Raw genomic sequence first — 116,644 nt, 5'->3', positions numbered from 1 at the left:
GGAATAGGACCCAAGAGCACTGATTTTCATACTAACCATCAGATCTTGAATTTCACACATTGAATGACCTGAATAAAGTGCTCTCAGATGAGCTCCAGACCAACAACAGTGCACAGTAATTATTCAGCAAGTATTTGGGGAGAACTGCAACGTTAGAGAGAATCATGAACTGCTCAGGGACAATTAATGCAGCAAAATTTGTCAACATATAACAGGTTCTGACTTATTTCCTTGGTCTTAAAAGAGAACAACAAGGACCTGAATCTCCTCCCTGTCAATAACCCCCTGCTCAGCCAATCAGGGTAGAGACAGGACGGGAGGCTGAGGGTTCTCACCAGAGAGCCCAAAGGATGGCCCAGGTCACCGGTGGGGATCACTGCCCGAGCACTATTTCAGCCCCACATTTTTGGGTGGACCTCCCACAGTGGGAGCTGCCGAGCACTCCCCCGGAACACACACATACAGACACACACATACACACACACCACTCCTGGTGTTGGGAGGGGAACAGGTGAAGGACAAAAGAAGCAAGAGACAAAGAGAAAGGAGGACGGGATGGATGGAGGAAAAGGCGAAACAAAAAGGACAAACCCTAATGACCCCAGTGATTTTAAGGGACAAAATCCCAGGTGCGGAATAAAATTCTGCCTCCTTAAGTTCGTGTTTTCCATGCCTAGAATTCAACTGTCACCAGATGGATCAGACTGAACAGGTTTCAAACCTCGAGGAGGCTCTTACCTTCTAAACAGGGATGGCTGTTTTCTAGTAAAATCAGGAAAAGGGAAGGAGAAAACTCGAAAGAGGCTCCTCCTGGCACTCACGTACGTGAACCGAATACTCTCTCAGTCCTCAAAGAGAGACCTGGAGAAGGAGACTTGCTGAAGCAAAGCCACAGGGGTCTCTGAGGTTTCCCTGGCCCCTCACGCCTGTCCTGCCTGGCTGATGTCAGCATCTCTCTGTGAGGTCACCACCTCCCCACCATCTTTGACCAATAGTCTGAGGTCCTGCAAAAAGCCTTTGTGATGTCACTGCCACACCCCTCCCTTGCTGTGCTAATGTCCTGCCCCTGCCCAGGCACTTTGGAGGTTTGAGCTGCTCCCTGTGGATCACCCCACTCAAGGAGCGTTCGTTCTAGGAAGCAAGCCGGCTAGACAGGAGAACATCAGACGCTGCTCCCAATGCTACACTCAGTTTTTCAGAAATTAGTCGACTTTATGGCCAGAAGAGACCATTAGAGCATCTAATCTGACCCCCTGCATATCACAGGCCTCCTGTATGACACCAGAGCTACTTTTGGGGCAAACACGTTCCAGAAAGGCATCTAGTCTTCATTAAATGACATCAGGACATGGCGAATCCACCACTTTCCTTGGTAGCTTGTTCCTGTGGTGAATCATCCTCGCTGTTGAATATTTGTGTCTTATTTGTAATATGAATTTGTCTCTTTTCACCTTCCAGCCACTGGGTCTTGTTATGCCTTTCTCTGCTAGATTAAAGAGCCCTTTAATACACAACCTTTTCTCTCCATTAAGGCCCTTCAACACTTCAATGAAGTCACCTCTCAATCTTCTTTTGATAAGCTAAAAAGGTTGAGCTTGTTCAATAGCTCACTAGAAGGCATTTTTTCCAGCCTTCAGAACATTTATCATCAGACTCCTGAACTTCAACTGGATGTGGTTCTTTGTTCTTCTGCACAGCACAGCTCCTGGAGAAGAGGGATCTGTAAATGTACATTCGTATGATACCTTTGTTTAATTGATGAAAACATAAACTAGACACTTAGAGGATTGGAACTGATTTCAGCTGATGGACAGCTTTGCTAGGTTTTTAATGCATTTGGACAGCAAAATGTTGAGTGTTTACATTCATATCAAGCACTCCCGTACAGAGGAGCTCCTGAACATAATGGAGAATGGAAATGAAAATGTTTTCCATTTTTTTTTTAACAAAAGGAAGAAGGTTATAAGAGAACACAGGGGTTTGAACTGCAGTTAAGCACTCTACCACTGAGCTAGACCCCCATGACAACAGGCGTATGGAATCGTGATGTCCAGGACTTTGAAGGACAAACCCTGATTCATCGAGGTCCTTTGCCATTCCCAGACCACGGGTTGTTTTAAAAATGGGGTTTGATTAAACTTCTTAAATGTGGCAAACACCACAGCTTGCACACCCACCGATATAGCTTTTCCCACTGACATAGCTGCCACCTCTTGAGAAGTGGATTAACTGCACCCACAGGAAAACTCTCTCCCATCGGCATAGAGCAGTGGTTCTCAAACTGTGAGTCAGGACCCTAAAGTGGGTCGTGACCCTGTTTTAATGGGGTCGCCAGGGCTGGCATTAGACTTGTAGGTGCCCGGGGCTGAAGCCAAATGTCTGAGCCCCACCACCCAGGGCTGAATCCCTCAAGCTCTGGTTTTGCCCTCCCCTAACTGGGGCAGGGCTCAGGCTTTGTCTCCCCTGCCTCTGCTCCGTGTGGAGGGGCTTGGTCCCTCTTTCCAGGGCCATGTAGTAAGGTGTTTTTTTTTTTGGCAGAAGGGGGTTGCAGTGAAAGGAAGTTTGAGAAACCCTGGCATAGAGCCTCTGAATATGTCTAGACTTGGCTCCCCGTGGCAGATCAGACACTGAAAGTGCAGCCATGGAGACACCACACACCAGCCTTGCCCAGCAGGCAAGAATCAAACCTCCACAGAAAGACGCCTGTTGTTTTCTAACCCATCTCCCTAAGCCCTCAGCCACCACCACTTAACAAAGGGGCTTTTCTACACTATGGTTCTGTTCTCACTAAAGGGTCATTTCCAATTGTTTGCTCCGACCAGCATTAGGGAAAATGGTGCCCTGGGCAAAGCTTGTACTTTGGCACTTCCCCATTGCCCCTGGACGATCCCCACTCCCCCTTTACCGCTAGCCCCTGCACTCCCAACCCTTGCACCTCCTTCACCCCTAACTCCTGCCCCCTCCTGTGCCCCCTTTGCCCTTAACTCCCTGGGCCACCAGCCATTGCCCCTCTCCTGCAGCCCATTCACATGGTTCCAGTGCTGGAGCCCCCACACTTGTTCTCCCTTTCCCTGGGCTTTGGCATCACTAGTCCCTGATTAGCGAGTAGGGTTCAGTGGTCCCCAAAATGTGGGGCATGACTCCTAGGGGGACACAGAGGAACATTCATGGGGGCACCTCAGGGTCCGAGCCAGCCCCCATGGAGGGAGCAGCACTCAGCTCCACTCTGTCCCAGCTCTTCCCCAACCCCACCCTCAGCCTGGGGGTCTGACTCCCTGCTCGGCCTCGACCCCCTAACCCGTCTGCACCCCTCTCCCCAGCAAGCAACAGCCCCACTCCCAGCCTTGGTTCTTGACTGCGGCTTCCGCGGGGCCAAAGCCATGGCTAAGAGGGCACAGTGTGAAATGTTTGGGGATCACTGGTTTAGGGTGATGTTCTCAATCACTTCTACAAAGTCCAATAAAAGCTATTCCTCACCCACCTACCCCTCCATCAGGACCAACTAGGTATGTTCTGCTGCCCCTCACTCATGCAGGAAGGATAATAACATTTCATTCCACTCAATCCTAAAGTGATTTGTAACCCAACACCACCAAAACTGGTCATTTTGGGAAAGTGGCCCCATCATGCTGCATACCTAGGCAGAGTAGGTGTGTCTGTGCAAACACGGTCTGTTCCTGAAGTCTTTCCCCCAGCTCCTCACTAGGTGTGAGGGGGGAGCTCATTCAGCCTCTGCTTCCGCTTAGTATTTAAAAACTCCTTATTGTCCCTAGCTCTGCTGGCCTTAGATTTCTATTCCTGTCTTTTGCTTGACAGCTTAGATGAGGTGGCTGAGTGGTTAAGGTGATGGACTGCTAATCCATTGTGCTCTGCATGCATGGGTTCGAATCCCATCCTCATCGGATGCGTTTAGTCATCATCCCCTCCTTTGTAGACAACCATGTCCCCCTTTGGTACAATGACAGATCAAACAATGTTCCTTCTTGCAAACAGAAACCCAAACTCCCTTGCTTAAAATAAAATGTCTAAATCCCAGATTTCTTTAAAAAAAAATTCTCTAGTGCTGTATTTCTTAGTTTTTATCTCAAAAGGGAACATCCTCATCATCTCCCCCAAACACCCTGGGACCTGCCCAAATTATTAAAATACCCTCAACCAGAGCAAGGCCAGAGCAGTGAACCAGAGCTAGTGTCTAGGCCAAGATGTTCTGAAGGAGGCAACTCAAACATTTTCTCCCTGCTTCCCTTGGCAAGGTCTGACTGAGAAAACAAAATTCCCCAAACTGGAAATTTTCTGCTGAAAAACCAATATTAGTCTGTTTGGGGACTTTGGTTTGCAAGTATTATTGTTATTATTCTCTTCTGATTTCTGAATCAGTTCAGTTCAGTCCTTGTTCTCCAGGTGTGTTTCCAGCTGCTGAGTTGTGGGGGAGAGAGGCCAAGTCATGATGTCTCTTCCCCTCTTTCATAGTTTCTTCCAACTTGCTAGGAAGCTCCTTTGCTACGATGTGACTCAAGCAGTGTCCATTGTCTCTGTGCTATCTCGGAGAAGCCTGCATTGTACACGGTTCCTGGGATAGTCCTTTGGAGTGTGGATCCCTTCAATGGGCCAGCAGCGAGTCTGGCGCCTCCCTTGTCGCACCTGAAAGGCTGGTGGGGGGCATTTCCCAACCTCATAACATATATCAGTAACGCACACAGAGCAAAACTTCATAACTTCCCAACCAATGCGAGCACACACAAGCCAACACGATATTAATGTTCAACAGATCAAGACTTTTGAAATGATACTTCACCAGGCAGACTTTGTACAAACCATGGCATCATTATATGAGAGTGGTGAATATGGGGCTTCCAGGTGCTGCTTTGAGCACAGCGTGCCACACCTGGGCTTACATTGCAGTGGAGACGTACCCTTAGAGTCCATCTCTCCTGGGATAAAGATGGCAGCAGGGCTGGCCTGGGTCATCTGACTTGGGCTCCTGGACGTAAAGCTGAGGGGCTAAAAACTGTGGTGCAGATATTTGTGTTCACACTGAAGCCTGGGTTCAGAAACCCTCGCCCCTCATGGGGCCTCAGAGGTTGGGTTCAAGCCCATTTGTCTGCACTGTAATTTTATAGTCTTGCAGCCCCAGCTCCATAACCCTGAGTCAGCTGACCCGGGCTTTGGGACAGGTGCCCTGGGTGTGTTAATCACAGTGTAGACGTAACATTAGGCTACATCTCCAGTGCAATGAAACACTCTCGGCTGGCCTGTGTCGGATTAATCAGGATCACGTGGCTTGGTCTGGAGTAAAGATGTAGTGTCCGTGTCTGGGCTCAGGATCAGTCCCCTGCTCCAGGAGCCCAGAAGGGTGGGAGGGAGTTTAGCGAGTGGAAATGGTGAAACCGTATTTAGGGGACTGGACCACTGACCTATCAGCTCTTAACACCCAAACTTTCAGTAACTCTATTGTCAGTGCCTGTGAATGTAATTCAAACCATAAGAAAAGCCACACTGGGCTAGAGTAAAGGTCCATCTAGCTCTGAATCTTGTCTTCTGACAGTAGCCAATATCAGGTGCCCCAAAAGCCACTCCCGAAGGTACCAGTGGGAGTTGAACCCAGGATCTCCTGTTTACAAAACAGGGGGTTTAATCAGATAAGCCATGGTACCTGCTGTTACTTGAAGCATTGTGCTGCCCACACCTGACTCTCTGCCAATCCCCACTGAGCCCTGACAAGCTTTGCTCGTGTTTGGATTCTGTAAAGCAGAGGAGCAGGTGATGGTTTACTCCCAAGGTGTGTGAGCAATTATTTGCACAGGTCTACGCTACAAAATTAGGTCGGTGTAACTACATTACTTAGAGGTGTAAAAAATGTAACCCCTCCCCCCCAAGCAATGCAGTTATATCAACCTAATCCCGGTGTAGATAGCGGCTCAGCTGTCAGAACTTTCTGGAGCTATGAAAGGGGAGGGGCCCAGCCTCTGCAGCAGGAATGCAGGGCAGGCAAGTTCACCGCAGGCATTGTAGGATACTGGAGGCGGCCACTTATGGTGATATAATGAACAGCAGCATTTACACTGACAATTTGTCACTTTAAGTTTGCTGCAAAAAGCTCTAGGCCTCTCGTCGAGGTTGGGATTGAGGGGCACTGGGAATAGGAGGGGCTGTGGGTTGGGACAGAGGAGAAGGGTGCCGACTGAGGGAGCGTTGTGTGTTTTTCACACAACTGAGCAATATAATGATGCTGAAATAACTTTGTAGTGCAGACCTGACCAAAGATTCACACACAGAGACACAGTTTGCAAGGAAAACCTCACCTGCTTCTCTGCTTTGCAGAATCCAAACACATGGAAAGCTTGTCAGGTCCCGGTGGGGATGGCAGGGAGTCATGTGTGGGCAGACACTGTATTTTAGCCACAGGCAGGCACTATGGCTTAGCTGGCTAAAGCACCTGCTTTTAAACAGGAGATCCTGGATTCAACTCCCAGTGGTGCCTTGTTGAGTACCTCTTGGAGCACCTGGTATTGGCTACTGTCAGAGGACAAAACAGAGAGCTAGATGGACCTTTGGTCCAGTTCAGGCCAGTATGGTTTAAATTACGCTCACAGGCACTGATAATAGAGTTACTGAAAGTTTGGAAGTTAAAAGCTGATAGGTCAGTGTTCCAGCCTGTCACAGATAACCCCCTCCCTCTGGGACAGGGACAGGTCTGGGCTCTCAACAGCAAATGGTTCACCCTACTCCACCAGGTCCTGACCCAGGGCCTTGAGGAACCAATACTCCTGTGTCCAGGGTTGATCTCTCACTGCAACAGTCCTGTTCCCTGAGTCACTTCCCACCCTTACGTCCAGAGTCGGTAATGTCCCGGCATCCAGCGTCGCATCCTTGGCGGTCAACTGGGTGTCTGCAGGGGCCTCAGGGTGGCTGGATGTTGCAGCCTGGGGGTCCAGCAGCTTCCTGGCAGGAGCCCACAACATAGGTTTGGTCTCCTCCTCAGTCCGCCCAGGCTGAGCTGAGCTGCTCCCTTTTATACTCCGTCTCCAGTCGGCGCATGCCCAGAGAGGGGGAGGGGGTGTGGCCTCTTCAGCCCACATGGCGCAGTTAACCCTAGCAGTGCCAGTTCAAGGTTGATACACCGCATCACAGATAGCATTTCCCAAATGTTGGGATTAGCTAGGAGATCTCTTCAGGAGTAACCTCCTGTAGGGACTGGGTCACAAATACCTTGGGAACCAAATACCTGGGCATTTTGCCTAGTTCCAAGTCACTTACTGTGGAATTCTATCCCTGGATCATCTGAGACAATATTGACTTAAACAACTGAACCACCCTGTGACCATGTGCACTTACTTCCGTCGGTTACATGGTTTGGGGTCTGCTGCTGTTCACCTTTTCAGAGTGGAGATTTAAATACACGACTCTTTCTCTGATAATATGTCCAGCAGCTTGGAGTATTCTCTCCTGTTGACTGAACTGCATTTGAATTTTCTCCATGTCACCATCCAGGGATAGGGGAAAAACAAACCTAAAGTAAAGAATGATGGTCATTTGTCTGAAATTTCCCAATAAATCTGAGCTACAATCTGTCAAACAACACTAACATGCAGTTATATGACCAAGGACCCTTCATGAAAGATAGAAAACCCATATCACAGAGAGGTAGAAGACACTTTCATTTTAATTTAAAGTGAAATTCCAGACTAGGTTACATCTGATGTTTCAGAATCAGGATGAGAAATTCTCCAATGATCCACTGAAACCTGCTTCACCCAGCGCTGTCTCATTAGTGTTATTTACAGAAGTTTTAGCACGTTCATAACGGGTGGAAAAAACAGCCGACCTTCCCAGAAGTGGCTTTGCCAATAGAGGGAAAAGGGGATTTGAACAGTGGTTGGGATCCATTTGAAATCCCCTTCCAAGTCTGGGACATTTTCACCTCCTGCCAGACTGACGGATTTAGGATCAAAGACGTACAAGCACCATTCCCAAGTGAGAGCCAAGAACATGACCTCACCGGACACTTTGGGAAGTGAAGGAATATGAAGGGGGTGAACTTTGCATGGCTCACGCACAAGGTAGCAGTTCTGGGGTGATGGGGTGACTCAGAGATTCCATCCTTCCCCATCTCCTTCCAGTGTCACAGAGCCTAAAATGACACTTATTTCCCTGACACTGCTCCAGCTCTTCATCATATTTAAATATATTTTAAATGAGGAAAAAAAGTCAAAATAACTGCTGTTCTGCACAATCCAGGGTAATGTGACAGCAACTGGGAATGAGAAAATCTGTCCTCAAAGAGGAATGTGGCAACTCAAACAATAACTTTGCACTGGGAGGAGGAGTACAAATGTGAATCTCCAGGTTTGTTTAGACAAGGAAATGTGACGGTGGTTAGGTCAGATCAGGAGGAAATGTGCAAGATAATTCCACCTACTTTCCATGGCCCATGTCTTTAGTGCAAGAATAGTTCTCTTTTTACATCAGGAAAGTGAACTCAAGCTAGCTAACTCCATGGCAACCATAGTGATGAGGCCCAGGTAGATTTTATCTCAACGTAACTGGTTGAAGACACCCCTTATCTCCTTCACCTGGGGTGACAGAGATTCCTGGTAGAAAGGACACCCACTCCCATGACTCGCAGGACAATGGAGTTGATAGAAAGGACCACAGGATCCACCCCAAAGACAGGTGAGCTTCAAAACTGGGCAACTCATGTGTGGGAGCTGAGGGACCACAATGTGCAAAAGATGCAAATACCTTAATAGTCACTATCTGGGAACTGTCAAAAGAATTAAAGAAAAAATCTTCTGACAGCTCTAGAGAAGGTTTTTATGAAGTTTATCTCCTTTACGGATTCTCTGATGTTTAGAAAGGCCTGAGCTATGACTGAAGCTTTTCCCACACTCGCAGCATTCATAGGGTTTCTCTCCCATGTGGACTCTCTGATGAGAGATAAGGGAGGAGAAGTGAGTGAAACGTTTCCCACACTCACTGCATTCATAGGGTGTCTCTCCTGTGTGGATCCTCTGATGCATAGTAAGGTTTGAGCTCCGAGAGAAGCTTTTCCCACACTCACAACATTCGTAGGGTCGCTTTCCTGTATGCGTTGTCTGATGAGAGATAAGGGAGGAGAGGTGAGTGAAACTTTTCCCACACTCACAACATTCGTAAGGTCGCTCTCCCGTGTGCATTGTCTGATGAGAGATAAGGGCTGATCTCTGAGTGAAGCTTATCCCGCACTTGCAGCATTTGTAGGGTCGCTCTCCCGTGTGGATTCTTTGATGAGAGATAAGGGTATATCTCTGAGTGAAACTTTTCCCGCACTCACAGCATTCATAGGGTTTGTCTCCTCTGTGTATTCGCTGATGCCTACTAAGGGCTGAGGTACGATTGAAGCTTCTCCCACACTCACAGCATTCGTAGGGTCTCTCTTTCGTGTGGATTATCTCATGTCGAATAAGGGCTGAGCGGTAATTGAAGTTTTTCCCACACTCACTGCATGTCGTCTCTCTCTTTTCCCTGAGGATTTTCTCCTGGGATGTAGTTTCCTTGAGGTCCCTGTGAGTTCCCTGACAATTAACGGGTTCATCCACTCTCTCCTCTGAGTGGTTTCCCTGCTCTCTCTCTGGTCTGGGGTAACTTTCACCAGCTTTTCCCTGCTCACGGGGGCGGGACACGCTCCCTTTGGCTCTTCGCAGTAATTCCCCATGCGCTTCGGCGAGCTCAGCATCTTCCTGGTGAGGATTCTGCTCCTCGCTCTCCCTCACCACCCCATCACCTGCTAGAAGGGAGGAGAAATCTCAGAATGGGGGATGGAGAGACAGAGAGCAAATCCAAGTAAGTGCTGGAGAGACAGAAAATAAAAATCGGGGACTGAATTCCCCCAAACTTATCCCCATAGAGGGCAGTGGAGGGGATCAATTCTGCTCCCCACCCAGGACTGGCCTTTAGGGGGGGGCGTACGGGTGCCCCACCCAAGGGGGTGCCGGGCGCAGGGTTTGGATTCCCGCCTGACCTGCTGCCAAGAGGCTCGCTGGGCTGATGAAAGCGGCATGGGAGGCAGATAAGCAGCAGCGTGGGGGAGTGGGAGAGAGCCGAGCTGCAGGGGGCAGTTGGACGACCAGCCGTCAGAGCCAGGTGACTGCTCCGGAGCAGAGGGGCCCCTCCTCTGCCCTGCTCCATGTGTGCAGCTGCTGCTGTTCCTGTCCCCCCACCCCCCGGTTACCCCCGGAATCGCCCCTGTCCACTCCCGACTGGGAGCATCCTCCTGACTGCTCTGCGGGGGGGAGGTGCTGATTGATGGTGGGGTGTCCCCCTCCCCCCACCCGGGTACCCGATTTCCTCTGAGTTGGGGTGACGGGACGGGGGGAATCTGCGTGTGCTGCTGCCTCTCTGGGGCCGGAGCTGCCGGCAGCTGCTTGTGTCTGAACAAGCCTAGTTCAGGCTCCTGACCCTGAGAGCACTGTCCTGACAGTGTGCTCACTCACTCAGGGGCACACACACAGTCCTTCAAACACACACTCCTTCATATCCTCCCCTCAACACACACACACACAGTCCTTCACTCACTCCCTTCAACACACACACACACCCCAGGGCTCCCTGCATCCAGGTCACTTGCCCCCCGGGCTGAGCTGAGACATCAGGAGCAGCTGCTCTCCTGCCCGCCCCTTACGCAGCCTGCAGGGACAGTGACCTGGGTGCAGGAAGCCCTGACGTCGCTCCTTGCTCCCCTCTCCCAGCCCCCCAGGGCTGCGTGGGGCGGGGGAGCAGCAGTCCAGTGGGGGAGCGAGCAGCAATGCCAGCTGCTTTGTGCATCTAGGTCAGGTTCCCCACTTGGGTGCAGGAGGATGCAGGGGTTAGGGGCAAATGGGGCACAGTGCAGGGGCTGGGGGCTCAGGAAGGGGCAGGGGTTGGGGTGCGGGGGGCAGAAGTTAGGATTGAAGGGGGTGTAGGGATTAGGGGTGCAGGAGGGGGAGAAGGCATTTGGGGCAAAGGGGGCACAGTGCAGGGGCTGGGGGCTCACGAGGGGGCAGGTGTTGGGGTGCAGGGGGCAGGGTTATGCACCATGCAGGGGTTCAGGGTGCAGGAGGGAGGTGCAGGGGGTATGAGTGAAGGGGGCACAGTCCTGGGATTAGGGGCACATGAGGGAGGGGAAGGGGTTGGGGTGAAAGGGCACAGTGCAGGGCTTAGGGGCACAGGAGGGGGCAGGTGATGGGAGGGGCTGGAGGGGGCAGGAGTTAGGAGTGAAGGGGGAGCAGGTATTTGGAGCCAAGGGGGCACAGTGCAGGGGCTGGGGGGAAGGGAGGGTGAGGAGCCTGGAGAGCCCATGGGGGACAGAGGGAATGGGGGGGTGCCATGCCCATGGGAGCCAGGGGCACCCAAATGCAAGTTTGCCCAGGGTGCCATGTCCCCAAGGCCGGCCCTGCCCACATCCCATCCAAACACTCAGCAGGAAGGGAGGGAGCTCCAGCCAAGCTGTCAGTCATCATCTGTAGGAAGCCAGGAGTGAGATCTGCTGGGGACTGTCCTGAGCTCACAGAGTCTGTGTGGGGAATCCCAGCTGGTTCTCTCAGGCACTGACAGTTTCTGGGTTGATTTCATGTTTCCTCACCTGTCCAGGGACTTCTCAGGATCTCGCTGTCCTCTGAACCCTGAAGATCCAGGACCCACGGCTCTTCCCCTCCTTCCAGCTGGGAGATCACGTAGGGTTTGGAAACTGGAAACCCTGCTCAAGGGAAAGAAAACAAGGGAGGCAGGAGGGTACTTTGCCTACCTCTGGTATAGATGGTGACTAAACTTAAACCTCTGCAAACCAGGAAATGAGAAGTTAATATAAACGCCCCCCCTCCAATGCAACCTTAACTTTGCCCCCAACCCTTAACCCTGCAGCTGGCAAGAACCACTGAGGATGGTTCTGTGTGGCCTGTGCAAAGGTTAACAAACTGCCACAGGGACTCAGGTATTCAGCTCAATGGAGCAGTAACGGGATGAATTATATGGTCTGTGGTATAAAGGACGTCAGAATAGATGACCTAATAGTCACATCTGGCCTTCAAAGCTATGAACCTATAATCGATCTGAGGAAAGACTAAGAGAACGTGCCACTGTCTGTGCTGTGTTCTCAGGTGGGAATCCCAGCATCTATCCGCATGTCCTCCAGCTGTGTGCACGGGGCCAGCTGGAGCTGTGACTGGCTGACGGAGGGATGGGTTGCAGCAGCTGAGCAGAGCTGTGCCTGTGCAATGCAGAGAGGTGCATGTGAAACCTGGGGGGCCAATTCTGCCTCAGTTCTGTGCTGAGTGTTGTAGGCTTTGTCAGCAAAGGTGCCCAAGGGCGTGTTCTTGCCATGGGGGTTGTCAGCACCCTGGCGGCGTATGTTCGAGTGATCTGTGGGGCTTAGTGAGGGGTAAGTGAAGCAGTGACTCAAAAGGAAAACTCAGGCTGAGGGCAAAGAGGTGGTAACACTGCGAGTCTCAGCTGGTCTGTGTGCAGGAGGTTCAGTACTGGAGAGCAGGCCAGGGGGAGGAAGCTTCTATTTGCTATGACGGAGACGAACCCAAATATTATCTTAGCAAAGAGAAGTCCTGAGACTTTCTGCTGTACTGCTCTGTTCCCAGAGCGCTCTGTAACCGGGGAGGGGAGAGGGCTAGTGTGTGTCTCTCTGGCATGTTGGGGTGATGCTGAAACAGGGCAGAGCAGAGGTGGCATTGTGGGGGTGCCATGAACCTTAACTCTTCATTTCCTCTTCTAAGGACGGAGGGGACGGGAATCCTTACCCAGCGAGGTCACATTCTCATAGTTCTCCTGCATGACGTCTCTGCAGAGGGCTCTCTGAGTGGGGTCCAGCAGAGCCCTCTCTACCCTGGTGAAATACACAGCCACCTCCTCGAAGGTCACCGGCCCCTGGAAGAGCAAGAGTCCAACACCTGCTGCCCCACTAGTCATGGAGGAAAGGAACCAATGAAATGGAAGCTGTGAGACAGAGACAGTCAGCAGAGTCCTATCCCCACACTGCTGAGAGCAGCCAGGGGGGCACCATGGTGAGAGAACAAAGAGAGACCCCTTGTCTCTGCCAGCAGATCCATCACACGGCTACGAGCCAGAGGCTGATCCAGCCCCATGGCAGGAACCCAACACCCTCCCCACTGCCAGCAGCTGGATGTGAGGGGCCAGGACATCTTCCCTACACCTCCCTGCTGGGTGCCCCCTTCCCATGTCACACCAGCCCCTGGCTCGCAGGCTGAGGGTTCAGCACTGGAAGTCTGGTCAGTTTTCCCAGCCCCACCCAGGGAGTTGCTTTGTCTGTTTCCTGTTTCACAAATTAGGGAATTTTCTCCCCCAACACCCAAGCGTTTGTTCTGAGGATCTAGGCCCATGTTAAACAAGTCCCAGGAGGTTTGTCACACTCTGTCCCCTCCCTCTCCTCACCCAGCGGATTCCCTGCCCCCCCCCTCCAGACCTAACTCCCCAGAAGTTGCCACCTCTTCAGTATTTCCTGCCCCTCCCCCTCCAGCAGGAACCCACCAGCCACCCCCCCAATAACCCGACCTGAGCTGGCTCCACTGCAGCCAGAGAAGCCGCCGCCCGGCCCGGAGGGGTTAATGTCGGGCTCCCCCCCCCCCCCCGCACAGACCCCGCTGGGGAAGTAGCAGCTGCTCCGCTCCCAGCTCCCGATGGAGGCAGCAGCGTCTGGTCTCTCAGGAGCTGCCGGGGGCTGAAGCTCCCGGTTCTGTGCGCTCTCGGCTCCCGCCTCCTTCCTCCCGCTCCCAGCTGCCCCAGCCCCTTCCCCCCCCCGCTCCCAGCTGCCCCTGCCCCAGCCCCTTCCCCCGCCCTGCAAACCCCCGTGCCCTGCACCCGGGCACCGCGGCGGGGGGTGGGGGGGGGTGGAGCTGGGAGCTACACCAGCCCCTGGCCCCGCTTTTCCCCTGGGGAGACCCGCCCCCGATCCTGCCCCCTCCGGGCTGAGGCGGGTCCCGCTTCCCTGCGGGTCCCAACCCCCCTGCGAGGGGCCGGGGGCGGGGCCAGGCCCGGGGAGGAGCCGCCCCTTCCTGCCCCCCCCCCGCCCGGCCCCCGCCCCTGTGTGCGGCAGCGGGGCCATGGCCGGGGCCGGGGGCAGCGCGTGGGGGGGCGGACACGCGTGGGGCGGACACGCTCCTGCCGGGAGGGGTCGGGGCCGGGGGCTGTTCGGGGCCGGTTATTACGGGGGGGGTCACGAGCCCCCCCGGCTCTGCCGCTCCCCGGGAACAGGCGGGGGGGGGGCTGAGAGGCACCGGCTGGGGGAGGGGGAGGGGGCGGGGCCGGGGGGAAGGATGAGCAGTGGGGGGAGGGTCAGGCTGGCTCCGGGGACCTCCCTTCCCTGGGCTGGGGAGGGCGGAAGCGCCCCGGGGCAGGCTGGGAGATGTAGTTCCTCACGCTCCCTGGACCGGAAGTGACGTCAGCGAGGGAGGCGGGGCCGGACTGCGAACGCGCGCGGGGCCGTTGGAGCCTCTCCCGGAGCCGGAGAAGAGTTTTGTGTCTCCCGGCTCTGGGCATGCGCAGATCGGGGGCGGGGCGGAGTGTGATCAGCTGCTGGGTGAGCGCCGCGCGCTGCTCCACTGTGAGCCGGGAGCCCGGGCGGGGCAGGGGGGGGGGTCCCGGGGCCCATTAACCCCCCGGGGGGGCTGGGAAAGGGGCGGGGGGGAAAGTGTCGGTGCAGCCCGGACATGGCGGGGGGGGAGCCGGTGACCCCCGAGGAGCGGGGAGAGAAAGGGGGGGGGCTGAGACCCCCTCGGATTTACCGCTGCCCCCCCCCGTGGGGACCCCCCTCCCCCCCCGTCCTGCCCCCTTTCTCCCTAGAGAGCCACGAGCAGCCCCCAGGGTGACCCCCCCTCCCCCAACCCCTGAGAAGTTCCCTGTCTCCCCCCCCCCGATTGTGCCCCATTTTCTCTCCCCTTCGCCAGTGTCCAGCTCTCCCTGGGGCTGGGGGGGCTCTGGGGGTGTCTGGGGCCCCTGGCCAGGGACTCTGGGGACTGGGGGCCAGGGAAGATCTGGCAGGACCCTGGCTGGGGCTGTGGGGGTGTCTGGGGCCCCGGCTGTGGGGTCTGGGCACTGGGGGGTGTCTGGGGGCTGCTACTAACCCTGATCCTGCTCCCGGATCAGTTTGTGCCACAATCCTGGCTCCAAGCGCGGCCAGGCAGCCCCCAGCCAGGCCCACTCACCCTGATAACTTTCTATCCACTTATCAAACACTGTCAGGTGAAATCACAGATTTTTCATTTCTCCCCTCTTGAAAACTGCAGGAACTTCTGGTCCCGCAGGGAATATTCATGCTGCCTTCCCCCAGTCCTTGTCCTAGATCTGGGGGGTGAGGCAGGTGGGAAGGGGGCTAGAAATGCCACACAATGGTCTCTTCCACAGCGTTCTGGACTCCTTCTTTCTGAAATCTGGTTTCATTGAGACCATTGTTAATCCAGAGTCACTGCATGGAAAGACAGGGAGTGACTCCAGATGGACAGTGGGGCAAATGAGATCAGCAATTCTCCCTGTGAGGAGGGGCTCTCATTAGCTGCTCTCCCCAGAGAGCTAAAGCAGGGAAGCTGCTCAAACGCTCTGTCCCTCTGCGCTCAGGATATTGGGGTTCAGCTTCCTGGATCAGACGCTGCAGCCTCCATTGTGATCTGGGAGACCAGGCTTAGCAGCTGCTGCTCCCCCAGCGGGGTTCTGTGCTGGTATGTGACCTTAATTAAAGCTTTTTTCTCTGCCCGGCCCAGGGGATAACTTTCTGCAGCTGGTCCTAGCCCCCTAGGGCAGCCCTGGGCCCTGTTAATACAAATTCTCCCACAGACTCCAGGTAACTGAAAGACCTCAGGGAAAGTGCTGGGGACTGGCAAGAAAGTGACTCTGCACAAACAGCCCCCTCCCCCCCATTTCTCCTCCCATTAGTAGTTGCCAGGAGAAAATCCAGCCCTGGGAGAGCAAAGAACCAGGAATGGGACTGTCCCAGCCAGAGGGACAGGGAGAGAGGATGGGAAGGAGAGACTGAAAGGGGCAGTGGGAGAAATGAGGAGGGAGAGATTTCCAGCTCTCTAGTCCACCCAGACACATGTATTGCAGCATCCCTGGGCAGAACCACTTTCCAGTGAACAAGAAAAGGCTCAGAGAGAGGAAAAGCCAGTTTCTGACTCCATATTCCCCTGCTGGGGTGTGACTGCCGTGGGGTCAGTGTCCGAGGGAATCCCCCACAGTGACTCCTTTGGTTCTGCTCTTTTCTAGCCTTGTGTTCAGAGACTTTGTTACGGGGTGAGGGGAGGGAGAAGGGAGGTTAAAAATGTCTCTGTGGGCTTAGCCTGGCAGGAGGGGCCAGGTCTACACTGTAATAAAGAGATCAAGCATGTTCCCAGCATGGCAGATTCTACGATGTCTGTCTGGAGGGAAAGGGCCTGGGGGAATCGTGATGTGAAATTAACTAAAGCCTGTTCTGAAACCTCCACAACTGCCCTTCTCGCCTTGCCAGGGCTGCAGAATGACGTCCATGTTTTTCTCCAGCTCATCCCATCCTCCCATGACACAGGGAAGAGAAATGGCTGCAGTGGAGCCAGCTCAGGTAGGGATTATTTTTTTGAGGGAGGGGTTTGGTGGGTTCCTACAGGAGGGAGAGGGACAGCAAATACACCGGAGATGGGCAGGTTTGCACAGTCTGGTTTGGAGGTTGGAGCGGGGCAGGAAATGCACAGGGTGGAGAAAGGGAGGGCAGGGTGTGACAAACCTGCTGGGAGTTGTTTAATAAGTGGCCTAGATTCTAGGAACAGACCCATGAGGTTCGGAGGTGGAAATGCTCTAGTTTGTGGAGCAGAAAATAACCCACGTGAATGGGGCTGGGAAAACTGACCAGACTCATAGTGCTGGAGCCTGACCCGACTAACCAGTGGCTGCTGTGAAATATGAAGGGGATACCCACCAGTGAGGGTTAGGGGAGATTCCCCTCCCTTCATATCCAGCTCCTCACAATGAGGAGGGTGTTGGGCTTCCTACCAGGGAGCTCTCCCTGGTCCCTGCTAGGGGCTCCCTCTCCTCTATCAGTCTGTGGCTAGTAGGTATGTGATGGATCTGCTGGGAGAGATAAGGGGCTCTCTCTTTGTCCCCTCACTCTGATGTTTCCGGGATGCTCTGAGCAGGGCGGGGGTGGGACTTTGTTGACTGCAATCCACCCAGGGCTTCCCTTTGATGGGCTCCTCTCCCCACAAATAGTGGGGCTGTGAATGGGGCAGCAGGTATTGAGTGTTGGACTCTTGCTCTTTCAGGGGCCGGTAGCCTTCGAGGAGGTGGCTGTGTATTTCACCAGTGAAGAGTGGGCTCTGCTGGACCCCACTCAGAGAGCCCTCTACTGGGATGTCATGCAGGAGAACTATGAGAATGTGACCTCACTGGGTAAGGGTTACTGTCCCCTCGGTTCTTGGAAGGGGAAATGGAGAGAGAAGGTTTACGCCAGCCCCACAATGCCGCCTCTACTCTGCCCTGTTTCAGCATCACCCCAATATGCCAGTGACACACACACTACCAGAGACCCTCCCCTGCTGCAGAACACTTTGGGAACAGAGCACAGGAGCCATATTGCACAATGTCAAATATCTCCTGTTTGCTCAAGTAAAACTCAGGTTTAAGTGCAGCATAATCAACAGAAGCTTCCTAGAGGTCACCAGATGAAATTAATAGGCAGCAGGTTTAAAGAAAATAAAAGGAAGTTGTTCTTCACGCAGCGCACAGCCAACTTGTGGAACTCCTTACCTGAGGAGGTTGTGAAGGCTAGGACTACAACAGCGTTTAAAAGAGAACTGGATAAATTCATGGTGGTTAAGTCCATCAATGGCTATTAGGATGGGTAAGAAATGGTGTCCCTAGCCTCTGTCTGTCAGAGGATGGAGATGGATGGCAGGAGAGAGATCACTTGATCATTGCCTGTTAGGTTCACTCCCTCTGGGGCATCTGGCATTGGCCACTGTCGGTAGACAGGATACTGGGCTAGATGGACCTTTGTATCTGACCCGGTACGGCCGTTCTTATGTTATGTATGTATGTGTCCATTTGGTGCAAGGAGCTCCTGGCCCTCAGAGACCGTGTGGAGGCTTTGGAGGCCAGGGTGTTGGAACTGGAGGAGCTAAGGGAGGCAGAGAAGTATGTTGATGAGGCTTTCCGGGACACTATAGAATTGTCCCAACTCCGGTCAGACAGCCCCCGCACTGTTGAGGAGGATGAAAGGCCCAGGGAATGAGAGCAGTCAACGGGAGCAGAGGGAAAGCTTCTCATAGTTGGGACCCTCACCCCAACACTATCTGGAAGAACCTCTTGCACTGAGGGGGGAGGGAACTCCACTCATTAAGAAAAGGCAGCTGTTAGTAATGGGAGATTCGATCATTAGAAACAAGGATATCTGGGTTTGTGATGACCGGGAGAACCGTATGGTGACTTGCCTGCCTGGTGCGTAGGTTGCGGATTTCTCAAGGCATCTAGATAGATTTATATGTAGTGCTGGGGAGGAGCCAGTGGTCATGGTACATGTAGATACCAATGACATAGGGAAGGGTAGGTGAGACGTCCTGGAGGCCAAATTTAATCTGCTAGGAAAGAGACTGAAATCCAGGACCTCTATGGTGGCATTCTCAGAAATGCTCCCAGTTCCACGCGCAGGGTCAGGTAGGCAGGCAGAGCTTCGGAGTCTCAATGCGTGGATGAGATGATGGTGTAGAGAGATGGGGTTTAGATTTATTAGGAACTGGGGAAACTTTGGGGATGGGGGAGCCTATACAGGAAGGATGGGCTCCACCTAAACCAAAGTGGATCCAGACTGCTGGCACTTAACATTAAAAAGGTTGCAGAGCAGTTTTTAAACTAAGAGATGGGGGAAGCCGACTGCTGCAGAGGAGCACGTGGATCGGACAGAGACTTCTCTTAGAGGAGAGTGTAGTGATAGAGATTTTTCTAGTTTTAGTCAGGAAGAGAGGCTGGAAGAGGATAAAGTAGGAGCCAGATCAGACGAGAAGCATTCACACACAAAAGAATCTAACACATCAGAAAAGGGCAGACAAATAAACAGTGACAAGTTTTTAAAGTGCGTGTACACAAATGCTAGAAGTGTAAATAATAAGATGGGTGAATTAGAGTGCCTCGTGTTAAAAGGGGATATTGACATAATAGGCATCACAGAGACCTGGTGGAGTGAGGACAATCAATGGGACACAATCATTCCAGGGTACAAAATATATCGGAAGGACGGAGCAAGTCATACTCGGGGGGTGGGGAGGGGAGTGGCACTGTATGTTAAAGAAAATGTAGACTCAGATGAAGTAAAAATCTTAAATGAAACCTCATGTTCCATAGAATCTCTATGGATAGTAATTCCATGCTCTAATAAGAATATAACAGTAGGGATCTATTATCGACCTCCTGTGAAAGACAATGATAGTGAGGATGAAATGCGAAGGGAGATTAGAGAGGCTATCAAAATAAAGAACTCTATAATAGTGGGAGATTTCAATTATCCCCATATTTACTGGATACGTCACCTCAGGACAAAATGCAGAGACAAAATTTCTCAATACTTTAAATGACTGTTTCTTGGAGCAGCTGGTACAAGAACCCGCAATGGGAGAAGCAACTCTCCATTTAGTCCTGAGTGGAGAGCAGGATCTTGTCCAAGAGGTAACTATAACAGGACCGCTTAGAAATAGTGATCATAATATAACAAAATTTAACATTCATGTGGTGGGAAGAACAGCTCAACACTGTGGCATTTAATTTCAGAAAGGAGAACTATACAAAAATGAGGGGCTAGTTAAACAGAAATTAAAAGGTACAGTGACTAGAGTGAAATCCCTGCAAGCTGCATGGATGCTTTTCAAAGACACAATATTAGAGGCCCAACTTAAATGTATACCCCAAATTAAAAAAAAAACAGCAAAAGAACTAAAAAGAGCCACTGTGGCTTGGTTTAACCATGTAAAAGAAGCAGTGAGAGATAAAAAGGCATCTTTTAAAAAGTGGAAGTCAAATCCTAGTGAGGTGTATATAGAAGGGAGCATAAGTACTGCCAAATTAAGTGTAAAAATGGAACAGAAAAGCCAAAAAGGAGTTTGAGGAACAGCTAGCCAAAAACTCAGAAGGTAATAACAAAATGTTTTTTAAGTACATCAAAAGCAGGAAGCTGTTAAACAACCAGTGGGGCCCCTGGACGATTGAGTTACAAAAGGAGCCCTTAAAGATGATAAAGTCATTGCAGAGAAACTAAATGCATTCTTTGCTTCAGTCTTCATGGCTGAGGATGTTAGGGAGATTCCCAAACCTTTTGTGGGTGACAAATCTGAGAAATTGCCACAGATTGAAGTGTCACTAGAGGAGGTTTTGGAACTAATTGATAAATTTAACGTAACAAGTCACCGGAACCAGATGGTATTTACCCAAGAGTTCTGAAGGAACTCAAATGTGAAATTGGGGAACTATTAGCTATGGTTTGTAACCTGTCCTTTAAATCAGCTTCTGTACCCAATGACTGGAAGATTGCTAATGTAACGCCAATATTTAAAAAGGGCTCTAGAGGTAATCCTGGCAATTACAGACTGGTAAGTCTAATGTCTCTGCCAGGCAAATTAGTTGAAACAATAGTAAAGAATAAAATTGTCAGGCACATAGAAGAACAAAAATTGTTGGGCAAAAGTCAACATAGTTTCTGTAAAGGGAAATCATGTCTTACTAGTCTATTAGAGTTCTTTGAAGGTGTCAACAAACATGTGGACAAGGGGGATCCAGTGGACATAGTGTACTTAGATTTCCAGAAAGCCTTTGACAAGGTCTCTCACCAAAGGCTCTTACATAAATTAAGTTATCATGGGATAAGAGGGAAGATCTTTTCATGGATTGAGAACTAGTTAAAAGACAGGGAACAAAGGGTAGGAATAAATGGTAAATTTTCAGAATGAAGAGGAGTAACTAGTGGTGTTCCCCAAGGGTCAGTCCTAGGACCAATCCTTTTCAACTTATTCATAAATGATCTGGAGAAAGGGGTAAACAGTGAGGTGGCAAAGTTTGCAGATGTTACTAAACTGCTCAAGATAATTAAGACCAAAGCAGACTATGAAGAACTTCAAAAAGATCTCACAAAACTAAGTGATTGGGCAACAAAATGGCAAATGAAATTTAATGTGGATAAATGTAAAGTAATGCACATTGGAAAAAACGACCCCAACTATACATACAATATGATGGGGGCAAATTTAGCTACAGCTGATCAGGAAAAAGATCTTTTTGTCATTGTGGATAGTTCTCTGAAGACATCCAGCAGTGTGCAGCAGAAGTCAAAAAAGCAAACAGGATGTTAGAAATTATTTAAAAAGGGATAGACAATAATACAGGGAATATCTTATTGCCCTTATATAAATCAATGGAAATAACTAATTTAGACCCCATCATTTTATATGTCTTTGGGATTATGTTTTCCAGTGGGCTGCACTATGTGTTATCCTGACATTTAGTAGTGCTGAGATGCTGCATCCAGTAATATCCCTGCCCTTCCTCTCCCCTTTCTCCACTGAGCCCCACGCTTATGTTTCCAGCTTCCCCAGGACTCTCTCTTTGTCTCTGGACCTGTCTGTCAGCAAGAAGCAGAGCCAGGGAGACTTGCCCTCTCTCTGGAGACTTCGATTTCTGGGACATGGATTTACTTTCTATGTGTTTTAAGAGACTTTGAAATTGAGTGTCTGTGACATTAAGCACAGTACAATCTGGACTGTTGAACAGCTGTGTCCCCTCAGTTCCCCAGGCTGGGGTGCCTTTTACACTGCTCTACTGTGAGAGCAGCCACTCCTGGGCAGGTAACACGCAGTCTCCAGAATGTAACTCGCTCCCAGCTACACAGTTTTGAGTGCTGCTAGTCAGCAACTCCCGAATTACATACCATACAGGGGAACCCCAGAAAATTCTCTGCTCCCAGACATCTCCCAGAAATGTGCATCTTGTCCTGTCCAGCACACTACTGAACAGTGGGAGCTCATATGAAATCTGTTATTTCATCAATGGAAAATGACATGCACCAGCCTTGTTATTCCAAATGGAGTTTCCAACACACTTTAATCCAACCACACTGGTTAGAGAAAACAATAAACCAAGATTAACTACTGGGGAAAAAAAAAAAAAAGATTTTCAGTGACTACAAGTAATGAGCAGGGGCGGCTCCAGACCCCAGCACGCCAAACACGTGCTTGGGGTGGCATGCCGCGGGGGGCGCTCTGCTGGTCCCGGGAGGGCAGCAGACGGCTCCGGTGGACCTCCCGCAGACCTGCCTGCGGAGGGTCCGCTGGTCCTGCGGCTGGGGTGGAGCATCCACAGGCACGTCTGCGGGAGGTCCACCAGAGCCGTGGGACAGGCGACCGGCAGAGCGCCCCCCGCGGCGTGCCACCGTGCTTGGGGCGGCGAAATGGCTAGAGCCGCCCCTGGTAATGAGGCATAAAAGTCAGAATTGTTTACAAAAGAAATGCAAGATAAAGCATAAACTAATGTTTAACTTAACAAGCTAAAACAGATTTAAAACTAATGATTCTCTCACCATCTGCTGAGACAGGCTGGTTTTCCTTTCAGCCGGGAATCCCTCTAACCTACCCCTGCTGCCCACATTCAGTTCTTCAGGAGTTGTCATGAGCAGAGGGAAAGGGGGGGGGAGAGAGAGAGAGTCTCATGCATTTTCCTCACCTCTCTTTATAATTCAGTCCTTTGTACTAGAAACAAATCCAGTTCTCAGCTGAGTCATGGTGACAGGCTCTCGTAGATATGAGCTTCAAGTGGTCCCTGTGATGGAATGTAAATGTCTTCTTCACACCTTCCCTCTCCTGGAGAATGGCTATTTGACCAGCTGTTTGCCTTGCTGTCTCTGAGGAACTTAGGGTTAGGGTTGCAACTTTTTCAGTAACATCATGCCGTAAAATCTCATAACTTTACATACAGTGTTGCTACACATTTTAAGGAGGATTTTCAGTAGATTGTCTTTTCAAATGGTACCGAACAAGCCATACAGTGATAAATCAAGGGGGAGGGGAGGGATCTCCCTTTTATAAACACCCAGCCAGCCAGATTGCTGTAAAATCCTTGTTGGTGTGACTTCTCTGCTTGCTTTACCTGTAAAGGGTTAACAAGGCCATAGGTAAAAGAAAAGGAGTGGGCACCTGACCAAAAGAGCCAATGGAAAGACTAGAACTTTTTAAAATGGGACAGTAACTTTCCCTTTGTCTGTTGTTCTCTGGAGAAGGCGACACGGAGTAGCAATGCTGTGTGTGGCTTGAAGCAGGTTTGAAAATTCATCTTCCATCCCTAGAAGAAATGATTTGGACAGGGAATGTTTAGACAGACACAATCAGGTTTATATTTTTTATTTTGGCTTTTGGAGCTCCTCTGTGCTATCCCAGATACTTTTGTTTGCTTCTAAGCTTTAAGCTGAACCCCCAGGAAAGCTATTTTGGGTGCTTACAACAATTGTTTCTTTTAAGATCTAGCAAAAGCCTAAGTTCCAGATTTATTGTTTTTCTTTTCAATTTTAATAAAATTTCTCTCTCAAGAACAGGGTTAGATTTTTGGTGTCCTTTGTTTTCTTTCTCAGCTCTTTCCCGGAGGGGAGGTGAAAGGGCTTGAGGGTGCCCCACAGGGAAGAATTCTCAAATGCTCCTTCCTGGGTCCAAGGGTTTGGGGTTTTTTTTGCATTTGGGTGGTGGCAACATTTACCAAGCCAAGGTCAGAGAAAAGCTGTAACTTTGGGGGTTTAATACAAGCCTAGAGTTGCACAAATTAATTTTTAGAATCCTGGCGGGCCCCCACTTTCTGCACTCGGAGTGACAGAGTGGAGATTCAGCCCTGACACATACTATGAACAAAATTGATCATAATTTTCTAGAAGAGTGAACATAGGGGCACAGACTTGCACAGTGTCTGTCTGTGTGTTCCCAACATATATGTGGGTATTTCAGTCCCTCGCAAGCAAGGTGTTCGGCATCTTCAAACACCTGGGGAACCGGTCCTGGGAATTCACTGGTTTATTAAGTGACACTCTATGGAATTGAGAGACACTTTATATTATTATTATTTTATTATAAATACCAGTATGATGAAATTGCAATGAATCGTGCTAGATATGCCATGTAAGGTATCAATGAAAATGTTATGATTTTCCAAGTTTGATAATCTTGTTTCTATCTTTATATTGTGAGTTATAGATATGTAGGGTATATCTGTATTCCAGACTTGTGTAGTGTTTCTGAGTGACACCCCCAGACATATTGGCATCAGCGCTGCCCAGCCTGTTTGATGGCCCATCCGGGGTCATCAGCTGTACAATGAACCCATTGAAAGGATCAAGGGGAGACACCTCTTGAGTCAGCAAGACATGCAGGGATATGCCTGTGTACTGAGACCTCCAAGGCTTTTCCATGCCATGTGCTGTGAAGCTTGTGTTTGGGACACAGGAAGTAGAAGCCACTTGGCAAAAGGAATATAAAGGGCAGCTGCATCATCTCCATTTTGTCTTTAGTCCCTCTTCCTACCTCTGGAGCAACTTCTCTACAAACTGAACCTTGGAACAAAGGACTGAATGATGTGGGGGGAGGGATAGCTCAGTGGTTTGAGCATTGACCTGCTAAACCCAGTATTGTGAGTTCAATCCTTGAGGGGGCCACTTAGGGATCTGGGGCAAAAAATCATTACCAGAGAGCCTTTCAAGCCAGAAACTCACCAATACTGCTAAGAACCAGATGTATAGATTTCTGAATGTATCTCATTGTTTTCCCATTTTAACAACTTCCTTTTTCTTTCCTTCTTTTATAATAAACCTTTAGTTTAGATGCTTTCTTGCTTATAAACCTTTAGTTTAGATGCTAAGGATTGGCTGGCATCATAGTATTCTGGGTAAGATCCAAACCTATACAGACCTGGTAATGTGGCTGACTCTGGGGTCAGAAGAACACTTCGTTTATGTGATCAGAGTTTTTAAATAACTTCTCACTGTACGGACCTAGGTGCTGATTGGGAGTCAGAGAACTGGAATGCAGTAAAGGGGGCCGTGTGATGTCTTTTTTCAGTTTCTTGATAACCAGTGTGGGGGATCAGAAGCACAGTTGGTGACTGATCGGTGAATTTAACTTCCATGTTAACCACCAGTTTTGGGAGCATCTGCTCTCCCTTTTTCAGCCTGCCCTGATCTTGGCATTTTCAGTGTGGACTGCCCCAGGCACACTGGGTCACAGTAAGCACTGAAGTTAAATTAATAGTGTTTTTTATGACACAGTCATATGAAATCAGCTGAACTCCTTTGTTTTCTTTTATCTGAGCAGCGTTTCCAGTTTCCAAACCTCATATAATCTCCCAGCTGGAACAAGGGGAAGAGCCATGGGTCCCAGACCTCCAGGGTTCAGAGGAAAGAGAGATCCTGAGAGTTTCCTGCACAGGTGAGGAAAGATTAAACCAACTCAGAATCTGGAAGTGCCTGAAGGAAACATCTGGGATGCCCTACAATGCCCTTGGAAGGTTTCTCAGTTCATTATTGTCCCTAGCAGGGGTCGTATCCTTAGGGTAAATATAGCTCATGGCTTCCTGTAGACCCTAGCAGACACCAGGCAGTAGCTTCCTCTCTTCCCCTGTGAGTTTGGATGGGATGTGAGGGCCGAATTGATCCCCTCCTCTCTCCTGTTTAGGGAAGAGTTTGGGGGAGTTCAGTTCCTGATTTTTATTTGACGTCTCTCCAGCACTTGTTTTGGTTTGGCCTTCCCCTTTCCATCCCTGTTTGAGGTTTCTGTCTCTATCACAGCAGGTGACGCAATGGTATGTGAGAAAGAGGAGAATTCTCAGCAGGAAAATGTTGAGAAAGTGGCTAAACACAGAGAATTATCGCAAAGATCGAAAAGGAATGTGTCCTGGAGTCATGAGCAGGGAAAATCCTGTGAGATTCAGCACAGACCAGAAAGAGAGCAAGGAAACCAGCCAGAGGAGAAAATGGGTAAATTTATTTCCTGTCGGGGAACTCAGAAAAGCGTCAAGGAAACCACAACACAGCAGGAAGTCCTCATGGGAAAGAGGAAAAATACATGCACTGAGTGTGGAAAAACCTTCACTTGCAGCTCAGCCCTTTCTGTTCATCAGAGAATCCACACAGGGGAGAGGCCCTATGAATGCAGTGAGTGTGGGAAAACCTTCACTTACAGATCAGCCCTTTCTCAACATCAGAGAATCCACACAGGGGAGAGGCCCTATGAATGCTGTGAGTGTGGGAAAACCTTCACTTACAGATCAGCCCTTTCTCAACATCGGAGAATCCACACAGGGGAGAGGCCCTTTTATTGCAGTGAGTGTGGAAAAACCTTCCCTTGCAGCTCATCCTTTTCTGTTCATCAGAGAATCCACACAGGGGAGAGGCCCTTTGATTGCAGTGAGTGTGGGAAAAGCTTTATTACCAGCTCAGACCTTTCTAAACATCAGAGAATCCACACAGGGAAGAGGCCCTATGAATGTCATGAGTGTGGGAAAAGCTTCTCTAGCAGCTCAGCCCTTTCTCAACATCAGAGAATCCACACAGGGGAGAGGCCCTATGAATGCCGTGAGTGTGGGAAAAGCTTCAATAGCAGCTCAGGCCTTTCTAAACATCAGAGAATCCACACAGGGGAGAGGCCCTTTTATTGCAGTGAGTGTGGAAAAACCTTCACTTGCAGCTCAGCCCTTTCTATTCATCAGAGAATCCACACAGGGGAGAGGCCCTATGAATGCCATGAGTGTGGGAAAAGCTTCACTAGGAGCTCAGCCCTTTGTCAACATCAGAGAATCCACACAGGGGAGAGGCCCTATGAATGCCGTGAGTGTGGGAAAACCTTCAGTCGGAGTTCAGGCCTTTCTAAACATCAGAGAATCCACACAGGGGAGAGGCTCTTTGATTGCAGTGAGTGTGGGAAAACCTTCACTTGCAGCTCAGCCATTTCTGTTCATCAGAGAATCCACACAGGGGAGAGGCTCTTTGATTGCAGTGAGTGTGGGAAAACCTTCACTTACAGATCAGTCCTTTCTCAACATCAGAGAATCCACACAGGGGAGAGGCCCTATGAATGCCGTGAGTGTGGGAAAAGCTTCATTAGCAGTTCAGGACTTTCTAAACATCAGAGAATCCACACAGGGGAGAGGCCCTTTTATTGCAGTGAGTGTGGAAAAACCTTCACTTGCAGCTCAGCCTTTTCTGTTCATCAGAGAATCCACACAGGGGAGAGGCCCTATGAATGCCGTGAGTGTGGGAAAAGCTTCACTAGCAGCTCAGCCTTTTCTGTTCATCAGAGAATCCACACAGGGGAGAGGCCCTATGAATGTCATGAGTGTGGGAAAAGCTTTATTACCAGCTCAGACCTTTCTAAACATCAGATAATCCACACAGGGAAGAGGCCCTATGAATGTCATGAGTGTGGGAAAAGCTTCTCTAGCAGCTCAGGCCTTTCTAAACATCACAAAATCCACACCGGTGAGAGACCTTATAAATGCAGTGAGTGTGGGAAAACCTTCAATCACAGCTCACACCTTCTTACCCATCTCAGAATCCACACAGGTATGCAACCCAATGGAAGCAGTGAGTGTGGGAAAACCTTGTCTTGCCACTGAGACCATGTGAGCCATCAGAGAATCTGCAAGGGGGATCAACACCATAAAAACCTCTAGGGCTATCAATACTTTAATACTTTCCTGATTCCCACTTTTAAAAGCTGTTTGAAGCACCGATATCCCTCAGCTTGTCCAGATGAGTGAGTGGCCTATTTTTGCATTTTGCAGTTTGACCTCTTTGAGGTGGACTCATTTATCCTTTCTATCAACTCCATTCTCCCATAAGTAATTCTAGTGTGCCCTTCCTATCAGGAACCAGGGAGCGTCACATTTATACCATTCCTCCTATTGCAAAGTTATTGTTAGAGTCACCAGTGTTACAGATTGTATCATTGCCAGTTGTTCTCATGTTGTGCTGAAGAGCAGTTATCATGGGAACTTTTCATATTACATTTAAATGAAGAGCAGGGGCAGGAAAAAATTGTCATTTCAGCCTCTGTGATACTGGAAGGAGATGTAAAAAGCGACAGAGTCCTGTGGCACCTTATAGACTAAAATACGTACTGGAGCATAAGCAATATACAAAAACCTGTAGGAGAACACTTCAACCTCCCTGGACACACAATAGCAGATTTAAAAGTGCCATCCTGCAGCAAAAATACTTCAGGGCCAGACTTCAAAGAGAAACTGCTGAGCTTCAGTTCATCTGCAAATTTGACACCATCAGCTCAGGACTAAACAAAGACAGTCCCTGGCTAGCCAACTACAAAAGCAGTTTCTCCTCCCTTTGTGTTCACACCTCAACTGCTAGAAGAGGGGCCCATCCTCCCTGATTTAACTAACCTTGTTATCTCTAGACTGATTCTTGCCTGCATATTTACACCCGCCTCTGGTAATTTCCGCTACATGCATCTGACGATGTGGGGATTCACCCACGAAAGCTCATGCACCCATATGTCTGTTAGTCTACAAGGTGCCACAGGACTCTTTGTCACATTTTGCAGATCCAGACTAAGGCCTGCTCTACACTTGTGGGGGGGGGGAACTTCTTACCTGTCCAGACGCCGCGGGATCAAAGTCCGCGGCTCCCCCATCGACTCCGCCACCACCGTTTGCGGTGGTGGAGTTCCAGAGTCGACGGGAGCGCATTCGGAGTTCGAACTATCGCATCTAGATTAGACGCGATAGTTCGAACTCCGAGAAGTCGAACGCTACCCGTCGACCCGGCTGGTAAGTATAGATGTACCCTAACAGAGCTACTCCTCTGATACTTGGAAGGAGATGGGGTGACTCAGAGATTCCCTCCTTCCCCATCATGGCAGAACTGTTACCTTTTGTCTGAACCAGGCAGAGTTTATCGTCATCACATTCTACCCCTCCACTTCTCAAAGTGTCATGTGATGAAGAGTTCTCAGTTGTCTGTGCTTGGAGATGATGCTTTGACTTATTTAATCCTATGCCAGAGTTGCTATGACTGGTGAGAAAAGTATCAAAGACCAGGAAGGGGAATTCAAATGGATCCTAATCGCAGTGTGATCATTTCGAGTTTAAATCCCAGGTTCCATCTATTGGTAAAGCCAATTCTGGCAAGGTGGCTGTTTTTTCCCCCATTATGGCAATGCTAGGATACTAAACATGTTGTAAATAACATAACTGACTATTGAGACAGTTACTCACTGAAATATGTTTGAATGGTTCAGAGGAGAATGTGATGGGAGAATCTCTTGTCCTGATTCTAAATAATTAGATGTAATCTGCTCTGGAATTTCAGTTTACACGTTCATTGTCATGTATTTTATCTCTCTGTGATCTGGGTTTCTATCTTTCTTGATGGCTGTGTGGTCACACAATTAGATATTAGTTCAGCTCAGATTTATTGGAGAGTTTAAGACAAATGACCATTTGCTAAAGTCATCATTTCTCACTTCAGCTTTGCTTTTTCCCCATCCTTCCATGATGATATGGAGAAAGTTCAAGTTCAGTTCTGTCAATAGAAGAGAACTCTCCAATTTACTGGCCATGCTAACAAAGACACAGCAGTGATCTAAAATCTCCACTTGGAAATTGTGAACAACAGCAGATCCCCAACTAACTGAAGGAAGTGCATATGATCACAGTGTAGTTCAATTGTTTAAATCAATATTGTCTCAGATGGCTATGTTGGCAGGAGAAGCTCTCCTGCTGATGTAGCGCTATTTACTTAGGGAACTAGAGCTGTGTAACTATGTTGCTCAGCTATATCGATTTTTCACACCCCTGAGCAATAATTATACCGATAAATGTCTTTAGTGTAGCCCAGACAGTTTTCTCCTGTGTTTTCTGCATTTGTATCACTTCTCCCCTACTTCCTACTACTTTGAAAGATTTAAAGTGTGAAAAGAGAGATATTTTTCCTCATGATGCTAACATTCCCACATAGGAGACCCCTTCCACCAACACGCCTGGCAGAGGAACCAGAGATATATGAACTCACAGAAGTGTTGGGACAAACCACAACTTGAGCCAAGGTTCAGTTGTTGGCAATGGGGATTAAAAGAAAACTAACATATGTGACCAGAATTTGTGATCTTTGAATATATTAGTGTTACTAGTGAAAATGAAATCATAGGTGATGTTATTGGTTAGAGTAAGAGACAAGTTATTTGATGATCTGAATTATTTTGGAAAACTGAAAGTTGTCTTGTGTTTTTTTTTCTTTTTTTAGTTGTACAGGAAATGATGGTTAATCTTCAAAAGTTAATTTGATTTAATTTACCCCCTGTAGTGTAAACCTGGTAGAAAACCTCACTCCAAAGGTTGGGATGGGAGAATAGGTGTTAGAAAGAGTGTATAAGAGAATATTGGGTCTGTATAGGTTTTATTTTTTTGTATTTCAGATAGAGCATATTTTGCTTAGCTTCAAAGTCAATTTCTATTAAAAGGAAAACTACTCAGACAACTTGTCTCCTTAAGTTTTTACCCACTTACACTGTAAGTGTCACTGACTTCCCCACTTCTCTAATTTGCAAAGGAAAGGCCTGACATCTGTCATAGGATGTGTCCAGCAGGTAGGAAAGCTGCAGTTGTCAACCATCAATACCAAGGAAAAGGCTGAAGTCCACTGCCTTTCATATCTAAAAGCCATCCAGAGGCTGGTCTACACTGAAAAACTATGTTGACATGGCCACATATCTCAGGGGTGTGAAAGATCCACTCCACTGAGAGAAGTAGTTAATGTGACCAAAGCCCCAGTGTAGACAGTGTTAGGTTGTCAGAAGAATATTTCCAGTGTTTGAAGGGTAGACACAGCCTTAGACAGATTGATCCCCTCTGGGAAGCGAGTCATGACATCAATTCCAATTTTGACCCATCTCCCTATATGTGAGAAATCTGCTAGTATGGAGTGCTGAGCCAGCTGTCCGATCACCTGGTTCAACTGAGGGAAAAGCTCTTAGTACCCATCAGTCCAAAGACTGAGAGAAATGTTGAGTTCCAACCATTGTCATTTTAGTATATGATTGTTCCTTTCTCTATTTTTTGTGTTGTCCTTTCTGTTCTATCAGAGTGTGACTGTATAACTCAGTGCATGTGTGATAAATGCTCTTTGGTGCCAATTGGCAGAGAGGTCAAAGTAATTCACAAGAAACTCCTGCCTCAGACCTGACAAACTCATCACACCTAATGCACTGATTTTTATGATATTTATCCAGGAAGCATAGCAGTGAGATCTCTACTGAAAGCTTGTAAATTATTGTTACTCCTGATCACTTCAAGAGGTGTGTATGAGTCCTATTGAAGGAGTCATGTTAGTATATGGAAAATTATGCCCATATGGTATTGTCATGAAAGTGAGTCACCCCAATCAAAGGTCTTGTTGGGAATGGCCTATTCAAGTGGGAGGGAATTGTCACCCGTCCCTTGCTACCCAGTTATGCAATGTGTTGCTGCATTGTCAATCTTTGCACCAGCCCAGAAAAGCCAATGGAAAACTATCAAAGACAAATTATAGACATCGAAACCCTGTGGAAGTGTAAACGACAATATGACAATGAGGAAATGGTCCTTTCTGTGAATATACACAAAAGACTGATTCATTTTATAACAGGGTGGAGAGAAACACTCTAGGTCCATTCACCAAGGAGATCACTAATGACCAGTGGTGCTTCAAGAAAGGCAGGGCCCTGGCTCCTAGGGACTAGCAGTCACTGCAATAGACTGTCACCTCACACTTCAATCTACTTAGGTAGGAAAGGTAACTATTAAAAAGTGTAGGTTGCATTTTGTGATTTTGTTTTGTTGGTAACAGTTGGTTTCCATCATTCACATTTGTTTGTTTAAATCTCTGTCCCTTGTTAAATAAATTTCCCTTTGTTCAATAACTGTGCTCAAGTGCTGTGTGTGATCCAGTAGCAGTGGGCTACAGTAAAACTGGTAACCTGGGATGTACAATTGCTTCGGGCAGAGAGGATCTGGGATTTTTCTGAGCCCTGGTCTACTCTAGGGGAGGGAATCAATCTAAGTTACGCAACTTCAGCTACATGAATAACGTAGCTGAAGTCGATGTACTTAGATCGACTTACCATGGTGTCTTCATCGCGGTGAGTCGACTGCTGCAGCTCCCCAGTAGACTCTGCCTGCGCCTCTCACCAAGCTGGAGTACAGTGGTCGACAGAAGCGTACTCGAGGATCGATTTATTGCATCGACACTAGACCCGATAGATCGATCCCCCCGCTGGATCGATCGCTGCCCACCAATTCAGCAGATAGTATAGACATACCCCGAGTATCTGATGATTGGAGCTGGACCCCAGAGGGGGACACATTGAAGGAACTCAGGGGTTAAGGTGCCTTTATTGTCAATTGTTAAGGTTGCTGTAGCTCAGAGGAGGGTGCTTGACTGTCTGACAGGCTGGTGAGTTTGGTCATTAACATCCAGCTGCCAAATGCAAAAGTCCCTCTTCCTCGTGGCAGGTGGCCACCAGGAGATTCACGGCCCTCAGCACCCTGAGAAGGGTCACAATGTGCATCTGTGTTGAGCCACACAGGGAAAGCTCCCTATAGAATAAAACTCTGCTGTATGAAATCATGGAACATGTGCTCTTCGCTCTGTGAAAGCACATAAAGAATCCAAGTGCTGGAGGGTAGGGTTTGGGTCCAGAGTGACCTAGACAAATTGGAGGATTGGGCCAAAAGAAATCTGATGAGGTTCAACAAGGACAAGTGCAGATTCCTACACTCTAGGATGGGAGAGTCCCATGCACCGCTACAGGCTGGGGACAGACTGGCTAAGTGGCAGTTCTGCAGAAAAGGAGCTGGGGATTACAGTGGACAAGAAGCTGGATATGAGTCAATAATGTGCCCTTGTTGCCAGAAGGTTACCAGCATATTGGGCAGCATTAGTGGGAATGTTGCCAGCAGATTGAAGGAAGCGATTAGTCCCTTCTATTTGGCACTGATGTGGCCACATCTGGAGTACTGCATCCAGTCTCCCCTCCCCCCCCCCACTACAGAAAGGATGTGGACAAATTGGAGAGTGTTCAGCAGAGGGCAACAAAAATTATTAGGAGACCTAGGCATATGATTTATGAAGAGAGGTGAGGGAACTGGAGTTATTTAGTCTGCAGAAGAGAAGAATGAGGGGGGATTTGATGGCAGCCTTCAACTACCTGAAGGGGGGTTCCAAAGAGAATGGAGCTCGGCCAGACGACAGAACAAGGAGCAATGGTCTCAAGTTGCAGTGGTGGGGGTCTAGGTTGGATATTAGGAAACACTTTTTCACTAGGAGGGTGGTGAAGTATTGGAATGGGTTCCCTAGAGAAGTGGTGGAATCTCCATCCTTAGAGGTTTGTAAGACCCAGCTTGACAGAGCCCTGACTGGGATGATTTAGTTGGGGATTGGTCCTGCTTTGAGTAGGGGGTTGGACTAGATACCTCCTGAGGTTTCTTTCAACCCTAATCTTCTATGATTCTAAGTAGCTGCAAGTGTCTCTTTGTGGTCACATCTGTAAAGACGCCAGGAATGGGCAACGGGATGGATCACTTCATGATTACGTGTTCTGTTAATTCCCTCTAAAGCATCTGGCTTTGACTGCTCTTGGGAGATAGGACACTTGGCAGGATGGACCGTTGGTCTGACCCAGTCTGGTTGTTCTTCTGTTTTATGTACAGAAATGAGGCTCTTACAAAGCAGAACTGGGGGGAGGGGCTCTAAATTTAAATCAGTGTTAGAGAGAAATATGTTAAAACACCGTGAGACTCGATGTACGGAAGAAATAACACGTGATCCCCATCTCCTTCCCCAAAGCCTTAGGTGGGGATTAGCTGCCAACTGCTGCGGCTGCTGCTCTGAGGGGAGCGGTATAAGTTGTCTGCCTGTGGGTGCGGCCCACCAGCTGGTTCTTCTGGGGCAGACGGTGAGTTGCTGGGCAGGAATGGTGCATCAGCTGGAGTATGAAATATGAACAGGGATCTAAAGACTCTACACTGGCCTCCAGTGGGGGTTGAGGATGCTGAGGCAGTGGAATTTCAGCATCAGAGTCATCAAGATTCAGAGCTGCTTGGGGGTGGAGAGGAGGGGGATGACTCCACTGGATTTTTAGTGCATCCCCCTAACTACTCGCCCATGACAACCTGGCTTTGTCATTGCTCTGTGGTTCTCCTGTTGCTCATTCCCAGCTTCTGGAAAACAATGGCTGGGGACACCATCCCTGCCCATCCTGGCTAATAGCCATCGATGAACCTATCCTCTGTGCACTTCTCTAGTTCTTTTTTGAACTCTGTTCTAGTCTTGGCTTTCACAACATCTTCTGCTAAAGAGTTCCCCAGGTTAACTGTGCATTGTGCGAAGAAATATTTCGTTTCAAATCTGTAGCCTATTCATTTCATTTGGTGACTCCTCCTAGTTCTTGTGTTATGAGAAGGAGTAAATAACACTCCCTTCCTTGGTCCTTTGAAAGACGATATGTGAGCCCCCACCTCCCTGCCCCACCTCTCATGTCCAGGGAACAACAGGGATATAACAACACGGCAAACAACAAGGTTCAAAGTCAATGCACCTGGGAGAAGTATCTGCTGTTTCATTCCTTACATTCCTGTCCCATCGTGTGGCCATTTCCTTTCCCTTCTTTCTGTGAAAAGCTTTTGTGTTTTGCACAGAAACATTATTTCCACAGGAGCCACCCAGGAGTGGGGGCTGCATTCCTGTGCCAAACAGTCACTAGAAGGAGGCAGACAAAGGCCTTTAAGATGAGGTGTCCATCACTGTCAAAATATCATCTCCCTCCTTCAGCTCACTGGCAGCCTGAATTTCTTCCTTATCCTACCAGAGTCTTGTCTGGACTCAGCGCTATCCAGCCCCTCTGTATGTAGTGGGCAAAACCCACAAACCTTGTCTTTAAAACAAGCCATCCCCTTCCTTCTTAGGGAAGATTTTTCTATGATTGAAGTTGAGCTTCAGTTCCCCTCTCCTAGGGGCAGGTTGGGTGTGGGGCCAGCTCCCAATGAGATCTGTTTTCATCTTTGCCCCCTAACTCTGCTCCCAGCTGTCAGGAGGCTTCCAGCCCATCCACCCTGCTTACTAGCTCCATAGTCACGTGTAACCCCCTTTGCCAGCACACGTAGCCTGCAGGAAAGCTGCTCCTGCCAGCTGTGTTGGTGGTATAGTGGTGAGCATAGCTGCCTTCCAAACAGTTGACCTGGCTTCAATTCCCAGCCAATGCAATAATGACTTTTCTCTTTTGTTGGTTCCTTGTCTGGAAGTGGTTTAATTTCAGTCACGTTGTGTTACAATCACATTATCCATAGAATGAGACAATAAATGTGTCAAAGCCCAGCAGGTCACACAGGAGGGAGGAATACAAGGGGCTGGAATGTGTCATCTGAGAAGACAGAACACTTGGAAACCTGCATCTCCCATCCCCTGGCTTCCGTGTGATGATTCCAGCTGCGTGAGCTGTTTGTACCCTGTTCCTGCATGATGGGGAAATAAAGTTTGGAGTCAGTTTTTGCTCCTACAGATTCCTTTGCTGTTACAATTATATTGATATGAACAAAAGGGAAGCAAAAAAACAACAAAAAATCCCACCCAAATTGCAGTACAGTTAAGAGAAGATCAGGGGTAAGCCAAACATTTCAAAATAAAAATTAATACTAAAATGGGAGCCGGGAGAGAGAGATCAGGTATGTGGAGATCCCTTTGATATTTGAAACCTACAACTACCCAGCTTTCTGAACACCTGTGAGGAGCAAGATGGAGTTGGGACATCTTCAGTCATTGATTGTCTCTCTGTGTTCTCTGTCTCTTTCTTCTCCCCCCATTATTCTTCTCCAGTGTCTCTGCCTTTCTCCTCTTGCTCCCTCTCCCCCTACCCTTTCCCAGGAACTCACAGTCTACAGCATTCAGGAAAAGCCAGAGTTTCATAGATTCATAGACTCTAGGACGGGAAGGGACCTCGAGAGGTCATCGAGTCCAGTCCCCTGCCCTCATGGCAGGACCAAATACTGTCTAGACCATCCCTGATAGATATTTAAATATTTTACTGGCTGCAGCCACAAAGCGAGAAAAATTACACTTCTGGTTCAGAGGCAGTGCACACACATAAGAATCAATGGGCTTTTAATTCCTTAGGTTCTGCCACCATATGCTGCTTCTATTTCATTTCAATTTTTCCCCAAGATTTCTCATTGTGCACAGCAACATTAGACCCTTGGGAGAGAGTGGACCAGAGGCTGCATTAATTTAACCTACAAAAACCAAACAAATAGAAATGTAGATTAGAAATGTACTCTCTAGGTTCCTCCAGCCCAGGGGTTGGCAACCTTTCAGAAGCGGTGTGCCAAGTCTTCATTTATTCACTCTAATTTAAGGTTTCGGGTGCCGGTAATACATTTTAACGTTTTTTAGAAGGTCTCTCTCTACAAGTCTATATATTATATAACTAAACTAGTGTATTATAAAATAAACACGGTTTTCAAAATGTTTAAGAAGCTTCATTTAAAATTAAATTAAAATGTTGATCTTATGCCGCTGGCCTGCTCAGCCTGCTGCTGGTCTGGACGAGGAGGGTTCATTCAGAAAGTCATCGTGTTTGGATGTAAAGGTGGGAAATGATGGGGAAATTGGCCCCTCTTTCAAGTTTAAATGTTGTAACTTCTACATCTAGACCGGGGTGGCCAACCTGAGCCTGAGAAGGAGCCGGAATTTCCCAATGTAACTGCCAGACATGCACCTTTGTATGCAACTACTGAGTCAGTTGTGAACCTTCCCATCATTATCATTATCCCTGTGAAATGATGATGGTGATGGACACTTGGCTCTATAGCCCAGTGTGTCCTGGATGTCTACAGGCTGCATTAGACAATCAAAACATTCGGCACTTGCAGATGGGCACCTCTCTACTGTGCCTGAGTCTTGTACAGCTATGAAAGGCTGGTAGATGCCGATATTTTCCCGTCTTTTTAACCAGCACTAATACCAGGCCAGGCCAGGGCTGGGAAGAGAGAGAGAGAGCAGCAGGTTTCCCCTGTTGTGTCTGTCTCGCTTTTTCTTGACTAGCTTCACCTCTGCACCAACTTGCACTTTTCCTGTGTGAGCCTAGCTAGCTCAGTTGGCAGAGCATCAGACTTTTAATCTGAGGGTCCAGGGTTCAAATCCCTGGTCAGGTGATAAACTTCTCACTGTGATTGTAAAAATCTGACTTTCTGGATTCTTCTTTGGTGTTATGCTTTCTCTTCAGGATTTTGCCTTTCCTAAGAAGGGCCTTTGTGTGGGGGGGATTGAAGGAGCAACTCCTTGACGTCCTTGCAGGCTGCAGGAATAAAGTCCTCTGGGCATATAGCATGTTCCTCTCCTGCACACACAAACACACAGAATATTCCTAAGGAATTAGAATCACCTGCTGCCTTCCCCTGTCCTGCTGGATCCCCAAATGAAGATGCTCTTCAGCCCAAACCCATGTCCCCTGTACTCCCAGTGCCCCTCAGACGCAACCCTCAGTCCCTCCTATGCTCACTGCTCCTCACTCCCAACCAGAGCCTGCTCCTCTTCACCCTTCTCCTCTGTCCCAACCCACAGCCCCCTCCCATTCCCAGTGCCCATCAATCCCAACCCACAGGCCCCTCCTATTCCCAGTGCCCCTCAATCCCAACCCACAGGCCGCCCCTCCTCACGCTGCTCCTCAATCCCAACCCACAGCTCCCTCCTTCCCTCCAGCAGCAGGTGCTTCAGACCCCCTCAGGTAGATTTTCTTGCAAAGTTTTGTGTATGAGTTTGCATGTGGATTTTACAGTATGTTGGAAATAGGTTGGGTTGCTTGCCGAAATGATCACTTGTGGCTGGTGTTGGATTCCCAGTCTCCATGTTATTGGGGCAGGAGAAACAAAGGGTTGTTATCCTTGTTGTGTGAATCAAGGACTCAACCCTGGCTGTAAACTAAATGAGATGCCCACAGATTCTGGCAGCCACAATGAGCATTTGGTGCAAGAGCCCAGACCTGCCCCTGTCCCAGAGGGAGGGGGCCATCCACAAGGGGCTTGGACCACTGACCTATCAGCTCTTAACTCCCAAACTTTGAGTAACTCTATCATCAGTGCCAGTGAGTGTAATTTAAACCATAAGAAAAACCACACTGGGCTAGACCAAAGGTCCATCTAGCTCTGTATTTGTCTCCTGACAGTAGCCAATACCAAGTGTTCTAAAAGCATCTCAACAAGGCACCATTGGGAGTTGAACCCAGCATCTCCTGTTTACAAAACAGGCATTTTAACCAGCTAAGCCATGGTGCCTGCCTGTGACTAAGGTAGAGTGTCTGCTCACACCTGACTCCCTGCATCTCCATCTAGGCCTGACAAGCTTTGCTTGTGTTTGGAAAAGCAGAGGAGCAGGTGACATTTTCCTTGCAAGCTGTCTCTGTGTGTGAATCTTTGGCCAGGTCTGCACTACGAAGTTACTTCAGCAGAATTATATTGCTCAGGTGTTTGAAAAACACACTATGCTCCCTCGGTCGGCAACTTGTGGCTGGTACACACACTGCAATGCCACGTCTGGCGACAAAACTGCCCTGTTTTGGTGACAAAATAAAACCACTTTGATGAGAAGCCTAGAGCTTTTTCCAGCAAACTTAAAGTGGCAGAGTGTCAGTGTAGACGCTGCCGTTCATTATATCACCATAACTGGCCTCTTCCAGTGTCCCACAATGCCCTCTGTGAACTCACCTGCCCTGCATTCCTGCTACAGAGCCATGGGCCCCTTCCCTTTCATTGCTCTGGGAAGTTCTGACAGCTGAGCCTGCTGCTCTGCTCCAGCAGCCAGGAGCAAATCAGCCGTGGAATGCTGCTCTCTCCCGCACTGCGAACACAGAGCAGGGTGGCGGGAACTTCTTTACAGTGGGGGGCAGGGACACCGGCATCTGAACTGTGACACCCCCAGGACACCCCTTCCCTCGAGGAGGCTCTTACCTTCTAAACAGGGACGGCTGGTCTCTAGTAAACTCACTAAAAGGGAAGGAGAAAACTCGAAAGAGGTTCCTCCTGGTGCTCACGTCCGTGAACCCCAATACTCTCTCAGTCCTAAAAGAGAGACCTGGAGAAGGAGACTTGCTGAAGCAAAGCCACAGGGGTCTCTGAGGTTTCCCTGGCCCCTCGCCCCTGTCCTGCCTGGCTGATGTCAGCATCTCTCTGTGAGGTCACCACCTCCCCACCACCTTTGACCAATAGTCTGAGGTCCTGCAAAAAGGCCTTTGTGATGTCACTGCCACACCCCTCCCTTGCTGTGCTAATGTCCTGCCCCTGGCCAGGCACTTTGGAGGTTTGAGCTACTCCCTGTGGATCACCTCACTCAAGGAGCGTTCGTTCTAGGAAGCAGGCCGGATAGACAGGAAAACATCAGACGCTGCTCCCAATGCTACACTCAGTTTTTCAGAAATTAGTCGACTTTATGGCCAGAAGAGACCATTAGAGCATCTAATCTGACCCCCTGCATATCACAGGCCTCCTATATGACACAATAGCTACTTTTGGGGCAAATACATTCCAGAAAGGTATCTAGTCTTCATTAAATGACATCAGGTGATGGCAAATCCATCATTTTCCCTGGTAGAGCATAGAAGGGGGTTCGAGCAGCTGATGGAGCAATGGCAAGCAGTAACCGAAGGGGAACGCCCAGGAGCACAGGGGGAAGCAGGGGCTAAGGCCAGTGAGGGGGCACAGCCGGATGAGGAAGATGAGCGGTGGAAGCATGTGACCGTGAGAAGCAGGCTGAGGAAAAGGAGAGCCAGTGAGGGAGAAATAGAGCTAAGGAACATGTTTGAAGGTTTGGAGAATGAGGAAGGGGTACAGCAGGTAGTAGCTGACGAGGGCAAGGAAGGGCAAGGAAAAAGAGAAGAGCGGCTAGTCCGATAGAAAGAGGGGAGGAGTCGATGGAGGCAGCACCAAGTTCGGGCCCAGGGAGGATACAGGATGGCTTAAGCGGAACCACAAGGGATGGTAGGAATGGAAGGAGCTTGCAACCAGGGGGGACGGAGGATAGGTTAGAGGACCGCACTGTACCCAGGCAAAGGCAGGTCTATCTGATTGGGGATTCCATACTGAGAAGGTTGGACAGGCCTGTGACCAGGGCCGATCCGGAGAACAGAAGGGTGTGCTGTCTACCGAGCGCTAAAATACGGGATGTGGACCTGAGGTTGAAAAGGATCCTAAGAGGAGCAGGTAAGAACCCCTTGATCATCCTTCATGTAGGAACGAATGACACGGCTAGATTCTCGCTAGAGAGAATCAGGGGAGACTATGCCAGGTTGGGTAAGATGCTCAAGGAAATTGAGGCTCAGGTGATCTTCAGTGGGATTCTACCTGTCCCTAGGGAAGGGCGCCAAAGGGGTGACAGGATCGTGGCGATAAATAGTTGGCTGCAGGACTGGTGTTACAAGGAGGGCTTTGGGATGTATGGGCACTGGGAGGCTTTTGGGGACAGAGAGCTGTTCTCACGGGATGGGCTCCACCTAAGTAGGGAAGGAAGTAGACTTCTAGGAGGGAGGCTGGCTCATCTGATTAAAAGAGCTTTAAACTATACACTGGGGGGAGACGGTTGGGAGAGGTCCAGGTTCTCTCCATGCCAAATGTATACATTGGGAGTGAGAACAACAGGATAACAACAGATATAGCCAGAGGGGGACGGTTAGGTATAAGGAAGAGGGGGGGGGACGGATACTAGACCGACAGGTCATACTGGTAGTACTGTGTCCCTACCAAGTTGGGTGAAAAGGGTGAGAGGAGCCAAACAGCAAAAATTAGGATGTTTGTTCACCAATGCGAGAAGCTTAGGTAACAAAATGGAGGAACTGGAGCTCCTGGTCCGAGAATTGAAACCGGATATCGTAGGAATAACCGAAACATGGTGGAACGGTAGCCATGACTGGAGTACAGGTATGGAAGGGTATGTGCTGTTTAGGAAAGACCGATGCAAAGGTAAAGGTGGGGGAGTAGCATTGTATGTCAATAATGAGGTGAAATGTAACGAAATAACTAGCAATGCAATGGATAATACGGTGTCTGTTTGGGCAATGGTCACATTGGGGAAGAAAACTACTAGAGCCTCCCCTGGGATAGTGATTGGGGTGTGCTATAGACCGCCGGGATCTAGCCTGGATATGGATAGAGAGCTCTTTAATGTTTTTAAGGAGGTAAATACTAATAGGAACTGTTTGATCATGGGAGACTTTAACTTCCCGGATATAGATTGGGAAACAAATGCTAGTAATAATAATAGGGCTCAGCTTTTCCTAGACGTGATAGCTGATTAATTCCTTCATCAAGTAGTTGCTGAACCGACGAGGGGGGATGCCATTTTAGATCTGATTTTGGTGAGTAACGAGGACCTTGTTAAGGAAATAGTTGTAGGAGACAACCTTGGCTCAAGTGATCATGAGCTTATTCGTTTCAAAATAAATGGGAGGATAATCAAAATTGCATCTGAGACTAAGGTATACGATTTCAAAAGGGCTAACTTTACTAAATTAAGGCGACTAGTTAGGGAAGTGGATTGGACTAACATACTTAGGGATCTAAAGGCAGATGACGCCTGGGGTTACTTCAGGTTGAAGTTGCAGGAGTTGTCAGAGGCATGTATCCCAAGAAAGGGAAAATGACTCATAGGTAGCAGTCTTAGACTGAGCTGGATGAGCAAGCGTCTTAGAGGGGTGATTAAGAAAAAACAGAAAGCGTATAAGGAGTGGAAAATGGGAGGGATCAGCAAAGAAACCTACCTTATTGAGGTCAGAGGGTGTAGGGAAGCAGTGAGAAAGGCAAAGAGCCGGGTGGAGATGGACCTAGCGAAGGGGATTAAAACCAATAGCAAAAGGTTTTTTAGCCATATAAATAGGAAGAAAACCAAGAAAGAAGAAGTGGGACCGCTTAAAACTTTAAACGGAATGGCACAATATCTGAACAAATATTTTGCCTCGGTCTTTAATGAGGCTAATGAAGGGCTAAGGAATAGTGGTGGAGGGACTGATGGGAATGAAGATATGGGGGTAGACATTACGGTATCTGAGGTAGAAGCCAAACTTGAACAGCTAAACGGAAGTAAATCGGGGGGCCCGGATAATCTTCATCCTAGAATATTAAGGGAATTGGCGAGTGAAATTGCAAGCCCGTTAGCGATGATTTTTAATAAATCTCTAAACTCGGGGGTTGTACTGTTTGACTGGAGATTAGCTAATATAGTTCCTATATTCAAGAAGGGGAAAAAAAGTGACCCGGGTAACTACAGGCCTGTTAGTTTAACATCTGTAGTATGCAAAGTCATGGAAAAAAATTTAAAGGAGAGAGTGGTTACGGACCTTGAGGCTGATGGCAACTGGGACAAATTACAGCATGGTTTTACGAAAGGTAGATCGTGCCAAACCAACCTGATATCCTTCTTTGAGAAAGTAACAAATTTTTTAGACACGGGAAATGCGGTGGATCTAATATATCTTGATTTCAGTAAGGCGTTTGATACGGTACCGCATGAGGAATTACTGGTTAAATTGGAAAAGATGGGGATCGAAATGAAAATCCAGAGGTGGATAAGGAGCTGGTTAAAGGGGAGACTGCAGAGGGTCGTATTGAAGGGTGAACTGTCGGGTTGGAGGGGGGTTACCAGTGGAGTTCCTCAAGGTTCAGTTTTGGGTCCGATTTTATTCAATCTATTTATCGCTGACCTCGGAACCAAAAGTAGGAGTGGGCTGATAAAGTTTGCGGATGACACGAAGTTGGGAGGTATTGCCAATTCAGAAAAGGATCGGGATATCCTCCAGGGAGATTTGGATGACCTTGTAAACTGGAGTATTAGTAACAGGATGAAATTCAATAGTGAGAAGTGTAAGGTTATGCATTTAGGGATGACTAACAAGAACTTTAGTTATAAGCTGGGGACGCACCAGTTGGAAGTAACGGAGGAGGAGAAGGACCTAGGAGTCCTGGTTGATCGTAGGATGACTATGAGTAGGCAATGTGATGTGGCCGTTAAAAAAGCTAATGCGGTCTTGGGATGCATTAGGCGAGGTATTTCTAGTAGAGATAAGGAGGTGCTAGTCCCGTTATATAAGGCGTTGGTGAGACCTCATTTGGAGTATTGTGTGCAGTTTTGGTCTCCCATGTTTAAGAAGGATGAATTCAAACTGGAACGGGTACAAAGAAGGGCCACTAGAATGATCCGAGGAATGGAAAGCCTGTCGTATGAAAGGAGACTTGAGGAGCTCGGTTTGTTTTCCTTAACCAAAAGAAGGATAAGAGGAGATATGATTGCACTCTTTAAATATATCAGAGGGATAAATACCAGGGAAGGAGAGGAATTATTTCAGCTCAGTGCTAATGTGGACACGAGGACAAATGGATATAAATTGTCAGTCAGGAAATTTAGGCTTGAAATTAGACGAAGGTTTCTAACCATCAGAGGAGTGCAATTCTGGAACAGCCTACCGAAGGAAACAGTGGGGGCGAAGGACCTCCATGACTTTAAGATTAAGCTAGATAAGTTTATGGAGGAGATGGTATGATAGGGTAATGGGCTTAGTCAATAGGTCAATTAAGTGCCACACTGGTAATTAGTACAATGGGTCAATGATAGGATATTGTTAGCCTTTTTCCAGAGGGTATAGCTGGAGAGTCTTGCCCGCATGCTCGGGGTTCAGCTGACCGCCATATTTGGAGTCAGGAAGGAATTTTCCTCCAGGGTAGATTGGCAGTGGCCCTGGAGGTTTTTCACCTTCCTCCAAAGCATGGGGCAGGGGTCGCTTGCTTAAGGAGTGGGTGGATCGGCTTATGTGGCCTGCATCTTGCAGGAGATCAGACTAGATGATCATAATGGTCCCTTGAATTCTATGATTCTATGATTTTCCTTGGTAGCTTGTTCCTGTAGTGAATTATCCTGGCTGTTGAATATTTGTGTCTTATTTGTAATATGAATTGGTCTCTTTTCACCTTCCAGCCATTGGGTCTTGTTATGCCTTTCTCTGCTAGATTAAAGAGCCCTTTCATACCCAATCTTTTCTCTCCATTAAGGCCCTTCAATACTTCAATGAAGTCACCTTTCAATCTTCTTTTGATAAGCGAAACAGGTTGAGCTCGTTCAATAGCTCACTAGAAGGCATTTTTCTCCAGCCCTCAGAACATTTGTTGGCTCTTTTGTCATCAGACTTCTCAACTGCAGCTGGATGTGGTTCTTGTTCTTCTGCACAGCATAGTGATCCCCACCGGTGACCTGGGCCATCCTTTGGGCTCCCTGGTGAGAACCCTCAGCCTCCCGTCCTCAGTCTCTACCCTGATTGGCTGAGCAGGGGGTTATTGACAGGGAGGAGACTCAGGTTTTTGCAGTTCACTTTTAAGACCAAGTAAATAAGTCAGAACCAGCCATATGTTTAATTTTGCTGCTTCTCTGCATTAATGGTCTCTGAGCAGTTCATGATTCTCTCTAACATTGTAGTTCTCCTCAAATACTTGCTGAATAATTACTGTGCACTGTTGTTGGTCTGGAGCTCATCTGAGAGCACTTTATTCAGGTCATTCAATGTCTGAAATTCAAGATCCGATGGTTAGTTTGAAAATCAGGGCTCTTGCGTCCTACTGCCAACTCTGCCACTGACTGGCTGTGTGACCTAAGACAAGTAAATTCTCCTTTCACAGCCTTAGCTTCTCCCTCTTTCAAGTAGGGATAATAATGATCCGCTCCTACTACCCTACGGTATGTGGAGGCAGGGCTGGCTCCAGGTTTTTTGCCTCCCCAAGCAAAAAAATTTTTGTCTGCCCTCCCATCCCCCTGCTGCCCGAGCCCTAGGTTCTCCCCTCCCTACACCTGCACCCCCTGCCTCCCCAGCTCTGGGCCGCCCACCACTTGCACCCCTCTGCTGCCCCAGCCCTGGGCTCTACCCCCTGACCCTCACCCCCCTGCCACCCCAGCCCTGGGCTCTCCCCCACACACACCCTGTGCTGCCCCAGCTCTCGACTCTCCCCTTCCCCCCTACCAGTGCTCCCCCACCCACACACCCACTGCTGCCCCAGCCCTGGGCTCCTCCCCCCACCTGCACCCTCCTTCCGCCCCAGCCCTGGGTCACTGGTAACTTGCTCCCAGTTTAATAGAATAGAAAAAAGAGAGGATTGAATATGTAACAGGGAGTTTGGTAAATCTTGGTTATTTTATTTTTTCAACAGGCTCCTGTCCACCTCCAGTAGAATTTTCAGTCCCAATGGCAACTTACTTACCAAATGTAATACAGACTAGTCCATGCCTCCCAAGTGGATGTGGTTCTTGTTCTTCTGCACATTGTAGCCCGTGGAGGCCAAGGACCTGCAAATGTGTCTTCATGGGCCTTTGTTTCATTGATGAAAACATAAACTAGACTCTTAGAGGATTGGAACTGATTTCAGCTGGGGGACATATTTGCTAGATTTTTATGCATTTGCACAGGAAGATGTAGAGTGTTTCCATTCATCCCTAGTCAGTGGAGCTCCTGAACATAATGGAAATGGATATGCAATTACTTTTTGTTGAAGGACCAGGCTTTTAAGGGCACACTTGGATTTGAACCAAGGCCCGTTTGATCTGCAGTCAAACACTCTACCACTGAGCTATACCCCCTGACAATTATGTTGGCAAGTCAGTGATCTCAAGGATCTTGAAACCTGAGAGTGGAGTTCGTTTCTTCCACACCAGTGTTGCTGTCTGTGCATCCCGGAGCTATGGGGTGAGTGGGAAATGCCCACAACTAGCTTGTCAGTATCAGCAAAGGAGCAGCCGACATCAGGACCAACGAGAGGTGTTGGTGGCCCATTAGGAAGAATCCACTCTCCCAGAGACTTCTCGGCGAGGGCACGGTACACAATGGGGGCTACCTACCCCCCACGTCCCTGCAAGGGTCTTTCTAGTCCCACTTTAGCGTTACCCAATTTGTAATCAGGCTTTGGCCCAGATTCCCTCCCTGAGCGGCACCAGCACATACCTGGGCCCCTCTGCTAGTGTTAAATCTGCCTTGAGCTGGGACCCAGCTTGGCAAAGAGCCTGCAGCCCCCTCTGTGCTGGGGAGTGAGAGCAGCCCTGGCACTGGGCAGGGCAGCCCTGAGGGAATGAACCCAATGTGCCCGTGAGGCCCTGATCCAGAACCTCTGCCAGGCAGCTTGTGCTGCTCGGGCTTCTCTAGTCTCCAGCGAGGATTCAAAGCTTCTCTGCTCCAGGGGAACCCCTGGGGGAGGGGGGCAGGGCTCCTGCAGGATAAATCTTCCTGCCGGCAGAGCTCCGGTCCCCTCCTCATGGGCACAGGGCGTTGCACACGGCACCCACCACATGCACACACCCCTTTGTGGGGAGAATCAGCTCTGGGATATTGGGGTCAAACCCTTCCCACCTCCTCCCTGCAAACCTTCTCCTGGCTTCAGTGAAGGAATGGGGGCGTGAGGGGCTAGTGCGGTAACAGCAGCAGCGTGGCCGTGGGGCTCGGCCGGTGGCTGGGGCCAGTCGCCTGAGCATGAACCCAGCCAGCCCCAGGAGATGGACCCGGGTCACCAGCCCAACCCACCACGCGGCTGCTGCCGCTGCCCCGTTAGTGCGCGAGCTCCCACAGACCACGCTGGGGAGAGACCCAGCTGCAGGGGAGACGCCCCTGAGTGCCTGGCAGGGCCCAGCTCCTGGCTGACCTGCACTGCTGGGGGTCAGGGGACAGGGTGATGGGGGCGTTGGCTCTGGGGTGGGACTGTCACTTCCCCCCCTGCCAAGCCAACAGGATCACAGCAAAGGAAACCACCTCGGCCGGCAGGGGAAGAGTTCACTCCAGGGCCTGGTGCATTCTGGGAGCAGGGGCGGTGCAGAGAAAGGGCAGATATGGGGCAGCTCTGAACACTCCGCGCAGAACTGCCTGTCCTGTCCCGCAGCCCCTGTTATAGGGGGCTTTTCGCCATAGTTTTAATCAGGCCAATAAATTGAAACAAACCCCTGTTAAATCATTGCTGAGCCTGAGTCCTTCACCCACATTCCTTAGGGCATTGGGTGTTTCATTTCCTGCCTCAATTTCCCACAGAGACACAATTTCCTTTGCACAGATCCGTGAACAGCAAAACCTCCCTCTGTCTCTGGTCTGAGCCAGGGCATTCGATTCCAGTGAACCCTTCTCTCCTGCAATGCGATGGTCAGACAGAGGGGACATAGCACCTGCATCCCTGGCAGGGAGATATTGGCTTGGCTCTTTCTTTCTGCTGCTGTTGTTAGTCCATGAAACTTCAAGGGTGGAACGCAAGGCTGAGTTCATGCACCAGCCCCCTGAAAAAATTTCAGTGGCCCAGAGAAATCCTGCCGCCTGCTATTGGAATGATGTGCTGGAGATTTGAATAGGAAAGGGACTGTCTGAATTGTCAGAGTGGGGAATGAACAACAGTCTACAGCAATGTCATTAACACAAACACACTCTCATCCTGCTCCAGCTGGAAGGGAAATGGGCAGGAATTCTTGCTGTTCAGCCAAGGACACTCTTACACTAATGCAGCCATGAGTGTGCTGGGGAAGCTGGTCTGAGCAAACAATTTGAAGTGACAATTCAGTGAGAACAAACTCATCAAGTAGTTGTGGCCGAGTGGTTAAGGTGCTGGGCTAGAAATCCATTGGGGTCTCCCTATGCAGGTTAGAATCCTGCCAACTACGCAAGCACTGCGCTGTTGTTATTATTATTCTAGTCTTAGTACCTGAGCATCCACAGTGTGAACTGGAGCCAGATCTAGTTTCACTGTCTACACTTAAAATGCTGCTGTGGCACTGCTATAGCACTTTGGAGTAAACAGTGACTGGAGGGGTTTTCCCATCCCTGTAATAGCTACATGGACAGAACAATTCTTCCTTTTCCTTAGCACTATCTAACCAGGGCTTAGGTCACTGTAACTATATGGGTGGAGGGGGGGTTTCACACCCTGAGAGACGTCGCTCTGCCAGTTAAGTGCCCAGCGTACACCAGCCCTTAGATCCCTCTTGGTATTTCAGTGCAGGCACTGACCTGTGAGAGGAAAACATCAGCTCACAAACACAGAGACTGAATTCCCCACATTTAATCTCGCTGCACTTTCCAGAAAGTCACAAAATTAAATTCATTCTTGCTAGGACAGAGAAAAAAATAAGTGACACTAAGTTTTTGGCTTGGGTAAACAAAATTAAGTGTTTAATTAATATACAGTCGAACCCATTTATCTCAACCTCGGTTAACTTGCCAATCCTATTAACTCGAGGTTTTACAAGTGGAACCGCCAAACTCCCTCTTTATCTTATGGGTTTCTCATCCGTTATGTCAATTCGCCGAACCCTAATATCTCGAGCCCGGCTCCCCGCGTCCCCAGCCGCCCGCTCCCTGGCTCTCCAGCCGCGCGGTTCCCCAGCCGCCCGCTCCCCGCGTCCCCAGCCGCCCGCCCGCCCCCGCATACCCGGTCCCTGCCCGTCCCCACCCGTCCCCGCATACCTGGTCCCCGCTTCACCTGCCGCCCGCCCGCCCGGCTCCGCTTCGCCGGTCCCCGCTTCGCCGCCCGCCCGTCCGCCCGGCCCCGCTTCGCCGCCCGCCCGCCCGGCCCCGCATACCCGGTCCCTGCCCGTCCCAGCCTGCCCGCCCGGCCCCGCATACCCGGTCCCTGCCCGTCCCCGCCAGCCCGGCCCCGCATACCCGGTCCCTGCCCGTCCCCGCCCGGCCCCGCATACCTGGTCCCCGCTTTGCCGCCCGCCCCTCCGCCCGGCTTCGCTTCGCCGCCCGCCCGCCCGCCCGGCCCCGCATAGCTGGTCCCCGCTTTGCCTGCCGCCTGCCCGCCCGGCTCCGCTTCGCCGGTCCCCGCTTTGCCGCCCGCCCCTCCGCCCGGCTTCGCTTCGCCGCCCGCCCGCCCGGCCTCGCATACCCGGTCCCTGCCCGTCCCCGGCCGCCCGCCCGGCCCCGCATACCCGGTCCCTGCCCGTCAGTGCCTGCCCGCCCGGCCCCGCATACCCGGTCCCTGCCCGTCCCCGCCAGCCCGGCCCCGCATACCCGGTCCCTGCCCGTCCCCGCCCGGCCCCGCATACCTGGTCCCCGCTTTGCCGCCCGCCCCCCCGCCCGGCTTCGCTTCGCCGCCCGCCCGCCCGGCCCCGCATAGCTGGTCCCCGCTTGGCCTGCCGCCTGCCCGCCCGGCTCCGCTTCGCCGGTCCCCGCTTTGCCGCCCGCCCCTCCGCCCGGCTTCGCTTCGCCGCCCGCCCGCCCGCCCGGCCTCGCATACCCGGTCCCTGCCCGTCCCCGGCCGCCCGCCCGGCCCCGCATACCCGGTCCCTGCCCGTCACTGCCCGCCCGCCCGGCCCCGCATACCTGGTCCCCGCTTTGCATGCTGCCCGCCTGCCCGGCCCCGCATACCCGGTCCCTGCCCGCCCGCCCGGCCCCGCATACCTGGACCCTGCCCGTCCCCGCCCGCCCGCTCGGCCCCGCATACCTGGTCCCCGCCCGGCTCCGGTTTGCCGCCCGCCCGCCCGGCCCCACATACCCGGTCCCTGCCCGTCCCCGCCCGCCCGGCCCCGCATACCCGGTCCCTGCCCGGCCCCGCCAGCCCGGCCCCGCATACCCGGTCCCTGCCCGTCCCCGCCCGGCCCCGCATACCTGGTCCCTGCTTTGCCTGCCGCCTGCCCGCCCGGCTCCGCTTCGCCGGTCCCCGCTTTGCGGCCCGCCCCTCCGCCCGGCTTCGCTTCGCCGCCCGCCCGCCCGGCCTCGCATACCCGGTCCCTGCCCGGCCCCGCTCGCCCGCCCGGCCCCGCATACCCGGTCCCTGCCCGGCCCCCCCCGCCCGCCCGGCCCCGCATACCTGGTCCCCGCTTTGCCTGCCGCCCGCCCGCCCGGCCCCGCATACCCGGTCCCTGCCCGTCTCCGCCCGCCCGGCCCCGCATACCTGGTCCCCGCTTCGCCTGCCGTCCGCCCGCCCGGCTCCCTTTACCTGGTCCCCGCTTCACCTGCCGCCCGGCCCCGCTTACCGGGTCCGCTTCTTTGGCTGCCCGGCTCCGGTCCCCGTCCACGGCCGCCCGGCCTGCTTCCGCCTCCTGCTTCGCCGGATCCAGCCACGTGCAGGCAGCGCGGTAAGGGGGCAGGGAGGGGGTGGGGGGGCGGATAGGGGTTTATCTCGATCATTGGTTATCTCGATGCTGTTTGGCAAACCCCTAGGCCAGCGACATAACAGGGTTCAACTGTAGTAAAAATCTGTCCTGATTCCTCTAACTAACACCACAGCGTGAAATAGGAACAGAGACAAATCTTGTCAGTGACAACTAATTTTGCAAATGATCTTCCCATTATTAATTTCCACGCTGCCCCCATTGGAGGTCTGGGCATCTCCAGTGTCATTGCTCTGCATTCACCTTCCCCTTAGAATTGTTCTTGGACATTCGCTTTCCTCTGCAGCGTGGGGCTCGGGTCACTTGCTGGAGGATTCCCTGCACCTTGAGGCCTTTAAGCCACGATTTGAGGCCTTCAATAACTCAGACATAGGTTAGGGGTTTGTTACAGGAGTGGGTGGGTGAGATTCTGTGGCCTGCATTGTGCAGGAGGTCAGACTAGATGATCATAATGGTCCCATCTGACCTTAAGTCTATGAATCTATTCCCAAATTTGGAAAATTGTGCAGGTCAGAATGTGAATAGTGACCCCATCTCCTTCCTGCACCTGGTCTACATTGCTCCACAGCAGCTTCTCCACCTGCAGAGTCACCCCAGCATTGCAGTGCAGCCACCCAGGGTTCAGCAGGGGCCCCTGGCAAGGACAGTGGGTGCAGCTAACAGCCGGGTGTGCCAGCTGTAAAAAAGCAACACTCCCCCCAGAAGTACAGAGACTGAATTCCCCAACATCAACATCATGACCCCCTGTAGAAAGCCACAAGTGTCAGTTGTATTTTCACAGGGAGATGCAAAAATCAAGTGACACCAATTTTTAAGTTGAGTAAATAAAGTTGAGGAGATAGTTATTAACCTCACAAAAATGTACTAAAGATCCCTCAACATAACACCTGAAGGTGAAATATGAACAGAGACAAACCTTGTCAGCAAAGGCTCATTTTCCAAACAATCCTCAAAATGTTACTAATTCCCACCCCTCCTCCCAGGAGCTCTGTGCAGTGTAACTGTTCTGCAGGCAGCTTCCCATTAAATGCTGTTGTGGGACATTCCCAGGCCTGGAAATGTACGAACAACAGAATTTGAAGAGCAAACCTGGCTCCCCGCACCAGGCGGGATTTGAGTGTTTTGTCCCTGTCACTTAGTCTTTGTCAATAGTACAGACGCCATGGACAGGACTCCAGGCTCTGCTTGAGGGATCCTGGCACAGGGGCTGGTGGGGGAGAAAGGATGGTAGATTCTGACCTGTGCTCTGGAGAGGAGGTAATAAGTGAAGGGGGCATTTTTGACTCCTCCCCTCTCTTCAGGGCTGGAATTCTACATTCCACAAGGCCAAATGAGGGGGTGAAGCCACTTGGTTAATGAAAACCAGTGCTCCAGGTGAGGCTTGAACTCACAACCTCAGCATAGCTCCTCTCAGGACTGCCCTATAAGTACTGTGTGCAAACCAATTGCGCCACTGGAGCACCTGTTAATTGCTTTTCTTCCAGTTCCCTAGGTTGCTAAAGGCGAGGAATGACCCCAAAACATTCTCAGTGGAGCTGAGAGCAGGTAGCGACAAGTGTTGGTACTTGTTGGGGTGGATTCTTCTTAAGGGTTCCAGGCCCCATTTGACCCTTTTGTTCTTCCCTGTGTAATAACCGAGCTGGTTAAGACTCAATGTAGAGTCTTGCTGCAGACCAACAGATCTGAAATCACTGAGAACCAGCTCTAAGCATTAGTCCTGCTTTGGGACAGTGTCTCTCATGCAACAAACTGCCCAGTCTGCGCTAGCAGTGAGGCTCCCTCACTAACAGCTGAAATCAGGGAGAGCTGTGTGAAGTGCAGGGACCCAGGGGTGCCTGAACAGGGGGGAACAACACCCCAGGACTTTTAAACATGGGAGGGCTCTGCCTTGCCACTTTGTAATGACCGTAAGGGCGAGTGAGGGGGGGAGGGGACGGAGACCAGTGAGCGGGAGGAGGGGTCTTGGGGGATGAGGCAGCGTAGGAGCCTCTTGTGGGAAATATCTCCTGCCCCACTGCCAAAAGGAGCCCCTTGAGTGGGAATGGTCAGAGGCCCCACTCGGGGCTGGCCCTGCTTTCCTACCTGCTTTTCAACGGCTGCTAAAACATCCCGAGCAGAGAAGCAGCAGGCCAAAATACTTTTAAGCAGCTACCAAAGTAGCTCAGTTGGGAGAGTGTTAAACTGAAGATTTAAAGGTCCTTGGTTCAACCCCAGGCTTTAGCAAGTCCTTTGGCAGCTTGTTCTCTGGAAGCACAGCAGTGCCTGCATCTAAAATGAGCAGGGCTCGCCTAGAGCAAAGCAATTTCGGGGGCCCTTTCCATTAAAAATGTTGCAATACTGTATTCTCATGGGGCTGATAAGAGCTGTCTTTCTGAACATGGTGGCCCTCAGGAATGGTGCCAGAGGGCTGCTGGGCAGTGGCAGGCATTGGGGATGAAAACTCCTCTGTGCAGTTGAGTAAGGGCAGTACCAGGGAAGGGGCATCTGTGAAAGTGGCCGTGTGGAAGGTGGAAGGGATTTGGGGGCCCAGGAGGAGGTGCTTGCTGTTCAGTGCCTTGGAGCAGCTGGACTTGGCCATGGTGAGTGTTCAGGAAATGCACATTAACGACTCTAGGGTAGATCAATGGGCAGAGGGTGATTGGAGGAAGGGCCTCCTGGACAGGGAAGAATGATGGGGCTGGAGTCTTGTTCTTCACATTCACGGTGCGAGTACAGAAGGTGGTGGAGCTTAGACCAGTGAGGGCATTGCTGGTGGCTTTGTGCTCTGTGGCACTGGTTACTGCTATATTAGTGTGTATGGTCCCCAGTTAAGGCATGAGAGGGAAGATCAAAGGCTCCCTTCCTCTGGACTGCATGATGTTTGTTGTTGGGGGGGATTTTAATTGTGTCAGCCGGCCTGAGGACCGCTGGTCCCGTTTTCCCAACCTTCAGAGGAAACATTTTTACAATGAGCACTACCTGGCACAGGTCTGTAGTCAGCTTAGAGGAGCTCACTCCAGCCACAGAGGGGTTTCACCTTTCTGCGGGGACAGACCAGGAGTCGCACTGACCGGATTTCTGCTTAGCTTTTGTGTCTTTAGCATGTTGCTTCTCAGGGCTTGGCTACACTTACAAATTTGCAGTGCTGCAGCAGGGTGTGAAAACACACCCTCTGCAGCGCTGCAAATTGCGGCGCTACAAAGCGCCAGTGTAGTCAAAGCCCCAGCGCTGGGAGCCGCGCTCCCAGCGCTGTCCGTTATGCCCCACAGGGAAGTGGAGTACGGACAGCGCTGGGAGAGTTTTCTCCCAGCGCTGGCGCTTTGACTACACTTAGCACTTCAAAGCGCTGCCGCGGCAGCGCTTTGAAATGCAAGTGTAGCCAAAGCCTCAGATTCTTTCTTGGCCTGACTTGTTACACTTTGACAATTAACAGGCCAGAGTTTGTGCACCTTCCTATCTAGGTGCACTAGGATCTGATTTCCAAATTTTAAGGAATGACTTTTTGCCTCTAATGGCCTCCATTACTCTGCCATGTACCTAGAGTGGCGTTCTGCTGGTCCTCCTATTGTCGTTTCTGATTTAGGGCAAACGTTTCATCTGAGCCTCTAACTGCGGTGGTTTTAAATGCTCTGCATGCTGCTTGCAGGCACCTAACACTTGTGACAGCAGCTCCTTTTAATTCCCATCTAACCATCTGTACTTATGCCGATAGGTCGACTTTAGGTCTTTAACTTTGAGCGGTAGCTGAGAAGATGTTAAATTGGGCAGAAACCCATTTGACAAACCTCCTCAGTTCCTTGTTATTTCCTGACTTAGTCATTCATCGCCTTTTCCTTATTTCCTGGGAGAAGCGGCGGCCTGCCAGGGAACTCCCCGGCACCTCTGGCTGCCTGGGCTGAAGGCAAGAGGCAGGCCAGGGCGTGGCGAGGGCCTCCTGTCCCGGAATGAGGCTGCAGTGCTTCCTGGTCCCCTTTTCCCACCCACACCGGCAGGCGGCGGCTGCTGCGGGAGAACACGAGGGAGGCTCTCGGGGCGCTAGGCAGCGCTGTGTGTGTGGCTGTCAGGGGAAAGAGCCCAGGCTCCCGACTCGACCTGCCATTGACTCGCGTGGCTCTGCGCGCCGTCAGCCGGGGCGGGCCAGGCCGCGGACGTGACTCAGGCTTGGGCCGCACGGCCGCGCTTTCCTGATGAGGCATGAGGCAGGCCAAGAGCTTTGCACAGCGTAGAGGGAAGTGGGAGGGAGGCGTCTTTGAGCCGGCGTGTCTCCTCCGCTTCTCCCTTGCTCCTTGGGCAGAGGCGGGAAGGGAGCGAAATATTCCCGGCTGAAGGTTTTGCGCTCGGCCTTGAGGATTAAACCTGAGGCTCTGGCATGGCTGCTGGCAGATGCGCTTTTGCAGCGCGGCCCCCACACTCTTGTAGGCAGCAGGTGAATCCACTGTGTCCAGGAGGGAGCCTTCAACGTGGCAAAAGGGGGACATCACGGCTCCCAGCAGACCTTGAGGCGCCCACAAGGAGCCTTCAGTGGCCTCCCTGGGGGAGCATAACCCCCCTCCTTTCCATTAACAGCTGCACTCACTGACCCATGATACCACAGAGACACCTACCAGCAGCTGGTTTGCCAGGGCTGCTGCCCAGCACCCTGCAGCGCTTCCTGCCAGTGCCAGAGCTCGCCAGGCGCTAGCCTGGAGCCAGGGCCGCTAGGTGCTGCTGAAGAAAAGCCAGCAGAGGGACACAGTGGAAGTGTCCTGTGCCCATAACACAGAGGTGGATCAATCAAAACCCTCTTCTGCCAGCACCAGGCCTCCTGCTTCTTACACTGGGCCTGCAAGCGAGGGGGCGGCTGGCACAGCACCAAGAGTCTAACCTGTGAGGCAGGAGGTGGCTGACGCCCGCAGCCTGCTGCGGAGCTCCCAGAAGCTTTAAGTGACAGAGACTCCTCAATGCCCTTAGTAACAAGGGTTTGGGGGTCACAGAGGCCAGTAAGGGGGTCACTGTGTCGGCCTTATAACCCTGGGGTCAGGTCACTGTGCAGCTTTGGTCTAGAGGCTCTGATCCCAACAACCAACCAGCAGCCCACAGCCTCCCCCTGGTTCCTCTTTACAGGCTGACCTTACCCCCGTTCCAGCCCCAGATTCACCCCCTAATTATCCTACTGCTGCTCAGAGCCACAGCCATGGAGGTGCTGAAGGAGGGAGGGGTGACTCTAGGGTGGGGTTCTTCTCTAAAGATGGCTGGCAGAAAGGTGGTGCTCAGCTCTGTCAGCGACCTGCCCAGTTGCCTCGCTGCCAGGGGATGCAGACATTTCTCTAAGGCACATAAAGGGGCTATTTAGTGTTGAAACAAATGCGAGGAATGTGCATTTATGAGAGGAAATTTCCATCTCTTCAACAGCTGTACATCAGGGCTCCAGTGGCCTAATGGATAAGGCATTGGCTTCCGAAGCCAGAGATTGTGGGTTCAAGTCCCATCTGGGGTGAAGATCTATGTCTTTCCTCTATATTGCAAGGAAAGGGCCTTATTTTCAACCAGGAAGCTGGGAGATGTTTCTTTGTTTGAGCACAAAGTCCTGGATCTTGAGAACAATCACCAAGGATATTAGAAGGCTCAGTCTGGTGACCTAATGGATGCAACCACACACCCCCATCCCAGGGCAGTCCCATCTGAGAGCCAGGATCCATGGAGCAACATTCCCCTCCTGCCTTGACAGGTGGGCTGTGCAGATGATGGTGGAGGGCAGCAGGATGGAGGTTGCAGTAGCACTGCCTGGGCTGTATCTGCGCCAAGGATAAATGGAGGGGGTCATGCAGCCTGTGCCTGACACTCCACAGTGCTACATTCACTCCAGGAACAAGTCAAATCCTGCCCCAAGGGTGGTGAATTCCCATGTGAGCACACAGTGCCCCTGTGCACCACACATGCTGCACACACATCAACTGCACCAACAGAGACACAAACTGCACACTGAGGAGACAGCTGGTTTGTTTCCAGGTTGCTTTTATTTCCAAAGGTACTGACGTGTGGTCTCTCTTCTTTTTCCGTGGGCAGAAACGCAATGGAGGAGAATCTCACATCCCTGAGCTGCCAGGTGACAGTGGCAGGAAGAAAACGCACTGCAGTGAAATTTAAAAAACACTCATAAATAATTTAACAATGAGAAGTAATTAAATAAAAAAAAATCCAATGGGGACACATGCTGGTGGCTTGTTCCCACCCCAGAGAGCGAGGGGCAGGGAGTGTGTGACAAGGCAGGTGGTTAAGTCTGAGGGAGCATATTCATATTTCATACAAGTTAAACAAATTATAGCAGACAGCTACAAAATACTCCATTTGGTAACATCAATACAGAATATATAAATCTACAAGCAATACAGCCATACACAGCTAAGACAGGGTGTCCACTTAATACCAGAGTTCCCACTGCCAAATAGCTGGAAGTGCCTTCACAGTCACTGCTAAACGAAACAACATTTTACAGAACCAAGAGCAGCCCTGCTGTGCCGTTAGGAAGGCCTGCAGGAGACTCAGCAAATCCATCTATGATTCTGTGCTTCTGCTTAGTAGTTACCAAGTGTGATCAATGGAAGCGGGGGGGGGGGGGGGAGGGTTGCTCCCTTTTTTGGACACCCAGCCAGCCAGTAGCTATAAAATCCCTCGGAGGCCTGGTCTACACTATGACTTTAGGTCGAATTCAGCAGCATTACCTCGATTTAACCCTGGACCCATCCACACGACAAAGCCCTTTTTTTCAAATTAAAGGGCTCTTTAAATCGATTTCTTTACTCCACCTCCGACGAGGGGATTAGCACTGAACTCGGCCTCGCCTGGTCGAATTTAGGGTAGTGTGTACACAATTTGAAGGTATTGGCCTCCGGAGCTATCCCAGAGTGCTCCATTGTGACCGCTCTGGACAGCACTCTCAACTCAGATGCACTGGCCAGGTAGACAGGAAAAGGCCTGCAAACTTCTTAATTTCATTTCCTGTTTGGCCAGCGTGATGTGCTGATCAGCACAGGTGACCATGCAGAGCTCATCAGCATGATGTGCACATTGTCGGGACACATTGCCCGTCCCATACTTTGTGAGAAGTCTATGACCATGTCTATGTCCTCATCACTCTTGTCACTGCTGTCGCCTCCTTGCCTGGTTTTGCTTTTGCAGCTTCTGGTTCTGCACTGAGAAAAGGTGTGAAACAATTGTCTGCCATTGCTCTGATGGAGGGGGGGGCAACTGATGGCATGGCTTACAGGGAATTAAAATCAACAAAAGGGGTGGCTTTGCATCAAGAAGAAACACAAACAACTGTCACACAGAATGGCCCCCTCAAGGATTGAACTCAAAACCCTGGGTTTAGCAGGCCATTGATTTCACAAAACAAATCAAGTCAATTTCTTGTTTTGATCCATCTAGCTTTTACCTCTTAGGCTTGTAGCAAGCGGGGCAGTACAACTGCTAGCCATCGTCATCGCCTGGCTGCTTGGCAGAAGATGGGAATGACCTGGCTGAGTCACTCCCTTGTCTGCCCAGGCGCCCCAACTGATCTCACTGAGATCAGCTAAAAGAGCACCTAGGAGTACAATGACAATGGCTACCAATCATAATGCACCTTCTGCTGCCAAAAGCCAATGAGCTGCTGCTGTGTAGCAATGCAGTCCCATGTCTGCCAGAACCCAGGAGACGTACGGTGTGACGGTGAGCTGAGCGGGCTCCATGCTTGCCGTGGTATGGCATCTGCTTAGGTAACCCAGGAAAAAAGGTGCGAAATGATTGTCTGCTGCTGCTTTCACGGAGGGAGGGAGGGAGGGAGAGGAGGGTCTGATGACATGTACCCAGAATCACCCGCGACACTGTTTTTGCCCCATCAGGCATTGGGATATCAACCCAGAATCCCAATGGACAGCGGAGATTGTGGGATAGCTACCCACAGCTACCCAAATTGCAACGCTCCAGAAGTCGACGCTCCCTTGGTACTGTGGACGCAGTCCACTGACTTAATGCACTTAGAGCCCTTTGTGTTGGGACACACACAATCGACTGTATAAAAACAATTCCTAAAAAACCCACTTCTATAAATGTGACCTAATTTCATAGTGTAGATATAACCCAAGACACTTGATCACAGCATGGATAGGCTAAGAGACTACTTACACTTTGGCCTGGTTTACACTGGGGGAAGGGCGGGGAAACAGGGTCAATGTAAAACACAAAACTTCAGCTACAAGAATAGTGTAGCTGAAGTTGATATATCTTATTTTGACTCACCTCCTGTCCTCACAGCACAGGATTGACAGGTGGGGCTCCCCCATCCACTCCACTCCCACCTCTTACCCTGGTAAAGGTGCAGAATCAACAGAAGCACATTTGGTGATTGATTTACTACCTGCAGACAAAAGACAATAAATCAAAGTCCAATAGATGACTTACTACCCAACAATCCAGTGAACAGAAGTTCACTGGGGGGAGCTTCAAAGGTCCCATTTTGCTGCCTCTTGGCCTCAGTGCTTTCAGCTGGTGGTCCAAAGAGCGGGCTGGATGCCATTCAGAAACCCTTCTGCCAGCAGCCGTGCCGGAGGCTCAGGCTTAATCCTCAAGGCCGAGACAAAAACTTTCAGCCGGGAACATTTCGCTCCCTTCCCGCCTCCGCCCAAGCGGCAAGGGAGAAGCGGAGGAGACACGCCGGCTCAAAGACGCCTCCCTCCCACTTCCCTCTACGCTGTGCAAAGCTCTTGGCCTGCCTCATGCCTCGTCAGGAAAGCGCGGCCATGCGGCCCAAGCCTGAGTCACGTCCGCGGCCTGGCCCGCCCCGTCCCGGCTGACGGCGCGCAGAGCCACGCGAGTCAATGGCAGTTCGAGTCGGGAGCCTCGGCTCTTTCCCCTGACAGCCACACACACAGCGCTGCCTAGCGCCCCGAGAGCCTCCCTCGTGTTCTCCCGCAGCAGCCGCCTGCCGGTGTGGGTGGGAAAAGGGGACCAGGAAGCACTGCAGCCTCATTCCGGGACAGGAGGCCCTCGCCACGCCCAGGCCTGCCTCTTGCCTTCAGCCCAGGCAGCCAGAGGTGCCGGGGAGCTCCCTGGCAGGCCGCCGCTGGGCCTCAGCCACCTCTTGCCTCATGGCCTAGGCTCTTGGGGCTCTGCTGGTCACCGGCTCGCTTGAAGGCCCAGAGGGAAAAAGAAACAAGCGCATCGCTAGCAGAGGACCATTTTGATCCATCGACCTCTGGGTTATGGGCCCAGCACGCTCCCGCTGCGCCACTCTGCTGGTTTTTCACACCCTCCCCTTGCCACCCAGCCGCCACTATCCGGATTAGTGCCTTACATGCTCTCACGCTGGCAGGCAGATGCGCAGGCTGCTAGGCAGCTGCCCTGGTCACAGAATTTTACAGCTTCTGCAGGGTAAAAGGGATCTGTTTGGGGTTTGGACCCCATTGGGAGCTGGGTGGCTGAGTGCCGGAGACGGGAGCACTTCTTAAACTGTTTTCAGTTAAGCCTTCAGCTTGTGGGGGACGAGGTTCAGCCTTGGATCCGTGGCTGCAGCAGGCAAGCGCGTCTGGCTCAATCCCCCCCGCCGCTGTATTAGCAGACTAAAACCCGGAGCAAACGCACATGCCTTGCAAAGGAACAGGAGCCGGGATCTCGAACAAAAGTCAACATTTTATTAAGATGACGTTCAAAGAAAAAAAAAGTGTACAGTACAGCGTTTAGGCGTAGAAGTTTCTGGTGCTCAGGGAACAACGTACATCTTACCCAAGGGGTGCGAAGTTCGGTTTAAGATCGGGTGGCGTAAGGAATACATAATCTGCTATAGCCCCGACTGGGGGTAAAAGGTTAATGTACAGACACTGAGTTAGGAGGGTATGTTGTCCATAGGAGGGCTACGTTCAGGTGTGGAGTATAACGAGCGGATTTGACGATGAGGATGGATTGACCCGCGTTTGGTGAGGTTTAACATTCGGTGTTTTGGAATCTTTGCCACAATCTAGTTGAAGCAGGGTCGGTATGAACTCTACCCTGCCATCTGTTGGTGATGTGTTGTCAAGGCCTTTTGGGGCTGATGTCATTTGGATGGTTACACCCACCCCGGATAGCATGATGGGAGTGCTTGTCCAAACGGTCATTTCAGCTGCTGCGGGATCCCCAGTCTCTTTCTTATTGGGGCAGGAGTAATCCAGTGTATTTTCCTGTTGATTTTGGATCCAGGACAGAGTAACTGTACCTTGCATTTGAGGCCTGAGAGCGTCACCCTGTCCTGGAAAGTACTCACCATTAAGGGGCATGGGTTCCAAAGGGCAAAATGGGGTGGCAGGTAAGAATGGATGTTTGTTGGTGTTTTGCCAGTGCTGGTCCTGCTGATGTCCTTTCTGCTGTCCCTGGTGTGGAAAGACAGAGATGGTTCTGAATCTCTTAAAACTGTTATTAACTGGCCAGGGGCTTACCCTAAGCTTATACAGTTAGATCTCTTTCATGATGTATTTTGGTCCTGAGAAGTAAAAGGCTGCTCTGTGTGGTGTTATGGAGTGAGGGAGCAAACATTGGTTGCAGAGGCGGTGCATGTGCCCCAGAAGTCATGTGCCCCTGCTGCTGCTCCTGTCCAAGAGTCCAGTATTTGCATAAACCCACCCACTGACCTGTGACTAACAATCTTGCTCTGCTAATTTTTCTAGCTAAACTGTTCTGTCTCATTCAGCTTTTAAGTGAGATCAGATAGTAGCAGCTTAATTATATCTAAAATTTATATCTAAGCGTCAGTGATTCTATGGGTGTTTTATAGAACATTTTGTGTAATGGGATCATAAATAACTTTATTTTAAACTAAGAAGAAAGAAGGATCATATCTTCATTTAGAGATTTAAAAAAAAAACTCATAGTGACAATTACAAATAATGGTTTTCAATTTCTCTTAATTCACTTTGCTTTGGAACCCATGTCCCTTGTATAACGAGTTTTATGTAGGTTCGGGTGAGTCCCAAAATCAAGAACTGCTATGTACTGTTCTACTGTCCTTGATTCATATCACCAGGATAACTACACTCTTGCCCTAATAAGAAAGAGTTTGGGGATCCCACAGCAGCCAAAATCACCATTTGGACAAACACGCCCATCATTCAATGCGGGGTGGGTGTGACCATGTACATCAGCAACAAAAGGCCTTTACAACACCTCACCAACAGATGGCAGGGTAGAGTTCATTCTGACCCTGCTTACATCCTCCTGCCAGCCAAGAATTGGTGGTCCTGATAAATCATACTCCCTATTATACCAACTCATTGGTATTGAATGCTGAAGTTATGGCTAGCAAATGTAGCCACCCATCTCTGCCCTGTAGCATCCAGCTTAGCCCTTGTTAACACATAAGTCAGTGGATTGTTCTCTGTCCATATTTGAAACTGAGCACCAGAGAAGTAGCCTCCAAATTTCTCAGTGATGGCCCATTTCAAGGCCAAGAACTGCAGCTGGTGGATAGGATAGCGAGTTTCGCTATCAGACAGTCCTCAGCTGGCAAAGGCCACAGATTTACATTTAACTTCCACTTCCTGGTAGGAGAGTGCTCCCATACCTTAATAATATTAATTTGGAAAATATGATGAAAATTTATTAGCTTACATTTTATTTAATTTAATTGAGTTATAAAGTTACAGTTGCATTACTGCTATTCAAAAGATACATATGGCATTATATGCAACAAAGGTTTGGTTAATATACTCACACCCTTCCTTGATAACCTGGTGGTAAGAGACACAGGACCAGCCTTGCAGTTCAGGTTTCTTAATTCTTGAGTGAAAGATGCAGTGCTTAGAAAAAGCTAATGTTACTTACGGTTTACTTGACTAAGTTAAACTTAAAATCAAAACCTAATAAACAAAGAATAAAAACGTAGGGAAACCAAGCTTAGCCTAGTTCCCTTGAAACTTAAAGTTTAAGAACAAATAGCCTACTGATAGTAGATAGAGAGAGAGTGGAGGAAGTAAGTCAGAATGATAGAGCGAAGTGCTCCAGCGAGGTGGGTTACCCCTTTTATAGGGCACAAGCACTGGAAATCCTTTCTCCTATGCCCAAATTTCATTCCTCACCCACAAAACATTAGGGTACTCTTACTTCATAGGCTAGGATGTTTGTGCGTGTTGATGACATGTACATATGCACATAAGTTCCCCTGTGGTGTACCTGTTAAGTCTGTGGGTACAACACTGAAACCCCCCCCCCATGCCATTCTCCATTGTCGATTGGTCTAGGTAAAGACCTTAGACAGGCGTGGGCACTTATCTATTTAAGTAACAAGATAAAGGTCAATTTTCCTTTCTGAGTAAAAGGTCACAATACAGATATGCTCACTTTGCCTTAGCTTAACATACAGGATATGGCCTGTAGGTCCTCGTAAGCCATGTGCCCCAGCCCCCTAATCATTTTTATTGCCCTCTGCTGGACTCTCTCCAGTTTGTCCACATCCCTTCTCATGTGGGTCCCAACCCCAAAATTACTCACATTTCACCCCAATGGCCCCCAAATGCCTGCTTTTAATATGTAAATAGGGTGCTGCCATGGTCAAGTCACTCTTGAGCTCTCCAGTGGAACCTGCTGGCAGAGAACAAGGTGAAAATTAGCCAGGACGTCACTCAGTCAATTCCCTCTGCTCCCAGCAGGTGGTATCGGAAAGCTCCAAGATCACACACTTCCCTTTCTCTCATCAGCTTCCGGCCCCAGGGTTACAAATGCACAAACCAGTTGGGAGTCTCCCCTGGGCTCAGGGTGTGGGGCTGCTCTGAGGGGACGGACTTGCACACTTGGGATATTAGTGCAAAGATACAATTTCAATTTCTCTTAGAGAAATCTGAGGGCAATTTACATTTGGTAAAAATCTTATTTAGTGAAAGGAAAGCTGCAGTGACAGCCTGGTTACTGGGGTGCAAAACACTTTCCTCCTGGGAGAAAGAAGAAGTTAGAATTAGAAATTTACATCGTTTGTTCCAATGTTGGCACAGGTTTAATTTTGCTTCTGTGTAGGTTTGTTTCAGGCTGTGACCATATTGGGTTGTTGTTGTTTTTTTAGTTGGACTGGAGCTTTAATTGACATTTGCTGGATTCGAATGGCTGACCTGCAACACCAGTTTTGACATAGTTCTGCATATTTTATACAGATTTGGCCAGTATTCAAGGATTTGATTCCTTTATAGGAGGTTTTAGTGGTCAGGCTTGTTTATTTTATGTTATTTTCTCATCCTGCTGTAGCACACCTTTTTGATAAAATGTTGAAATTATTAATTTATGGTATTTGTGAGTTTTTATTTTTAAAAACAAAGTTTTTCTTAATGTTTGGGTTTTAAATTAAGCATTGTTTTTGGTTTCAATTTTTCATGTTGGTTTTGGTTATTGATGGGATCTTTAAGAACTTTGAATGTAATACTAAAATTTGGACAGATTTAGATTATTTAAGTAAACCCTGTTTACTACTTTATTTTAATAAAGGTTTTATTGCTCTAACCCCTGGCCGGGGGGAGAGGCGATGAGCTTGGCCTTTAACTGGGAAGGAGCAGAGGCATGGGAGGCATGGCCCCCCGTGAAGGGTGGGGCAGGTGGTGGGGGGGCACAGCCCCCCCAATTTTTTTCTCTATCCCCCCTCAGTCCCCCACCCAACCGAGAAGAGTCTGATGCCACCTGCTGGTCACTGGGTGTCACTGCTGCTCCATGGGAAACATGCTCTGTGCATTACCCAGATTGGTGGGAAACACACTCTGTGCATTACCGTGACTGGTCCATGGGGGTCACTGTTCCTAGAAGGCAGACACACGCTGTGCATTACGCCACCTGGCCACTGGGTGTCACTGCTGTATCAAGGGAAACACCTTCTGTGCATTACCCTGAATCACCACGAGGTGTCACTGCTGCTCCAAGGGAAACATGCTCTGTGTGATACCCTGATTGGCCACTGGGTGTCACTGCTGCGCCAAGGAAAACACCTTCTGTGCCTTACTCTGACTGCCCACTGGGTGTCACTGCTGAGCCAAGGGAGACATAAGAGCGGCCAGGTTGGGTCAGAGGCAAAGTCCATCTAGCCCAGTATCCTCCTGTCTTCTGCCAGCGGCCAGTGCCAGGGGCCCCAAGGGGAATGAACAGAGCAGGGAATCATCCAGTGATCCATCCCCTGTCGCCCATTCCCAGCTTCTGGCAAACAGAGGCTACAGGCACCATCCCTGCCCACCCTGGCTAATAGCCCTTGATGGACCTGTCCTCTATTAATTTAGCCAGTTCTTTTTTTTTTGAACCCTGTTATAGTCTTGGCCTTCACAACATCCTGTGGCAAGGAGTTCCACAGGTTAACTATGCAACTGCCCTGAGTTTACCCTCCTCACATACCCCAGGTTGGGAAAAGAGGATGAGGCTGAGGAGAGCCATGATGTGTCTGTCACTGGCTGGTGCCTCAGTTTCCTCTAGGCAGCAGTGCTGCAGGCTCCTTTGGTCAGTTCCCATGCAGCTGTGTCGGGGGAAGGGGGAGTAGAGGCTCATGCTCCCCAGCCCCATGCCCCTCCCCCAGCAGCTGGGGAATCCAGTCCAAATTTAACCTGGTAGCTGGGCCGGGATTAGCCTGGGCCAGGGTAGGGCTGGGGAGGAATTGTGGGGGAGACAGATGCACCCGCTGTGAGGGGAGATCCTCCCATTCCCTGCCAACCCCCCTCACTCCTTGCAGCACGGTGCCCCATTCTTTCTCTGTTGTGGGGGTGTCTGCTGCCTGCTTCTCCCTTAGCATCATCTCTCCCCTGAGGCACTGGTGTTGCCCGTCCTGTGCAAACAGGCAGGCTTTGGTGTGCCCCGTGGTGCTGCCCTGCAATTGCGGGGGCAGCTGTGGGGTGGAATATGGGGGTGGGCAAGGCTGGGGACCAGGACTCCTGGGTTCTCCCCCCAAATCTGGGAGGGGAGGGGAGAGGGGTTAGTGGGTAGAGTGAGGGAGGGGCAGGGCTGGGATCCAGGGCTCCTGCTTTTTCTGGTTTTCTCCACCTCCTGAAGCTGCCTCGGTCCTTTCAGTGCATTTCCTGTTCCAAATTCATTTCCTGACTTGTGCAACCCACCCCAGAGGTGGCTGCATCTCAGTGTTGGGTGAGGCACCCTTGGCTGCATCACCTCCTAACTGTGTCTCTCTCTCCCTGTAGGTGACCCTGCAGCACTTGGCAAACATCCGCAAGATCGTGGGGGGCGCTTTGAGCATTGGGCAGGCAGGGGCCAGGAGCCCAGCCGCCCCCCCCCGAATGGGACCCAGCACCCCTCCCTACTTTTTACAGGGATTAAAGAGGGGCAAAGGGGGGCAAATCAGAGGAGGGGGGTGGCCAGGGTCTGAGCAGGGGATGGAAATTGACTGGTCGGGGGGTCAAGCAGCTGGAGGCAGAGTTAGGAGAGGGGCTGAAGGGCAAAGTCAGGGAGGGGGGAAGGAGCCGGAGTTCAGCCCAGGGGGAGGCGCTGCCAGAGGGTTAAACCCCGGCACAGGCAGGGGCAGAGGGGTAACAGTTACCCCGGGGGGCTGAGACTCCAGTGTTTGCAAAAACAGGGTGAGGGGAGCAGAGGGGCTTTTCTATTTCCCCTCCCACAGGCAGCACCTCTCAGCATGGGCTTCCCAGGGCTGGCCTCTTAAAGGCACAGGCATCCCACTGCCTAGACACTGCAGCTCCTCTCTGATGTGACCTACTGAGGTGCTGCAGTAGGAGACTCAATTCAGTGAAACCGGGCATTCCCTATACGCCCCCCCCAGCCAGGGGGCTGTGCATCCCCTTCCCCAAATTTCCCCAACACCCCCCCAGTGGTCAGGTAGTTACATGCAGCGCTGCCAATGTTGTCACTGGTTGCAAATCTGAATGGAAATTGAAACGTTAACACACAGTTTAAAAGCAGATACAAGGTATGAAAAATACTTGTACCTGAGAAAGTAAAATAGGTTTGAAAAGTCTGGACAAAGCCGGGTTCCTCACCCAGCTGTTGTGTTTGCTGACAGTGTCGGTGCATTGGCTTCGGCAATGTTGGCCAACCTCAGAATTTCAAATGATGGTTTGGATGCAAGGTGTGAATGACTCTCCCCTGACAGCTAGTGATGACCAGGGTTGGGGGAGGCTTTGGGACCAGACTGTATTTACATGAACTCACCTGCTCTGCCGAGGTGTCCAGGAGACAGAGCTGTGCTGCCTCTGCTCTAGGTGCCCAGAGGAGGAGGGAAGGTGTGTGGGGCTCCAGACTGGGACTCTTCCTCCCTCCTGCCAACCCCTGACTCTCAATCCCAGCCCTGACCCTCCTTTCTTCAAGCTCCATGTGGGCCAGAGGAAAAGTTTGGAAGGAAACACAAGGGCCAAACTTGTGGGCATCAGGTGAAGCAGCAAGAATCCCAACCATCAGGGTACCAAGCTCTAGAGCCCCAACCCATTGTGGCCACCGCAGCCAAAGACCTGGCTCTAGGAGGGGTGAGTCACCCAGCAGGAGGGGGGAGACTGGCTCTTGCACAGCTGGAGGCAGGGAAGTTGAGCCCTGTAAGCTCCAGGGCTTCACCACAAGCCAACACAAGGTCCCACTGAGAGTTGAACTCAAATTGCAGGATGCAGAGTCCTGAGTGCTGCCCATTACACCATGGGACCAGCTCATGCTTCCCTCTCTGCACATCGGTGACCCTCACGGGGCTGGCTTGTGTAAGGGGGTTCTTGGCCCTTTACTAAAACTTAGCGTGGGGGGGGGCGGGGTTTGGTTGGCTAGTTCCCAGTCCCGGGGGAAGGGCCAATGGGAAATCAGGACCCTGAGACTGACAGTCCCCAGGGGCAATGGGGAGAGGCCAAAGCTCCAAGTTAGCCGCACTGACAGGCCAGGCAGTGTAATGAGGGAGTCACCAGGCCAGGGGGTCCCATCCTCCCTGGGAGCTGGAACTGCCTGGGCCAGAGTGGGGCAGAGCTAAGGAGAGAGCAGGAGCCCGAGAAGAGCCGGGGAGCAGAGCTGCGCAGGTGTAGTGCCAGAAACTGCTCCCTGTAGGACTTTGCTACCTGTAGCAGTTACTGACACCTGAGGTTGTTCTTATTTGCTAACTTGTCATAAATGGCTAAAACTTGATAGTGGTTTCTCTAGCAAATATCAGTCCCTGGCCCTGTGGTCTAGACATCCTCATTCACATCAGGCTTCAAGTTGAGAATCATTTCCCCTTCCCCCTCTGTGGGAGGGGAGACTTTTAAACGCTCTCTCTGTGCGACCACACATGGCTAAGCAAAGAGAACAAACCCCCAATCCCCCCTGTGCTTTGGGAGCCAGGTTTGCGGTGGGAATTCTGTAGTTCAGATGACTTCACGCCTGGGCGTTGTGATTCTTTACCAGTTTCTCTGGCGTTGGGGGAGTTTTGGGTTCACAGCTGTGATGGCCGAGTGGTTAAGGTGTTGGAGTTGAAATCCAATAAGGCCCACCTGCGCAGGTTCAAATCCTGCTCACAGCAAGGTCTTTTTTTTAGCCAGTCTCTCACCTGGGCAATACCTCTGTACAACCACCTGAAACACTCTCAATTCTCTCCCCAACCCAAGTCAATCCTGTTCTGCTCCTTTCATCGAGATCCCTGGGACACCACCTCACACTGTGTCCCTGAGGTGTCAGGCAAACTCTCAGCGCTTGAAGCCTCTGCCACTCACCTAGTACCCCATGCCCCATAGGTTAGCCATGTTGATGTGCTCTCCTTCACGTAAATCCGCTCAGTGCGACTCCTGGCCTGTCCCTGAAGAAAGGTGTATCCCCTCTGCAGCTGCTGTGAGCTCGGGTCAGAGGACTAGGAAGCTACCGCCCTCCCTCCACTGGTTCTGCTATGGAGAAACAAGTCCTCTAAGCCGAGCTCGCTAGGATCCCCTGAAAACCCACCACCCAGCTCCCAAACCGAAGACTGACCCCACCCTCTCCACTCAGCTCCTTTTCTTTGTCTAGCTCCTGGGCAGAGGTGTCACCTCCCCTCCCCAGGCCTAGCTCATGTTACAGTCTGTATACCTGTGTCTCACCTAAAATCCTCCCTGGTTTTCCCATCCCCCACATAGACAGCCCCTACTCCACCACATCAATATACGATCACGGCCAGGCGCTGGGGGCGCAGGCAGCAGCCCAGCGGAAAATGCTCAGCTCTGCGCTCTCGGGGCGGCCACCTACCTCGCCGGCGGCCACAGGTCTTTCTACATGGCTCTGGGAAGAAGGATAAAGGAGTTTGAGGCGCAAGTGGTGTTCTCGTCTATCTTCCCTGTGGCAGGAAAAGGTCAGGGTAGAGACCGTCGAATCGTGGAAATCAACGAATGGCTACGCAGATGGTGTCGGAGAGAAGGGTTTGGATTCTTTGACAATGGGATGGTCTTCCAAGAAGAAGGATTGCTAGGCAGAGATGGGCTCCACCTCACGAAGAGAGGGAAGAGCATCTTTGCAAGCAGGCTGGCTAACCTAGTGAGGAGGGCTTTAAACTAGGTTCACCGGGGGAAGGAGACCAAAGCCCCGAGGTAAGTGGGGAAGTGGGATACCGGGAGGAAGCGCAAGCAGGAGACTGCAAGTGGGGAGGACTCCTGTCTCAGACCGAGAATGCGGGACAATCAGCGAGTTATCTTAAGTGCCTATACACAAATGCAAGAAGCCTGGGGAACAAGCAGGGAGAACTAGAAGTCCTGGCACAGTCAAGGAATTATGATGTAATTGGAATAACAGAGACTTGGTGGGATAACTCACATGATTGGAGTACTGTCATGGATGGATATAAACTGTTCAGGAAGGACAGGCAGGGCAGAAAAGGTGGGGGAGTTGCGTTGTACGTAAGAGAGCAGTATGACTGCTCAGAGCTCCAGTATGAAACTGCAGAAAAACCTGAGTGTCTCTGGATTAAATTTAGAAGTATGAACAACAAGGGTAATGTCGTGGTGGGAGTCTGCTATAGACCACCGGACCAGGGGGATGAGGTGGACGAGGCTTTCTTCCAGCAACTAACAGAAGTTGCTGGATCGCAGGCCCTGGTTCTCATTGGTGACTTTAATCACCCCGATATCTGCTGGGAGAGCAATACAGCAGTGCACAGACAATCTAGGAAGTTTCTGGAAAGTGTAGGGGACAATTTCCTGGTGCAAGTGCTGGAGGAACCAACTAGGGGAAAAGCTCTTCTTGACCTGCTGCTCACAAACAGGGAAGAAATAGTAGAGGAAGCAATAGTGGATGGGAACCTGGGAGGCAGTGACCATGAGATGGTCGAGTTCAGGATCCTGACACAAGGAAAAAGGGAAAGCAGTAGAACAGAGACCCTGGACTTCAGAAAAGCAGATTTCGACTCCCTCAGGGAACTGATGGGCAAGGTCCCCTGGGAGAATAACATGACGGGGAAAGGAGTCGAGGAAAGCTGGCTGTATTTCAAAGAAACCTTATTGAGGTTGCAGGAACAAACCATCCCGATGTGTAGGAAGAAAAGTAAATATGGCAGGCGACCAGCTTGGCTTAAACACAAAAAAACAGCTTACAAGAAGTGGAAGATTGGACAAATAACCAGGGAGGAGTATAAAAGTATTGTTCAGGCATGCAGGTGTGAAATCAGGAAGGCCAAATCACACTTGGAGTTGCAGCTAGCCGGAGATGTTAGGAGTAACAAGAAGGGTTTCTTTAGGTATGTTAGCAACAGGAAGAAAGTCAAGGAAAGTGTGGGCCCCTTGCTGAATGAGGGAGGGAACCTAGTGACAGAGGATGTGGAGAAAGCTAGTGTACTCAATGCTTTTTTTGCCTCTGTCTTCACAGACAAGGTCAGCTCCCAGGCAGCTGCACTCTGCAGCACGGTATGGGGAGGAGGTGACCAGCTCTCTGTGGAGAAAGAAGTAGTTCGGGGCTATTTAGGAAAGCTGGACGAGCACAAGTCCATGGGGCCGGATGCGCTGCATCCGAGGGTGCTAAAGGAGTTGGCCGATGAGATTGCAGAGCCATTGGCCATTATCTTTGAAAAATCATGGCGATCGGGGGAGGTCCCGGATGACTGGAAAAAAGCTAATGTAGTGTCCATCTTTAAAAAAGGGAAGAAGGAAGATCCAGGGAACTACAGGCCAATCAGTCTCACCTCAGTCCCTGGAAAAATCATGGAACAGGTCCTCAAGGAATCAATCCTGAACCACTTAAAGGAGGGGAAAGTGATCAGGAACAGTCAGCATGGATTCACCAAGGGCAAGTCATGCCTGACTAACCTAATTGCCTTCTATGACGAGATAACCGGCTCTGTGGATGAGGGGAAAGCAGTGGATGTGCTATTTCTGGACTTTAGCAAAGCTTTTGATACAGTCTCCCACAGTATTCTTGCCAGCAAGTTAAAGAAGTATGGGCTGGATGAACGGACGGTAAGGTGGATAGAAAACTGGCTAGATGGTTGGGCTCAACGGGTAGTGATCAATGGTTCCATGTCTAGTTGGCAGCCGGTATCAAGCGGAGTGCCCCAAGGGTCGGTGCTGGGGCCGGTTTTATTCAATATCTTCATTAACGATCTGGAGGATGGTGTGGACTGCACCCTTAGCAAGTTTGCAGATGACACTAAACTGGGAGGAGTGGTTGATACGCTGGAGGGCAGGATAGGATACAGAGGGACCTAGACACATTAGAGGATTGGGCCAAAAGAAATATGATGAGGTTCAATAAGGACAAGTGCAGAGTCCTGCACTTAGGACAGAAGAATCCCATGCACTGCTACAGATTAGGGACCGAATGGCTGGGCAGCAGTTCTGCAGAAAAGGACCTAGGGGTTACGGTGGACGAAAAGCTGAATATGAGTCAACAGTGTGCCCTTGTTGCCAAGAAGGCTAATGGCATTTTGGGTTGTATAAGTAGGGGCATTTCCAGCAGATCGAGGGATGTGATCATTCCCCTCTACTCAGCACTGGTGAGGCCTCATTTGGAGTACTGTGTCCAGTTTTGGGCCCCACACTACAAGAAGGATGTGGATAAATTGGAGAGAGTCCAGCGGAGGGCAACAAAAATGATTAGGGGGCTGGAGCACATGACTTATGAGGAGAGGCTGAGGGAACTGGGATTGTTTAGCCTGCAGAAGAGAAGAATGAGGGGGGATTTGATAGCTGCTTTCAACTATCTGAAAGGGGGTTCCAAAGAGGATGGATCTAGACTGTTCTCAGTGGTAGAAGATGATAGAACAAGGAGTAATGGTCTCAAGTTGCAGAGGGGGAGGTTTAGGCTGGATATTAGGAAAAACTTTTTCACTAGTAGGGTGGTGAAGAACTGGGATGGGTTACCTAGGGAGGTAGTGGAATCTCCTTCCTTAGAGGTTTTTAAGGTCAGGCTTGACAAAGCCCTGGCTGGGATGATTTAGGTGGGTTTGGTCCTGCTTTGAGCAGGGGGTTGGACTAGATGACCTCCTGAGGTCCCTTCCAACCCTGAGATTCTATGATTCTAAGTCTCCCCCTTACAGTCACAGGTCAAATGCTGAGCAAAGGAAAAAAGACAGGAAGCCAATCCCATGCCTGTCCCTTTTTCTGTCTTCCTCCACCCCTGGACCAAGTCCCTCCCCGTTTGTCTGGGCCATTGTCCTCATGGCCCTGGCCAGCCTATTTCCCTTTGCCGCTCTGCAAAGGGGTGCGAAGGGAAGTGGCCGTCGAAGGAGAATGCAAGGCATGTGGTGGGCAGGCCAGGGATTTCTTTGTCCCCCCTTCAAAAAGGGGTCACCCTCCCCGTCGGGGAATCAAACCCCGGTCTCCCGCGTGACAGGCGGGGATACTCACCACTATACTAACAAGGAAAGGGGCACGGTGAGTGGCCCCAGCTCCCACAGACCAGCTATGGTCAGAGTACACCTACACCGTCGCATGGGCCCCAGCAGGCAACAACACCCCTGGCCCTCTTCTGCTTCCCAAAGGCTTTGGCCGCAGCAACAGCCCTGGGAAAAGCCCTGGCCCTCCTCACCTGCCCTTGCCCAGCAGGACGCCTTTCCGGGCCTACACAGCTCCTCACACAACACCCGCCTGGGACCTTGCCCTCCCCTACCAGCTCAGCAGCACCTTTTTTCCTCTCAAAACCTCCTCTTGACACCCTCCCCCTTCCACACTTCACACTCACCTCATCACAAACTCACCCACGGCCCCTTTGGCTTCTCAAGCGCCTCTGGAGGGACGCAGCTTCCCAGGCACGCAGATCCTTCCCTTCAACGCACACTGGACGGACATTCGAAACACAGCCCTTTCCAGGAGGGAATGCGCTGCTTTTGAACCCTGGCGCCCAGCAAGAAGTCCTGGTACTCTTTTTCTGACCGATGGACCCCACTGACTTGCCTTTACCAAGCAGAAACTAAGGACCGGCTGATGGCTCTCTTTGCAAACGGACGCCATCAGACTGAGCCACGAGGCGTGCTGCAGGATAGCCCCTCCCCACCAAAATGCAGTGCCGTGACCCGGATTCGAACCGAGGTTGCTGCAGCCACGGCGCAGAGTACTAACCACTATACGATCACGGCCAGGCGCTGGGGGCGCAGGCAGCAACCCAGCGGAAAATGCTCAGCTCTGCGCTCTCGGGGCAGCCACCTACCTCGCCGGCGGCCACAGGTATTTCTCAAGTCTCCCCATTACAGTCACAGGTCAAATGCTGAGCAAAGGAAAAAAGACAGGAAGTCAATCCCATGCCTGTCCCTTTTTCTGTCTTCCTCCACCCCTGGACCAAGTCCCTCCCCGTTGGTCTGGGCCATTGTCCTCATGGCCCTGGCCAGCCTATTTCCCTTTGCCGCTCTGAAACGTGCCCCCACGTGCAGGCCCCGGGGGAGGCTTTAGCTAGGGCGAGCGTGTCCTTGCGAGGTAATTGTCTCTCTGGAGGTGAAAGTCATCAGTGTGGGGTGCGAAGGTGTTGTGTATTTGGTTGTCATGGTTTTTGTTGCTATGGCAACTGAGTTAGATTATTATGGGTTAGCTCAGCCGGTTTCAACCGGCTGAGTGAACTCTCTGTCTCTTTAAATAAAATGGAGGTTTTGGTTAGCTGTCTGCTCTCTGGCCTCAAGTGATTGCTTCCTACACCGGCTGCCCCAAGGATATAACACTGGCGACGAGGGTGAGACTCCCGTGCTGCTCCAGTAACAGAAGGAAGTAGAAGTTAAGGTAAAGAACAAACAAACAAAAAAAGCTGCTTGTTTGCACTGACTGTGAAAGTGAAACTAAAATCATGGCTACTCTGACCAGGCCCCTGGAGCCTTTTGATGAGAATACAGAGCAGTGGCATGTGTATACTGAGCGTTTTGAGCTTTTTGGTATTGCAAATGACATTACAGAAGCGAAGAAGGTGCCAATATTCTTAACTGTTGTAGGGGCTAAAACCTACTCTCTGCTACGCAGCTTACTACACCCTGTTAAGCCTGAGACTAAATCTTACAGTGACATTGTGGAAATCCTGGGGTCTCATTTCTCCCCAAAACCACTGGTAATTGCTGAAAGATATAGGTTCCACAAAAGAGACCAAAAGGAAGATGAAACAGTTGTACAATTTGTAGCCATTCTAAAAAAGCTAGCAGAACACTGTGAATTTAAAGAAATGTTAAATGATGCCCTGCGTGACAGGTTAGTGTGTGGCCTGTACAGTGAAGCTATACGGAAGTGCCTACTGACAGAGGCTCAGCTTACCTTACAGAAGGCTGTTGATATTGCTGTCTCCATGGAACTGGCTACAAGGGAGGCACAATACATCGGTGCACCCCTTAGGGTGCAAAAAGTGTCACTAGAACCGACCCACAAAACTGTGCAGAGTCAAGAATGTTACCGCTGTGGTAAGCCAGGACACCAGGCATCAGAATGCTGGTGTAAGGACCTGGTGTGTCGACACTGTGGCAAAAAGGGACACATTGAGTATGCCTGTAAACAAAAGAAAAAGAGGCCTGTGGTCTGGCCGACAAAAAGAGGAACCTTGCATACTCTAGAGCAGACCCAGGATGATCAAGGAGACACCTCATCACAAGAGCAAGTGCCACTGCATGTTTTGTCTTTGGCAGCGGGCTCACATGACTACTGGGTAACCCCCTTATTGGAGGGCAAACCTATACGCATGGAACTAGACACCGGTGCAGCTGTCTCGCTGGTTCCTGAGACTGTGTATAAGGAAAAGCTACAGCATCTTCCGCTTAAGGCAACAAAAACTGTTCTGAAGACGTATACAGGTGAAGCTGTGCCCATGTTGGGCACTATTGATGTTAAGGTGGAGCTCAATGGACAGGCGGCTAAATTGCCACTGTTTGTGGCAATGGGTAGGTCTTGGCTTGGGAAGATTCAGCTGAACTGGGCAGAAGTGCACCGGATGACTAAAGAAGAAACCAGTCTAACCCCTATACTAAGGAAACATGCTGCTGTTTTTGGAGATGATTTGGGAGGTATGAAGGGAATCACTGTGACATTGAACATTAAACCTGACAGTCCACCAAAATATCTGAAAGCCCGAACTGTGCCATATGCCATCAGGCCAAAAGTTGAAGCAGACCTGGAGCGCCTGGTCACCAATGGAGTCCTAATACCAGTTACCCATAGCTCATGGGCCACTCCTATCGTTCCAATAGTGAAGAAAGATGGCTCTCTCCGGATTTGCGGTGATTTTAAAGTCACTGTCAACCCAGTGTTGTGTGCAGAGCAATACCCGCTTCCCCGCATCGATGACCTCTTCGCAGGCCTGGCTGGGGGACAAAAGTTCAGTAAGATTGATCTGAGTCAAGCATATTTACAGATGCACGTCGATGAAAAGTCCCAAGAGCTGTTAACTATTGTGACTCATAAGGGGCTTTATCGATACTGTTGCCTACCCTTCGGAATCACATCGGCTCCCGCCCTGTTCCAGAGGGCTATGGACCAGATCTTGTGTGGCTTGTCAGGAGTTCAGTGCTATCTGGATGATATCCTGGTCACTGGAAGAAATGAAGAGGATCACTTAAAGAATTTAGAGGCTACCCTACAAAGACTGGAAGAGTATGGCCTACGAGTTCGCAAAGACAAGTGTGAATTCTTCAAGCCCTCTGTTGAATATTTGGGACACATCATCGATTCTGCAGGTCTTCATAAGGCCCCTGCAAAAGTTAAAGCTATTGTGGAGGCTCCCCCACCTCGAAATGTAAGCCAGCTGCGCTCATTTCTAGGACTACTGAACTATTATGGAAAGTTCATCTCACAGTTAGCCACACTGCTAAAACCACTTCATGAGCTCCTTGGGCAGAACAAGGCCTGGAAGTGGACTGAAGCCTGTGATGTTGCATTTAACAAAGCTAAGGATGCATTGTTAAATTCTGAAGTTCTAACGCACTTTGATCCATCCTTACCACTGCAATTGGCCTGCGATGCCTCCCCTTATGGAGTGGGAGCAGTCGTGTCACATATTATGCCTTCAGGAGAAGAGAGACCTACTGCTTTTGCTTCACGCACTCTAAGCAAAGCAGAAACTAACTATGCCCAAATCGAACGTGAGGCATTAGGAATTGTTTTTGGAATTCGGAAGTTTCATCAGTACCTGTTTGGGCGAAAATTTACTCTTCTCACAGACCATCGACCTCTGACATCAATTTTTGGACCTTACACAGGCATTCCCCCATTAGCTGCTAGTCGTATGCAACGTTGGGCATTGTTACTTTCAGCACACACATATGAAATCAAATATCGGAAATCCACTCTACACGGCAATGCAGATGGCCTCTCAAGGTTGCCTTTGCCGGTCAAACACCAAGATAGTGCCCAAAAGAAAATCTTCTACTTTGAACAGATAGAGAATACACCCATCACTGCTACTCAGATAAAGAAGGCAACTCGCGTTGACCCAGTATTGTCCCACGTTATTGACCTGGTGATGCATGGAAAATCTCGACAAACCTCTCCGGTCTCATCCGACCTTGTTCCCTACATGTCCAAGCGGACGGAGTTAGCGGTCCAATCTGGTTGTTTGTTGTGGGGGAGACGTGTCATTATTCCACCACCACTGAGATCACAGATGTTAGAACAGCTACATTCCGGTCACTGTGGAATAGTGCGCATGAAGGAAATTGCACGAAGCTATTTTTGGTGGCCTGGACTGGACAGCGCTATTGAAGAGAAGGCAAAAGCTTGTATGTCATGTCAGGGTGTGAGGAATGCACCCCAGTGGGCACCCCTACACCCATGGGACTGGCCTGAAAACCCGTGGCAACGTATTCACGTTGACTTTGCTGGACCCCTTGAAGGAAGCATGTTCTTGGTGGCAATAGATGCCCATTCTAAATGGCCAGAAGTCTCTATAATGCAGTCCACTTCTGCAGAGAGTACTATCCAAAAACTACGAGGACTCTTTAGTCGTTTTGGTCTGCCAGAACAACTTGTGAGCGACAACGGACTGCAGTTCGTTTCTCAGGAGTTTCAAAATTTTATGAAGGCAAATGGGATACACCACATCACGTCAGCACCATATCATCCGTCCACCAACGGATTAGCTGAAAGATTTGTGCAGACAATGAAAAACGCTTTGAAATCAGCAAGGGGACAACACTCCATTCAAAAGCGTCTGGATACCTTTTTACTTTCCTACAGAAACACACCTCATGCTACGACCCACGCATCTCCGGCCTTTCTAATGATGGGACGACAGCTGCGCACTTGCTTTGATCTGCTGAAACCTTCTGAACCCTGACAAATTGTGCAACATCAGCAGCAATATCAAGTCATCAGACGGGAACCCAGAGCAAAAGACCGAACCTTTAGCCCGGGACAGCCATTTTTGGCTCGGAATTATACTTCCAGAGCTAAATGGGTTCCGGCCACAGTCATCACTCAAACAGGACCTGTTTCCTACACAGTCCGGACTGCAGAGAATCTTACCTGGCGGCGACATGTAGATCAGCTGTTGCCAGGTCATGCCAGTCCTCAGGACCCATCTGCAGTTGAGGGGTCTGACTTCACCTCTTCTGGTGAGGGACTGAATCACGAGTCACCTGTTTCTGACTGTTCTCCTCCATTACTGCCGGCAGCTGAGATACCCCTTTGCCCAGCACGAGCTGATACCACCTCCTCACCTGTTCGTGCTGCGGACCCTGAGCCCCTAGTGCTTTCGGGTGCAATAACACCAGAAGTTAGCAGTAATCCACCTAGAGACAGAAGGCCTCCTCATCGGCTGGATCTTTAGCTAGGGCGAACCCACGGTTATGGGGCAAAATAATCCCCAGGGTTTAGCCGGGAATGGAGGCAGTCTACCCTCCTTCTCTAGTCTAGTGTGTGTTTTATTTAGGGGATGTTCTTATTAGGGGGTGAGGAATATGTTATGTATTTGGTTGTCATGGTTTTTGTTGCTATGGCAACTGAGTTAGATTATTATGGGTTAGCTCAGCCGGTTTCAACCGGCTGAGTGAACTCTCTGTCTCTGTAAATAAAATGGAAGTTTTGGTTAGCTGTCTGCTCTCTGGCCTCAAGTGATTGCTTCCTACACCGGCTGCCCCAAGGATATAACAGAAGGGAAGTGGCCGTCGAAGGAGAATGCAAGGCATGTGGCGGGCAGGCCGGGGATTTCTTTGTCCCCCCTTCAAAAGGGGTCACCCTCCCCGTCGGGGAATCGAACCCCGGTCTCCCGCATGACAGGTGGGGATACTCACCACTATACTAACGAGGAAAGGGGCACGGTGAGTGGCCCCAGCTCCCACAGACCAGTTATGGTCAGCGTACACCTACACCGTTGCATGGGCCCCAGCAGGCAACAACACCCCTGGCCCTCTTCTGCTTCCCAAAGGCTTTGTCCACAGCAACAGCCCTGGGAAAAGCCCTGGCCCTCCTCACCTGCCCTTGCCCAGCAGGACGCCTTTCCGGGCCTACACAGCTCCTCACACAACACCCGCCTGGGACCTTGCCCTCCCCTACCAGCTCAGCAGCACCTTTTTTCCTCTCAAAACCTCCTCTTGACACCCTCCCCCTTCCACACTTCACACTCACCTCATCACAAACTCACCCACGGCCCCTTTGGCTTCTCAAGCGCCTCTGGAGGGACGCAGCTTCCCTGGCACGCAGATCCTTCCCTTCAACGCGCACTGGACTGACATTCGAAACACAGCCCTTTCCAGGAGGGAATGCGCTGCTTTTGGACCCTGGCGCCCAGCAAGAAGTCCTCGTACTCTTTTTCTGACCGATGGACCCCACTGACTTGCCTTTACCAAGCAGAAACTAAGGACCGGCTGATGGCTCTCTTTGCAAACGGACGCCATCAGACTGAGCCACGAGGCGTGCTGCAGGATAGCCCCACCCCACCAAAAAGCAATGCCGTGACCTGGATTTGAACCAAGGTTGCTGCGGCCACGGCGCAGAGTACTAACCACTATACGATCACGGCCAGGCGCTGCGGGCGCAGGCCAGCACCCCCGCGGAAAATGCTCAGCTCTGCGCTCTCGGGGCTGCCACCTACCTCGCCGGCGGCCACAGGTATTTCTCAAGTCTCCCCATTACAGTCACAGGTCAAATGCTGAGCAAAGGAAAAAAGACAGGAAGCCAATCCCATGCCTGTCCCTTTTTCTGTCTTCCTCCACCCCTGGACCAAGTCCCTCCCCGTTGGTATGGGCCATTGTCCTCATGGCCCTGGCCAGCCTATTTCCCTTTGCCGCTCTGAAACGTGCCCCCATGTGCAGGCCCCGGGGGAGGCTTTGGCTAGGGCGAGCGTGTCCTTGCGAGGTAATTGTCTCTCTGGAGGTGCAAGTCATCAGTGCGGGGTGCGAAGGGAAGTGGCCGTCGAAGGAGAATGCAAGGGATGTGGTGGGCAGGCCAGGGATTTCTTTGTCCCCCCTTCAAAAGGGGTCACCCTCCCCGTCGGGGAATCAAACCCCAGTCTCCCACGTGACAGGCGGGGATACTCACCACTATACTAACGAGGAAAGGGGCATGGTGAGTGGCCCCAGCTCCCACAGACCAGCTATGGTCAGCATACACCTACACCGTCGCATGAGCCCCAGCAGGCAACAACACCCCTGGCCCTCTTCTGCTTCCCAAAGGCTTTGGCCGCAGCAACAGCCCTGGCCCTCCTCACCTGCCCTTGCCCAGCAGGACGCCTTTCCGGACCTACACAGCTCCTCACAAAACACCCGCCTGGGACCTTGCCCTCCCCTACCAGCTCAGCAGCACCTTTTTTCCTCTCAAAACCTCCTCTTGACACCCTCCCCCTTCCACACTTCACACTCACCTCATCACAAACTCACCCACGGCCCCTTTGGCTTCTCAAGCACCTCTGGAGGGACGCAGCTTCCCAGGCACGCAGATCCTTCCCTTCAGTGGGTGTTTGGCATGGCAGGGAGCAGCCTGGCTGGGTGCTTTTGTGCCTGTCTGAAGGCCACACATAGGCATGGTCCTGCCCTCCTCTGGCCCTGACCTCAATTGTTCTGTGGCTTTTAAGCCTTCCCTTGGAGCTGTTAGCACCAGCTGCCTCTGCTCTAAGTGCCCAGAGGAGGAGAGGTGTGCTGGGCTCTGTGACAAAGTTGGGGATTTTCTTGGGGTTTTCTGTGTTTTCCAGTGGTTCGCATGCACAGGGAGTGGGACTCAGTGTCCCCGGGTGTTACTGGTTTAACGAGGTGAGGGGAGAGGGAGTTTGTTGTTACAGAGGACCGGAGAGGGACTTGGGACCCCGGCTGATGGCCTGGAGGATGGAGACCCCAGCGACTGGTGACCTGGTGACCCGGAGACACAGCTCAGGAGTCACAGCCAGTTCTGGCCAGTGAGAGGACAATGGGCTGCGGGGAGAGGACCCCGTGACCAACCTGTTCCAGCCAGAGGAGGGCGGAGAGGAGAGGAGGCCCAGGCAACCCTGTTTACCTGGAGAAAAGACAATGGACAGAGGTGGGGCTTGGGGCCGGGGATATAAGAGGCCTAGCTGGGAAGCAGGGGGGCTCGGGGCTGGCGAGGGGAAGCAGGCAGAGAGCCCACCTGGCTGCAGGGGGACTGGGATGTGCTGTTACTGTGAGAGGCCAGGCCTGAGGCCCTGAGAGTTTCCTGTGCTGTGTTCAACTCTCAATAAACCTTCCTGTTTTATGCTGGCTGAGAGTCACTCCGGTCTAGAGAACAGGGGGCATCAACCCCTTCGGGGGTGAGGAGGCCCAGGGGATCCAGAGCGCGTGGACTCGCTGACGGGGCCCACGGCAGAGACAGATGTGCTAAGGCTCAGAGAGGTGCGGCTCCAGGAGGTGGAGGGGCCTGACCCTGAGAGAGAGTGGACCCCCGAGAAGGGCTGTCGCACTGAAAGGAGCACCCCCCATGGACCGCACAGGGCCAAGAGTGGGCAGGATCTGTGAGTCCATGACAGGCAGTGACATCACAAAGGCCTTTTGCAGGACCTCAGACTATTGCTCAAAGGTGGTGGGGAGGTGGTGACCTCACAGAGAGATGCTGACATCAGCCAGGCAGGACAGGGGCGAGGGGCCAGGGAAACCTCAGAGACCCCTGTGGCTTTGCTTCAGCAAGTCTCCTTCTCCTGGTCTCTCTTTGAGAACTGAGAGAGTATTCGGGTTCAGGTACGTGAGCGCCAGGAGGCACCTATTTTGAGTTTTCTCCTTCCCTTTTAGTGATTTTACTAGAAAACTGCCGTCCCTGTTTAGAAGGTAAGAGCCTCCTCTAGGGAAGGGGTGTCCTGGGGGTGTCACAGTTCGGATGCCGGGGCCCCCCTTTGAAGGAAGTTCCCGCCACCCTGCTCTGTGTTCGCAGGGCGGGAGAGAGCAGCATCCACGGCAGTGATTTGCTCCTGGCTGCCGGAGCAGAGCAGCAGGCTCAGCTGTCAGAACTTCCCAGAGCGATGAAAGGGGAGGGGCCCATGGCTCTGCAGCAGGAATGCAGGGCAGGCGAGTTCACGGTGGGCATTGTGGGACACTGGAAGAGGGCAGTTATGGTGATATAATGAACAGCAGCGTCTACACTGACACTCTCACTTTAAGTGACTGCTCATCAAAGTCGTTTTATTTTGTCACCAAAACAGGACAGTTTTGTCGCCAGACGTGGCATTGCAGTGTGTACACCAGCCACAAGCCGCTGACTGAGGGAGCATAGTGTGTTTTTCACACACGTGAGCAATATAATTCTGCTGAAATAACTTTGTAGTGCAGACCTGGCCAAAGATTCACACACAGACACACAGCTAGCAAGGAAAACCTCACCTGCTCCTCTGCTTTGCAGAATCCAAACACAAGCAAAGCTTGTCAGGCTCAGGTGGGAATGCAGGGAATCAGGTATGAGCAGACACTGTATTTTAGTTACAGGCAGGCACGGTGGTTTAGCTGGCTAAAGTAGTTGCTTTGTAAACAGGAGATCTCGGTTTAATTCCCAGGGGTGCCTTGTTGAGATCCTTTTAGAGCACCTGGTATTGGCTACTGTCAGAAGACAAGATTCAGAGCTAGATGGACCTTTGGTCTAGCCCAGTGTGGTTTTTCTTATGATTTAAATTACACTCACTGGCACTGATAATAGATTTACTGATTGTTTGGGAGTTAAGAGCTGATAGGTCAGTGGTCCAAGCCCCTCACGGATGACCCCCTGTTATATCCTTGGGGGCAGCCGGTTTAGGAAGAAATCACTTGAGGCCAGACAGTAGACAGCTAACAAAACCACCATTTTATTTACAGACTCAGAGAACTCACCCAGCCGGCTGAAGCTGGCTGAGCTATCCCCTAATAATCTAACTCAGTTACCATAGGAACCAAAAACCATGACAACCAAATACACAACATGCACCGTGTGTGAGAATGAAAATCGTAAACTGCCCTTTGAAATAACGAAAGCAGCAGGCCGTGTTATTGTCCCTGCCCCAAAGCAGACAGACCAATGGAGAAATGCCGTCGAGTCCAAGGTAACACTCCGCTGCCATTTTACCTTTTTTGCTTGCTAAACTCCTTCTTATCTGCCCGGCCCAGGCTGTCCTCTGCCTCAGCTGCTGCTCCCGGCCTGCTCCAGAGTCAAACACGCAGGGCCCCCAGGGGAACAGAGGCTGTGACAGGGCAGCAGCCTGGGCTGGGCTGGGAAGATGCTGGGAGTTCTCGTTCCCTGAGAACTAGCCTGGCTCCCTTCTCAACAGCAAACAAATCAATTCCACCTCCCCTCCCCAGGAAAAACAGCCTGGAGCCAAGGGCAGCAGGGGACGATTCCCTGCAGTTCCCACCGAGGCAGGAGAGAAGCCAGGGCATTTCTAGCAGAGCTTATGGAACTGACGTGGGGAAACCAGCCTTTAATAACAGGCAGTTCCAGTTTAAACTAAGTGTTTTTAACATGCATCTGATGAAGTGGGTATTCACCCACGAAAGCTCATGCTCCAAAACGTCTGTTAGTCTATAAGGTGCCACAGAACTCTTTGCTGCTTTTACTGATCCAGACTAACACGGCTACCCCTCTGATACTTCCTTTTCTCAGTGTTGCTCCCAGCACTTTAGGGAGTTTTTCCTTTTCTCCCTTCCAGCTGTGGTGATGGGACTGCAGCAGCTCCCCAGGGCCAGCTTTGCTCTTACATCCTTCACGTCTTTGGCTGAAGCTGTGTTTGCCACCAGTTTAATCCATAGCTGAGACTGCAGGTACCAGCAGCTAGTTACAAAGGCTCAATTCCCATCGCCATCAGTGGGAGGTTATCCAGGGCTGCAGGATTTGGCCCATGGACAGTCAAGGTGCTACAGCAGCTACATTCTTACGTGGTGAGTCCTGCAGCCTATTACCAAACTGCTCTGCCATAGTCTGCAGGGGGCCTGACTTGCTGAGAATCTGGCAGAAGAGAGACCCTGGAGTAGAGAAGGAAAATGTCCTCAGCAGTCACAGCCGGCAGGCAGAGGAATGGTTCGGTTTTTTTTTAAACTTCTCTCCCTGCTCAAGCCTTTAATCGTTCCTGTGGCTCTTCTCTGAACCCTCTGCAATTTATCAGGGAAAACAACCAATGAACCAAACAAACAAACCAAACCAGGCTGTTCTGACTGATGTAACAATCTATTGCCTTCCAAGGTTGAATACAAATCAGATCATTCTGTTCACCCAAGAGTTCTACTTTAAGGGCTTTTTGTTTTCTAGTTCCAGTCAAATCCTGTGCAACAGCATCATGGTTAACTCACCACTTGGTCACTTCACATTCACACGTTCAGAAAGTGGGCAGGTCCAAGTCTTTCCTCCCACACCAACGTGAAAAAATCAGTGACAGAAAATGCCCTAAAGCGCCTCTGCTGCCTTGCACAACAGCCTGGGGAAATACATGAGGGAAAGTGCTTTCCTCTCCCCTCCTGATACCGAGTAACATTTCTGTCTGTCCTTGAGATCCTGCCACAGAGACAAGCCTTGAGGATGCAAATGACATGTTAAGGCTTCATTGGTTTGCACGTTCCTTTACTCCTTCATTAGTGCTAAGGGTGCATGAACTCGAAATAATCCCGCTCTGACTTTCACACCGGAGACTATTTCCAGGCTCGCAATAAAAAAAAAAAAATCTTTCTTTCTAACCTGAGCAAGTTGAACCTAGAGTCATTGCGAGATGATAAATAGAGAGCCCCATGATGACTGGGGCACATAGTTATTAATTATAATATTTGTTATCTATGCAGCACCCAACACTCAATAACCAGGAGTCAGGCCTAAAAAATCCCAAGGGTTGCTTATGTTTAAGAACCGCTGCCTTTTGGGAGTAATGTTATTTTTTTCTTGGTTCTTCTGAGACTCTTGGGCCATGTTTTCTGGCTGAACTTGAAGGCTAAAAATGGACTTAACAAAAATCGTATGGTTCCCAGATTGGGGCCCTTGCTGTGCTGGGTATTGCAGATGCCCCAACCAAGAGCAGGTGCTCCAGTTGTGCCAGGCACTGCAGAGATCCTGATGAGGGTGGGGGCCCTGATTCTGCCGGAAGTTGTACAACTCACAGGGAGAGAGAGAGTCCTCGCTGCCAAGAGCTCACAGGGGAAATGGACAAAGTGTGGGAGGGCGGTTCCCATTTTATAGAAGGAGAAACTGAGCCGCAAAGATATGGTGCAATTTGTCCATGTTTGCTCAGAGGGCAAAACTGGGAACTGAATCCAGATTTTCTGAGCCACAGACTTGCCCTGAACCACAAGCCAAGCCAAGAGTTGTCGATTGCATGGCAGAGGGCCCAGTGGAAAGTTGCAGAATCTCCTTCATTGGAGGGTTATAAGAAGGGATTATACAAACACCTGTCGGGGTGCCCTAGGGATACTTGGCCCTGACTCTTGGGGTCCCTCCCTGCCCTACCTTTCTATATGATTCTGTTGTGTGGGTTTGTGCTGTGTCGTTATTCCACACTGAGCTGTTTTGCACAGTGTCACTTTGCACTCTGACACATTGTTTCGTGTTGTATGGTTTTTGCACTGCCTTGTGTTGTGTCGGTTTGAGCTGAGCTCTTTTGCAGTGCGTCATTTTGCCCTATGGGGCGTTCATTTGCATGGTGCTGAATTGTCGGGCTTTGCACTCCTACGTGTTGTCACTTTGTGCTGTGGAATGTCAGTTCACGCTGAATTGTTAGATGTTAGATTGGGGTGTTTCCACTTTTGGTGTTGTTTATGTAAGCAGAGTCAGGATGAGCTCTACCCTGACATCTGGTGGTAAATTATGAGGAGTGGGCAAAGGAATTTCAGGAATGTGCATTTGCATTGACAAACCCACTCCACTTAGCATAACACACAGCAGCCTGGGATAGTTATTTTCACAGCTGTGGGATCCCCAATTTCTTTGTTATTGGGGCAGGAAGGGAAAAAAAAGTGCTGTTACCTTAATTATGTGAATGAGGAACTATGAGACTGCTTTATGACAGAAATGACTCAACCTACATTAAATAGTACTTGCTAGACAAGGGACATGGGTTCCAATTCCCAGTGAATGGAGAGAGGTTGGGGACTGGTGCCTGCCTGGTCCCTTTTGAGGGTCTGGAATACCAATTGCACATACTCCTCTCTCCACTGTTGAAGAGCAGAGCTCATTTTGAATCTTTTAGGAGTCTATCTAGAGACTGCTGACCTGACTTCATGTTGGGCCAATGGTGCACCAGCACCAGGGCTCCCCTACTACAAGCTGAAACCACTAAGAGAGCTAAGCTTACTGAGCTGGGATCACTGAGTGCTGTGTTAAGTGGTGGGGGAGCCTGAAGATCTATTGCTAAGCGGCTGGCAGAGCAGAGCAGTCTGCAGTATGTTGGAGCAGCCCATGGAGCAGTGTGGAGCAGTTTGCGGGGATGGCTGACATGGTTCACGGGTCGGCTGGAGGAGTGGCACAGCTGGTGGAGTGCAGCCAGTCATGGTGAAGGCTGCAGCAGAACTCCACGGAGAGGCGGAGCAGTCGGCCCTGGTGCACGTAAGGTGCCCCTTAACACCCTGTGTGTGTGCCCGCCCCCCATTTCCACCCAGACTCGGGGGGGTAAAACTCTGCAGATAAACTTTTGGACTCTGGGGTGGCACTGACCAGAGACACAGACTTTTGGGTTGTTGGACTTTGGGGTGATTGGACTTAAGACCCTAAGGGGGAAAGGACATTGCCAACTGTGCTTGGAGGTGGGTTTTTTTGCTTATGGTTTGTGTATAGTCCTGTTTGTGGTGTCTCTCCAACGTGATGCCGCATTGTTTCCTCCTTTATTAAAAGGATTTTGCTACACTCGGACTCTGTGCTTGCGAGTGGGGAAGTATTGCCTCCTAGAGGCGCCCGGGGGGGTGGTATGTAATTGTCCCAGGTCACTGGGTGGGGGCTCGAGCCAGTTTTGCATTGTGTTATTGAAAAGGAACCCCTGGATACTGAACCCGGCCCTTGTTGCTGCCAGCTCAGAGGAGCAAAAGGGTTACACCTGATTCAGAACAGAGTCCAGAGAATTTTACCCAGTGACTCCTACACCCACCCCAAGATCTTCTGGCTGAACGAGGAGGGTTCATTCAGAAAGTCATTGTGTTTGGATGGAAAGGTGTGTAATGATGGAGAAATTGGCCCCTCGTTCAAGTTTAAATGTTGTAACTTCTACATCTAGACCGGGGTGGCCAACCTGAGCCTGAGAAGGAGCCAGAATTTCCCAATGTATCTGCCAAACGTGCACCTTTGTATGCAACTACTGAGTCAGTTGTGAACCTTCCTATCACTGTCATTATCCCTTTGAAATATATCCTAGTGAACCCTGGACGTCTACAGGCTGCATTAGCCAATTCAACCATTCAGCACTTGCAGATGGGCACCTCTGTATTGTGCCTGAGTCTTGTAGAGCTATGAGAGGCTGGTAGATGCCGATATTTTCCTGTCTTTTTAACCAGAACTAATGCCAGGCCAGGGCTGGGAAGAAAGAGAGAGCAGCAGGTTTCCCCTGTTGTGTCTGTCTCACTTTTTAGTGACTAGCTTCACCTCTGCACCAACTTGCACTTTTCCTGTGTGAGCCTGGCTAGCTCAGTTGGCAGAGCATCAGACTTTTAATCTGAGGGTCCAGGGTTCAAGTCCCTGATCAGGTGATAAACTTATTACTATGATTGTAAAAATCTGACTTTCGGGAGTCTTCTTTCGTGTTACTCTTTTTCTTCAGGATTTTGCCTTTCTTAAGAAGGGTCTTTGTGTGGGGAGGATTGAAGGGGCAACTTCTTGACATCCCCTTTGTCCTCACAGGCTGGAGGAATAAAGGCCTCTGGGCAAAGAGCATGTTCCTCCCCTGCACACACAAACACACAGAATATCCCTAAGGAATTAGAATCACCTGCTGCCTTTCCCTGTCCTGCTGGATCCTCAAATGAGGATGCTCTTCAGCCCAAACCCATGTCCCCTCTACTCCCAGTGCCCACAGACCCAACCCTCAGTCCCTCCTATGCTCACTGCTCCTCACTCCCAGCCAGAGCCTCCTCCTCTTCACCCTTCTCCTCTGTCCCAACCCACATCCCCTCCTATTCCCAGTGTCCCTCAATCCCAACCCACAGGCCCCTTCTCCTCACGCTGCTCCTCAATCCCAACACACAGCTCCCTCCTTCCCTCCAGCAGCAGGTGTTTCAGACCCCCTCAGGAAGATTTTCTTGCAAGGTTTCATGTATGAGTCTGCATGTGGATTTTACAGTATGTTGGAAATATGTTGGGTTGCTTGCCAAAATGATCACTTGTGGCTGGTGTTGGATTCCCAGTCTCCTTGTTATTGGAGCAGGAGAAAAAAGGGGTTGTTATCCTTGTTGTGTGAATCAAGGACTCAACCCTGGGTGTAAACTAAATGAGCTGCCCACAGATTCTGGGCACCACAATGAGCATTTGGTGCAAGAGCTCAGACCTGTTCCTGTCCCAGAGGGTGGGGGTCATTCGTGAGGGGCTTGGACCACTGACCTATCAGCTCTTAACTCCCAAACAATCAGTAACTCTATTATCAGTGCCAGTGAGTGTAATTTAAATCATAAGAAAAACCACACTGGGCTAGACCAAAGGTCCATCTAGCTCTGTATTTTGTCTTCTGACAGTAGCCAATACCAGGTGCTCTAAAAGGATCTCAACAAGGCACCCCTGGGAATTGAACCGAGGATCTCCTGTTTACAAAACAGGTACTTTAGCCAGCTAAACCATGGTGCCTGCCTGTGACTAAAATACAGTGTCTGCTCATACCTGATTCCCTGCATTCCCACCTGAGCCTGACAAGCTTTGCTTGTGTTTGGATTCTGCAAAGCAGAGGAGCAGGTGAGGTTTTCCTTGCTAGCTGTGTGTGTGTGTGTGAATCTTTGGCCAGGTCTGCACTACAAAGTTATTTCAGCATCATTATATTGCTCAGGTGTGTGAAAAACATACAATGCTCCCTCGGTCAGCAGCTTGTGGCTGGTGCACACACTGCAATGCCACGTCTGGTGACAAAACTGACCTGTTTTGGTGACAAAATAAAACCACTTCGATGAGCAGTCTAGAGCTTTTTGCAGCAAACTTAAAGCGAGAGTGTCAATGTAGACGCTGCTGTTCATTATATCACCATAACTGGCCTCTTCCAGTGTCCCACAATGCCCGCCGTGAACTCGCTTGCCTTGCATTCCTGCTACAGAGCCATGGGCCCCTCCCCTTTCATCGCTCTGGGAAGTTCTAACAGCTGAGCCTGCTGCTCTGCTCCGGCAGCCAGGAACAAATCACTGCCGTGGATGCTGCTCTCTGCCACACTGCGAACACAGAGCAGGATGGTGCGAACTTCCTTACATGTGGGGGCACCGGCATCCGAACTGTGACACCCCCATGACACCCCTTCCCTAGAGGAGGATCTTACCTTCTAAACAGGGACGTCTGTTTTCTAGTAAAATCACTAAAAGGGAAGGAGAAAACTCGAAAGAGGTTCCTCCTGGTGCTCACGTACATGAACCCGAATACTCTCTCAGTCCTCAAAGAAAGACCTGGAGAAGGAGACTTGCTGAAGCAAAGCCACAGGGGTCTCTGAGGTTTCCCTGGCCCCTCGCCCCTGTCCTGCCTGGCTGATGTCAGCATCTCTCTGTGAGGTCACCACCTCCCCACCACCTTTGAGCAATAGTCTGAGGTCCTGCAAAAGGCCTTTGTGATGTCACTGCCTGTCACGGACTCACAGATCGTGCCCACTCTTGGCCCCGTGCGGTCCGTGGGGGGTGCCCCTTTCAGTGCGACAGCCCTTCTCGGGGGTCCACTCTCTCTCGGGGTCAGGCCCCTCCACCTCCTGGAGCCGCACCTCTCTGAGCCTTAGCACGTCTGTCTCTCGCCGTGGGCCCCCTTAGGGAGTCCACACGCTCTGGACCCCCTGGGCCTCCTCACCCCCGAAGGGGTTGATGCCCCCTGTTCTCTAGACCGGAGTGACTCTGAGCCAGCATAAAACAGGAGGGTTTATTGAGAGTTGAACACAGCACAGGAAACTCTCAGGGCCTCAGGCCTGGCCTCTCACAATAACAGCACATCCCAGTCCCCCTACAGCCATGTGGGCTCTGCCTGCTTCCCCTCGCCAGCCCAGAGCCCCCCTGCTTCCCAGCTGGGCCTCCGATATCCCCGGCCCCAGGCCCCACCTCTGTCCATTGTCTTTTCTCCAGGTAAACAGGGTTGCCTGGGCCTCCTCTCCTCTCCGCCCTCCTCTGGCTGGAACAGGTTGGTCACGGGGTCCTCTCCCCGCAGCCCATTGTCCTCCCACTGGCCAGAACTGGCTGTGACTCCTGAGCTGGGTCTCCGGGTCACCAGGTCACCAGTCGCTGGGGTCTCCATCCTCCAGGCCATCAGCCAGGGTCCCAAGTCCCTCTCCGGTCCTCTGTAACAACAAACTCCCTCTCCCCTCCCCTCGTTAAACCAGTAACACCCGGGGACACTGAGTCCCACTCCCTGTGCATGCAAACCACTGGAAAACACAGAAAACCCCAAGAAAATCCCCCACTTTGTCACAGAGCCCAGCGCACCTCTCCTCCTCTGGGCACCTAGAGCTGAGGCGGCTGGTGCTGACAGCTCCAAGGGAAGCTTAAAAGCCACAGAGCAACTGAGGTCAGGGCAAGAGGAGGGCAGGACCATGCCTATGTGTGGCCTTCAGACAGGCAAAAAACACCCAGCCAGGCTGCTCCCTGCCATGCCAAACCCCCACTGAAGGCCACCCGTAGACCAGCATGTGGGGCAGCTGCTGATGCTTTGTGGCCAACATCAGAAGACAGTAGGAAAGCAGGGCCAGCCCCCTTGGTGGGGCCTCTTACCGTTCCCACTCCAGGTGCTCACTTTGGCAGTGGGGCAGGAGATTTTACCCCAAGAGGCTTTTCCCCAGCTGGCGAGAAGCAGAGACACACCCAGGCTCCCAAGGCGCTATGTAGCAACCCCCCTCCAGCACAGGGACAGGCGCACACTTGGAAGAGGGAAACTGCTCCACACGCTAGCCCGGGCAGCTGCCCAGTTTCTTTGGCAAGTCAGGAAGGGCAAAGGCGAGACTGGAAGCACCTGGGGCTCATGCCCCAGCCTTTGTGACACCCACCCCCCAACTCCTTCCCGGGGCCCTAGCTGAAGCCAGAGCATTAGCCTGAGTGGCCAAGAAGAGGTTCCAGCCCCGAAGGGAGCAGGACGTTCAGCCCAAAGGTAAAACTGCACCAACACAACCACGAAGGGACTCGAATCCTCAATCGCCTGATCCAAAGTCAGACGCCTTATCCGTTAGGCCACCTGGTCACACAGAAAAAGGCCCTCCAGGCACTTCTTTGGAAAAGGCCGACACTGACGCATCCGACGAAGTGGGGATTCACCCACGAAAGCTCATGCTCCAATACGTCTGTTAGTCTGTGAGGTGCCACATGACTCTTTGCTGCTTTTGCAGACACTGTGTTTCTCAGGTCAGCTACTGAGGGGGGCCGAGACTCTCTGGGCACAAGAAGTCGAGTTCCCAGCGACACGTGAGACTTAATTCCCTGGAGCCAGGTGCAGGGCTTTGGCAGGGAGGCTCAGGCATGGGGGACTGGGGTGCAGCAGACGGACCGGCTGTCTAGGTGCGGAGATTTAGTCTCACTGAGGAGGAGGAGGAATCCTGCTGACAGGCAGTGGCCAGGGCCGGTGCAACCACTAGGCGAACTAGTCCGCCGCCCAGGGTGCCAAGTGGTTGGCGGCACCAAAAAGCACACTCAGGGGAGGCAGGGGAGTGGAGGTGAGCTGGGACAGGGGGCTGGGGTGTGTGCGGGGGGAGGGCTGCCCGCAGCAAGCAATGGGGGGCGGGGGTGTGTGTGCAGGTGAACCGCTCCCTGTCCCAGCTCACCTCTGCTCCATCTTCTCCCCTGAGCATGCCGCCCCCACTCTGATTCTCCTCCCCTCCCAGGCTTGCCGCACTAAACAGCTGATTGGCACCGCAAGCCTGGGAGGCAGGAGACGTGGAGCAGCGCCAGCGTGCTCAGGGGAGAAGGCGGAGCCGAGGTGAGCTGGGGTGGGGAGCTGCTGCAGGGAGGGCTGCCCGGCTCTTCCCCATGGCCCCAGCCCCCCCCCCGCACACCCCTGCATGGTAAGTGGAGTGACCCAGCCCCAGCCTGGTCCACTCCCCTGGCTCCCAGCCACGCTGCCGGCGAGTGATGTGGGGTGGTTCCCCCCCTCCCAGCTTGGGAGCCAGGGGAGCAGAGCAGGCTGGAGCCTCAGGCCTGCGTGGGGGGAAGCAGAAGGGGGCTGGCCCCAGGCCACCATGGGACCAGGGGGGCTGGCTACTTCCTGCAGGAAGTGGAGTGTCCTCAGCACAGCTAATGGAAAATCACAGGTGAAAGATGGGAGCTTGGAGTCACATGGGCAAGTCCACATCCATGCCTGATTTTGCTCAGTTATTGCAGGATGGATACTTTGCAGGGTACGTCAGATGGAACGTTCACAGAAAAATCTGTTCAGTGTAGATGGGTGTCTCCCATGGTCCATTGTGAGTTGTGTCCTTTTGATGGGCCACTCACTGGCTTACTACCTTGTGGGCGTTACCCCAGGAGCAAACGTATTTGAAATACAAGTATGGAGCCAGTGCTCACAACTTCAAGTACAAAAATTATACATGCATACAAATAGCATCATCATATTCAGCAAATCATAATCTTTTCATACACATCTTACATGCCACATTTTGTACCAGATTTGTAGCAAATATATAACAGTGGTTGCAATAATGATCTATATGCTCATATTTTAATCAGATAATGTCACCTGATTTTTGCATCTCCCTGTCAAAATACAACTGATGTGTGGCTTTCTACAGAGTGTCATGATGTTAAAGTTGGGGAATTCAGTCTCTGTACTTGTGTGTAGGGGGTATTGCTTTGTGCCAGGCACACCGGGCTGTTAGCTGCACCCACGGTCCTTGCCAGAGGCCCCTGCTGAACCCTGGGCGGCTGTACTGCCGTGCTGGGGTGACTCTGCAGATGGAGAAGCTGCTGTGGAGCAATGTAGAGCAGGTGCAGGAAGGAGCCGGGGTCACTATTCACATTCTGAACTGCACAATTTTCCAAATTTGGGAATGTCCGAGAACAATTCTAGGGGGAAAGTGAACGCAGAGCAGTGACACTGGAGGTGCCCAGACCTCCAATGGGGGCGGCGTGGAAATTAATAATGGGAAGATCATTTGTGAAATTAGTCGTCACTGACAAGTATTGTCTCTGTCTTCACGTTGTGGTGTTAGTTAGAAGAATCAGAACATATTTTTACTATATTAATTAAACACTTAATTTTATTTAACCAAGCCAAAAACTTAGTGTCATTTATTTTTTCTCTGTCCTAGCAAGAATTAATTGAATTTTGTGACTTTCTGGAAAGTGCAGGGAGATTAAATGTAGAGAATTCAGTCTGTGTTTGTGAGCTGATGTTTTCCTCTCACAGGTCAGTGCCTGCATTGAAATACCAAGAGGGATCTAAGGGCTGGTGTACGCTGGGCACTTCACTGGCAGAGCAACATCTCTCAGGGTGTGAAAAATCCCCACCCCACACCCATAGAGTTAAGGTGAACTAAGCCCTAGTTAGAATTGTTCTGTCAATGCAGCTATTACAGGGGTGGGAAAACCCCTCCAATCACTGTCTACTCCAAAGTGCTATAGCAGTGCCACAGCAGCCTTTTAAGTGCAGACAGAGTGAAACTAGATCTGGCTCCAGTTTGCACTGTGGATGCTCAGGTACTAAGACTACAGTAATAATAACAACAATTCAGTGTTTCTGTAGTTAGTAGGACTTGAACCCACACCAGGCAACCCCAATGGATTTGTAGCTTATCATCTTAACCACTCAGCTACAACTACTTCATATACAGGTGTTTGAATGTGGGCGAAGGACTCAGGCTGAGAAATGATTTTAACAGGGGTGGTTTCAATGTATTGGCCTGATTAAAAACTATGGCTAAAAAGCAGCCACTGTTGTTAGTACTTGTACCTGTGTAGGGACACCCCAATGGGTGTCAAGTCCATTGCCTTCACCAGGGGTAGTAGATTATTTTATCAAGGTACAAATTTCTAGGTCAAGTTCTAATCTCCAGAGAAAACAATACACTGCTGATAAGAAGAAGTATATAAAAAGATTTTGCAACCACCATGGGCATAACTATGATGTGTGCAGCCCAAGGTTTTCCTCCCCCCAACCACACATCCTCACCCCCTCATGCTGGATCGTCTGCTTGGCCCCCTGCCCCCTCTCGGGGTGCGCTGTGCGGCGTGGCTGGGGATTGTGCAGTGGCCCAGCAACAGGCAATGCAGAATGGACACCACACGCCCTGCCCCTCCTCACCCAAGCTGCCCCCTAAGTGCATTGGAGCCCAGCGCCCTGCACCTTGGCACTCCTGCCCCACAGGGGGTGAGCTGCAGCCCCACCACACTCTGCAGAGGGAAGGAGGGTCAGGCCAGCCAGCCCTTGTAAGATCAGGAAATCACCACCGGGGTTGACGGTATGGGGGCTGTGACATATGGAGAAACGGTTGTTGCGCTGGCAGAGGGCAGCAGAGCATGCACACACACACACACGCTTGCAAACATACACAAACACCCGCATAAATCCAGCCAACACCAACACAACTACTAACAGATGCAAACACACACACAAATCCAGCCACATGAACACACACCTGCACAGCCACAATAACCCCCACAGCTGCAAATAATCTCCCCCCCCACAACCCCTGCAGAAAACCAGACATACACAAACACACACACACACCATCCCCATTCTGTACACACACCTTGAGTCACTCACTGTGACACTGAACACTTCAATTGGATGGGGGGCCCAGCACCGTGGCTATTCCCGGCCCCCCAGGGCTTGTGTAGGTGGCAGAGTGGGGGCACAGGAGGCACGATCCAGTGCCAGCCAAGGGGGGGTTAGAGATGGGAGGGGGGCTGTGGTTTCTGCACCACCTGGTTCCTGGCACAGGCTCCTTCGAGTATTTGCATTTCTTACCCCATCACAACTTCCTGCTCAGCCCCCTCCTGCTGTGCAAGATGGTTGGGGGAGGGGGGATAGGAACTTGTGAAGGTTTTTATTCTTCCTCTGAATCATGTAGCACTGGCCACTGTTGGTGATACGATACCTTATAGGCCCACTGACCTATTTTGCTATGGAAAATCCTATGGTATATTAGATAGTGAAGTACATTATGCAGGGGAACAGGATTACACCTTTCACCAAAGCATCCAGAAATGGCCACTGTCTGAGGCAGAATATCAGATAAAATAGACCTCAGAAAGTTCTGGTGTGGCATACTGTAACGTTCCATAACAGAAGATTGAATAAGTAGACACATTTGTTTTGCCTCCCTCTAAAGCATTCAGCATTAGACACTATTGGAGATAGGACAGCAGACAAAATGGACTATTCATCTATTCCACCGCATGGTAGCGGTAATAATGATCGGTAGATTATCTACAGTGCTTTTCATTAGATTGCTGAGTGCTTTACGAAAGAGGTCAGTATCATATCCTCCATTTTACAGATAGGAAAACTGAGGCATGAGATGCCATGACTTGCCTGCGGTCACCATGGTAGGCCCGTGAGACAAACCAGGTCTCCTGAGTCCCAGTCTAACCACTGGACACACTGCCTCCCGTATGGTTTGGTATTACACAGTGAGATGCAAACAGTGCATGATCGCCATTAAAATATCATGCATTAGCCATTGTTGGAAATGAACCCACACTACTTAAACAACTGATTTATCCCTTTATGGAGAAGCCTATGGTATGATATTGCACAGTAGGATACATAGGAATTAAACAGCTGTGTCCTGGCCACTGGTGAAGACAGGATACTAGGTTAGATGCGTCAGTGGCTGATCCGCTGTCAGTACTTCTAGTCTGGCATGGTGGGTGAAGTATGTGATGATGGAGAGGTGGGGTGCATTACACTTTTCTGGGAAGCAGTGTTACTCAATCTCTTCACATTAGCAACTTCATATTCAACACGAAATTGTTTTGTGACTATTCCCCAGACATTTACTATTGAAAAGTAAAATAAACAAAACAAAAACAAACCAGTGGTAATATATTTAATCTGTGCCTGTACTTGTTTTCAAAGGTTGACCGGGAGCACTTGACCTTGAAGAGTATGGACGAGCAGGCAGTGGGAGAGGGGTTTGTTTGGTTGGGGTTTTTTTGCCTTTAAGAATTAATAATACATAGCTCTTATATACTATTTTTTTGTCAACAGAGCACAATACATTTTACCAAGGAGCAACATTGCCCCTATTTTAGGGATGGGGAAACTGCAGCACTGAGCAGTGATGTGACGTGGCTAACACCGGAACTAGCGCTTAGGGCTCCCCAATTCCAGCCCAGTGCCTTATTCACTAGGCCACATTACCCCACCCTGTACGTGGTCCTGCTTTGGACTGTAATGGGCGATGCCTAAAACTCAGGCCGACCTAGCTACATCACTCAGGGAAGTGAGACGTTTGGCCCCTCTTTCCCCCATGCCGTGGCTATGCCAACCTATGCCCCGGTGTAGACAGGGCTCTGTGATTGAAGAATTCTTCCCAGCTGCCTGCCTCTGGTGGGGTTAAGGGGTGCGGAACAATTTTTATGGGGGGGGTGCTGAGAGCCATTGAACCAAACTGTAAATCCCGTCTATAATGAAACCACTTCAAGTCAGGGGGTGCTGCAGCCCCCCCCCCCCGTAGTTGCAGCACCTATGGGTGAGGTGGATGACTACAGCGACTGAAGGACCCCTCTGGCCGCCCCAGCATCTACACCACAGGCGCCCAGCGACATGCTGCAGGGACTGGGGGGGGGGGCGAGGGGGAGAAGGGCCTTGGCATCAGCCCCAGACAGCGGGGAGGGGGGGGGCAAGGAGAGGTGCACCACGGGACGGGCGGAGCGGCTCCTGGGCGTGGCTGTAGTGCCACTGGGGGGGGGTCCCCTGAAGCCCCCGGCCTGGGCCGCGCGTCCCTGATTGGGCCCCTTGGACTCCCTGCCCCGCCCACAGCTAAGCCGCCATTTTGTTTCTCTGCCCCGCGCTCCCTCCGCGGCCGCGGCTCCCGCCTATGCAACGAGCGCTGCTAGTTCCGCCATCGGGTTGGACTCTCGCCTCCCTCCCTCCCTCCCCGGTTCGGAATATGCAAATACAGCCACGCTGTGATATGATTGGTTAAATTACCGGCCGGCGTCAAGTTCCCTTTATGCAAATAAAGCGGCATCCTGGAGCTCTGATTGGACCCCTCCCTCCCTCCGCTCCACCCCGTCCGGCCTCCGGGCATGAAGGTTGGGGAACGCGGCCGGCAGCCCGGCCCGCCTCCTTCCTGTGTGCGTCACTGAGGGGGCGCGCTCCGCTCGCCGCGATTGGCTCCTGCCGGGGGAGGCGCGGCGGGATTGGCCGGCGGGCGGGAAGGGGCGTGGTATATAAAGTGAGGCGGGGCCGGGTGCCGCTTTCTGGGCTGCAGCTTCGCTTTCTCCGCCTGCCGGAGCCGCTGGCGCTGGCCGGGTATCCACGAGCGGCCGCAGCCCGGCCGGGCTCTCGGGGTGCGGGGGGGCGGTCGCGGGTCAGTGCTGCCCGGGGGGGGGGCACCACACCTGGGGCGGGAACCGGGGCCCGACGCTTCGCTGCCCGGAGCGCCCCGCGTTGGGGGGCCGCGTTCCCGCGGGGGCGGGGCCGAGCTCCTCGCGTCTGGGCCGGCGGCGGCTGCCGGCTCCCTGCGCCCGGCCAGCGGCAGGGCGTGAGCCAGGGAGCGGTGCCCCGTGCCCGCCCCGCCGGGTCCGGGGGGCCGTGCGGGGGCGGGGGACGTGCCCACGCGGCCCCGCCCCAGGGGCTGGTGCGTGAGCTGCTGGAGCCGGGTCACACCCGGTTGTTACAGGGGTGGGCGGACTCCGGGCTGCGGGACCGCCCTGTGCGGCCGCCTGAGCTCCCGGCTGGGGCGGTGCCCCGGCGCCTCCCCCGCCTTGCAGCGCTACAGTGAGCCACGCCGGGGCACCAGCGCGCTGCGCTGCTCCTGGGCAGCGCCTGCCGCCCCGAGTGGCCTGGTAAGGGGGTGGGGCTGCGAGCTCCGTCCATGCAGGCCGCCCCGAGCAGCGTGGGAAGGGGGCTGGGCCGGGGCTGAGAGGGAGGGGTTGGCTAAGGGGCAGGCAGTGGCTGGAGGGGGGAGGGGGGAGTTCTGGGGGTGGTGGTCAGGGGGTGGGAATTGGGGGGCTTGAGTAGGCGTGGGAGTTCCAGGGGTCTGTCAGGGTGGTGGTGGATGGGGTTGGGGCAGTCAGGGGACAGGGAGTGGGGCGAGTTGGGTCGGGGCAGAGGTGAAAGTAAGCCGATACGCCGTACTGGGGTGGCCTGGCTTCCCCAGGAGGCAGAGGCTGGAGCCCCAGGCCCTTTAAATTGCTACCAGAGTCCGGCTGCAGGGCTCTGGGGGCTATTTTAAAAAGTCCGGGGCTCCTGCTGCTTCTACCGCCCCAGCCCTTTAAATAGCCACCGGAGCCCTGGAGTAGTAGTGCGTTCCAGCAGTGCGGCTCTGGTGATGATCTAAAGGGCTGGGGCAGTAGAAGCAGGAGACCCCTGGCCCTTTAAATAGCCCCCGGGGCTATTTAAAGAGCCGGGGCTCCAGCTGCCTCTGCTGCTCTGGTCTTTTAAATAGCTGCCGGAGCCCCACCACTTCCCCAGGGCTCTGGCAGCTATTTAAAGGGCTGGAGTGGTAGAAGCAGGGGAGCCCCAGGCCCTTTAAATAGCCCCCGGAGCCACAGGCTGCTGCTGCTACCCCAGGGGGAGGGAGGAGGAACCTGCGGGTTCTGAGCGGGGCAGTCAGGGGCAGGATGTGGGTTGGGGTTGGATGGGTGGGAGGGAAACAGGCATGTGGGGCTTGTACTGTACTCACCGCATGGTTCTCTACCGGGACTTCGGCGGCGGGTCCTTCACTCGATCCAGGTGAAGGACCTGCTGCCGAAAACCCGGAGCGAGTGAAGACACACACACACCCGCTGCCAAAGTGCTGCCGAGGACCCGGTAGTGAACTGGTTCCTAGGATTTTGGGAGCTCATCACTCCACAGGGGGTGGCAAGAGCGCAAGCACTAGAGCGCCTGGCTTCCCTGCCATGTGATGCGGTGGGGGATGCTGGGACATGTAGTCCAAGGGCATAGCCCATACGTGGTCTGTGTGAAGTGATGCATACTGGGGTCTTAACACCTCCGCTTTGCTTCCTGGCTGCTGCTTTGGTGCAGTATGGAGACTTCGCTTCCCAGCATGCAATGTGTGCCACCTTATCCCATGTGGCTGGAATGACCTGCTGCTGCAAGCTGGGAGGTTCGCTCTGCAGAGCGGGATTAAATTGTAGCTACGTTTTTTCCATCCCATCAGCTTTTGTTGGCCAAATGGCTCAAATTACAACATGTAATACAGAATTCTGTACCCTAGGCATGAACTGTGGCTTGTCTACCTGACTAAAAGGCCATGTGACCTTAAGGTTTAGCTGTAAATGTAGACTTCATGAGTCATTTAGCTACTAACTTGTAAGAGACTTTGTCCTGTCAGATAAGCTTTTTCGGTTCACTCTGAGGCCACACGGTATCCTGTGCATGTTGCGTGCCTTTGTTCTCGTAGCTACTCTGCAACTCAACTCCACATTAATTATTGATACTTTGCACGTAAGCAAATAGAAACATGAGCTACTAAACTCATGAAGTTTAAATCTTGCTACTGTTGCTAATGTTTTTAGTGTTTTTTTTTTTTAAAGGAAAACATTAGTTCCATTAACTTCTATCTTATACCTGATGTAGGTCAGTTTGTTAGCCCATGTTTACAAATGAAGTGTTTTCATGTGTACTAAACAATCTTCTTATTACAGGCAAAATGTCTAAGGGGCCAGCAGTTGGAATTGATCTTGGCACCACGTATTCCTGTGTTGGTGTCTTCCAACATGGCAAGGTGGAAATCCTTGCCAATGATCAGAGTAACAGAACCATGCCAAGTTATGTTGCCTTCACAGATACAGAGAGGCTGATCGGCGATGCTGCAAAGAACCAAGCTTCAAGGAATCCTACTAACACAGTCTTTGGTAAGAAAAGTGAAATGAAACTTTAAAACTGTGATCAGAATACTTCAATCGTTTAACCATTAAACTGAATAAAGTTGCTGTATCTTTACAGCATAAATAAAGTTTAGCTAGCATAAAGTTTAGCTAGCATAAAGTGTGTAGCTCTTCAGCTTGTTAGGGGGTATAGCATCATGCAAAATTGGGCTCTCTAATTTGGATGTAGATGGAAGTTAGAGGCCTCACTTCTCCATTGTTTCCATGTTGGCATCAGTTTAGGTAGCAGTGTCTATTTGCTTTCGATGAACACATTGTAGGAATGGAGGAAAAAATGCCATCTTTTTTACAGCACATTCTGTTGTGCAGGTTGGTGCTCAAATTGGCATGAGGCATAAGTTATTTAGACTCCAAGTTTGATTCATAGTCCTTAAGCTAAAATGATCCTAGTTAATTATTATCTTCAGCTTTCATTGAGTTCAGCTGTTCCATTTTAATTAGTATACAATTAGACTTTAAATCAGTGGTTTTTCAACCTGTAATCTGCAGACTGCCTAAGATATCCAGAGCAGTCTGCACATCCAAGGTTGAAAACTACTGCTCTAAATCATGCAACCTCCATTTACCCTATAAAGTGGAGACTTTTGCCGTTGTCCTGATACTAGTAGATAGGATGGCTTAAATGTGCTCATACCATGGCAGGAGTTAAGTCTCCATAATTCCAGTGACCAAAATAGCTAGATATTTGGGGAGCGGATTTATTGTGGGAGTTGCCTCATGTTAACTTAGACACAGGACATAACGGAAATGTTAATGACAGCATGTGTTTGTAGAATGATGAATTGGAATTCTTACTGATAATAGTTAACCCTTTTCAGGTGCAAAGCGGCTGATTGGTCGTAGATTTGATGATGGTGTTGTCCAGTCTGACATGGAACATTGGCCTTTCACTGTTGTGAATGATGCTGGCAGGCCAAAAGTCCAGGTCATGTACAAAGGGAAGACCAAAAGCTTCTACCCAGAGGAAATATCTTCCATGGTATTGACTAAGATGAAGGAGATTGCAGAAGCATACCTTGGGAAGGTGAGACTTAAGAGCTGAGTTTACTCAGCTAACTCTCCTAGAATTTAAGGGGTTAATAGTTTCAAACCTAGCTTGAGCTTGATTTCATATGTTCATATACCATGTAGATGAAAGTCTCAGATGATTCTGACTTCTTTCTCCTGCCCATAGACTGTCACCAATGCTGTGGTCACAGTACCAGCCAGCTTTAATGACTCCCAGCGCCAGGCCACAAAAGATGCTGGAACCATTGCAGGTCTCAATGTGCTCCGGATCATCAATGAACCGACAGCTGCTGCTATTGCGTATGCTTTGGACAAGAAGGTGAACAAGCTGTACTATAACACAGCTAAACAGCATAGTAGATTGTTAATCAGCTCAATATTGGTGAGATGTAACATCAGTAACAAAACTCTCTCTATTCCTTACAGGTTGGAGCTGAAAGGAATGTCCTGATCTTTGATCTTGGTGGTGGCACTTTTAATGTTTCAATCCTCGCTATTGAGGATGGCCTCTTTGAAGTAAAGTCAACTGCAGGTGATAACCACTTGGGTGGGGAGGACTTTGATAACCGCATGGTCAATCATTTCATTGCTGAATTCAAGCGTAAGCACAAGAAGGATATTACTGAGAACAAGAGAGCAGTTAGCCATCTCCGCACAGCTTGTGAACATGCAAAGCGTACTCTCTCCTCTAGCACTCAGGCCAGTATTGAGATTGACACTCTCTATGAGGACATTGATTTTTACACCTCAATTACCAGAGCTCGTTTTGAAGGGTTAAATGCTGATCTGTTCCGTGGCACTCTGGATCCTGTGGAGAAGGTCCTGCGGGATGCCAGACTAGACAAATCACAGATCCATGATATTGTACTGGTTGGTGGGTCCACCCAAGTCCCCAAGATTCAGAAACTGCTCCAGGATTTCTTCAATGGCAAAGAGTTGAACAAGAGCATCAATCCTGATGAAGCTGTGGCTTACGGTGCAGGTAACTCATTCCCCTAAACTTTTTTGGCTTGTAATGCCAGGTTTGACCATGGATATAGATGTTAGACTTTTGCAGACTTTACATACAACACTCAAGCCATGGCTAACTATGGCTAGTAAGCGATCGTCTCCCAAGCTTACACTTAAATGTTGGTGACCTGTGGCTCACAATGGCGTCAATGACAAATCACTTATGCACAGTATTCAACTAAGTGTATTTCTTAAATCCTATTGGATAGCATCTTTCCAGTTCACTTGCGTTGATGAATTTGGATCCAAATTCATTCATACTTTCCACCAGAAGTGGACTGATAGTTAAAATCTTCCGTGAATGTCTGAGCGAGTTAAAAGAAACCTGTCTTTCCAGTGACAGTATTTTATTTTGTAGTGTCTTCACACAGCTTCTTTTTTTTTTTCTCCAGCTGTTCAGGCTGCCATCTTGTGTGGGGACAAGTCTGAGAATGTAGCAGACCTGCTGCTGGTGGATGTCACTCCTCTGTCTCTTGGTATCGAAACAGCTGGAGGTGTCATGGCAGTCCTGATCCAGCGAAACACTAGAATCCCCATCGAGCGGACTCAGACATTCTCCACTTACTCTGACAACCAGCCTGGTGTTCTGATTCAAGTATGTATCTGGGCTGGAGTAATCTTCAAATGGTTAAGGGGCTGCTACTCAATTCCCTTCAGTCTCTGTACTGCAACAAAACCAGCATAATCTGGTCTCAGGTACTGAGAACCTCCAGTTTAAACTTCAAACTCCTCTTGTAAGGAAGTACTGTACTTGTAATGGAAGTTATCTGCTGATGAGTGCGCAGGTCAATCTCGGTGAGTAGACTCTCTCTCTCTCAAGGCATGGTAGGTTTTGAAGAATCCCTTCCCTGTTTGAGAGTTGATTTGTGAAGGAGTAACTTACGGCTGCTATGATAACATTCCAAAAATCATTTGTAGCTTCCACTAGAGGTTGAAAAACCCATGTTGGCTCAAAGTACCTTCCTTGGATGTCTGAGCAACCATAACACATACTTCACTTGACTTCCTGATCCTCAGGAAAATACTAGTTTGCAAATAACACAGATTAAACTTCATATAGCAAAATGCTTACACTCATCTTGTTGGCCCTTGTTTCTTCTCTGCCCTGCCCCCACCCCTGGCCAGGTCTATGAAGGGGAGAGAGCCATGACAAAAGACAACAACTTGCTGGGCAAGCTTGAGCTGACTGGCATCCCTCCAGCTCCAAGGGGTGTACCTCAACTTTAAGTAAAATTTGATATTGATGCCAATGGCATCCTTAATGTGTCTGCTGTGGACAAGAGTACTGGCAAGGAGAACAAGATCACAATTACCAATGACAAAGGTAGGCAGTGCATAGTCCAGGTGGGGTGGGGGAGGAGATGCAAGAGGGCTGCAGTAGTTTGTAGGACTGCATAATGTCACCTGAAGTGGGTGGGTGAGTGCATATACCAGTGATTCGTAGAATGGAAGTCCAATCTTATTGCTCTAGGGGTACTGGAACCACCAACTCCAGCTCCTTTCCCAGAACAACCACCACCTCGCTGGGGTGTACCCCAAGCTAAAGCAGCTGCCTGGTCACCCATTCATGCTGATGAGAAATGTTAAAACCATGTTGCAAATTACACAGGCATTAAATTCTGATAAAACCTTAACATTGGATTGTTTTTTGTTTTGTATTTGTTCCTCTCATCTTCAGGGATACAGTGGTTCTGCATACTGTACACTCCAAAAAGGAAGTATGGGTTGATGTAGATAGTTTGAAGCCTAAAAATCTCATTCCATGAGTACAATATTTCTTATAGTAATGTGGCCTACAAACTTAGTCCAACTGACTTACCGTATCTTACAGGTCGCTTAGGCAAGAAAGACATTGAACGCATGGTCCAGGAAGCAGAGAAATACAAAGCAGAAGATAAGAAACAGCTTGATAAGGTGTCTTCCAAGAATTCTCTAGAATCCTATGCTTTCAATATGAAGGCCACTGTTGAAGATGAGAAGCTCCAGGGCAAGATCAGTGATGAGGACAAACAGAAAATCCTGGACAAATGCAATGAAATTATCAACTGGGTGGATAACAATCAGGTATGTGAAAATTATAGCTCCATGAGAGGAATTTTCATCATCCAAAAACTGGAATTAAAAGCTCCAACAAAGCTTCCTGACTCATTTTAACCTGACAAGGAACACACTTATCGAAGTGTGCAGCAACAGATGGGCAAGTCTCCTGCCATTGTAATCTTAACTAGTCTTTTTGTATTGTAATGGCTTACAGAAGGCAGCAGTACCAAAATCCAAGGTGGGTTCCTAGTTTATGGGCAGGCTGTAGCTATTGGCCTAGATTGAGTGGCAGGAGATAGCTAATGGTCGCTATGACGAGAGTGACACCAAAGCCATTCGTAGTTTCCACCAGCAGTCGAAAGACTTGTGTTGGCTTAAAGTACCTTCCTTGGATGTCTGAGTGACCATAAAATCTTTCTAAAAGACTTGCCTTAATAAATGGATTTCTCCTGGTGGTACAAGATACAATGTCAGATCAGATTCTAGTTACCAACTCAGCTAAAAGAAAGGGATTCCTGAATATTTCCTTTCCTGAGTGGACATCTTGCACTCATGAATTGAATTAAAAAGCAATTCCTTGCCAAAACTGCTCTGACTGTCTCTTTGACTGGCCTATAAGATGTTAACGCTGTAGATTACATAGGTTCCAAGCTCTTTAGCAGTGGTTACTGTTAATCTGTAGCTTTCCTTCTGCTTAATTTTTTGTCCATATTTACACTTTGTTCTAGATTCTGAATTCCTCTATGTAGCTTGTCAAATGCCTAGCTTGGCATACTGCTCTCCCCTACCTATCCTTGTCACCCAGGCAAGCGGAAATTGACTAATAGTGCAAGCCTCCCCCACCCCACATGGGGTTTGCATAAAGTACACTGTGGCTTAAGCTGCCATCTTAACCCTGACCCAAGGTAAATGGGAAAGTATAAGCAGTAGGTTGGTTCTTGAGCTGGCTTTCCAGGGGCGCACTTGCAGTGAGTGTACAAATTGTTCTCTATATGTTCCAGGCTGCTGAGAGAGAAGAGTTTGAACATCAACAGAAGGAGCTGGCGAAGGTCTGCAACCCCATCATCACCAAGCTGTAGCAGAGTGCAGGAGGGATGCCTGGTGGCATGCCTGTTGCATTCCCTGGTGGTTGGAGCTGCCCGATCTGGAGGGGCCTCATCTGGACCTTGAGGAGGTGGATTAAATGCACAGGAAGCAACCTTCCACAGCTGGCTATTGTAATAAGAGGAGGCCCTGAAACAAAGCCTTGTATTAGAGGCCCAGTATGAAGCCCAAAGCCTGGACTAAAGTAATGGTCAAGACTTTACTAACATAAAGCAAAGTTAAGCTGTGAGCCAGAGGCAGGCCCTGCTCACAGAAGCTGGCAAGGAAAGAGCAAGTTACAGACCTAAAAGGTCCTGGACACCAGGTATCAGACCGTTCCAATACTTGCACATTCCACACAGATAACAAGGAAGAGGCTGACCCATCCTGAAGATGGGCAAAAGGGTAATATGATGGATAGAGTTGTTTTGTTCATACCAACATGTGTACAAGGTGAGAGGCGGCACCTTGCTACGCAGAGGGGTTGTACCTCAAAACGTCAGGACTGATGTATAACTTGTTTGTACCTGGGTATAAGAATGCATCCCTGGGGCAGTGGAGTGTCCTGCCACTGACTGAGCCGGTCCATTGTTGGGGGCACATATTTGTAGTATGTCCTGTAGAGTCTGCTGGAAACTCTTACTGTGCTTCGTTTGACAATAAACCTGGCCGGGTGCCTTATTAGAATCTGCGGTCACTGGAAGTTCTCTCAGGATCTGCTGTCAGCTATCTGCAGAGCCAGGGTAGCACACAGAGGGAACATGCATGCAGCCAACTGATCTGAACATTGAACAGAGCAGAGTACCACACTGGTGGCATCTGACACCCAGGGGCGGCTCCAGGCCCCAGCACACCAAGCGGGTGTGGGGGGCACTCTGCCGCTGGTCCCGCAGCTCCGGTGGACCTCCCGCAGGCATGCCAGCAGAGGGTCTGCTGGTCCCGCGGCTCCCATGGACCTCCTACAGGCGTGCCAGCAGAGGGTCCGTGGGTCCCGCGGCTTCAGTGGACCTCCCGCAGGCATGCCGCTGTGCTTGGGGTGGCGAAATGTCTAAAGCCGCCCCTGCTGACAACAGCTATTTCTTAGCATCGAAGCAGTTGAAGAAAACTCCATTTGAGCTGCTATATAAATTGTTTCTGGGCATTTTAGGCATTCTAAATCCTTGAACATGTGCACAGGGATGGGAAGGTGAAGACGATTGCACTTTATTAGTAGTGTGTGTGTGTCCCACACTTATGTCTATGAACTTTTATGTAGCCTGATGCACAATAACGAATGGCATAGGGGTCTTCCCACAGACTAAGTACACCACAAGAGAGTGATATGCGTACATACCTGTCATCAGTGTGTACACACACGTGCACCTATGGATTAACTGTACTCTAATATTTCTGTGGGTGAGGAATGAAATCTTAAACTTTAAGTTTCAAGGGAACTATGCTAAACTTGGTTTCCTTAAGTTTTTTATTCTTATTTTGTGTATTAGGTTTTGATTTAAGTTAGCCAAGTAAACCCTAGTCAGCTTTAACAGCTCTTAGCATTTTCTAAGCACTGCATCCCTCACTTAAGAATTGAGAAACCTGAACTGCAAGGCTGGTCCTGTGTCTCTTACCACCAGGTTATCAAGGAAGGGTGTGAGTACATTAACCAAAACTTTGTTGCATATAATACTATATTCTCATATGTAACTTTTTAAATAGCAGTAATGCAATTGTAACTTTGTAACTTTTGAGTATTTTACCATTTACTTACTAATATTGATTTTAATAAAAAGTCTTTAAAGCTATATCTGTCTCAGTGTGAGCTTCCTGTCATACCCTCGAGGGTCCTTTATAAATTCTGTGCAGACTGATTCAGGACAAAACTTTGATCTTCTGATCAAACAGATTGGTGAGCCTAAACCCATACTTAATAATTAAGATCAAATAAAATTACATTAATAAACTAAATTCCCATATTATCCAACTATATATTAGTACACCTTAAATCAGGCTACAGGCTGGTGAGCCAGCCAGGAGTCTCAAGGAGTGTGTGACAGGGATTCCAGGCATCCTTAGACCCCCTGAAAATCTCACCTGAGACATAAGTAAAGAGTTAAAGTTACAAGGAGTTAGAGAGCAAGAGTTGTGTGTCTTGCTAACTCACTGTTAAGAACACAGGAACCTGATTTCCTGTGGCTGCAGCTTGGCAGCAAGACCAGAATTTCCATTCTGTTTTGTGGCTTAACTTAGTTTTGATGTATCAGTTTTGAACTTAATCTTGCAAGATAAAGTAGTAGTGATGTTGTTAAATGTGTTTAAGGGGCTTTGTTGGAGGTTGAAGTTGTAACGAATGGTACCGATTAAAAATATAAGCAGTAGCATCGGGCCCGCTGACCCACACTGAGTGGTGGTGGGGCAGTTAATAAATCCATGTATTAATTGCCACCAAGAGGCTGCAATAACTCAGAACTTGTATAGTTCTTCAGTCCCCACAACTCTCCCAGGGTGCACCTCTGATCCATCTGCCTCAGTATCCCCAGTTGTTTGGCAGGTCCCAACAGAGGGGAAAAGACCTTTCAATCAGCTATGAGTCATCAAGGGAAGAGAGGGGAACATCCCCCCACCCCATCGTTTACTTGGGACTTATTGAACTAGGTAGAAAACCAGTTTGGGGTATTGTTTCCTGTGTCTGTGAAAGGACACCTTCAGTTACAGAATAAAGCAACAGAACGTTCATTCTAGTTTATTACATAAGCTAGTGAAGTGTTAGAATTCAAATGAGTTCTATGTTGGGTTTAGGTGAGTGGAGTAAGGGCAAGAGTAGAGTCTGTTGGAATTGCCCGTAGTACAGCTTTAGAAAACCTTGCCAGAAAATACATTCAGGAACATGGAGGAGGTTTAGAACAGCTAAAGAACAGCAAGATATTTAAGCATTGTAAGCATGGGGTTTTGTGAGTAATGTATTTGATGTAGAAACAAAGCAGAAAAAAAGGCTAAACTGGTGAAGAAAATAGCTGTTAAATGTCTGCTTATAGTTTGCTGGTGGAACCCTTCTGCCCCTCCGAGGTGGCAGCAACTAGGGCCGGGTTCAGTATCCAGGGGTTCTGTTTCAATAACACAATGCAAAACCGGCTCGAGCCCCCACCCAGTGACCTGGGACAATTACATACCAGCCCCACCGGGCGCCTCTTGGAGGCAATACTTCCCCACTCGCAAGCACAGAGTCTGAGTGTAGCAAAATCCTTTTAATAAAGGAGGGAAACAATGTGACATCATGTGGGGGAAACACCACAAACAGGATTATAACACAAATCATGAGCAAAAGACCCATCTCCAAGTACATTTGGCACTGTCCTTTTCCCCTCAGGGTCTTAAGTCCAAATCACCCCAAAGTCCAACAACCCCAAAAGTCTCTGTCCCTGGTCAGTGCCAACCCAGAGTTCAAAAGTTCATTTGCAGTTTTACCCCCCCCCCCAGCCTGGGTGGAAATGGGGGGGGGGCACACAGGGTGTAAAGGGGCATTTTATGTGGGCTGAGGCCAACTGCCCTGCCTCTCCATGGAGATCTGCTGCAGCCGTCACCATGAACAGCTCTGCTCCGCTCCACCAGCCCTCCCATGAACTACTCCAGCTGTCCACTCCCTCCCCTCGGCCAGGGTTTAGAGCAATACAACCTTTATTAAAATAAAATAGTAAACAGGGTTTACTTTAAATAATCTAAATCTGTCCTAATTTTAGTATTAAATCCAAAGTTCTTAAAGATCCCATCAATAACCAAAACCAACATGAAAAATTGAAATAAACAATGTTTAATTTAAAACCCAAACATTAAGAAAAACTTTGTTTTTAAAAACAAAAACTAACAAATGCCATAAATTAATCATTTCAACATTTTATCAAAAAGGTGTGCTACTGCAGGATGATAAAATAACATAAAATAAATAAGCCTGACCACTAAAGCCTCCTATAAAGGAATTGAATCCTTGAATACTGGCCAAATCTGTATAAAATATGTAGAATTATGTCAAAACTGGTGTTGCAGGTCAGCCATTCGAAGCCAGCAAATGTCAATTAAAAGCTCCATTCCAACTAAAAAAGACAAAACAACCCAATAAACCAAAACGGTCACAGCCTGAAACAAACCTACACAGAAGCAAAATTAAACCTTTGCCTACATTGGAACAAACGATGTAAATTTCTAATTCTAACTTCTTGTTTCTCCCAGGAGGAAAGTGTTTTGCACCCCAGTAACCAGGCTGTCACTGCAGCTTTCCTTTCACTAAATAAGATTTTTACCAATTTGCCCTCAGTTTTCTCTATGAGAAATTGAAATTGTATCTTTGCACTAGTATCCCAAGTGTGCAAGTCCGTCCCCTCAGAGCAGCCCCACACCCTGAGCCCAGGGGAGACTCCCAACTGGTTTGTGCATTTGTAACCTTGGGGCCTGAAGCTGATGAGAGAAAGGGAAGTGAGCCATCTTGGAGCTTTCCGATACCACCTGCTGGGAGCAGAGGGAATTGACTGAGCAACGTGCTGGCTAATTTTCACCTTGTTCTCTGCCAGCAGGCTCCACTGGAGAGCTGGGGAGTGACTTGACCATGGCAGCACCCTATTTACATATTAAAAGCCGGCATTTTGGGGCCATTAGGGTGAAATGTGAGTACTTTTGGGGTTGGGACCCACATGAGAAGGGATGTGGACAAACTGGAGAAACTCCAGCAGAGGGCAATAAAAATGATGAGGGGGCTGGGGCACATGACTTACGAGGACCTACAGGCCATATCCTGTATGTTAAGCTAAGGCAAAGTTAGCATATCTATATTGTGACCTTTTACTCAGAAAGGAAACTTGACCTTTATCTTGTTACTTAAATAGAGAAGTACCCACGCCTGTCTAGACCAATCGACAATGGAGAATGGCATAAGGGGTTTTTCAGTGTTGTACCCACAGAATTAACAGGTACACCAAGAGGGAACTTATGTGCATATGTACATGTCATCAACACGCACAAACATACTAGCCTATGAAGTAAGCATACCCTAATGTTTTGTGGATGGGGAATGAAATTTGGGCATAGGAGGAAGGATTTCCGGCGCTTGTGCCCTATAAAAGAGGTAACCCACCTCGCTAGAGCACGTCGCTCTATCATTCTGACTTACTTCCTCCACTCTCTCTCTATCTACTATCAGTAGGCACCTGTACTTGTTCTTAAACTTTAAGTTTCAAAGTAACTCGGCTAAGCTCGGTTTCCCTAAGTTTTTATTTGTTTATTAGGTTTTGATGATAAGTTTAACATAGTCAAGTAAACCCTAAGTAACATTAGCTTTTTCTAAGCACTGCATCTTTCACTCAAGAATTGAAAAACCTGAACTGCAAGGCTGGTCCTGTGTCTCTTACCACCAGGTTATCAAGGAAAGGTGTGAGCATATTAACCAAAACTTTGTTGCATATAATGCCATATGTATCTTTTGAATAGCAGTAATGCAACTGTAACTTTGTAACTCAATTATATTAAATAAAATGTAAGCTAATAAATTAAATTTTCATCATATTTTCCAAATTAATATTAGTACACCCTAAATCAGGCTACATGGGACAGAGAGTTGGAGTGCAGGGGAATGAGGGCACTGGCTCTGGGGGTGCAGGCTCTAGGGTGGGGTTGGAATGACAGGTTCAGAGGGCAGTAGAGAGCTCAAGCTTAGGGCAGAGAATTGGGCTGTGAAAGCTCTGGAACAAAGCCAGTAAAATGAGAATTTAAACATGAGAAAGAAAAAGATCAGGCTAGAACAAAAAATGGTGGGGGGTGAAAAGTTTGAGATACAAGTAAGAAAAAAACACCCCCCTACCCCAGAGCATTTAAGAACTAAATGAGAAATACCTCTCCCCCACTGCACCAATAACTCTAACAGGAGCTGACTGAGGAAGAATCACCACTTGCCAGCAGTTTGGTTTGGTCTGGAATGGACCATGAACATCTCATTCCCACAAATCTGGTGTGCCTGGCCTGGGACAGGGGAGGGGCTCCTCTCCTCTCCATTGGGGACATGGCGGGATGAGAGATGTGACAGGGCTTTATGGGAAATCATTATTTCCCTGATCATGTGCCAGTCCTAGTCCTTGCTGACCCAAACAAACCGTTTATCCTGCATGCTGATGCCAGTTTGGAGGGCCTATGAGCACTCTCATACCAGGAAGTGGAAGGCAAATGTAAATCTGTGGCCTTTGCCAGCTGAGGATTGTCAGACAGCGAAACTCGCTATCCCATCCACCAGCTGCAGTTCTTGGCCTTGAAATGGGCCATCACTGAGAAATTTCGAGACTACTTGTCTGCTCCTCAGTTTCAGCTATGGACAGAGAACAATCCACTGACTTCTGTGTTAACAAGGGCTAAGCTGGATGCTACAGGGCAGAGATGGGTGGCTACTTTTGCTAGCCATAACTTCAGCATTCAATACCAATGAGTTGGTATAACAGGGAGTGTGATTTATCAGGACCACCAATTCTTGGCAGGGGGGAGGATGTAAGCAGGGTCAGAATGAACTCTCCCCTGCCATCTGTTGGTGATGTGTTGTAAAGGCCTTTTGTTGCTGATGTGCATGGTCACACCCACCCCGCATTGCATGATGGGGGTGCTTGTCCAAATGGTGATTTTGGCTGCTGTGGGATCCCCAATCTCTTTCTTATTAGGGCAAGAGTAATAAAGTGTAGTGAACCTGGTGATATGAATCAAGGACAGTAGAACAGAATTTAGCAGTTCTTGATTTCTGGACTTACCAGAACCCACATGAAACTCATTATACAAGGGACATGGGTTCCAAAGCAGAGTGAATTAAAAGAGATTGAAAATCAATATTTGCACTTAGTACTAGGATTCTTTTAAAATTTCTAAATGCAGATTTTATGATTTTTTTCTTGCTTTAGTTAAAAAAATATAATTATTTATGATAGTATAACAAACAATGTTCTCTATCACACATCTAAAAACTTTAATGCTTAAGTGTACATTTTAGATACAATTTAGTGGGTTGTCTCTTATTTCACATAAAAGCCAAACCTGGCAGAATAGTTTAGCTGGAAGAAAAAGCAGAGCAGAATTGTTAGCCAATAGTCAGTGGGTAGGTTTATGCAAATACTAGACTCATGGACCAGAGGAGGGGCAGGGGGGTCACACGCACCATCTCTGAAACTAATGCTTGCTACTTCACTCCAAAACACCACACACAGAGCAGCCATTTACCTCTCAGGACCAAAAGACACCGTGAAAGAGATCTAACAGCACAAGCTTACGACAAGCAACTGGAGCACGAACAACAATTTTAAGGATTCAAAACCACCTCTGTCTTTCCACACCAGAGACGGCAGAAAGGACCAGCACCTGCAAGAGACCACCAAACATCCATTCCTACCTCCCACCCCGTTTTGTCCTTTGGAACCCATGCCCCTTAATGGTGAGTACTTTCCAGGACAGGGTGACGCTCTCAGGCCTCAAATGCCAGGTACAGTTACTCTGTCCTTGATCCAAAATCAACAGGAAAATACACTGGATTACTCCTGCCCCAATAAGAAAGAGACTGGGGATCCCACAGCACCTGAAATGACTGTTTGGACAAGCACTCCCATCATGCAACCTGAGGTGGGTGTAACCATGCAAATGACATCAGCCCCAAAAGGCCTTGACAACACATCACCAACAGATGGCAGGGTAGACTTCATACTGACCCTGCCTCAACTAGATTGTGGCAAAGATTCCAAAACACCAAACGTTAAACCTCACCAAACGTGGGTCAATCCATCCTCATCGTCAAATCCGCTTGTTATACTCCACACCTGAACAGTAGCCCTCCTATGGACAACATACCCTCCTAACTCAGAGTCTGTACGTTAACCTTTTACCCCCAGTTGGGGCTATTGCAGATTATGTATTCCTTATGCCACCCGATCTTAAACAGAACTTCGCACCCCTTGGGTAAGCTGTACGTTGTTCCCTGAGCACCAGAAACTTCTACGTCTAAACGCTGTACCGTACACATTTTTTTCTTTGAACGTCATCTTAATAAAATGTTGACTTTTGTTTGAGATCCCGGCTCCTGTTCCTTTGCAAGGCGTGTGCGTTTGCTCCGGGTTATAGTCTGCTAATACAGCGTGAGGGGGGGAGGATATAGCCAGACGCGCTCGCCTGCTGCAGACACGGATCCAAGGCTGAACCTCGTCCCCCACAAGCTGAAGGCTTAACTGAAAACAGTTTAAGAAGTGCTCCCGTCTCCGGCACTCAGCTACCCAGCTCCCAATGGGGTCCAAACCCCAAATAGATCCTTTTTACCCTGTAGAAGCTGTAAAATCCTGTGACCAGGGCAGCAGCCTAGCAGCCTGCACATCTGCCTGCCAGCGCGAGAGCACGTAGGGCACTAATCCGGATAGTGGCGGCTGGGTGGCAGGGAGAGGGTGTGAAAAACCAGCAGAGTGGCGCAGCGGGAGTGTGCTGGGCCCATAACCCAGAGGTCGCTGGATCGAAACCATCCTCTGCTAGGTGAGTGCTTGTTTCTTTTCCCTCTGGGCCTTCAAGCCAGGCGGTGACCAGCAGAGCCCCAAGAGCCTAGGCCATGAGGCAAGAGGGGGCTGAGGCCCAGCGGCGGCCTGCCAGGGAGCTCCCTGGCACCTCTGGCTGCCTGGGCTGAAGGCAAGAGGCAGGCCTGGGCGTGGCGAGGGCCTCCTGTCCCGGAATGAGGCAGGCGGGCGGCTGCTGCGGGAGAACACGAGGGAGGCTCTCTGGGCACTAGGCAGCACTGTGTGGCTGTCAGGGGAAAGAGCCGAGGCTCCCGATTCAACCTGCCATTGACTCGCGTGGCTCTGCGCACCATCAGCCGGGATGTGGCTCAGACTTGGGCCGCATGGCCGTGCTTTCCTGACGAGGCATGAGGCAGGCCAAGAGCTTTGCACAGCGTACAGGGAAGTGGGAGGGAGGCGTCTTTGATCCGGCCTGTCTCCTCCGCTTCTCCCTTGCCGCTTGGGCGGAGGCGGGAAGGGAACAAAATGTTCCCGGCTGAAGGTTTTTGTGCTTGGCCTTCAGGATTAAGCCTGAGCCTCCGGCACGGCTGCTGGGAGATGGGCTTTTGCAGCACAGCCCCCACACTCTTGTAGGCAGCAGGTGAACCCACTGTGTCCAAGAGGGGAACCATCAATGTGGCAAAAGGTGGACTTCCCAGCTCCCAGCAGACCTTGAGGAACCCACTAGGAACCTTCTTTGGCATCTCTGGGGAAGCATAAACCCCCCTCCTTTCCATTAACAGCTGAACTCACTGACCCATGATACCACAGAGACACCTACCAGCAGCTGGTTTGCCAGGGCCACTGCCCAGCACCCTGCAGCGCTTCCTGCCAGTGCCAGAGCTCACCAGGCACTAGCCTGGAGCCAGGGCCGCTAGATGCTGCTGAAGAAAAGCCAGCAGAGGGACACAGTGGAAGCGTGTCGTGCCCATAACACAGAGGTTGATTAATCAAAACCCTCTTCTGCCAGCACTGGGCCTCCTTCTTCTTCCACTGGACCTTCAAGCGAGGGGGCAGCTGGCACAGCACCAAGAGTCTAACCTGTGTGGCAGGAGGTGGCTGATGCCCGCAGCCTACTGGGGAGCTCCCAGAAGTTATTAATGGACAAAGACTCCTCAATGCCCTTAGTAACAAGGGTTTGGGGGTCACCGAGGCTGGTAAGGGGGTCACTATGTCACTCTTATAACGCTGGGTGTCAGGTCGCTGTGCAGCTTTGATCTAGAGCTCAGATCCCAACAACTGACCAGCAGCCCACATCATCCCCATGGGTCTGCCCCACCTGGTTACTCCTTACAGGCTGACCTTACCCCTCTTCCAGCCCCGGATTCGCCCCCTAACCAGCCTTCTGCAGCTCAGAGGCACAGATGTGGAGGTGCTGAAGGAGGGAGGGGTGACTCTAGGGTGGGGTTCTTCTCCAAAGATGGCTGGCAGAAAGGTGGTGCTCAGCTCTGTCAGGGACCTGCCCAGTTGCCTCTCTGCCAGGGGATGCAGACGTTTCTGTAAGGCGATTAAATGGGGTATTTGGCTTCTGAGTGAATGTGATGAATGTGCACTTATGAGAGGGAATTTCTATTCCTTCAGCAGTTTTTTTTTCAGGGCCCCAGTGGCCTAATAGCAAAGGTAATGCCTTTCTCAATCAGAGATTGTGGGTTCAAGTCCCATTTCAGATGAAAAACTATCTTCTTCCTGTATATTGCAAGGAAACCTTGGTGTTATTTTCACGGAGGAAGCTGGGAGACATTTGAACACAAAGTCCAGGATCTTGGAAACAATCCCCCAGAAATGGCATCTTCCACTCCACAAATGCTTTCTAAACCCATCAGCAGCAAACAGTTCATACTAGTGTTTGTCTGAGAATAGAGGGAAGGGGAGTGTTTACTCCAACACCTCAATGAGCGAAACAAACAGAAAGAGCAAGGCCGTCCTGGAAGAGAATGGATCTGTCTGAAGACAAAGCAGAACCTGAGAATGAGCAACGGTGTGAAAAGAAGAGGTTCAAATGTGTTAGATGTTAGCCAGTGTTAGGGGGCTTATCCCTTCACCCTCCCATTCCCTGGTCCTTCTCGCATGAACAGAGAGCAACAATACCCAAAGTCCAAAGGTGCAAACAATTAGATGTTTATTGGGTTGAACTTCCAGCAGGCATGATTCCAGTTTCCTTCCTCAGTGTCCCCATCCCAGCTCTGACAACGCAGAGCCTTGCCTGTGTCCCTGTTCCCATTTCCCCTCCTTAGCAAAACATGATGCCAATTCCCCCCCTTACTTCCTGTCTGACTGCAGACTATATAGTAAAACTTGAGTTCTGTTTAGCTATACCTTAGCCAATCATTTTACTGAAATGTAACTAACCAATCCTAACATGGTTATCTAACCAGTTATTTCCCACCACCTTAATTGGTTTACACCCAACAAAATTAATTCTACAGCCGACAGAAACAATCACAGACCCTGACAGCGATTATACAGACAAACACTAGTGGACTACAGTGCTAGAACAACACAGAAATGAGGGTGTCACACCCCTGCTATTGACAGGTGAGTTCTTCCCAGACAGGACGCTATCAAACTCAGTTTTCTTTAACCATCTTTACCTGGTGGTGCTGGGCATTGTCAGGACAGGACTGTATTCCCAACAGCCCAGTAGCACCTTATTTCAGTGTGACTGGTGAGGACGTGTTCTCACTGAATTGTCACTTCAAATTGTTTGCTCAGACCAGCTTCCCCAGCACACTCACTGCTGTGCAGCTCAATACGTGTGGCCATGGCTGAACAGCGAGAATTCCTGCCCATTTCCCTTCTGGCTGGAGCAGGATGAGAGTGTGTTTGTGTGAATGACATTGCTGTAGATTGTTGTTCATTCCCCACATTGACAATTCAGACAGTCCCTTGCCTAGTAAAATCTCCAGCACATTGTTCCAATAGCCAGGGGCAGGATTTCTCTGTGGCACTGAAATATTTCAGGGGGTTGGTGTGTGAGCTCAGCCTTGCATTCCACCCTTGATGTTTCATGGACTAACAACAGCAGCAGAAAGAAAGAGCCGAGCCAATATCTCCCTGGCAGGGATGCAGGTGCCATCATAGGCGGCGAGTTCTATGGGCACGTGGGGCCCAGGTCCCACCAATAATCCTGAAACTGGGCCCAGGTCCACCAATGTTTGGGCCCCAGGCCCTGTGCTTCGGGGGTCCCCGTCTCGCAATGCCGGGCGCTCTCACCGCAGCGGCAGCTCCCGGGAGAGACCCCAGCAGAGACTGGGCTCACAGCCTATTGGCCGGGAACCCCAGCCAATGGGAGCTGCCGGGGGCGGTGCCGGAGCTGCCTGGCCGCGCCTCCACAGCAGGGAGGGGGAGCGAGCCACCGGCAGCGGCTGAGCCCTGGGCAGAGCGAGCAGCAGGGTCTGTGCCTGTCAGACAGACTCAGCCGGTGAGCTGTGGGGGCAGCCAGACACAGAGACACAGCCAGGCAGGGGGGGTTGGTGGGGACAGACAGACACAGCTGGGGGTTGTGGGACAGACAGACACAGCTGGGGGTTGTGGGACAGACAGACACAGCTGGGGGGGGGGGGACAGTCAGACACAGCCGGGGGTGGTGGGGGCAGCCAGACAGACACAGCCGGGGGTTGTGGGACAGACAGACACAAGGACACAGCTGGGGGGTTGTGGGACAGACAGACACAAGGACACAGCCAGGGGGGTTGTGGGACAGACAGACACAGCCGGGGGTGGTGGGGACAGACAGACACAAAGACACAGCCGGGGGGGCGTTGGTGGGGACAAACAGACACAGCTGGGGGGTTGTGGGACAGACACACACAAGGACACAGCCGGGGGTTGTGAGGACAGACAGACGGACACAGCTGGGGGGTTGTGGGGACAGACAGATGGAGCTGTGGGCGGGGAAAGGAGCAGCAATGGGCACCCCGGGGCTGGTATAAAATACAAAGGATGGGGGGGGGCTTCCTGAGGGGACTATAGCAACACTCCCCGCAGAGCAGGCCCAGGTTGCAGCTG

At 50.4% G+C, this 116,644-nt stretch overlaps 9 non-coding genes and 1 pseudogene across 9 annotated transcripts; 6 read left to right on the top strand and 4 right to left on the bottom strand.

Annotated features, from left to right (window-relative positions):
- Positions 1 to 3,820: 3,820 nt before the first annotated feature.
- Positions 3,821 to 3,902, top strand: TRNAS-GCU. Its single transcript has one exon. It is a non-coding gene; the product is annotated as a tRNA-Ser (tRNA).
- Positions 3,903 to 37,133: 33,231 nt separating this feature from the next.
- Positions 37,134 to 37,206, top strand: TRNAK-UUU. The gene has a single exon. It is a non-coding gene; the product is annotated as a tRNA-Lys (tRNA).
- Positions 37,207 to 45,580: 8,374 nt separating this feature from the next.
- On the bottom strand, positions 45,581 to 45,652 carry TRNAC-GCA. Its single transcript has one exon. It is a non-coding gene; the product is annotated as a tRNA-Cys (tRNA).
- Positions 45,653 to 51,521: 5,869 nt separating this feature from the next.
- On the bottom strand, positions 51,522 to 51,615 carry TRNAI-UAU. The gene is made up of 2 exons: positions 51,578 to 51,615; positions 51,522 to 51,557 (listed from the first exon to the last, which is right to left on the bottom strand). It is a non-coding gene; the product is annotated as a tRNA-Ile (tRNA).
- A 3,922-nt stretch (positions 51,616 to 55,537) lies between these two features.
- Positions 55,538 to 55,610, top strand: TRNAR-CCG. Its single transcript has one exon. It is a non-coding gene; the product is annotated as a tRNA-Arg (tRNA).
- An 11,879-nt stretch (positions 55,611 to 67,489) lies between these two features.
- TRNAS-UGA lies at positions 67,490 to 67,571 on the top strand. The gene has a single exon. It is a non-coding gene; the product is annotated as a tRNA-Ser (tRNA).
- A 4,221-nt stretch (positions 67,572 to 71,792) lies between these two features.
- Positions 71,793 to 71,864, bottom strand: TRNAD-GUC. The gene has a single exon. It is a non-coding gene; the product is annotated as a tRNA-Asp (tRNA).
- Positions 71,865 to 77,632: 5,768 nt separating this feature from the next.
- Positions 77,633 to 77,704, bottom strand: TRNAD-GUC. The gene has a single exon. It is a non-coding gene; the product is annotated as a tRNA-Asp (tRNA).
- An 8,730-nt stretch (positions 77,705 to 86,434) lies between these two features.
- TRNAK-UUU lies at positions 86,435 to 86,507 on the top strand. The gene has a single exon. It is a non-coding gene; the product is annotated as a tRNA-Lys (tRNA).
- Positions 86,508 to 97,787: 11,280 nt separating this feature from the next.
- LOC123358687 lies at positions 97,788 to 104,635 on the top strand (annotated as a pseudogene).
- Positions 104,636 to 116,644: the final 12,009 nt, after the last annotated feature.

The sequence above is a fragment of the Mauremys mutica genome, unplaced genomic scaffold, assembly GCF_020497125.1.
Source record: "Mauremys mutica isolate MM-2020 ecotype Southern unplaced genomic scaffold, ASM2049712v1 Super-Scaffold_100095, whole genome shotgun sequence".
Taxonomy (NCBI): domain Eukaryota; kingdom Metazoa; phylum Chordata; order Testudines; family Geoemydidae; genus Mauremys; species Mauremys mutica.
The sequence above is the reverse complement of the archived record's forward strand: the minus strand, read 5'-3'. Positions and strand labels throughout refer to the sequence as shown.